Raw genomic sequence first — 138,697 nt, 5'->3', positions numbered from 1 at the left:
CAATATATGTATGAACCAATCCCACCCAGCAGCTTCAGGTCGTCCTATGAACCATGTATCTGTTTACCCCAAATGGTAGTTACATGTATGTAACATGTACTTTTAAGTTAAAATGAGAGCCAGGAAGGATCGATCGAGAGATGGAACACTAAAACGAGGTGGGTAATAAAGCTTGAGGATAAAGTGCAAACAAACACCCCCAGAAAGCTGAAAAGACCAAGCTTAGCCATGGAGAATCCCCATTACACTCATATTCACGCAAGGCCGCGCGAGTCAACTCCAGGTGTCTATGGAGCTTTCACATGTGGAATGGTGTGGTCCTCATTTTTGCTCTACCTTGCCTACATTGTTTACCCTGAATGGCTCAAAAGCCACCGCTGTTCGGCCAATACATGTACATGTACATGTAGTTATAGAGAGAAATAAAAAGGGAGAAAAAAAGGAAAAAAACCAAGTAATAAAGTATGTACATACATGCACCTGTAAGTTGATAATTTTGTTTACGTAATATTGAAGTTCGAGTGAGATTTCATGAATGTACATACATACTTACATTCATATTTAGAAAGCAATCTAGGGTGCCGATTATACATGTATGTATGAATCCATGACTGCATATATACACAACAATAGGAAGCAAGATACAAAAGAAAACCAAAGCCCTGAAATCACAGCAGTGGCTTCGGATTCTAAGGAGGGACTCACAAAAGGTCGTGTCCTTTTACTGAACACCTTAGTATTTGGCCAGATTATCTTGGACCGAATATACAAGTAACCTATCTATCTCTTGTGAAAGAAGACGTAGGAGAAGTTTCAAAAACAGTGCTAAGTGAGCAATGATAATATTTGATATTATGAATTTTCCGCAGCCTTAATCTTTCTTGATAGGAGCTTGTCCACTGCCAAGGTTCTTTCGTCCCACTCGGCAAAGCACTCGTTCACTCCTTCGATACCCAATAAATACCACATCTCCAACAGTGCTGCACTTCTCTTTCTTAATTCAGCGATCTCCTTCGCCTGGGCCTGCTGCACCACCTGCACTCTGTTTATCCTGGGGACTAATGCAATCAAGTCGGTTGATATCGACGGGTTTGGAATGGGGGTGTCCATTATGGAGGTCAACTGCGAAGAGGTAGCGTGGAACGAAGGAGCGGCCGCAAGAACAGTTGATAGTTTTTCTTCAGAGGATAGTGTTGAGGTTTGGATGGCAGGATGAACGTTTTTGAAGATCTCAGGAAAATTGGCATCTATATTATCATAAGTTATCAGATGATCTGGAGCTTACTTTGACAGGACAGGTATATAGCTATGCGAGAGGGGACAAACGAAGATTGAGCATGTCTTTTACGGTCTGCGACTTTGCAGAGAGCCTGTTCAGATCTCTTTCTAGCGCGTTGAGACGTGCGCTGACCGAGTTCCTCTGGCCAGCCCCTCCCAGAGCGTGTAATTCGCCGATGGGATCTTCACTTGAACCTTGAAGGACAAATTCCAAGCGGCGCAGACGAGTCTCGAGCGCGAAAAGTGTCTCTCCAGCTATGGTATCCGCTGAATCATCCATTGCTTAGTTGAAAATAGGGAGAGAGTAGAGAAGGTATCAGGTACTAATAAGTTCTTGGGTGGGCAACGAAATGTGGGGGCGAGTCTATCCCTTGGACGGATGAAACTCTCAAATTCGCGACATGGACCGTGCACGCACTTAGTAAGGCAGTTGTCCTTCTTTTTGCAGGTGATAACAATAATTGAGCCAATGAAAAATCAGCTACAGTTACCACATAAGGCTAGTGATAGCTGAAAGAGGGATGTCGCGAATTTGAGAGTTTCATCCGTCCAAGGGATAGTGTTTAGCTTTGGGAGTGACCTCGTTGTTACTCTACAGCACTACATGTATGTGTGCAACCGTAAAAAGGTAGCATAACAAAGCGAATCACGCTCCAGGAGGCGAGTTTCGGTTCAACAAAAACAAAAGGGTTTGAACCATTGATTTGAACTGTGCAGAGCCGCTACGCAAGACAAAAGGGTATGGCGTGACACGGACGGGTTTCTGCTCCCAACAAGATCATGGAAGGGTAACAGCCGCTCGCGCGCTCGGGATGGGTGATAGTATCTATGCATAGCTTAAGCGCGTCAGTTTGTCAATTTCACCTGGAGTGTGGTTGAGTGATGGCCAACAAAGAGTTACGCTGACCGCGAATTTGAGGGAGTTGATTGGTGCCGCTCTTTAGTTGAGGGGTTCAGCAAGCACGGGGCATGGGTTACCCTCTCAACCCCTGGTTCCTGACCTGACCCTTTCTTTAGGGTGTTGATTGACCCTGATCCGCTCAGGGCCTAACTACAGTACCGTACACACCTAAGAAACTCACCTCACAACACAATTTGTGTGTCCATAAAGCACACTCTCTAACTGTAGACTTAAAGTGTATTTATGTATGTCACGTAAAGCACATAGGCGGGCTGGGAGGACCTTCTTGTGTTGAATACCGCCACCACCGCCTCTTCTGTGTCTGGTCTGGCCTGTTTTCTCCTTTCTCGTAAAATTCCTCGAAGGTCCCTTCAACTTCACCGTGTCTTTTTCTCCCCCTGTGAATCCTCCTAAGTAGCATCCGACTTAATTCACACCCCCTCCTCCCCTCTTCTATCCTCCTCTCCCCCCTACCGCTTTTCCTCGTCCTCAATAGGTTATATTCTCTTTCATACCTTTGACCATTCATCGGGCCCGTACCAATTCGTAGCACCATCCCTCATCGAGTTCTCAACTAAACCCCCCCAACCCTCTCTCACACCTCCACCTCCACCTCCTTATCAATCTCCCTGTCCTTCACACCAGCTACACATCACCACCACCACCATCACTATCATCACATCATATCGCTCATACAGAAACTAACTCCCACAACACCAACTTTCATAACCACCGCCTCGGAGTGGTCAATGTATTCTCCCATCTCAGACGATGATCGGCCTAGTGGTCGGCGCCATTCAGTCAGGTCAAGAAATGGTTCTATGGGTGCAGGATCCGTAAGGAATGGTGTAAAGGGGGCTGTTCCGCGACGGAGGTCTTCTGCGGCCACAACTCACAATTCGGTCTTGAAAGTCAAAAGAAAAAGGAGCCCTGCAAAGGAAAAGGATGCGAAGCCCCCTCTTAACGCATTTGATCGCCTCGCAACTTATATGGTCGAAAGACAAATAAGTAAGTATGACAATTGCACTTTACCCCTCACTCTCAATGTGCAAACTTTTATCAAAACCGTCTTTAACACGAATTTTACTAATATGCTATTTTCACAGAGTTTTCACTAATAATTCTTTCCTGTTTCGCGGCAATTCACATTCTGCTTCCGCAATACCGATCCACAACTACTAAACTCTTCAAAATATCTTACCATAATCCCGATACCAATCTCTATGGTAAGGGTGAAGATGACATTTATTTTCTATCCTTCTGGATAGTGATGTTTACTTTCCTTCGGGCAACTGCCATGGATTATATTTTCACGCCATTGGCTAGACGAGGTGGAATTTCTACCAAAAGAGGCCTTATCAGGTTTGCTGAGCAAGCGTGGTTGTTGGTTTACTACTCTGTTTTCTGGACGTTGGGGATGGTATGTCTCAAATTCCTTCCCAAAGATTTTCCTGTAGCACAACTGCGCGAAAGAACCGGAAAGGACTAACGATGCCCTTTCGTTGCCTGTAGTACCTGATGTATGACAGCCCGTACTGGCTCAACCTCCCCGAGATGTGGACCAACTGGCCTCTGCGCGATTTGGGTGGTACTTTCAAGTGGTATTACTTGGTTCAATTCGCGTTCTGGCTACAACAAATTTTTGTCCTCAATATTGAGGAAAGAAGAAAGGACTACTACCAAATGTTCGCGCATCACATCATTACATGTACCCTCATGTTCACGAGCTACACATTGCACATGACCAGAGTCGGCAATGTGATACTTTGCGTCATGGACGTTGTGGACACACTTTTACCAGTGAGCCAGAGCCTCTTCCTCGATTCTTTGCTGGACCCGCTTACTGACAATTGCTTGAAATAGCTTGCTAAAATGCTTAAGTACCTCGGTTATAGTACAATCTGCGATTGGGCGTTTGGCGTCTTTCTCATCACCTGGTTTATTGGCCGACATATTTGTTACATGCTCGTTGTCAATTCTGCCTGGAGAGACGCACTTGTAATGATCCCAGAGGGCTGCTATCATCCAGGCTCTGTCACCCAAACGCCTATGCCTGATATCATTCAGGATTGGTCGCTTCTAATCCGTCAGTTCTATTATCCAACGGAGGCAGTTTGTTTCACGAAACCTATCCTGATGGGATTTATCTTTTTGCTATTGGCATTGCAAGTACTCACATTAATGTGGTTCTACATGATCATCGGTGTAGCTGTAAAGGTTATCAAGGGAGGACAAGCTGAGGACACTAGGAGTGACGATGAGGATTCTGAAGAGGAGAAGGAAGAAGAGGAAGAAGAGGATCTGATTGAGGAGGCTCCTGTAAAAGCAGCTGACTCCGCTCAAATGACCGGAACGGCAATGTCAACAGCTTCATTACCCTCCGTAATCATGAACGGCGGATCCCGCCGGCATCTCTCTGCGCAGCCTCTAGGTGGAGGGTAAAGTGGTTTCGTGGGGATTATTGTAACACTTGTTTTATTTTCTTGTTTCATTGTTTCTTATAGGGATTTCGTTGCGGTTTTGGATGCGAGTATCAAAAATGATTGAGCGAGTGTGGGTTAGTGTGAACGAGTGTTTAATTATGCTTCTATAGTATTGTTCAGCAGAAATTTTTTTTCCCCCAACTTTTCAAGGGCCTTTTCCCATTTATCTGTAATAACTTTTTACCTTGACGTTCAGTTTTGCTTCGTTTTCATGTGTGATGCACCGGGCTTGCGCCTGTCTTCATCAAAAACTTCCCTTCCCTTTTCTTTACCGGAATCTATTTTACGCCTGCATCTGTTTAATCTTCATTTATTTTTCAATTCGTCTTTAGAGGAAGGATATGTTGCGGGGGCTTCTATTAACTTATCTTTTATTTCTAAGTCCTTTCTTACCAAGTTATGGTGATTTACGATACCCTATCGACCTGTAAGAAGGGTTTAGAAGAGAGTAGAGAGTGGCAGGTTTATGTGATGTTTGCAGGGTTAGGTTAGAAACGGTTAGATGGCGATCTCTTGTATTTTTATGTTTCAGGCTTCTGTATCACACGCCATCCGTCACCATGATTACCAGAATATTTTATTGTCACTCTATGGAGGCTTTGATTGAGCTTCGTAGAGTAGGTCTCATCAAAAAGGAACCTCCACCCTCGAGCAAGCTACACTGTAGGTACACACGGTAATCCGATGACTTACTTGCCCCCCCCCCAAAAAAAAAAAAAAATCGACATCAGCTGTTAGCTTTACTAGAAGTTTATGTGGCCCTACTTGTACTATATTTATCGCGTTAACAGGAGCACCGTCTTCCGAGCAAGAATCGGCACGGTTCCGAAGAGTTACCGGGAAAGATGCTACGTATCTAGAGTACCAGGTGTTGAGGGTAAGTGATCAGAATCTGATAAGTGAATATTGCGGTGAATACGTGTATTTGTCTTATCAGATTCTGATCACTTTTCGCTACACCCTAGTACATTAGGTGGTGCTGGGAAATAATAATAATAATACCATCCAATTGCAATGCGATGTGACGCACAGCGAACCAGTGGCATCTGCCTCCACAATAAATACAACCAATCCAACCCACCGACCACTGCCCCTATCTTTGGTTGGTGGGTTACATCTGTTACTCTACTCGTATTTCACTGACGTTTGTGGACGCGACTGATATTGCATGCCATACAAAAATACACCAAGCTCATGATTTTAGGTGTATGCAATAATGGCCCAGTTCAAAAACGTCAGTGAAATACGAGTAGGTGCTCTAGCTGGTGGTGCAGTGAGTTCTACATATTTCATTTCGTCCCAGGAATTCCCGGACCCACGTTTCGTGCGGAGCGGGCCGAAATCAAAAAGCAAAAGGGCTTGCAAAATCTCAATGGGAATTGCAGACATGTGCGTAGTAGGTATATAGGTATCGAATCTTTTGAGCATTGAATAGCCGCGATATCTTGGCTTAAAAAGTAAACTCACTACAACCCCCTCCCCCCCCTCCCCCCTCCCCCCCCCCCCTTTTTTTTTAGATACCCTACTGCTTCTACCAAAACTAGCAACTAACTCACTACGGTGCACCTGCGCACACTAGTGGGAAAAAAGGAAACAAAATACAAAAATACGAACTAGCTTCCCAACCGGCTCCGAAGAAAGTAAGAGTTCATCTCTCATGGCCCGAAAATAAGAACCCTCCACATTATAGAGAAACAAATTTCCTGTGGAAGAAAGAATAAATGGAAAACAAAGGAGAGTTTTCAAAGAAATATTGCTGTATGGAATTGGCGTGCAGATGGAGGAGGAGGGATAGTAGAATCCATTAACCAACAAAGGAGTTCAAGACAGATCTTTTACGCACGAAGAAAAACCGTCTGTCTCCTTTACGCCCAAAAAAATAAGGAGAGGAACTCGGGGGTATATAAAACATGATTTGGGGTATGTAAATCAATAGAGAAAATAGAGTAAAGCCTCTCCAGGAACAAAAAAAAAAAAAAAGAAAAGAAAAAACAGAACTGAAAAAAATACAAATGAACAGAAACAAATGGATATTGGACGCCCAGACCTTTCCCCTAATAAAACCCAAGTTGCCTAGCGCGCTGACGACGACTAGGACAGATCCTCCCCAACGTCGCTACCAAGAAATGCGTGTATCGAAGAAACCCACAAGAAAATCACCTCCGCCAACCCCGCAGCGTGTAAAAGTTTGATCCGCATAACGAATATTGTATTTTGAAGAATAGTAGTGGAGCCTATCCAAAAGATCTTGGTGAACGCCAATTTGTATATTCCTTTCCCGGAACTCCTACAACCGATGATTCCCCAGTCCCAATCTCGTACACACGCACTTTCCTTCTGAACCCCTACGTCCTAACAATGCCAAATCCGCCCGGGGTTGCAACATGCCATTACACCGCCATCTTACAGCAATATCAAGTAATTTGATGGTGCAATACCCGTCTCTCCATTCTGTTTCCTCGCCTGCCACCATCGTCCAGAAACATCCGAAACCTCCAAAATTTCGTGCTTTGTGAACGAGATTTCGTTCGCATCCTCCGGGTTGGCATCGTACGAGTAGATTGCCTTTGCCCTGTACGGGTAATCGGTGGGAGCGGTGACCTCGTCCGGCGGGATCTGGATCGCCGCACTCTGCGGCTGGGGTGTAGTTGAAGGGCCAGGGGCGGGTGTCGCACTGTTGGGCGAAGCATACTTATTAATCGACTCCCTGTATTGCGCACCAGGTTGCGGAGAGCTTGTCTCGAAGCCGCTGAGCTGGGCACTAGTGTACATCTGGGGTGCATGATGGCTGCTAGTGCTGGTATGCGGCCTGTCGCCGTGGTAGCCAGGCGATAGCGGGTGTGTGCTCTGAGACCGCTTCTGGTCCTTGTGCAGAGCGAACGAATCAACATAGGCGTGTGATAACGCGTCGGGGGTCGACCCGAAGTAGAAGATCCAAATAATCTATAGAGAAACGAACAATTTAATAAATCTTCCCCCCCTTTCGAGACATCGAGCAGGAAAAGTCGACAATACTGACCTGGACGATGGAGAGGATAATGTGACCAGCACCCGCCGCTTGCATAGTTCCCCTATCGGTGTAAACGAGTGTGTTTGCAGCCGAACAGGTAAAGACCATCCCGGCTGAAAGATATCCCACGATCTATAAATCCCCCCGCAAAATAGAATCAGTAAACAGATTTCGTGAAACGAAAAAAGGCCCCTCCCAATTACTAAAATAAAAACTTACAGCCATCTGATATTTGTGTGCCGAATCCATTAATACTACAATGATCACCCCAATTATACAGAATAGTACGTAGACGATCGACCACCAAGCGAACTTTGGGAAATTCCCAATCGTTTTATCGGCGTCCGCAATCATCTGTGAGACGAACCCTACCAGCCATCCTATCTGTTTGTGCTTGTCAGTAAACAGTAAACAAGCGACAACAACGACAACTCTCTCTGTTTGCTCGGCAACGGGCTCCTAAAGCTTCCCCTCGCAACCGCAACAGCAACAACAAAAAGGTAATATATAAGCGCTACTCACTATAGCTATTGAGATGGTTGACAAAGCGAACGGATCGCCAATTATATTCCCAAAGTCCGCTCTCGAGGAGCCGCCATAGGACCTGCCTCGCGACATTGCTTTATCCTGCCCTTGCATTTTTCTTCCAGACGGTTGATGAAGGGAGGTGTAGGATTGCATGTAACTCCCCACGAAGGAGATGTCAAAAAGTGAGTGGGATCAAGCAGTCGTAGAAAGGAGCGTAGCAGAAAATGGAAACCCAAGTGTTTTTGTTCGCTCCGACGGGTTTGGTAGTAGTGTCGTTATTGCAATGAAAAAGTTAGGGGGGTGGGGGATGAAAGAGGGAGGGAGGAAGCGATCCCAGGTGGAATGGCGGAAGGAGAATTGCGATGGGGCAAGCACTGGCAGGGAAGACCTGGGGGTGCTTAGATGACGATGGGGGTGCAAGTGGGAGTGGGTGCTGCACAGGGCGCTCTTCCGGTTCAATCAATTAGAGAAAAAGGTGGGACGCGGACGCGGCAGGGGCTAGTTTCACGATGAGCAGCGTAGACCCTCGAACGGCGGTAGCGACAACCACGTAGAATGGAGAGTGGTTAAGTGGGCTTTAATTGTATGGCTGTCCGTGTGGCTTGAATGCAACAATGGATCTGCTTTTGAAAGTGCTAGAGACAAGGGCTGAAAATCGTGAGCTTCAAGTGTTGCAATTAATTATTACTTGTTAGGGGATGAAGGGGTGGGTGGAAATGGCAACTAGAGATGACGGTGTGTGTGTGGAGGAAGTGTGAATAGAGGTGAGGAATAGAAATGTGGGAGGAGAGTTCCTTTAGAAGTAGGCAGGCGGAGTATTATGGAAACAGAATTGAGATGAGTGGTGGAGGGGAGGGGAGTATGTATGTATGATATGTGATGTGTTTGGCACGTTTGGTACGCCGCAAAAAGAGCAGACGAGTGGGTCTACCATGCAATAAAAAAAGTAAGATCTTAATAGGAAAGAGAAGGAGATGATGTGCATGTATGGCGAAGGGATTGCTTGCTTTACTAGCCTTCCCACTTCAAAGGACTGGAAACATGAGGTACGAGTGGGGGAATCATGAGCCTTGCTCTGGATATGTAGACTGGAGATGAGGCAATCGTACTGGGGAGGGGGGCAGTGAGGCTGTACCTAGATGTGTATTATTGACTGGTGGAACAGTGTGTGTGTGCTTACACTACTAACTACTAGTAGTACCAGCTAGTAATAAATTTCGGTTCCCAAAGGAAGAATAAAAAAAAAGAAAAGAACACCCAGAAGTGGATTCGCTGCAACAAAAGAGGAATTGGAAGGTCGATAGGAAGACGGAAAGCGTAAATTGAACGGTAGACCAGCCGATCTGGGGAGTAGAGCTTATCCTTCCCGGCTCACTAGTAACAATAAGAAAAAAAAATAAACCAGGAGGCCACCCTATATATGAAGTATATATATATCACGGGTATGCTGCTTCTCCCTCTCGCATAAAGAACGACGTGAGATGGAAGAATCAATATCCCTGATATTATCTCTCTCTAATATCTAAATTCGCGTTCCTTTACCTGAAGGGAAGAAAGAAAGAAAGAAACGGCTTTTTCGTCAATTAAACAGAAAGTCGAGTATGCGAATGTAGAAGTGGTGAGTCCTGCTCCGGGTTACCGCCTAAATACGGCGAGAACGCACTGCAAAGAGGCGAAGATACTTGACAAGAACACTAGTATCTGCGGCGTAAGTACCCTTCCCTCTATCTTGTGAGCAGTGCCTCTCTTTATATTCCCCCCCAGATCTGCAAATGAGGGCGCTCTGCCAGGCCCAAAAGCGTTACTTTGGGTGTTCTTTTTCCATCATCGCTACCCGCCGCCGCAGATGATGCGCTGTGTGTAAATTTAGTAGCAAATCAGAGCGAGCGCCTGTCACCATGTACTTCAGATCTCCTTCCACCCGGCTCATTGTTCCTGTGGCTAAAAACGTGTACATATCTTTACGATTGCCGAGTCTTGAAACGAAGAAGACGAATCCTTTTCCCCTCTTTTCTTTTTTCTTTCCTCCTCCACCCCCCCCAAACAAGAATTGGCGAGATGTCGGGGGTGTTATCCCAGATTGCTGCTTTGCCAGAAATGCGGTCTTATTTTCGATCCCCATCCCCAAAGTACCATTATCTGGCGCTGCATGGTGATAACATACAGTACATGTACATGGGCCTAGCTCGAGTGCCATTTATGCACTTCAAGTCATAAAGCATAAGAGGGTATAATTACTCATCAGTAAGCATCACAAGAGTACTCGTATTTCACTGACGTTTGTGGACGTGACTGATATTGCATGCTATATAAAAATATACTAAGCTCATGATTTTGGGTGTATGCAATAATGGCCCAGTTCAAAAACGTCAGTGAAATACGAGTAGAGTAGGTACCTCATCTAGTAGCAGTGCTTGGGCGGCACCCATAAAGCTCCTTCCTCTATTAAGCCGCCGCCGCATCCAAGTACCCTAACCCCAGACCAGACCAGACGCAGCCCTACAGCCACACACCATACAGGGTCCATCCCCATCAATATGGCTTCCGGTGGAATCAATAACAGTCATTCGGGACTGGACCCTGACATGGAGGTGCAATTTCTGAGTTTTCTTTGGGGGGATGGGGATGGGCTATGTATACCGCAAAAGTTGGAGCGTTGCACCCAGGTGTTAAATAAGATCCTGGTAAGTTTCTCTCACCAAAAACTGAAGGATTCGCCACAGTTCGAGCAAAAATTGGTGCTTTTTACATACCAGGATCTTCTCTAACGCCCGGGTGCAACGCTCCAAATCTTGCGGTAGTCAGACGAACCTTAAGTGTACCGCCAAAACTCGAAAAATTGGCTATCTCCGGCCAGGGATTATCACTCGAGTGATTGGTTGAATGGCATCGATCTGCATCAGAAGTTTCCCATACAAGTAATTTTGACCTCTGGAAGCTAGCCAATTTTTCGAGTTATGGCGGTATGTCTAAGAAACATCATACTACGGAGACGACTATGGTTGTACCTGCATATCGGATGTCTCAGGCGAGGCATGTCTGGAAGCTCCGGGATTGGCGGTGCATCCGCGAAGGTTTAGTCTGACGGACTTTACTTGATAACATTACTGGCGTCTTGATCGGCTAAAGGTTGATAGAGTGCTTGCAGACGTTAACCTTTTGGTTGACTAAAGGTAGATTTTTGTATCCATGTGGGGCAGAGGGAACCTGACAGGTACCTGTTCCGAGGATTGGGTACATGAAAAGGTTGCTTCCGTGTTCTTTCCGAGTCACTTCATGTCATTCCCCAGATCTTGTCTGGCGGCGCTATGCGGTTCTGGTGACGCTTTACGAACACCTTCACGGCTTCAATACCTCTGGAACACCACAATCATAACAACCTCTGTACCAATTCCCACCAAGCCACTATCTACGGTTCTATCTACCAATACTACATATATATAAGACGAGACCAATAAATGAGCCTAGCTAGGCTCATACACAGTTATATACTCTACCCTACTTAATGCCCTATTATCACCAATAGAATAATAACGAGAAAAGACATTACAACACAAATAACCCTACAGGGCCGAAAACAAAACGCCATAAATGATGAAAGTTATGCCGGGCATCACAAGCGAGAACAAAACGACAGTATAAAAGAACAACAATAGACAGAAAATAAAACTCACGAGAAACTCTAGCCCAGAGATGAATACGTCTCTACCCCCGATAATGAACCACCTATGAAACTCTCCCACCACCAACTACCGGTATGTAAGAACACCTGCATATCCAAAAGCCAAGCCTTACAAGTGTTCCCAGATACTGCTGATGTTCCATCAGCGCTCCACCTATAAATATTTATAATCTACTCAATGACTCGGATGTCCGAGGATATTAACACCCAGACACACGAACATAACCAGAAACCCATAGCACACGAGCGCCAGCGCCCCTCTCCTTAGCAGCCTGGTCTTCCAGTTGTCAACACTGCCGACAAACTCTCCCACCTCCTCGTCGTCCAAGTCCTCGTGGTCCTTCAGTAGCGCGTGGTGGTCAGCCTCTGGGTTCGAGATCTTCCAGTAGAAAATCCCCGGCAAGATGCTACGCTAAGTTAGTCTCGACGCTCTCGATACATGCGGTAGATGGAGAGAAACTCACAAACTAATACTGGTGCTTCCAGTGCTGCCAACGTACGCCAGTACCTTCTCCAAACTGTTCACCATGATTGCCGTCAAAAACGTCCCGATCAAAATCAGTGTCGTGATGATTGCAAATCGGCGATCGCTCATCTCAGTGCTCCTGGCAACCGGTATCATGGGTCTCCCAGCCGCACCACCTCGCGCTGGCCGCCACTTGAGCACGTTGTCCACACTAGCCCTTGCCGGATGTGCCTGCAGCGGGTAGCTAAACACCACCAAGATCACAATTGCGGCTCTGCCCACCGTGCTCGTCCACGCACCGGGATACATTGCAATGATATTCCCAGCCACATTGTCACCATACGAGAGGTATCCTGTGATTGCCACGAGCAGGTAGATGAAAGCTGCGGAACCAATCGAGCCAAAGATAACGCTCAGAGTGCTACCGTGAGAGTTGTCGCCGATCTCGTTGACAATGGAGAACATGTTCTGGTGGCAAGTGTAGGCAAAAACAATGATGGGGAAGGCGCTAAGAACATCAATGGTTGACGAGGGAATGAGGGGACGGATGGGGCCCCGATCCGAAAGTGTGTCGCCGATGATGAAGTGCGCAAGCACAAGGACAACCAGGTAGCTGATGGAGACAAGGGCAATGAAGGATGTGTACTTGAGCGAGTCCAGGCGGCGCAGAAATGACAATGGGATCACGATTAGCATGAAGGCGGTAATCCAGAAGCGACGATCCATGAGGTAGTCGATGCTGCCTGCACTCTCGTTGAAGCCGAGGATTACCTGTGGCATGAGGTCACCGATGATGATTAGGTATGATACAGCCACACCTGTCACACCATCTCGTTAGGAACCCCACGATATATATACAGCACAATACTATGGGCAGTGGGCACACACCAAAACACTTTATCGCAATCGCAGCATCAAAAACGACTGAGGCATTTGGATATGTCAACTGGCTAAGACTAAAGAAGCTCGCCGTGCCCCTCTCGACATACTTTGCGCACCGTGCCTGCAGGTACAGTCCGAAGCCACTCATACAGCCCGAGAAGACAATCACGAATACACCTAGCGTGATTCCGAACTTTGCCATCGCATGAGGCATCGCAAGAACACCGGCGCCGACAACTACAGATTTCCTTCCATGAGTCTCTTTCATTCACATGCCGGTGGCAGCTAGATTGCAGGAGGAAGCATACTGGTATTCATGAGATTGATAACACTACTTAGCCATGAGGCTTCGCCGGTAGGGAGAAGCGACTTTCCATGGCGCTGGCGTCTGCTAGCGAGTCGGGCAGGCAAAACTGTTAGCCACATGCACAAAAGGAGCACTCCATAGACAGGGTACAGCATAGACGGAGCTGACATGTATCACAACCAGGGAGCCGGGTGGGAAGAGGGATGGATGCAGTACCGTCGGCCGCCTGGAGTATCACCGGGAGTGACAGGGAGATCGTCGGTATCGTGCTGGCTTATCGATTCGTAGTTTGGCGAGGCGGGCATGGCTATGACGGCGGCAGCCCGGGCGCTACAGTTCGGTTATGGGGTGTGGGGTGTATAGTATAATTTAGGTTTAATACAGTTAATTAGTGGTGATAGCTATTGCAGTAGTGGTGGTGGTGAGGATCTGGGTAATGAATCTCACGGTGGCGAAGAAAGAGGAAGTGAGCGGCACGAACGAAAAGCAGGAACGGTCGCGTGTGGTATAGTAGGGGTATGTATGGGAACGAGCGTAGAGAAGAGAACAACAGAACAAATGTTCACAGCAGTGTCTATCTGCTGTGGTGAGACAAGATAAGATACGGAAGCGGAATGGAAGGAAGAATGGAAGGGAAGGGGGGCTGTTGGGTTATGCTGGGGTTGAGCGAAGGAAGGAAGGAAGGGAAGAAGGGGAAAGAGAGAGAGAGAGGCTGGGGTTAGTCAGTCAGGCAGTCAGTTACTCGCCAGTGGCCACGGTGACGAGTTCAGGAGTGGCAATGGTGAGATACATGCAGCCCCCCGGTCCGCCCTGTCTTGGGCTCTTGGTGGAAGGGGGAAAGAAAAAAAAGAAAAAAAACGGTTACAACGGGCTACAAGACAAGACAAGACAAAATGGAGGCTCGGCGGCAGCTGCCACACACCCGAGAGCTGTGCCGGCGGGCGGGTGATCTTGTTTAATTGTATTAATAGAAACACCGCCAAGCAGTGGGTCAGTTGATATCGTGATGCGGAAGGGGAGTCACGAGTGAGTGTGATAAATAGCTGTTGGATTTATTACATATAGGCATGTGTAGAGTAGGTGGACGTAGAAATCCTCATGGGTTCTCACTCAGGGCCGAGTAACTCGCCTGCTGTAAAGTGGTCTCACTGGTAGAGGTAGTGTCTATGGTCTAGCTAAACTGCATAAGACTTGTCATCTTTAACTGTATAAATACATGTGCTTTCGTCCTTCGTATTCTTATAGGATCGTGCATTCTATTACTTACATATAGGTACATGTATTGAGTTTTTCCCACGCCTGTTCTCCCAAGCACTGCATAATGATATCGAAAGCGGAGAGCGATGGTACTTCCAGTACATACGCAGCTATAAAGCACCCCGCAACAAGCCCCACTGCATCCGATCAAAGTGCATCTCCATCTCATTCATTCATCCGGCCGGGGTAGCATCTCAGGCCAATGACCATCTCGCATCCCAGCCCAGGGCCAGGGTTATGTACCACCCAGTGCGCCCACTTCGAAATCTTGGCACGCCGCAAAACGCAAAAACCAGCCCACAAAGCAGTGATTGATATCATTGACGAACTACGATCCACCCGCAATCCACTCATTGCCATTCACACTCACGCTCACTATTGCCGCAAGCAATCATGAACCTCGACGCAAAGCTGCTCTCGTCGCACCGCACACAGCTGACCCTGACGGCGCTCGTGTCGGGCGTGGTGGTGGGGTCCACGATCCTGGCGTTCCAGAGGGTGAACCGGTTGTCGAAGGTGAAGAACTTGAAGGACTCGATCCCGAAGAGCTCGGAGCCTGTGGCTGTATGTTTTTCTCCGTGTCAATTGTTTGATATAGTTGTGAAGAAGGTAATACCTGACACTCCCTCAAGCTCACAGACTATGGCGCTGCCGCCTCCACCGACAAAGACCGCACCCTCGCCGCCTCTGCCCTCCGCGGCGACTGGGACGAAGGTGCCTCTCCTCTACCCATCCCCCATCCCTCTCCCTCCATATTCTCACCACTAACTTCCCGCAGACCTCATCGCCGAACAGCTCTCCCGCAACGCCACCTTCCTCGGCACCCCCGGCCTCGCCGCCGTCCGCTCCTCCACCATCATCGTCGTCGTCGGCTGCGGCGGCGTCGGCTCCTGGGCCGCCACCATGCTCGTCCGCTCCGGCGTCGGCAAGATCCGCCTCATCGACTTTGACCAAGTGTCTCTCTCCTCGCTCAACCGCCACGCCGTAGCCACGCTCGCCGACGTCGGCACACCCAAAGTCCACGCACTGAAATCCCACCTCGCCGCCGTGGCGCCATGGGTCGAGATCGATGCCCGGAACGAGCTCTGGACGCTGGCCGACGCAGAGACACTCCTAGAGGGCAACCCGACCTGGGTCGTCGACGCGATCGACAACATCGCCACCAAGGTCGACCTCCTCGCCTACTGCCACTCACACGGTCTCAAAGTCATCTCCGCCATGGGCGCCGGCTGCAAGTCGGACCCCACCCGGATCCAAATCGGCGACATCTCCGAGTCGTTCGAGGACCCCCTCTCGCGCTCCACGCGCCGCCGGCTGCGGCAGAAGGGCATCACCACGGGCATCCCCACCGTGTACAGCACCGAGAAGCCCGGGCCCGGCAAGGCCGCGCTGCTACCCTTGTCAGCAGAGGAGTTTGCAAAGGGCGGCGTGGACGAGCTGGCGCCGCTGCCCGAGTTTCGGGTGCGCATACTGCCGGTGCTGGGGACCATGCCGGGGGTGTTTGGGCTGTGTGTGGCGAACCATGTCATTGCGAGCATTGCGGGGTATCCGCTGGAGTATAGCGTGGGCAAGAGTCGCGGGAAGCTGTATGAGGAGATGATTGCGCAGCTGGCGGGGCAGGAGAGTAGGCTGCGTGGGAATGTGGCCGGGCTGAGGGTGCCGCTGAGGGAGGAGGATGCGGGCTATGTGGTGGAGGAGGTGTTTAAGGGCCGCAGCGTGGTGAGCGGGTATTATACCAGACTTGTATTGACGAGGTGGGAGGCGCTGCCGGAGAAGGAAGATGGGGGTGTGTGGGGCATGGAGGAGCACCGCATTGGTATTGACGGCGTGGTGGTCATGACGAAGGATGAGGCTAAGAAGCACGAGAAGGAGGTGCTGAAGGGCCGGAAGAGCGCGGCGGACGTGTGGGGGCCGGAGGTGGTTGCCCGCGTGGAGGAGCGCAGGAAGGAGGAGGCCGAGTATGCAAAGTACCGGTAGTCGGTTCTCCTGCTCAGGATGTATAGATGAGTTATGAGTGTATGTCTCTCTTTTTCTGTTCTCTAACCAAAAGTCTTTTTTTTTTTTGTCTCCTCTTCTTCCTCCTCTTCTCTGTATGTAGCCAGCTAGATCCAGCAGCCAGTGTCTGGATATTGTATATAGAATAGCGTAGCATCTCTGTGAATACGGTCACTCCTCAGGGACACCCCCAGACACTCCTCTCTTCCAGACCTAAAATCCAGTGCACCAATCATTACCCCCACTCACCAGCTCTCACTCGGCCCCGCGTGCAGCCTCGGCACACGAACCCCCCGGTTTAGTGATCACGGGCCGGTCTCGGTCAGGGTTAGGGGTGTGTGGAGAGCTCCGTCGAGCTACAAAAAGAGCTCTCGTCCGCCGCTGCGCAACCCGGGACAGAGCTGAAATCCGCGCACCGCACCGCACAACAATCAAACCCGCCACACCCGCGCACACACACAAAATGGCACCACCGCTCATGTCGCCCGTCTGGGCGCCCAACATCTTCGGTAAGCCTCCCACGCCCACCCCGCGCACTCCCGGTCCCAACTACCCAGCCAGCCAGCTAAGCTAACCACCCCAATCCCGCAGAAGGCAAAGTCGTCCTCTGCACCGGCGGCGCCGTAAGCTCTCCCCCACCCCCCACCCCCACCCCCCACCCCCACCTCCCCCTCCCCTTGTCTCCAGCATAGCCACAGCTAACCCCCCCCCCCCCCCACAGGGCGACATCTGCTCTGCGCAAGTCAGCGCGCTCGTCGCCCTCGGCGCCAACGCCGCCATCATCGGCCGCAACCCGTCCAAGACGGACTCCCGCGCCGCCGAGATCGTAGCCCTACGTGAGGGCGCAAAGTGCATCAGCATCATCGCGGACGTGCGCGACGCCGCGGCAATGGAGCAGGCGGTGGAGCGGACAGTGAGCGAGTTGGGGAGCGTAGACTACGTCATGTATTTTCCCCTCTTCCCCGCCCTTCTCCCCCCCCCCCCCCCCCCCGGAGGATGCTAACAGTGGATGTGTGCGGAAAAACAGATGCGGCGCAGCAGGCAACTTCCTCGCAACCACCACGAACCTGTCCGCCAACGCCTTCAAGTCCGTGATGGACATCGACGTGCTCGGCTCCTACAACACCGTCAAAGCCGCGCTCGCGGAGCTGAAGCGCACGCGCGGAAAGATCATCTTTGTCAGCGCGACACTGCACTATAACGGCCTGCCCTACCAGGCGCATGTCAGCGCCGCAAAGGCGGCCATCGATGCGCTCAGCCAGGTGCTGTGTGTGGAGCTTGGGCCGCATGGGGTCACTTCAAACGTATGTCCCCACCCCCCCCCCAGGATCATTGACCCCAATTAGAAGAGAGCTAACATGACGTGCTGGTGACAACAGTGTATAGCCCCCGGCCCCATCTCCAACACGGCGGGCATGTCACGCCTCAGCCAGCCAGACGTTCTCGCGGCGTTAGCGCGCGCAATACCGCTGCAGCGCTTCGGCACCGTGAGCGAGATCGCCGACGCAACGGTGTTCCTGCTGAGCCCCGCGGGGGACTTTATCAGCGGGACGACGCTGGTTGTTGACGGCGGTGCGTGGCACCGGCAGGGCGGTGGTGGCAGCGGGGTGGAGTATCCAGAGAGTGTACTTACTGAGGGCGTGGTGGAGGGGGTGGAGGGCAGGAAGAGGGAGAGTAAATTGTAGGTTATTCTTTTTATTTGTTTACTTGCTTGCCTGAATTGTAATTGTCTATATGTTGTTTTGCAAAAATTTGGCTTTGTGGATAGGTTGCGTGAATTGTCTGCGTGAATTGCGGGTTGTTAGGTTCTAGCCATATATGGAGCCGTGGATTGGACGAGCATCTGGGCATTCCTGTAGCCGTATATTCCTGTAGCTACATGTGTGTGTTCTGGGCGGTGAAGGCTGTTATGCTATAACACGCTGCTTCTTGTCCCAGATTTTAAAAGCGCAGGTATACGGTATCGTCTACAAACCTGCAACTCGATAGTTGACCCCAGCTCCTGTAGCCAGCGCCTCACCTAACCCTGGCCTCTCTCTTCTTCAAAACACCAGTCAGTCCGGGAATAGAACACTGATTTCTAGAATAATTTGTTCGGTGTTTTCCTCCATCGAAAAGTTGCTCACATCTACACAGACCCGCTGTGGGTGGGTGGGCTGTTTGGATTGGACTGGCTTGTGGCTTGTCACTCGCACACCGGGTGATAGTTGGTGATCCTATCATATTCACAATTTACAGCTCTCTCAATCATTGCAGCGCCAGCTAACCGCCCATGAAAGCTCATCAAGTTGACCACCGTAGACCATTGGTTTTTTGCAATGAGCTACGAAATGATCAAGAGAAAAAAAAAAGAAAAAAAAAGAACCAAGCACTACCATCTCTCATACCAACTCCTGTGAAACCAGATTCAGATCAACCGCCCTATTTCCCTCAACTTTTTTTCTTCCTCCAGACATATTCTTTGGAAGCAGACTGACTAAACCCAACTACCCGAATATTATAGCAAGTAGAAAAAATCCTGCGAAAAAAAAAAGCGAAAATCAAACCCCTGCCCCACATTCGCCGGAAAACAAGAAAGGAAAAAAAAATAAAATTATAGCCCTAACCCCCACTTTTTCAAAAGCACCTAAACAACAGAGTAAAGAGAAACGACAGTATTGGTTTTTAAAAACAAAAAGACCTCTAGCAAACCGTTCCCCCAAACTCTTCTATTTTCAGCCGTTAAATTTTCACATTTCAAGTACCTCTCAATAAGCAGCAGTGGGCAAGGTCTCGGCAACGCCATTCTCCTTGGTCTCTTCTTGCTTGGCCTCCTGTGACCCCTCCTGCTGTTGCTGCTGTTGCTTCTTGGCCTCTTCGATCTCTCCCTCAATCTTCGGGTTATCGATGGCGACCTTGACAGCAATCTCTCTGTCGTTGACCATGCGGCCGTTCATTTCGCTGACGGCCTTCTTCTGCATCTCCTCAGAGGCAAGGGTGACGAAACCGAAACCACGGCCCTTGCGGGGCTCTCCGCGTAGCTGGAGTTTGCGAACCATGTAGCGGGGGATAGGACGGAGAGCAATGGTGGCACTCTCCGGATCATAGTCCGCAAAGAGCTTCAAAAGCTAGGATTGGGACACAGAGTTAGCATGTCACCCGAATATTCAACTTGTGATCAATGGCAACTAACCTCTTCCTGGGTCAGCTCATACGGCAGGTTAGCAACCATGACCTTGGTAGCACTGGGAACACCGTTCTCGGGGGGGCCTCTCCTTCTGCCCCTAAAGTTGGCATTGTCTCCCTCAGCGGAAGGCCCAGTGGGGGCAGCGGGTGCATCACCAGAGCTAGGAGCCTCAGTGGTGTTGGTAGCCTCGGTGAGAGGAAGAACATTGGCAGTGGGGGTGGTCCCCTCCTCTGCAGTAGCCTCACCGCTGGCATTATAGTTGGCACGGTTACCACCGCGAGCCTATAATCCCGGTTAGTAAACGGACCGATGATAGGTTAAAGGATTGAGTACTAACCCTGCCGCCACGTCCTCTTCCCCTGCGAGAATTCCTACCACCTCTCCTCCCACCCTGCTGCTGGTGCTCACCATCCTCCTGCTGTTGCTCGTCCGAGTGGTTGTTGTAGGCCTCCCTCTTGGAAGAGGCAGTTCCAGGCTTCTTGGCAACCTGAACGCTGACCTTCCTCTCTGAAACCTCCTTTCCGCTGAGCTCCACGATAGCACGCTCGGCTTCCTCCTTTGTCTTGAGATCGACAAAGGCATAACCGACTGGACGGCCGCTGCGTGGGTTTGTCGGGATAGATGATGATTCACTTGAGGTATGTTAGTTTATATTGGATCAAGATTTCATATCGTAACGGGTATGCATGCTTCCGGACAAGGGTAGCAGGGGAGGTGTCAAAAAAAAAAAAAAAAAAAAAAGCACAAACAGCTCGAGGGAACCTACATCTCAAACCCAGAGAAGAAAGCCCTCAGCTCTTCATCAGTGGTAGCGTAAGACAGGTTTCCGATGTAAAGTCTCCTGCCCTCAGCAGCAGAGGCAGCATGAGCAGCATCGGCAGCACTAGTCTCATCAGAGATAGTGGTGTTGGCAAGTGCATCAGTCATGTTCTCGACAGCAGTGGGAGCAGTAGCATCAACCGGGGCAGCAGCAACTGCTTCGGTGTTCTCAACGGCGTTGGTGGACATTTTTAGATTCTTTTTTTGGTTGCTTTGTGGGCTTGATTTATCAAGAAAGAAAGGTTGATGGAAGAGGTCCTTAAAAGAAGGGTTCTGCCAGAGAAAAACTGATTGAGGGGTTGGTTGGAAGAAAGTTCGTTACGACGTGGGGGATGGAACAGGGACTGTTACTGTAATTGACGGGAGAGTTGAAGACGCACTTCAAAGGAGGTTGGGAGAGGAAGGGGGGAAGGGAGAGCCTTGTTGGATTGACTGATCACTTGGTGGGGGAGTTCTTGAATTGATGACGGGGAGAGAAAAAGAGAAAGAAGAGGAGAGGGGAGAGAGCCTTTCGTTGTTAAATGTTAAAGGGGCCCTTTGCGGACACTGATGTTGCCAAGACACGTTAACGCCACTATGAGAGAGTCAAAGAACTCCCACAAAACTGCTACATGTACATAATGTAGGCATCATCGTCATCATCATTCATCACCCGGCACAGTGAATTATCCCCTGAGTGCTACAGACAGTCTACACGATTATTGGTACTCTACGCACAGTACCTGGATGCAGCCCGACTCGATATAAAGCTGTAGAACATGTCTAAGGTACCTATTCCACTCTAGAGGAGGTAGAGTAGTAGGCAAGGTCCATAAGGAAACCTGTCGGGAACGTCTCTGCAGAGCCAGCCAGTAATATCGGCCGCCTCTTTCCCACCCACCCACCCGTGTGAATGAAAATATGAATCTGAAAATGAATAGGTAGAGCATGTGTGAAGTGTGAAGTGTGCTTTGCGCATCTGTGCTATACCCATTCTACCGAGTATAATCTCTGGGCTCTGCACAGCCATAAGACCGTTCGTTACTTTGAGTAGAGTGCCTACATACTCTAGGTAGGTACTCTAGTAGGCACATTCTCTTCGGTGAGCTCTCACGCGATTTAGACACAAGCACTGAGACTGCCCACCATCTTGGTGAATGGGTACATGTAGATATCGTAGAGCCCTCTGCGCTATGCACCTGGTGAACAGGTTGCTGGATCGACCAACGTGAATAGGAAAAATTCCAGCGCCGGCTCCACCGCCGTATTCTATTTCTGCGATGAGGCTAAACTCTTAATACGCATTCTGCATGTGCCTGTTCTACGCCTGTTCTACTCTATTCCATGATATGTGGCCTCAGCTCAGCAACATTGTGCCTCCCCGTTGCGGTGCTTGCCGCCTGCACCAATCTTCAACTTGACTAACCACATATGTGTCGAGCGGAGTGCTCTAGCACCTCACAGCTCAGAGCATCCCCCGGAACTTCGGATCTACCACTGGGAATGTCTATCGTGCAGCGGCTCTAGATATCTGTTCTTTATCTGTTAACCTTCCTCATCGTTCCTGGTCGATCTTTATCGGTTTGCTCCACAAGGTTGTTTAATTTACGCTGGGGGAGCCTTTTGTTTGCTTTTAGAAGCCTGACACAGCTGTGTCACCTTAAACGAATGCTTATTTTAACCTCCCCCGTTCCATTCATTTAATTACATGGACCTTTTAGAAGCCAAAGAATGGCCACAAAACCAAACCGACCCATGATCACCTCTGAACCTGGAGTTTGATGGGATTTTGATCTTTCGATCTCAGGCATAAGAAAGGACAAGGGCGAAGAGCACCACGCGAAGGTTGCTTCGTGGCCCCGATAAATCTCTACACCTAAGCCTCAAGAGTTGCACAATCCTTCTCGTCAAGGCAGGCGAAGATAAAATTTATCTTGAAAAGCGGCAACTAATCACGGACAATGCTCACCCCCTCCATCGATTGATGACTGCCTGAGTCAAATATGGCCGATTTACCAATCCTGAACAAAAAATGTTACCCCAAGACGATAAGGGGATATCGCTATCAAATCTCACCAACCTGCCTAGTTAAAGTGCATCTCAAGTTTCTTTTCCCTTCATGAAATCTTTTGCACCTTCAAAAATGCGATATATAATGCGGCTCAGTATGAATTTGGCCAAGGGCTGGCGTGGTTTGCCTAGCTCAAGTAATGTTATGCACCTCTGGCTTGGTTCTGAACCTTCGTGATATTTGGTCAGCTAATCAGAATATATCACTTTTCAAGGCCTCAGAAAGGCGGCGGAATACCCCACTAGTATCCAGTGAGGATATTTAAGGCCTTCCACGAATCACCATGTATCACTCGGTCGTTTACCTGTAGTTATCTATTTAGGAGGTAGCACATCTTACCACCAGGGATCAGGTAAGAGGTGCGGAATTCTGATTACTTCGAAGCCATCTATGGGGTCACAAAAACCATGGACACTTAACTTTAGATTTGCGAACCGTATTTGTTTACTGGAAAGCTCGCTGGTTTCATCTCAGAGTTTATGTCTGTCAACTGCACATAGGGAGAAATAATTGAAATTTGTAGTATCTTTGCTATCCTTGCCATTGCATTATTAGGGCCTGCAGAATCGGTAGGCCTTGCTCTATCTATCAGAGTCAGGCATTCCGTCCGTCTAAGGCCGATAAGGGGGGCCACGAATAATTACTTTTTGAGCGACACGTGGGATTTTGTGAAACATCTTTGAGGGGAATTTCATCCTTGAAAAATACCTTCTATGTATGGAATTTGAGGTTTAGGCCGCCATTTCTACTTTATACAGCTTCAATAATGGACGCCTGAAGCCCGGGACCACAACTCCTGGTTATTGCAGCATCTACATGTCAGGCAGGATGTGAGACCCAAAAATCTTTCTGATACCTGTGCATTCAAGCCAAATTAGAATCAAGACAGATCATCTAAAAGTCGAGTCGCGTATTACCTCTGTCAGTCATACTTCCAGGTATATCTCAGTGCACTTGTGCCCTGAAAGTTTGGGATTGAAATTTTAACAATCCAAACACTGCCAGAAAAAAATCTGCCAGGTGCCTTGGCTGCTCTCTTATTTTATCACTATCTGCTCACGAATAGTAGGTTCTGGCCCAGATGGTTCTCCGGTTGACAAAACTGTTTACGTAAAACGGTAAATATGATCTAAATCCAATGGCTTTCTAGATTGACAACTTCATCATAACTTCTATTTATTCTCATGCGTTTCAGAAGTTATCACTAGACCTGTTACGACCAGGACGTATCAAGTAAATCCGTTTCTGAGTGAAAGTGCCTCTATCTTCACTCCCGAAAAGAGACTTTGTGTAACAATACTATACAAAGCGTTACCAAAACAAACGGGTCAGAGAAAAATAAGAAATGTTTTGAAGAAACCAACGAGCACCCATAAAAACGCCCCTTCAGAATCCCACGAGCGACACGCCTATCGAGTAAGAGCCGGTGACTGACTCCTTTGGACTAATTGACAATCCCATTCATACTAAGGGCTCGGGTTAGTCCATTTACTCTTCCCCGATACTTTTATTGGGAACTTACGACTCTCCCCTGTTCATCGCCTGAGTACACTGCTTGGGGCATTGGAAGGATTGCTGTGATACCCGCCGATACCTGTATTTCACTGTGGAATTGATTGACATGGCGCAACGTTTTCACCAAAATCAGTACAAACCGCCCGTCCCTGATTGACTTCTGCCAGATCTGAACATAGCTGTTAGTATGCAGTGCTAAGAATAAGAGAATATTGTCTCACATTAACAATACCGCGCCTATGGCCTGTAAAGAGTAGTTCACGCTCCAGCCATTCGTTCCCAAGCCCTTCGTAGAAAGCACAGCATAATATCTGGTCGTCCGGTCCATCACAGATACTTTGCGTCAAGATATGGTCGCCATTCAGAGAGTAGATGCTAACATCTGGATTTTTGCAAAGAACGATGTTCCCCGTGACATCGTTGACACTTACACACTATCATTTAATTGGATATGAATCAGTCACAATAAAGCTTGAAGTGTCAACAAGTAGGAATGAAGTTGTGCTCACTTTCACAGGAGAATCTGCTTTCAGTTGCCTCACAAAACGAAGCCTATTCAGGTCCCATACAAGAACTATGTTATCGTTGGAAGCGCTGACAAGAACACTGAACGATCTCGAAACTGCCATCGCAATTACAGGATTGACGTGACCAAAGAGACAAGCCTTCGGTTGAAGCTCGACAGACTTCGATGTTGCCTGAACCTGCCAAACTGAGATAGTGCCATCGGTTCCCGCTGTTACCAAGGTTCTGTGGTCGGCAAAAACAGCAGTTGAAATTTGACCTTGATGCAGATGCTCATGATGTCCACAAAGCTTTTTGCTCTCAAAGTGATAAAATCTAACACTTGCATCTACGAAGCCCCACTCCATGTATTTATCGTAAGATGGTGGCATATTCAATCGGAAGGCGTTTGAACAGAATACACGCTCATATTTTGACGAATGTACCAAGGCTTGAACTCGTTCATGGCTATCAAGCAATGGGAAGGGTAGTCGAATCAAAGACTCCGCGCCGACATCCAATCTCGCATGCTTATGTGTGATTTCCTCTCTTATAGGGTGCGTTCTCGTAAAGACCTGGTGAGGGGTCTGTCCAAAATTATGAATGATGCCGATAGTCGCTAGCCTCTCTACAGGGTCTTGTATGTTGTCCAGGTCGATAGCGCCATGATATGATAAATGGTGGAATACGTTTGTCGCCTCAATTGCTGCCTCTCCACGTTGCTTAAATCCAAATACTAGGTCGATCCACTCGTGGAGGTGTTGACTAACATATGGACTCTCCAACGCCTCACGATGCTTTGCGATAAAAATCTTCGGATCACCCTTTGCCCATGGTGGGAGAATGACGGAGTCGATTGCTTCGTCTGAACCTTGCTTCATGCCAAAATTGTATGAATTTGAATTAACCAAAAATTCTGGTAGGAAAAAGAACTCGGGAATAAGTTCCCGAACATCAGTCATATTGTCCTTCGAAGCTGAAGTCCAGGCTTTCTCAATGGAGTAGAAGAGTCGATCCGCGTGATCAAACTGCCCTCCTTGAAGAAGCAAATATGACTGAACAAAAGGTTGGAGACGGATAAGGTAGGAGCAAACAATCATGGCTGATGAAAAATGTGTTCCGTAATGGAAAGGAGGCGATTGTCTATCTCCAATTTCTTCAAAAGACCGATATCTCTCCCGAAACTCCCGCTGTCTTTCAGGGGTCTGTGCCCCCATTGGTTTCGAAAAGTCTCGAAAGGTTCTTGGATTTGATAGATCAAGCTCTTCGCTTGTGTAGTCCGCCAAAACCCATGGAAAAACAGGATATTGTGTGAGGTCGTTGAAGGTCCTTCCGGCCATTGTGTTGACAAGCATCAAGTAATGAAAGTTTGATATCTCGCCCTTCATCCATTTTCTTGTCGCGGGGTTCGGAGAGCTTGAAGAAAACACATTGACAAGCTTTGAGCCAAAATTAGATGTATTATCTTGAGTTTTGAGTGAGTCTATCCTCCATGCTTCTCCTGTGTAAAGTGTTGCTGAACCCCCATTGACATTTGTAGCCTTTGACAAAAGCTTCGAATGCAAGAAGTCCCGGTCTTTGACGGACATAGTAGTCAAAAGATAACTCCTGCCATCAGTAAAGAAGAGCTCCAATGCCACATCTCTGAAGAGAAATCGTCTTTTGCTGATACTGATCAAATCCTCAAATGGCCAGTGTCTTGTCTCGTGGTCACTGTTCACATTCAAAGGCTTTGGATCGTCTGCTTCCCTCCCCGAAATCATCTGAAGGTACTGATCTCTCTCATCTTTAGGCGCCTGCCAAACGTTTACAATCTCGCCGTCGGATCTTTGAAAAAAGTTGTCAATAAGATAAAGACAGTTCTTTCCAAGAATAAGAAGGCCCTCCACAGCCTCCAGTCCCACAAGCTTGGAAACATTGTGAACATATTCCACAACATCGCCGTGTTGAATGGTCCTCATAACTTTCCTGTTCTTGTCCTCCCATCCCTCGTCGTCCTCTCTTGGGTCGTCCACTAGTTCGTAATCCTCATCAAAGTCATCCTCTCCACCATCACGAGCGGGGTTGTGATGTGATTGATCCATGGAATCCGTTTCCCTGGTAGTGATGATACTAATTTCGTCATCCTCCACGGATAGTGCATGACTCCTGCTCCGGCTAGCACTTTCAGATAAACCCCCAGTAAGCCTTCTCTTTGGTTGATAATTATGCAGGTGGGCCCTCGAATCCGGTAACATACGCATTCGCATGCGATTCCTTCCTTCAGTTAAATCAAGCCTCCATTTAGTTTCTTGTCCATCATCAAGGAGTCCGCAGGGCCTCATAAGCTCTGCCTCAAGTTTAGAGTACATAGAAACGACATAACTGAGACTATCCTGTTGGTCTTGGGTTGCTCTTTGAAACTTGAGGTGTTCCGAAGCGTATATGTTGGCCATCCAATGAGTTGAGGCGGATTCATGACGACCATAAACGTCCTCGTTATTCATATCTTCCAAAATCCATTGCTTAAGCCTCTCCTTACGCTTGGCGACCCGATTCTTAGCTGTTTCTTCGCTTTTTTTATTCTCGTCTGCAACAAAAGCTTCCCAGGCCTTTGAAAGAATACCGCAAAAGAAGGCATCGAGTTCCTCTCGATGATCATCGATCCAGTACAACCATGTATCACTGTCCTAGAAAATTATCAGTATTGGTATTTAATAGGACACACATTTCTTACTAGCTCCATCAATTTCTTAAAACCTGATGATAGCTGCTTATGATCCACACTCTTGGCTTGGCTCAATAATGCTGAGGTTTCTGTCGGTTTCTGCACGAGAACAATTCGCAACATCTATAATTAAGGTTAGATCAGTCAGACTTGGGGAGGAGCTTATTGAATACACTTACATTAACAGCCGCAAGTTTGATGTCCTCTCTCTGACCAATAAGCCGCGTGTACAGCAAATAGCATATAAGCCGTGTAAAGTCTCCATCTGTATTATCAGGCGAAAATATGACTGCTTGCCAGTACATAATCTTTCCAAGAAAGTCGACCACTAGCTTTGCATCCGACTTTGGGTCCTCGAGCTCCGAGAGCCTGAAAAGAACTAGACGTGAAACAACAGTTCTCAGGCTTGTTACCGTTTGGCTGCAGAGACGAACACTCTTTTTCTTTGCTATTTCGGGCCGTTGAAGATATTCTAAGACGGTTCCGACGAAATCTAGTAATGCTTCAGCGCCGTTCAAAAACCAACCTTCATAAACACAATCTGTAACATGGAGTGTGAATCTCCCGATATTCGTCAAGACCCTAGGCTCACACAGCAGCGCCATGTTGAAGCTTAGGGAATTTGTTAGGTGGTTCAGGGTATTTCTAAGCAAATAGGTTTCGAAGTAGATTTGATGCTCCTGAAACCCTGGTGGAATCTTTGTGTTCAATCCAAATCCAGCAAACTCCCTCCTTTCCAAAACTAAGTCTGCAAACACTCCCATAACAAGTTCCAGTAAGCTCTCTACAACTGAATTCGTAACTGCCAATGATGTCGCTACCCTCCCATTGACATTCAGCCCTGTGCCGATAGCTGGTGATAGGCGTGCCATGGATGGTGAAAATGCAGTGGGCTCCGAGGTCACCAAAATAAAGCTGGATCCTCTCCTCAATCTTTCAGATCTGGGTGCAGTTGGGCTGGGGGGCTCATCCACTGTCATTGTCCTAACTATCGGGGGTGCAGTATTCGATGATAGGGGTCTGATCACAACATCCCCACCGTCGAACGTCAATGCTGAGTCTTTCGAATTGAGCTCTGTTTCAGCGCTAACATGATCTGAACTGCAAACAACCGGGAAAAGTATCCCGAATAATTCTTGTACATATGTGGAGTTGGCGCAATACTCGCGGAAACCTGGACAAGTGGAGTGTAGGTTCGAAAGGAATTGTATGATGGTTTGAAGCATCGTCGCTAACTCTCCCAGTCGCTTTTCTGATGTTTTTGGGGCTTGAATTGGTAATTAGACTGTTAGTAGATATACATACTACTTACAGACTTAATGGAGCATCCTTACCTTGCGGAGAAGATAAAGAGATTGACCTTCGTCTCACTGGTGGAGTGGGTAGTAATTTACCATCCTCCTCCTTGCTCAGGTCATTTACCTCTTTATTATTGTCTTCACCTTGATCAGAGACGATAGTTCCCACACCAGCTCTCAACATTCCCGCGATTACTGGTAAAACCTCTGGATAGATCACCCTCGCCTTTCCTCCATCCGAAAACAATTCTAAAAGGCTGTACAAACCCAGAGGTTTCGAAATATCGACTTTGGCTACATCCTTTCCGAATAGAATCGAAAAACAGATCGGCCATAGAGGCGCTACGTTCCACCACCTTTTTAATCTATTTCGCATAATAACAAAGCCACCGGTTTTTGAGGCGAACTTTGTAACATAGCTACCTCCATGAACGACTAGAAGTCTTGCCAAGATTTTCGCTCCCAGAAGTACAACCTTGGGTTCGTTCTCTGCCAATAGGTAGAGCAGCCACTAGGAGCCAGTAATATTAGTAAAGAAGCAATGGTATTGTTTCTAGCCAGGTACGACACAGTAATGCTACAGAAAGGTCTGACCACCCTCTTGAAATCAGGTGCCTGAAGCTTCCTGATGATTATGAAGGGTCATGTTCCACAACAAGATAAACCAAAAAGAAAGCACAGGTTAGGAGTAGAGTTTATACCTTATTGGTTACCGTCCTCGCAAATTTCTTCAGGTTTCCTGTGCTGTTTCCATCTTCAAAAAGTAGGTCTTGATACATCTCGAGAACCATAACACCAATCTGCTGTCGGGTAAATCCATCCACACTCAAGTCGTTGACAACCTTGACGGGGGGTGCTAAGTTGCCACTCCCGGAGGGACTCGACCCAAGTGTACCTTGCCGTCGAAGCTGTACGTTACTTTTCTTGACTTTCAAGGGGCGGGCTGGATTGTTCTTGTGGAGAGAATAGGTTATAAACAAAGCCAAAGATCGGAGAACATCCGCAGACATATTAGTTTTTATGAGAGCCTTGAACGCAGTCATAAAGTCAGGAAGAATTTCGCGGGAAAACATTTCACCCTTCAGTGCAAACATAAGTTTCTTGACAATCCCTTAATAGAGTCATGATTCCGGATCAGCTTCTACCGTATCGCAAAAGGAATTCAATTTCGACGAAAATAAAGAATGACTTACTCATACGGAATAGCCTCTTTGAATTGAAATGATGGTACTTGCTCCCGTGACAGAAGGTTACAAACTGCGAAAAATACTCCCTTTGCGTTTCGATATCTGCTTTCCTCCACATATCAAAATCAACCAGTAGTATTCTATACGCAAGTGGGTTGACAATGAAGCTCTCCTCTGGAGCCTCACGTCGGAACCCAACAAAGTCCAAAACAATGTGCAGCAATTCTTTCCCCACTACACCTTTCCCTTCTTTATTGCGTATAAGATTTCCAAGAATCGCGAAGCCATTATCTCTTTCCATAGCTTCGCTATTTCTCCAGGACACTTTGGTGATTTCAAATAATATCTCAACCGCTCTGCACACCTGCTTTGGCGTCACCGCAACCTCAACCATTTTCAACCCAACTGCTGCTGCACCCCCAATTCTCCATGATGCATCATCTAGTGATTGGGGCACAACAACAATGGGCTCTCCTGTCATTATTGCGACTCCATAAGAAAGACACAGTGCTTCGTTAATTGAAGGTACTGCACCATTTATAGCCACCGCCCCAGCACGAGTTAAGGATTGAAGGTTCTTCGCGGCCTCCCTAGAGAGTGATTTTACAAGTTGGGATTCGTCGATATTATTGTGATCCTTGTCATCGAGAACTTGAGATGCAGATATATTCAGTAAGACCTTGACTTCGGGTAGGATAGCTGATGCCCTGTGTCTTATTGCGGAGATAATATCGCTTTTTTCTTCCTTCCCAGGATGCATGAGTTCATTTCTCATATTTAACGCAGCAGATGCTTCGTATGTCTGAAAAGATCCCAATGTATCCTGAAAGTTTCCATAATACCGAGGACCAAGTCGAAAATGTACAGCAATCAAGTCATCGGAGAGGGTATCCTCAAACAAATGAGCTGTCCCCAAGCTCCATTTTGAGGAAACAACGCCTCTTCCAATACGAGGGGATAAATCCGAGGGTGTGCCGAGGAAGACCTGAACAGGTGTTGTCGAGGTGGGTGGAGGTTGGGGGTATGTAGCTTTGACTTGTTCTACAAATTCACCATCTATATAAAGCGCAGCCTTAGATGCTGAAGTTGCTCGGCCGCGTCGGTGAACAAGTGAGATATGATACCATCTCTTTGACTCAAAAACCGTCGATTTAAACCTAACGCTTGCCCTTGGGGATGCAACAGAAGTCTGCAAAATGAATTTCCGAGTGTCCTGCTCTATATACGCCAGAACGAAACAGCGCTGGGTTGAATCGAAAACCCCAAAGAGTGTTGTGTGCATGGAAGAGTCAAAAGCATCGATACACACCCACGCAGAAAATGTATATCCATTCGTTTGGGTAGGGGGGAATGTTCGACCGAGTGAAGAAAGCTCCATGGATGCGAACCCATGAAGCGAAAGATCAAACTGGATATGTGGTGGCCCACGAGAAGTTTTTATCGCTTCCAGAAGAAAATCAGAAACAGGTTCTTCACTCATTGCTTTCCGGTAGAGAAATTTGGCATCGCTTAAATGGTTGATCCCGAGTTGAATCAAATACTGTGCAAACTCTACCAGAACAATACGCTCGTCGCAAGGGATCGATTTATCCCACAATCTGGGGAGTATAGAAGTCAATATACCAGTCGAGTGCATAGCGACTAAGTTAAACTTGCTACAGCAAGCGATGGAAAGCAATGCCTGCAAAACCACAACGGTGGTGATAGTCGAATCCTCCGTTTGAGCCATGGCCATTTGGAAGCTGAGGACCAAAGGAATTATCTCCGCATTCATCAAGATATCTTTACTCCCAAAGTTCCCTTTCACCTTTTCTCTGGCAGATTCCATTTCACTGCCATGCTTGTCTGTGGCTTTGCCCGTAATCTTGCCTGTTTTCTTGGTATCCCCCATACCTCTTTTCACGGAAACCACCAAACTCGATAACGTTGAATCGTCCATCCCGAACGCTAGAAGCAACCCAAACAAATGATCTGGGGCCTCAGTGGGTAGTCCAGTTGCTGCGAGGCCTTGCTCTAGGCTATCCCACCCAATCTTTCTCGCAAAAAATCGCTTGTTACCTGGATGATCCAACAAGGCTTCAGAAATCACACCGAAAAGGCATTTAATCAGCTCTATAAAATGGTTTTTTTCTTCGTCTGTTCGGTTGGTAGAGTTGTAAAAACCGGAGCACGAATGAAGTGCAGATATAAGATAGTTGAAACCTCCCAAGGCTCTAAAGGTATCTATAGCGGGGTTGAGTCCAGGTCAGTGCGCTGGAATGGCGGGGGCGTTATATACTGAGAATGATGGAGAAAACAAGCCTTTAGCTTCTGGGGAGTCCACAAGTATACGCTTTATCAAAGAAAGCCATTGCAACCGCACAAGTATGTCTGGGTCCGAGGCAGAGGCCTCGAGCGAGTCGAGGAGAGGCTTGATCTCGGCAATGAGTCTAGGTTTTGTAGACGCAGCAGAAGAGACTCGACGCCGTGCATAGGAAGAAGTCTGGGTAGAAGAAGAAGCCATATTTGAAGCCAGAGAAGTTTTAAGTGTAGAATTATATTCAGGGCATGAGGTCTAACTGCAATGTTAAGGATTCTGTGATGGAAAAGACTAAACACACCGGGAAAGAACAGCGACAAGATGATGAATTGAAACGAAGCGAATATTTGACGCAGTGCAAGAAGGAATGTATTTGCTTGACGATGATTCAAAGTGGAAAAGAGATATGTGCGGGTACAAGGTGGTTTTGGTGGGGGACGGGGGATCGCGATGTTGTTGAAGCTAGGTAGATGATGCGGTGTTGCTGAGCCTCCGCTACACCAAAAGCCATCATCTCGTTTCGTTTCGTTTACAGCTAGGGCTTACTCGAAACATTCCTCAACAAAGTAACACACAACCACCCCCCCCTCAAACCTTGCTCGCTTCGTATCATCGACTTCATTTACAGAGCCGAGAACGAGGCTATACTAGATAATGTACCTATACGGCGGCTTTTTTTCATTTAGGAATACGAGGACATCTAGATACTTTGTGTCTAGAACTGTACTGTACTTGTACTCATGTTTACCGTTTTGGGCTTCAGGGTTTAGTGTGACAGACCGCTCACTCGCGTCATTCGAAAGCTCCAGTTATTACAACGTAGAACAGAAGATGTATCTATGATACATCGGGTACATCTCGGAACTGTTACATAGCTCCAGGTACATGTAGGTACTCGGGGCAGGCAAAAAGCACCGGACAATGCAAGTTTTGTCTCTGGGCTTCTTTTGCAGTAGTTCACGCCTAGCACGCGCGCCCATTGGTGAACCAAAAACCTACATTGTCCGGTACTTTTTACCTGCCCCGAGTACATGTATCCAAAGGACTGTAAGGACATGCCGAATGGGTCAAATGGCCCAAATTCACATTATTTCAAAAACGCGTCGGGGCGTTGCAGCTACAGCAAATAGCGCTACATAAAAAGGTAGAATAGATAGGCAGATAGGCAGTAAGATAACACTATCAACACACACGCTTAGACTGCACGGAGGAGCCGGGTTCTTGTCTCCGTAAGTTAAACGGAAGATCTCACGGGGTTGATAGCCACCACAGGGGTGCGAGCGAGAGACAGTGATGACTATGCAAGTCCGAGACGAGTCGCAATGCTTGGCGCCAATGAGCCTGTCGTCGCCAGCCCCCGGAGCAGCACATCCAAAGCTCTTTATCTTCCCCCAGATCCCACTTCCTCTCTCCTCTTCCTTCCATTCCTCTTCACCTCACTACCACTGACATTCCTCTTTGCATACCACATCTACATATCCCCTATCCATTTTACACTAGAACCCACTCTTTCCAAACAACTCATTTGCCCATCATGAAGCTCTCCGCCAACTTCGCTGTTCTCCTTGCTTCCATTTCTGTCACTATCGCTTCCCCAATCTACGATGCTACGGTTGTGAACAAGGACTCTGCTCCACTATTGTCCTCTGCTTCGGCAGCCGACCATGAGATCCCCAACAACTACATTGTTGTTTTCAAGAAGGATGTCGGTGATGAGGTCGTCAGTGCCCACCACAGCTGGGTGGCTGACATCCATGAGGCATCTGTCGCTTCGCTCAGGAAGCGAAGTCAGGTTCCCCTCATGGAGCACTCCAATAATGTTGATGTCCTTGATGTTGATTCCTTGACTGGATTGAAGCACACCTACAACATTTCTGGCGGTCTTGCTGGATACTCTGGTGCCTTCGACGACTCTGTTCTCGAGGAGATCCGAAAACACCCTGCTGTAAGCTCCCATCTCCTTTCTCCTCATCGCCCCGGTTACCCCGGAGCTTATCTAGCGGGTGTGTCATACGTTCACCGGAACACGTGCACGTGATCGCATCGCTTAGCGCCGGGTCGCCCCCACACATTTACAATCAGCTAACGTTTTGTATCTCTAGGTCGCCTATGTTGAGAAGGATTCCATGGTCTACGCTCTCGAGGAGGCCCCTGCGACAGAGCACGGCGCCCCCTGGGGTCTAGCCCGTATTTCCCACCAGAAGGCCCTAGACTTTGGCACGTTCAACAAGTACATCCATCAGGCTCATGGTGGTGAGGGTGTTGACGTTTACGTCATTGACACCGGTACCAACGTTGACCACGTTGATTTTGAGGGTCGTGCCCACTGGGGAAAGACCATCCCTAACGGTGACTCTGATCAGGATGGTAACGGCCACGGTACTCACTGCTCTGGTACCGTCGGTGGAAAGAAGTACGGTGTTGCTAAGAAAGCCACTATCTACGCCGTCAAAGTCCTTCGTTCTAACGGGTCTGGCACGATGTCCGATGTTGTAAAGGGTGTTGAATGGGCCGCTGAGGCTCACTTGAAGAAAGTCTCGTCTTCCAAGAAGGATAAGAACTTCAAGGGTTCCGCAGCCAACATGTCTCTCGGTGGTGGAAAGTCCCCTGCCCTTGACCAGGCTGTCAATGGTGCTGTTGGCCTCGGTTTGAACTTCGCTGTTGCCGCCGGAAACGACAACGCTGATGCCTGTGACTACTCTCCTGCTGCCGCCGCAAAGGCTGTCACCGTTGGTGCTTCTACCCTTGGTGACGAGCGGGCTTACTTCTCCAACTACGGAAAGTGCGTTGACATCTTTGCCCCTGGTTTGAACATCCAGTCTACCTGGATTGGAAGCAAGACTGCTGTCAACACCATTTCTGGTACCTCAATGGCCTCACCCCACATTGCCGGTCTCTTGGCCTACTTCCTTTCTCTCCAGCCCAAGTCAGGCTCAGGATACGCTGTTGAGAGCCTTTCACCAGCTGAGCTCAAGAAGAAGATGATCGCAATTGCTTCTGAAGGTGTTCTCTCTGGTATTCCCAGCGACACCCCTAACGTAAGTTTTGACATCCGATTATTATTATTTGAACCATAAACTGACATGACTCTCAGCTTCTCGCGTGGAACGGTGGTGGATCTGGAAACCTCTCTGAGATCTTTGATGGTGAGAGGTATCGCCAGGGTTCAACTTCCAAGCCCTCTAGAATCGTTGAGGATGTCTCAGACATCACCAATGAGGTTCTCTCTGGAGCTGAGGCGTTCTTAGAGGAATTCGAGGACAAGATGCTTGAGGATGTCAGGTCTGCATTTGCGAAGGCTAAGAAGGCTCTTGGCCACAACGCTTAAGCAGCGACAATTCTTTGAGATTGCGTTTCTTTAAATGTTTATCTCTCCCTTTTTCATGTTACCAGTCTGCTAGTATAGTAAAGCTGTTGGTTAGGCAATGCGGTTATTTTCGTTGGGGTTTCTTTCATCGTTTTGTTACAATTTTATTCAGGTAATGCGGGATGGTTTGGTACTGTACTTTTTTTTTCCTCTGATGCATTCTGTTCTGTTTTGTATTTTACACTCTTGAGACTATGACAACTATATTTACTGGGTACACAATGACTCGATTGAATATTAAGACCATTATCCACAAAGCCTGATACAAAAACGCGTCTGATACCGAAGCGATGCATGTTCCGTGTGCACGTGAGTGTACCTCTCTTGATTGGTTTCCAGCGTACACATACTCTCGAGCATGTACCTGTGCCGAGCACCTTATAATAAAGGCAGCATTTTAGCCACCATTTGGAGCGGATCCCTAGAGATCAGATAAGATGCTCGGCACAGGTACATTCTCGGCACAGGTGCACACAGTCTACCTAGTAGGTACATGTAGGTACACCTGCCAGAGGTTCGCCAGATCCCTACGAGTACAGGCTACATATGTAGATTGAGCAACGGACCTGCATACTCTTGTCTGATCTCAGTTCGAAAGACACGTCGGGCAGAAGATCACTCATCGTTAACAACGGCCTGCTCTAGGGAATCGGGATCACAATAATCCTGTGTACGACATGGATTATGGGGTTTGCCTTGAACCGCTTGGTCACCTGTCGTGTGCACAGCCATTTCAGTATCAGAAATTGCGGGGATTGCACCGAAACAAGGCAACAACAGGAAAACCCCTGTTATCTTTGATCTCTGTGGCGTACACGATGATCGCTGAGTGGTCGTGTGGCCTGGCAATTTGCCTGTTTGGCGCCTCGCGCGGACGGGCTGCTTAGTCCATTCTGGGGAATGGTGAAACAAGAGCTGCAGAGGGCCCGCAATCACGTCATCCCCGCCTGTTGAGCCGCACGGGAGCTACCGCCCAAACTTCTCCATCGACTCCATCGACTCCATCGTCACCACCATCTTTCACTATTTGTATGCAGAGAGCTCTTGTTGAGCTTCCTCCTGCGATGGGGGTGCCCTATCTAGACTCTATCTTTCCCAGCTTGTCCACCGGGGTGTCAGGAGCTCTTCGCTCGGGCCTATCCCAACATGCAGATACCCATGTCTCATTTAACCCCCGAGGCTCTCGAGCCATATTTGTGGTAACAGCTGGCAAGATTGAAGTCTAACTGGATGTATCGGTATTCTAGAGCGTAACTTATGCCCTTGGACCTTCCAGAGACAACTCTACAGGATCGGTTAGGTAATCGCAGGTTTCAGAGTCACGCTTGTGACAGAGGCCAGGCGGGATACAAATCCGGGGAAACTTTAGATAATGGGCTTCTAGAAATCCGGGTGCGCATGCAGCAATCAGAGTCGCTAGGCCGTATCTAAACCCGAAATCTCATCAGGCGAACGAAGGTACTTTTGTTGAATGGGAAATGCTATCCATGGAATCTGGTCATGGGGGTAAAGGCTCTTGACGAACAGGGTCTCATGAACAGGGGTCCGGTTTCATACCAACAGAATTCATTAAATCTATCCTTTTACCCCATTATTACAAACCAGAAACAGAATAGCTACAGTATGACGTTTAAGGACTGTACTCGCGTCTAGGATAAAGAACCAGAACATGCAAATGCCTAGTTTGTATGGCAGCTCAGCGCCACTCCATACAAATAATCCCTGCTTTCTCACTTGCATGTTCTGGTTCTTTTTCCCTGACGCGAGTAAGAAGCTGGCATACAAGCCAAAACCTTGCAAAAGTGCCATATTAAGGCGGTTTAAACATCCAATCGGGTGAGGAAACATCTTAGGATCAGATACCAGTAGGCGGACATCCATATTCCGCCAAGCTGTGGCCAATAAACTAGCTGTGGCACGCGTGGTTATCCAAAGGCTTAAAGAGTGAACTGGTAGGATGTGCTTGCTCGTATCGAGGTTGAAGAGGCATAACAAGAACTAGAAATTTCCACCTGGTTTGATCTCGTCGCCAATATACATAAGGAATCACTCGATTTTTGCGCAGTGTGTCGGTATCTGTTGGCACATGAAACAACACGGCGAGAGAAGAGTAGCATTTTGATTTTCTCACCGCACAATTCCTTTTCAAATACTTGCAGGAGCATAATGATGGCGAAAAACACGTAAGGGATATCTCGCGCCCGGCCTTGCGACTGGCTTGCCAAAACTAAGAGAGGCGCTAGGCACGCGTCTTCCAGTACCTACATGTAGAGTACATACCTTCAAACAGCCTGTGTAGTAACTGGCGGGAGTTAGCTATGGGGCTGGGGAAGTTCTATCGAATTAAACCCTTGTTCATAAACAGCCTGTGTTCACTACTTTTCTCCGTGGAGGAGGCCGCAGGCCTTCAGAGCCTACCGGTAAATATATGTAGAGTAGATACATGTATGTAGGTACAGTAGGGAGTTGATTCCCCCTAACTGTATTCGTATTTACATGATCCAGGAAGTGTCTCATCTAATTAGTAGAATATTACCGATCGAGACTAAATGTTATTACCCGTGTATCACTGAGGCCATCTTCCAACATCGTGAGTTTTGGAATTTATCCGTTGAGTACATACATGTAGTTACACTTGAATTCACCTAGCACTGCATAGAATAGACACCAAGTTGTGTTACCGGCCGGACTTACATACGTAGGGCCCCGCGAAAATCTGGACCCCCATCACGGGTAAAGTTCTCACGATTCTGAGGTATTGAAGTATCGTTGCTTATAATCGTCATTTTTCTCGAGTTTACGCCAGACATAATTTCTTTTCTTATTGGGTCAAGAAGCAATTCGCGTTGCCATATTCGCTGCTGTTAACTTATTTGGTGACCAGTCATAGAAGTTCGGTTTAACGTTTGTTCGGATAAGTGAATCAAACACAATAGGAATATTATGTCCCTAATGCCAAGTCCTATGATAGTTGAGTCTGCGTCCTATTGACTTGCTTCATATTACGACTACATGTAGTTTTCTTCGTTCTTAGAAACCATGGCCAAAAGCTTAGGGGAACTCTTTAGACAGTACCTACATGTAGTTAGCACCATATTTTCTCTCATACTCTATCATACATATAGAGTGATATATCATGATCCTACTATTCCATAAAAAATTTTTTATTTTAATTCATTAATTTTACCATTCCATAAGCTTCTGCTAGGTCGCATATACGTACGGGTATTATGATTTCAGCCGATAGAGTAATATAGTCTAAGATAGCGATAGTAACATTATACAATAGTTCATCCTTTTACTTGACCGTTCTAGCTCCGTTTTTTGTTCTTTTTATCTATCCATTTCCTTGTGGTTATCATGACACCTGCATTACATGTAGTTTCTGTCTAGCCATGGGCTGTCACCCCACTTTCGTAACAAAATCTCACTGTGTTGCAGTGTTCTACCAAATCCAGCCCAATGATACCTCACTCTCGCCTACCCAGAGTAATTTTTCGTTTCTCTTCGTCTCAATTGACCAATAGGCCTATATTTCATCGCGGCCTGAATCCCTGAAGCCTTACCTCCAGCAGCCCCAGAAATCTTATAATCCAAATCCGAGATGATATGTTTACAGCCGTGAATGAGGTTTTTATTTTGTAGCTGGAAAACCGCGTTTCTATCGAGGAACAAATGCCTTTAAAGAGAACATCAAACTTTGGAAGATTACTAACATCTACGTAAATCTTCTGCATGCTGTAATCATTAAAACTAAAGAGCCCCCGTAAACATGCCTATAGATATCCCCGTTCCTTTTCCCATGCTAAACATGCTGTAAATACAATAAAAGACGAAAAGGAAACAGAAAAAACAAACGGCAAACAATGAGAACGGCATGTGGCGTGTTAGCTTAATCCTCGGTAATGTCACCATATTCCCACATCCCCCTCCTTTCGGCCTTAGCGGTGGTTTCCTTTTCCTTGAGGGCCTTGATCATCTCAGGATAAGCCCGTTCGTATGGCCTCAATTTGAAGGGTACCATGGCAAGTCCTTCGGAGACAATTTCAGAGTTCAAACTGGCTTCCATGCGATCGCTGCTGTTAGGATCGTATAGTGTGACATGAAGAACCCCTTCTGGACTGGTCCAATCAACATTTGCAACTAGTTGCCTACCAGCAGTCAGATGGTTGATCATTTCCACAGATTCAGAGGCGTAGTCTGGTTGAGTCGGAAACTGGAGGAATGAGAAAACAGCGTCAACAGCCTGAGCTTTCAACTTAGATACTTGAAACTGCGGTTGGATGAGAGGACGAAGGCGGGAGAACGGGATTTTCTCAGAGTTTCCGTAGTCGATGTAGAGGACATCGGCCTCTTTGGCCTCGCGGTTGACATGACGCACTCTAGCACGATAGAAAGTGTTATCTTCGGTGAATTTCGCCGCGACGTATTCGCCAACTTTAGGAGGTCCCTCGAGACCTTTATTATTTGTAGGCGAGAGATGAAAGGTTCTAAATGCTGACATGAGCTGCTCCAAGGCGGAAGTACCTAGGGTGTTGTTAGTATAACAATTGAGTAGTAGTCACTGAGTGTATTCTCACCTGTTCCGACTTGCTGGATCTTTAATTTGCCCTGTTCGTCGACATTTGTAACGATTACATCACGGTAATCTTTTTTCTTCTCGATGGCTTCGTCTTTCGCGGCCCCATTAGACGGGACATCCGCATGGATATCAGCGTCCATCTCTGGCGTCCAGTCTTTCCACATTCCTTTCCGCGCTTGCTTTGCTCTGTTTTCCGCTGCAAACAATTCGGTCGCGTGGCCAGACTTCTCAGCAGAGTACTCATGTACGCTTGCCAATCCCTCCTCCAGTAAGCCTTTGGCAACGTTTTCTCGGTTGACATACATTGTGCCAATGAATCCACCTGCACGGTCAACATCGTCCACGTCAATCTCGACATCCCTCTGCATACAACGCCTCGATGCATAGTCAAGGGCCTCTTGACCAAAAGGTTCTGACGTCTCAGTAGCATTGCGAGCGGTTCGTGGGGCACGGATACCCCCAAGGACGAAAGTGAGTCTGGCATTTTCGCTTGGGATTATCACCTTGAACCGGGACCCTGAAGATACAAAATCAACGATACCGGGGGTACGTTTCTTGCGTTGGAGAAATGACACATAGGCCTTGGCCTTAGCTGGGGTTTCTGAGGCCTCAACCATTTTTGAGCTTTGGGGGGCCTTGGCTGCGTACATGCCTTTCTGTTCTTTTTGGGCACTATGGAAAACGATTAGCCCCGAAAAATAAAGTTCTAGCCTGGGAAGTAATGATAAAAAACATACGCTTCCTCGGCAATAAGTAGTTCGTCATAGATTGGTGAGCGGTCATCATCATCTTTTCGATGCCTGATAACACTGGCCCATCCATTCTCGACGAGCAACAAAGCTACATTCCTACATAATTTATAGTTCATTAGGATGTCACTTACAAGACGTTCATGAATGGGAGACATACTTGTTATTGAGTGTAACTGTGGCCATCTCACGCTCCTCAAACCCTTCGGTAGCTGGTCTCTTTCCGTCAATTTCAACGCGTACATGTTTGCCAATTAACTTTTTTCGCAAGAATTCTTTGGCCTCAGCTGAGAATGGGGATTGTTTGGGATCCGAAGGCCTTAGTTTTCACAATTTAGCTTTGAATAATAATAGAAGGTATAAGGATCAAAAAAGTGGGATTGTGATATAACTTACTTTGGCTGTCTGACACTTGACAAATTGATCTTTCTCTCATTGCCGGCTTTATTCCTCACGAATATTGTATCTGCACTGAGAACTCTTGATACAACCGCATCAAGATTGCTATTTGGGTTTTTTGCTTTCACCACGTGTTCCTTCCAAAGCCTCAACCGCTGCTCTCGAGCGGTCTTCTCAGCGGCGCGGAACTTGCTCATGTCCGCGCCAATCATAGTACTATGAAAATCAACACATCTGGCCAAACCTTGTGAGAGTAATAGTATTGCAATGTTGCCATTGGGGTGGATAACGTTTCCGATGAACTGAGACTGAGGGCTCAGTCCTAATAAAGTCACTTTAATAGTGCGCTGGAGAAGACGGGTTTCTACGAACTCTTTGGCGAAGTCACCGAACTCCTCCCCAGCCTGTTCAGCGCCGGTGGTATCCGTACGTTTTGAAAGTGGCGCCCGGATACCGGCAATAAGAACGACCATTTGTTGGTGAAGCTTGGGCTCGAGTAGAAGACGAACAGCGACTCTGTCTCCAGATATCACGCGCTCAATGATAGCTGCAGAGAGAAAAAAAGAAATGATTAGATAAAAATTCTCCCATGACTGAATAGTGATATCTCTGTCCTTACCTTCAATTGGCTTTCCTTTGAATGTCCCTAGGAACTGTATAGGGTCCTCAGGGGCCTCATATCTGGAATCAATTCGCCCATCCTGAGAGGCGCCCCATATTCCTTTCCCTTCTGCCTTAGCATTGGCTTCTAAAAGCCTAAGCTTCTCCAATGTAGCTTCATTCTCTGGTTCGTCTTCACGCTTTCCATCGTCGCGGAGCTTTACCATCCCTTCCTCGAGAGCAAGCTCAATGAGGGATCTTCCATCAGGAAGAGTGACAGTGCCGTATTCACGGCCGGTGGTTGGGACTTGATACAATTTCAAAAACTGAACTTCCTTGCCAACAGCGAGTTTACGAAGAAAGTCTCGAGATTCAAAAGCGTAAGGCTGACCCGGGATAACTGTTAGCAAAGTGGCCTCATCGGTAATTCCACAGCGGAAGAAACCCATAAAGGGAAGGGTAATTATAGCTAACCTCGTCACCATCACGCTTCAATCTTGGAGCGGAAACATAAGCCAAAGAAAAAGTTTTCTCGGCCTTTGTCTTTGGATGCTGTAAAAGCAGCGAATCTCCAGAATTTACAAGCTTAACTTTCCCAATCTGAGCCATGATTCTTAACTGTAGACCGGATAATATTTGTCGGTGTTGAGCCTGCGTGGGAGGGTTTCTAGATGAAAGAGACGGATCCTAAGCTCTGTTTGTGGAATACCCTGGGATTCATCCACACTCACCTTGGTACCTGGTTATCTAACAGCTAGCAAACAGATTCAATTGCTAAAGGAGGTGTCAATATAGCCAGATCAGAACAATTGATTGATGGTTGGTTGTTTCAATGAATGAATGAGAGTTATGGTTGAGCGGAGAAGACAGGTTGGAGTAAAGGACATGTCAGATCAATTTGGGATGGTTGACCTGGCCACAACTCTAAGGTCCTTTGGTAGTACAATGTGGGGAAGCTGTACTACCCACCAACACCCGCAGAAAATGTACAACCATTACAGTTGTGTCTCGATACCCAGAGTACATGTAGTAGCAATGGTCGGGAACGGATTTTCGTGTGCTACTATCGAGAATATGCTTGTATCAAGAACAAATTTGCCCGTACCGACTCGTTTAGGATTGCCCAACTACATGTATATGCTACAATCAAGGATATGCTATTATCGAGAATGCTATTATCGAGAATGCTACTATCGGGACTCCACTGTAATATGAAACACATACATGTAATCACTTCTACGAAGATAAAAAATCCACACCCGCAATTGAAATCTGGGGTGCATATCATACTTACCGCAGCCCCGCCAAATATTCATCTGCAGTTTTCCTCGTCCTGAAATTGCGGCATAAAAATTCAACAACAAGGTTCGATTTGATATCAATGGATTTCTTGCACAATGACTAAAAAAACTATATGTATACAGCACGGTTAAAAACCAAGGATTTCATGCAAACCGCGTTTAAAACCTGCCATTACGTCATTTAATCTGCAACTGGGCCAGATATCTTCATATAGATGAGAGGTATTTAGGCAGAAATTCCGATAACACCTGTCGTTCAGGTTAGAATTGATAAAGAAACACCGAGAAATCGTAGAAACATACCACAGGCCGGGCGGGGACCAGCGTTACCAGTCTTCAAAGACTCTGGGTGTCCTCCCTTGCCAAGGTCATCAGTACCGCCGTGGACAACGACGGTGCGCTAAGCACATATCAGCATTTTTCTCTCCCCACGCATAGATTCAAGTAGGGGGAAACATACTCCCACAATGCTATGGGGCCCGATCAATTTGATGTGTTTGTCCTCAATGGTTCCATGGGCGGTACCCTGAGCGTTGGTCTCGATGTTTCCCAAATCACCAACATGTCTCTCTTCATCTTCTGGCGCGCCGTGGTTCTTCCCGAATGGGTTGAAGTGGGGTCCTGCAGACGTGCATCCGTTGGTGTTGTCACCAAATTCGTGAATGTGCATTCCACGCAGAGCATTTGGATCGTTGCCAGAGATCTCATAGGTAATAATTGTAGGAGAGTTTTCGTTCTCCTGGGTGAAGGTGACAGTTCCACTCACAGTGGAGTCTCCACGGACGACGGCAACTGTTATTTCGGTATAGTTAGCCACAGTGCACATAATAAGGCAAGAGCTAGATGTATCTTTCGAAATGGGATTGGCAAATCAAAACCCGATAACATCAAGCCCTAGAACTACTTGGAATAGAAGACAGATATTACAATCCCCATTTTTCCTCGTCATTCACTGACACCAGTGTCATTTCACTCACATCTTAATTCTTTCACCTCTTCGAACAACAAGCAACGCAACAAACGAATTGATTACATACCAGCTTTGACCATTTTTGATGAGTTATGGGTGAAGTTTGAGTAGTTGATTGTGATTATTTGGGGGTGGTGTTTTTTGGTAGGGGGATGTCAGTAAGAAGAATGGTGGGGTGAGTGGAAAGAGGGGTAGCTTTATCGCTGACGATTACGGAATATTTTCTTACGAATTCGAAAATGTGGTCACCACCAGTGACTAAGTTTTCTTGACATGTTGCAATACTGAGATCCTCTTCCTTCTTTTTGAACAATCCTTTAGTTTACTCATCGAATGTATGACGGCTCTGCATACGTGTTTAATTTTCTGGCCGGTTCCTTCCAATACGCAATGCTTATGACAGGACTACATGTATATACTGCCCATGATAGGAAATTCTCTCTACCCATGGACACTCATCATGATCAACATCATAGAGTAGAAGTACAATTCATGTAGCCTTTTCTTGGGCTCTTTTTGGTACGGCCTTGGCTCGCTTCTGTAAGGCTGTCGGCCGAGAGGGACTTACAAATAGATGGCCTCCAGAACGTTCTCCTCCAGGGAGAGAATGTTACACCAATCGTGGGTATGACACTTAATAGGGCTTATTCCTATCGATAGTCGGAAATCTTGCTTCGCATCTGTTAACAGTTAATTGCCCATAGATACATGAGGTTACTCTACAAAATTAAAAAAATACAAGTAAACTCCTGACCGATTCGAGTTCTGTTTAAATAATTCGGAAAAACTATTTTCCGGTAAGCACGTGTCTGAGACATCCTGTGTTTAGTAGAGAATGTACCCAGGGTCGGAAAATGATGCACATTGGGTGATATCTCAACCACGAGAGAATTAATCTGTACACAAGTTTATCTTGAGGTTAATTTAAGTGTGTAGATTCCTTTCATAAGAAAAAAATAAATAAAAAAGGTCTGTCATCGATACTTTTTGGTTTTTTTTAACACTGATTTTCGCTACTTGATAGTGACTTCTTGCTTGAAGAATGGCTATTTTGTATTCAATTAGCACCAGATGAATTCTTAGCCATTTTAGAGACGCCCTACACTCGAAATTTGAATTTAGGGGGCGTGTTGCGTTGCGCCAAAATATAGGTATTTGGGGTAATTGGCCAAAATGTGCATCACTTTCCCCTGGGTACATACAGTACGTACAGGTATACGTAGTACGTACACAGTACCAGCGTACAACCTACACGGCTTAAGCTATAGAGGAAACACCTACGAACACATGTATTTATATTAGACCCTATAAAAATAAGCTTAAGGCGCGATCTTCCACTCGTGAAACTCAATCTTTATCTTTCTGTGGCTTTGAACTTGATCACAACCGATCACTCGACTCTAGTGATTCTTAATCTCCCCAATTTCATAGAAGAGGAGGGTGAGAAAGACAAGGGTGGCTTGGAGCACCTCATACATGTACATCTCAACGGACTCTTTCTCATCGTTCTTATTTTCAACTTAATAGAGTGGTATATTTCTTATGCGACTGTATTTAACAAACTTTAAAGGACGCATCCTCTAGAGATAATCCCTCTCGATCTCAATAACCACGCTTTTATCAGGTGTACACCATAGGGTAGATAAGAACGAACTGTAAGAGGATTACTGTTAATTGGTTTGATACACGGAAGAGAGTCCTGTGGGTATGTGCAAAGGTATAATATTGTTATGACAGAGACCTAATCGATAGATATAGACAGCATGTTTAGGCCGGCCTAGTAGCTAGCACATCGAAACATGCACGCTGGGTACTCTCTGTGATAGCTTTTATGTCCCTCGGGGGCTGTGTGGTGGTTGTTTTGTCTTCGGTGCGGGGATTTGAGTGCGCTGGAGCTATATATATCTAGCTCTTTGAATTAATGGGATGTAAAGAAATATACGTGAGTACATACTAATAGAATTAACATGACCAAGTACATGAAATAAGAGCTCAGTAATTTTTAATTGACTTTGTTTAGGCGTTACGTATCCATATCCGTATAGTACTGTAGCAGGCTAGATTCTTAAAAAGCGATTAAGCCGCTAGTACTCTTAATCAAATTAACTGTAGATCCCATGGCATGCAAATATATAGTAACGCCTTAAATTAATACCACAGGCTGAAGACTGCGCATGCATACACTAGAGATATAGCAAACATACGTAGCGGCTAATACGTTCAAACGATAGCACTGGTGTTGTACGATCATCTATCACCAGAAGCCTCTTTAATTAAGTGCTTCTTGATGGTATGCACAGCCACTCTATAAAAGTGTTCGTGATTCCGATTTCAGAGTGAGACATTTTCCATATGTAACCGCGGCGGACCATCAAGAACCCCCCAAGAGAAGACTTTCCCAGTGACCAATGGCCCCCAAATTAATGAAGAATAAGATCAATGACCTATCTTCTTTTTATACGTAGTCACAAACTATATTATATATTTTTCGTTGTTTTGAATCTCGACTTTAATTTAATAACATCAGTATTACGGGTGCGCCACACTGCGCACTGACATTAAAAGTATATCACGAACACTTTTGATGAGTAGCTGTATGTTGTACGCACGTAAGTATATGCATGTACATAGTTCATACTTTGCACTGTACCGGGGGTTAAGGGTAAGTACTGAGAACCCCATTTTGGGCTGTAAGGGCTAGCGGGCGTCTGCTATTGGTCGATTCAAAAAAAGGACACTTGGCGGCCAAGAGGTTATTTGAATTGTGTGTGTTGCAGCTTTTGCAATGCAACCTCCATCCCCTCTTTTCCATTGATGCTCCTTCCGAACTCCACGAAAAACATGTTTGAAAGTTTAGGATTGCTATTAAGGTGATGGCCAGAGCAAGGGCTATCATTTGGTTATTTTTTGTATTTTTAGGAAAATATTTAGATTTTTGAGTGAGTATATATGAAGTGTTTTCATACTTTTTCCCCCATACAAATTTCAGGGCCAAGACCAAAATTCATTGGCTGCTTTTTGGTTGCCATGGGCGGTTCCCATACAAAATCCAAGGCGTCTCGGTATTTAAGGTGAACCCCCGGTACATACCTGCAATTCCCATGTATACGTTTCACTGTATCACGCATTGTTAAAGTATCCCTTCGTCTGTCGATTGCTGCCCCCCCTAAATAGAGAAATCAAATTTTGTATGGGAGATATATTATTTGATAAGGGAGATAACGAGATCTGTTAACGAAGGGATAGGGGACACCAGCTCTAAGCTCCGGATCCGTACGCTGTTTTCTCGGGTTTAAGCCCGCATGGGGACGATATTTTGGATCGAATACTCGTGAATGTACGTCTACAAAGCATATATACTTGTATGTATATGTATACTTATGATTACTGTATGATATTAGTAAATACAAAGGTTCGGAATTAAACATATTCTCGTGACTTGAGCCAATCAGCAAGCATCTTTCTACCAGTACTTTGCTTTAAGCCCATGGGCGTATAACCAGAAATATCGGTACACCGAATACCCTACACTCTCTTGCGCCCATCCCCTATGAGCAGCTTGGTGGTCTGTGTGTGCGCGCGGATTTAGCTGACAGAAACTCCTGCACCCCCTATTGGTTGAATAGCCTCACCTAAATTGATAAATTCTCTATTGAAGACTCGATTGTATGCCTTACTATTAAGATCGACCTTTGGTTGATATTTTAAAGCAGAGAATTCTGCCTTATGTTTGAATACATGTATTTTGGATATAGACGTCATATTTAGTCAAATGATCTCCATAAAGGGTAGAACTTACCGATGTAGTTGGGAGCCAGGGACTACATGTAATACGCTTTGTCAAATGAGGCTCTGCGTGACACCAGTTTGGATATATATATATTTTGACTGCAGAGATTCCCTTGGGGTACATACATGTTAGAAGGCTTTGTCTTGTACTACTATGATCTATGATCATGGTCTGGAGTAGTAGTTATGGATTTTGATATAGCAAACTTCATGGATAGATATTGCCATAGGCTCCAACTGCTAAGCTGTAGATCACTTAAGTCCGTATAGGTAATCGGGAGAGAGATGTAAAGGAATGGAAACGTCGAAAAATCCCATGCTATACCTCCGGGTAGGGTATTCGAGATTAATGTTATCGCTTGTGCATGTGGTGTACGTGTTATAGCGTTAGAATTCTTCAAATCACCGAATGATGTCTACAAGGCAATCTAGTAAGTATACATGCAGCCCTTTCACACAAAGAAAATAATTGTCCTCTCTCTTGATCTCAAACCCAAGATCTTCGGCGAGATATATTTTGGTTTAAGGAGTTATTGTAAAAGTAACCAAAGCAGAGGGGTCGGTCATTCTGATAGGACTGCTACATGTATGTATCTATCATACCTCTACCCATGTTGGGATCAATAACAGCAGGGCAAGTCCTAAAATAAAGCATCCACATCTTCTTTCCATCCGTCCATCTATCCCTACAACATCATCCCAACAGTCAACTCACCTAACCTTCTCCTCCTTTCTCAAGACACAGCATAGCCGTTGAGTTGTGGTCGCTTCGCACCCCTCCCAATCCAGTCAACTAGCCAATCAGGGCCCACTCCCCCCGATTCTGACTTGGTCCACGCACCGCGCTTTGGCGCATCTGACTCTAGAGTATGGTAGCCTCCTGTCCTTCGCTCCCCGCACCCAACCCACTACACACCCAAAAAAAACTCCACCACCCTCCAAGTACATCTCCACATACATATACTTACATACTCACCTCGCATCATTCATAGGTCGGGTACACACCTTTGTAGCAAGTACCGTCGGGTCTGACATCTATCTGCTTGGCCAGATCATTTTTTCTAGGTTAGCATAACTTGGAATGGCTGGTTATCCCAACAGTGGTGGACACTCCGGTAACCCCAGAGCTTATAGCGCCGCATCGCAAGATAACTATCTGCATCGGACCTCAAGCTTTGACGACGGTGACGACGCGACATATTTTGACGGCGGTACCGGGGTGAGCTCTCGACTGAGCATTCGGGGCCCCGAGGAGCTATACTACGGACAAACTAATCCCCTCCCTGAGCCACCAAGCAAACGGACTTCTATTGGCCCTACTGCTGCCCCGAATTCTTCTGTAAATCGTTCTCAAAGCCAAGGATCTGGTTATTTTGCGGTAGCTCCTGGTGGAAACGGCTACTCCCAATCTTATTCCCCAGCATTACAGCAGGACACGTCTTACCAAAGTCCATCAATGTCGAATAACGCTCCATATCCTACTACTCCAGGCTATAACGGGGCCCAGCAGCCTCAGTCATATAATCCAGCTGCATACCAGCAGCCGCAGCGCCAATCTGCCGGGTACCCCAATGCTGAATATCTTCCTCAAAGACATGTATCTACCAGCGGCTACCCCCCCGCAAGTTCAGGACAATTTTCACCAACTACGAGCACATATAATCCAAGCACTTTCAATAGCGCACCTTACCCAACTTCATACAGACCACCGGTCGGCGCGGTGCCGCCCCATCTAGCACAGCCGCCATTTGCTGGATACTCCCAATATCCTACAAGACCTCAATACTCAACGACCTCACAATCGTTGTATGGTGCGGGTCCATACTCCCCAGGTCTACCACCACCTCCGCAATCGGCGCAGCCCCACAGCACGTATCATCCTCCCCCTCCCCCTCCGCCCCCTCACCCACCGACTTCACCGACCTATGCCCCTGCTTCTTATGGATCATTTAGCTCCAGTGCCAATCAGCCGCAGAACAAGCAATATCTCACAAGGCCCGAGACACACTACAATTCCGGTTCTGATAGTGATATGTCACCTAGTGAAGTAAACCATCCACTACCAAACCCCCCGGACCGATTCGGCGCTTTACAGAATCCGAGTAATTTTAATGGCTATCCCGGATCTAATCCTTTGCCTTCACCCCCACCCCCCCCACCACCCTCTCACGGGTCATTTCACCGACAGCCATCCCAACAAGGCCATGGTGATGCAAACGGGAGACACCCGCAATCGAGGCCCTTGCCGTACGCACCAGGTAACGGGTCGTACGCGGATACAGGCCTGCAGCAACAGGAACATGATGCTGCAGAAGAACTATATGATGAGGTTGAGGGTGAATTGATGTCAATGCTCAACCACAAACAGTCCGGGCGCCGTCCGTCCCAGATTGACACCGGAAGCGCGGATTCTAGGCCAGCACCGCTGTTTGCTCCCAGTGGGGGTCGAGACTCCTATGCACATAATGGTGTAAATAACGGACATCTGGCGGTTGAAACTTCAGTGTACGACTACTACTCGAACGAAAGTGATGCAGAAGCCGCTGCGGGGCTGGAAATGATGAGATTAGACGAAATGCAGGAACATAAGGATGCAGCTGATCGGTCAAAGCATTTGAGCGAGCAACCGGCACCTGCTCAACAGAATGAAGAGGTCGATGATGATTATTACGATGGTTACCTACTTTCTGGCTATTATGGGCCAGGCACATACGAGGAAGATCATAATATCCCCGTCCTTGCTAGCAATAGCAACTCATTAGCAAATCGCCAATCCGTCAGCAACGAAATCGGGAGAATGAATAGTAACGCCAGTGCAATTTCAGGGATTAGCGCCCCTCCTGCTTATGATCAGTTTGCGATTCCAGACGACAACCTAGTGCATCCGTTCCCAGAATTCCGTGCCAGTGCTAAGAGTGACCTGCCAGGAACTGGTGGACTTTCAAAGCCGTCTGCTCATTTGAGAAAAATGTCGTTTGATGAAGGAGAAGAAGATATTAACAGATCTGCCTCTCAAAGTCCTTCAAAGAACCAATCTGATTCAGATGGCTCATATATCCCAGAATTATTCTATCATCCACCACCAAGCATGAGTAGCGCACAAAACAGCCCATTGCATACTAGACCATTACCAAGTCCTCCCGACTATGATAATTTTTCGGAAACTGGGTCGCCAGGAATTTACTCGGGATTACCGTACCCTGATACCGGATCGCCTATACACCATCGAAACTCACTTGGATCAAGGCCACCCCTATCAACACGGCAATATGGTACTCCTATCTCAGCAGAAGGCATCGGCTCAAACATTCAGCCCCAAGGATCGGGGCCGCATTTCCCCCGATCAACAAGTCTGTCTAGCCATACAAGTACTCCTCCAACGATAGTTCCTAACAGGTCTAAAACGGACGGAAAAGCACACCCAACACGTCAACTTATTGGCAATAGGAATTCAATTCATTCGAGCGGTGGAACCCTCGGAGACGCCGAGGGTCTGACCATCAATGACCTTCCACCGATACCAATGACGAAGAAATTTGATCCCAAGAAGCTGAGCAGCCGGGACTTTAAAAAGTGCGAAAGGCCATGGGCTCTCAGCTCAATTAAGTCGTGGTTAACAGAGATGACCGAAGGAGAGCAAGATCTGAAAGAGGGTGCCGTAGCGGATGGCATCGTGGCGCTGTTTACGCACTTTGTTCCAACTATGAATGTAGCCGATGCGGAAACATTAGCGATTAAGGTTGTCAGTGGCATGCTGAAGGAGAAAGCATTGGTAAAGGAGGAAGAGTGGGTCAAGTTTGGAGAGGGTGAGGTCTCAGGTGTTATATACCAGGTCACCGGCAACGGATGTTACGCCCCGAAGCTACACGAGCTCGAATCTCCTGGCCGGTGTTATGCGCACCATTGTGCGAGGACCCTCAGGAAAATTACTTTATCACAGAATCCCGATGAGATGATAAAGAAAACTGAAGATTGGGCGACATTTTGGAAGATCAAGAAAGAGCAGTTGGGGGAAGTTAGTAAGAAAGAAATCGAGAGGCAAAACAATCTGCACGAGGTTGTTCAGACTGAGGATGAGTATATGGAACATTTGCGAATCTTGAAATCGCTCTACAGGGACACAATCGCAAATAGTAGCCCATCGATCATCAAGCCATCTCGCTTGGACGGATTCATCAAGGATGTATTCGGCGCCGCAGATGCGGTCCGCCGAGTTTCGGAAGAGCACTTACTACCGCAATTAAAGTTCAGGCAACAGGAGCAAGGACCATGGGTTGTTGGCTTCAGTGATATCTTCAGGGAATGGATCCGCAAAGCGAAGACAGCTTATCTAGCTTATGCAGCAGCATTCCCGAAGGCAGATATGTTGGTCCGAAGAGAAGCCGAACGTAATATGATATTTAGGCAGTTCCTTGATCAATGTCGCTCAGATCCTCGCTCACGAAGATTGGATTGGGTCACATTTTTGAAGGCCCCGATTACCAGACTACAGCGATATTCGCTGCTCCTTGCTACTATCTTGAAGCATACTGTTGCTGAGAGCGATGAAAAAGATAACTTAGCCCGAGCAATCGAGGAGATCAGAGCAGTCACCTTAGAATGTGATTCAAAGGTTGACGAGATGAGCAAGAGTGTAGCTCTGCAAGAGCTAGGCCAGAAACTAATCATGCGTCAATGGGACGTCGACCTGATGCTTGGCGAGAAAGGCCGCGAGCTCGTCTTCAAGGGGGATTTACAACGGAATGGAAGTAGTCGTTTCGCCTGGCTAGAGACTCACGCGATTCTCTTCGACCACTATCTTGTATTGGCTAAAACTACAATGCAACGTGACGTGAATGGTGGCGCAAAGCATGAGCGGTACGATGTTTCTAGAATGGTGGGTGTTTTTCAAGAACTCGAGTTTATTCTTATTACCGTTTTACTAATTTGGTCCAACAGCCAATACCTATGGATCTTTTGGTTCTCGAAAGCACAAATGACGATCCAGTGATGCGGAGTGCTGCTAATAGGCTAGGAATTGGAGGCCCGACGGCTGCTAACAAAGCTATCGTTCAACCCGCGAATCTACGGCAAAACACTGGAATAGCAGATTTGAAGCATTCTAATACCAGCCTTTCAGCACTTAGCGTATCCACTGCGCCAGGAAGACTGGTAACAACAATCCCAGACCAGAACGCAAAGGATGATAGGGTGATGTTCCCTTTCCGCATCAAACACCTTGGAAACCCCTCCCGCTCCCTCAAGGCCGATGATAATACCTACACGCTTTACGCCCCAACCGCGGCGAACCGCCAAGAATGGTGCGAGAAAATCATCCAGGCAAAAGAAAAGCATGCGGCAGCTTTGTATGCTCAGAATGCAGAGCCTTTTAGACTCAAGGTTATGGCAGACACAGCCTTTGGGTACGAAACTGCAGCAGCGTCAGGGCCAAAGCCGATTGTTGTGAGAGGAACCCCACTGGATCGTGCAATCGGCGAGGTCGAGAAAAGGTTCCAGAACGAGCCCAGGAAACCTGTTATGTGCAGGGCCAGCGTGAACTGTGCGACTGCCTTTACAGTACAGTTTAAGAAAGAAATGGTAGCTATTGGGACGGATTATGGAGTATACACGGCGGCTGCGGATAACCCCAGAGAGTGGAGAAGGGTTTGTTGCCCTATTATTCAGAACTGTGCTCAAAAGTATTAACTGACCATTCCTTGTATAGGCGATTAATATCTTGCGTGTCACTCAAATTGCAGTGTTGGAGGAGTTTAGTTTATTCCTAGTCTTGGCCGACAAATCACTTATCGCTTATCACCTCGATACTGTCGTTGAGCCAGGAGACGGTGGGGCGGGGGGTGACGTAAAGCAACGGCCACCACAAAAATTATCCGGTGGAAGAGATGTAGGCTTCTTTGCTACAGGGAGGATGAAGGAGCGTAGTTTAGTCTTCTACAAGCGCCGAGATGGATTGAACTCGACGTTCAAAGTACTGGAGCCGGTTTTCCCCAAAGCGCCTGAGAAAAAGAGTCGGTTCTCAAGAAAAGGGACCACTGAATTTTTCAGAGATTATGGCGACTTTTATATCCCTACTGATTGTTATGGAATCAATCTATTCCACTCAAGTTTGGCGATTCAGACAAGTAAAGGTTTGTTCCATTGACTCTATCTTGATCTATGCTAGGCGACAAACGCTAATAGATTTGGTATAGGTTTTGAGGTTATGACACTAGACAAGAAGCAGCCCTGGTCTGTTCCCGAGCTTAAAGCTTCTCATGTCAACGACATTGCTACTCGGCTCCAAGGACAGAAACCACTTGGGATGTTCCGTCTTTCTGAGATTGAATTTCTCCTGTGCTATGAGGAGTGTGGTGTCTACGTCAACAAGCACGGCGACGTTTCCCGTGGTGTAATAATGGAGTTTGTCGGAAAGGCCAAATCGGTAGCTATTTATGGGCCTTATATCCTGGTCTTTGACAGCGACTTTGTCGAGATCCGAAACGCAGAGAACGGGAGATTAAGACAAGTAATTGCCGGAAGAGATTGCAGATGCATTGACGATGCACAATCTGGAGGCAGTGCCGGTACAAGAACTATCAAGGTGGCTATGGCACACCCAGAGGTTGAAGGTAGACAGTTGGTAGTTGAGTTACTACTCAACGAAGGGCAGAGAGATTAGTCCTGGAAAGTAGCGCTATAGTGGTGTATATACTGAGGGTCGGTTTATTTTTTGTCGATTTCTTTTCCTTATGTATCTGTTGGGGATGTGATGGGGGTTGCGATATCCAATAGTGCAAGCCGGTGGAATGCACCGAGAGTTCCTAGTTTATTTTTTGTCTTCGTTATCTGTAGGGTAGTCAGTTTAGTCGATCCGGGGTTTTATCCTTCTTTTATCTCTCTTTTTTGGTATTGTATTTCGTATTTTTTTGGTTATTCCTTTTTACTCATTTTTTCTTTTTACTCACGTACCTCTGTAGTCCATCCGATTTCATTGTTATCGTTCCCTTGTACTTGTGACAGCCAGTTAACTAGTGTCCGCATGGCGGGGATATCGAGGGAGAGGGGCTCCATGTACAATCATACTTTACTTACACCTGTGCCGGTTTCATGGTGCTTTATTTTTTTTCTAACCATGAGTTTATTGATCTATACGTAATTTAAACCTGTAGTTATCAGTTTTTTTTTTTTTTTTTTTTTGAATGCCTAAACTTAACTTCCTATATATATAATAATATCCACCAACACAGTGCATCACTCGACACCCCCCCCCCCCAACCCCACATATTTACCCGGCTCTAAGCTAGGTAGCTAACCAGCCAGTAGCTAACCTCGCTTGTAGCCAGCTCTAAGCTAGCTAGCCAACCGATGCACAGGGATGTTCTCAACGTCATACCGAGTAGCTACAAGCTCTAGCTGGCCGGACCGAGGCCCCACGCGCATACGTCGGAACAGCATCTGATGTAGAGTAGAGTGCCATATAAATTCCCCTCCCCCAGGTACCGGATATCTTTCGGCGAATAATTGCGTATTGGTTGTTTGGTATTTCTGTTTTATTATTATTGTTGTTGTTACAATGACTGAGAACGCTGCTCCTGTTGCTGTTGGTGGTGTTGGTGGTAATGATCGTGAGGAGCATCCAAAGATCATTTTGTACCATTATGTAGGTTTTCTTCCTCTCTTTCTGGCGGTTATATTGATCATGGAGCTTCTTCAGTAGAGGAAGCTTCTGCTCTACCTGTTACCAATTGCCAGCTCAGAAGACCCATAACTAACAGCCAAAACCACCCCCCACAGCCATTCAGTCCCTACGCCCACAAAGTCAGCTGGTACCTCAACCTCCGCGGCATCAAATACCAAGAATGCGTCCGTCACCTCCCCCCCTCCTCCTCTCCCCTCTCCTCCCACTCACACAAAAAACCGCACAGATCCAACCACCCATCCTCCCTCGTCAAGACCTCGCCATCCTCGGCATCACCTACCGGCGCATCCCGCTGCTCGCCATCGGCAATGACGTCTACATCGACACCACCCTGATCCTTCGCGAGCTTGAGCGGCGCTTTCCCCAAGGCGGGCTCGACACGGACCCGCGGCGGTCGCTGGAGTATGCGGAGCGTAGTAATGGCGTGTTTCCGTTCGCGGCGGGGTGCATTCCGAGTAGTTTGCCGATTATGAGGGATGAGAGGTTTGTGAAGGATAGGAGCCAGTTTAGCGGGAGGGTAGGTTTTTTCTCCTGGCGGGGTGTGTGTGTGTGTGGGGGGGGGGGGGGGGGCGGGGAAGTTGGGGTTTGGGGGATTGTGCTGATTGTTGGGGAGTAGAGCTGGAAGAAGGAGGATATTGATGCGGCACGGCCAAAGGTTTGTGGGTCCGGTTACTAGTGGGAAGATATGGATGGTAGCTGATGCTGTATAGGCACTCGCCGGCATACGCAAAGCTTTCGAAGCCGTCGAAAAAGACCTCTCCGACGGCCGGGAGTGGATCCTCGGCAACGAGCTCTCCCTCGCCGACATCGAAGGTCCCAGCCCCCTCCCCGTTTCCCTCCTACCACCACCTACTAACCCGCACAGTCGCCTGGCCGCTCGAATGGGTAATCAGCATGCCCAGCGCGCTCCTCAACTCCGACATCACGCCCACCACCTTCCCCAAGACCTTCGCGCACATCACACGCCTCAAGGCGCGCATCCCGGACTCCAAGGCCGCGGGCGTCACCAGGATCAAGGGCGAGGAGGCCAAGGCCGTGATCCTCTCGTACCACACGCAGCAGGAGGAGACGGGGAATGTCGGTGTGACGGATAAGGACCCTAGCGGGGTGACGTGGGGCGAGGAGGTGGAGATTACGCCGGTGGATACGGGGCGGGCGAACCCGCAGAGGGGACGCGTGAGGGAGTTGAGTGGGGAGAAGGTGGTGGTGGAGGTTGTGCCGACGGGGGAGTATCATGGGAAGGGGAGGAAGGCGCTGAGGGTGCATTTTCCGAGGAGGGGGTATGAGGTGGTGAGTAGGAGCGCGAAGGGGGATGCGAAGTTGTAGATGGGTGTGGCCCTGTCATGTAGATGGGTGTGTAGAGGGAGGGAGAGGGGGGGGGGGGGGGGGAGGTGTAGTGTAAATTAGTGTAAAAGAATATATGTGAGAGGGAATGTTTGGTAGATATATATAGCCGGGCAGCTAGTCTCGTTCCCAGACTGTTTTATCTGTTGCACTGCGTGCAGCTACAAATCAAAAAACACAGGCTGGGCACGAGACTACCGGGCAGCCATTGTTTGGAAACGACGGTTTGGATTGCTTCATGGTTGACCATAACTGAGTTTCCTTTTAAAGAGGCATCTAGCTGAAAGGTGTTTGTTGAACAAAGTTGCCTCCTGTGCGTTTGTCTTTTTGACGGTATACGTAGGTTCTGGTTGGTACGATCTCATATAGCATTCACACAATATCACTCGGCGCCGAGACATCCCAGAACGGCGCAATGGAGTGGGGCCGGACCAGAGGGGTAATCGTCTTCAATTCTATCTCAGACTGGGTGTCGGAATGTTATGGTGCCACAGATCGATGGTGTTGAGTCGCAAAAGCATAGCATATGACTTGGAACTGGATGCCCCCCCCCCCCCCCGCATCGCCGGGGCCCCACCTAACGCTAAATTTGGCACAGTACTATTCTACGGCAGCCGAGTGATTATGTGTGAAGGTGTCCTGCGTAACAGACGTTTGTTTGGTAAATAGCAACATAGTTGAGAGAGAGCTGGCACAAAACCCCGGCTCAGTATATGGAAGCGGCAAAGAAAAAGCGGAAATTCTATGCTTAAATTCCACATCCAACTCCCTGGCTGGGTTTAGTATAGGATGTTTGTCGAGTTTGATTGTGCTTTGGCTGTATAACTAATCTATTAACATCCGAAGTTCATACGGCAAACATGACACCTACTCCTGGATGATTGATAGGGCTTCCGGATAATTGGCATGGTCTACATGATTTCACTACGGAGTGGATACACAAAGGTACTGTCAACAGTTATTTTGGCATGTGTCTACCAAGACGTATCCAGACGTCGGTGGAAAAGTCGAGTGATCGTAGGTGAAGATGCCCCTTCTTTAATGGTAAAACTAAAATGCAACCCGCATATTTGATATGGAATGGCTATGAGATATGGGGGGGGGGGGGGGGGTAGTCATTATGATTCAATTCAACTATAGCCGATTCTAAATGGTAGTTAAGTTCTGCAGTTGTCTAAAAAAAAAGGCTGATATAATGTCCGTATGTAGCTATAGGTAGGTACGGGTTCCTTCGGAGGGCCTTTGGGTTTACTTGAGTTCAGTAAGAAAGGAACTGACCAATCTGCAGCTGTAGATACTCTAGGTATCAGAGTCTCAATGTTTTGGATGTCCTGTGCGTAAATAATACACATGTGCATAGTTAGAGCTTCAATAGACCCCGCTCTGTATTAACTAGCACCGGCGCCACCAACATCACCGGTATCAACATTAACTACATGTATTATCCTAATATTCTAACTACTCTACAGCAAAAACACTCCTAAGTATATTCCCCAGGGCCCCCCAAACTGCGAGTGACCTTTCATGAGCGCGGCTCAATCCCCAGCCTACCTGCGTGGTCTGCACCTCGAGTAAGGATTCCCCGACATGTTCTCAACGCGCCGTCCAATGAAACGAACGAGCAGCAGAACGACGACAGGCCGATCCCGTCACATCACACCATGCCGTGCACCATCATGCCGTGCGCCGTCACGCTCGCGGGGGATCTGAGGAATCTTCGCAATCACAGCTGAAACTGCACTTCTTCTCCTCTTCTAAATATCTACATACCCCACCAGAAACCAGCACTCACAGCACTCACAGCACTCACAGCAATCACAGCAATCACAAAACATCAACAATCACCCCACAATGTCAGTCCTGATCTCCGCAGAGTCCACTCTGCCCACCCACCCGCCCTGGAAGTCCGTCCCCGGGATCTACAACTTCCGCGACCTCGGCGGCTACCCCATCCAAGGCAGTACTGGCAGCGTAACACTCTCCTCCCCCCTCCCCTCCCCTCCCCGCTGCAGCCCATACTCACCCCGCATAGGTCCGGCGAAATCTCATCTACCGCGCCGCCGAGCCCTCGCGCGTCACCGCCGACGGCATGGCCGTCCTCATTGCCAAGCTCAACGTCACCGCCACCTACGACCTCCGCTCCAACCCCGAGATCGAGAGCCTTTCCGACACCTGCCCCGTCATCGAGATCCCCGGCATCACCCGGCACTTTGTTCCCGTGTTCGAAGAAGACGACCTCAGCCCCGAGTACCCCCACCCCCCACCCCCCACCCCCCACCCTTCCCCGCGCCCCACCCACTAACACCCCCCTCCCTTAGGGCCCTGGCAAAGCGCTACAGCTCCTACACCAGCGGCGACCTACCAAGCGCCTACCGCTCGATCCTCACCGCCGGCGCGCTCCTCTCCTACCGCGCCATCTTCACACACCTGCTGGAGCGCCCCACGGAGCCGCTTGTGATCCACTGCACGGCGGGTAAGGACCGTACGGGCGTCGTGTGCGCGCTGCTGCTGATGCTTGCGGGCGTCGACGACGAGCTCGTGGCCGCCGAGTACGCGCTGACGGAGGTGGGGCTCGAGCCATTCAAGCAGGCGATCCGCGAGCGGCTGTTAGGTAGGCCGCAGTTTATGAAGGGCGATGAAGAGGCGAGGAGGGGGTTGGAGAATATGTTGAGTTCGACGTATGTTGTCTCTCCCTCTTTTTTCTTTTTTTTTTTTGATTTTGCGTGGAGGGTGAGGGACTGATGTAGCGGGCGGTGGTGGGCGGTGAGGAGAGGAACAGCGTCGAGACGATGCGCCGCACAACGGCTATGATACGCGACGAGTTTGGCGGCGTGGAGGCGTACATGGTGCGCAATTGCGGGTTCACGGCGGAGCAGGTGGCGGCCATAAAGCGCAACATCACGAGCGAGGAGCGGCCGTGCTTTGCGCTGGATGCGCAGGGGAAGCTGGTGTATGCGGAGGAGCAGAAGGGGAAGTAGAGTGTGATGGTGGGCGGGGTCGGGGTCGGGGGTGTATATTTCTGCGGGGATGTGGCCCGGCGGGTCCGGGTGGGTGTAGTTAGCTGGATGGAGTGGGACGGGATGGGCTGCTGGTGGCGGGGGCGTGGAAATAGAAATGGACTTTTTTTCTTCCTTCTCTTATTGAGGTTCTTTTTGGGGGAGGTGTTGTTTCATGAGTGGTCACTCGGTGGTGATGGGGGAGGGGTTACAGACTTGGTAGAGCTAGATCTTTAGTTTCACACTTAGACTCTACGCGCGTGCCAGATGAAAGCGTTCAACCAGCCGGCTACCTTAAAGGAAAAAAGAAGAGAAAAAACTATGTAGCGAGAAGCTCCACCCAACCCGGCCCTGAATCTCGTTCTGCAATATACGGAAACATGACCTGTTGAGCTACATACATGAGCTCGACTCATTGCTTGATACTCACCGGCCCTCTACTGGGAGCCGGCGAACTTGGTAGGCCGTTCTAGCTACAGGAATCTATGTAGCAGTGGCTATAAAGTGACAAACCTGTAGTAGCTACCACCACCACTGAGGGGGGGGGTTCTTGGACGGGAGAGAGGGCGGGAGAGTAGTGGTTTCTACAAAGGCCTAGAAGTCGCTGGAAATCACGGCGGTGTGTGTAGTTTGTATGTTGTCGTATGACCGGCTAGTTCTCGCGGCTTCGGAGGTGGGGGGTTGGGATTCGAGCGCTTTAGGAGCTAGCTGGCGGTAGAGTTGTAGCTGGCTGGCTCTAAAGGGATGGGACATTCTAGGTGGAAAATGGGGGATGAATTGGATTGGATGGTGGGTAGAGACAGGTAGATGCACTCGCCCGGACGACTGTGGTGGTGTTTACTACAAGCTTATCATAAAGTAGTTTGCTTCATTCTTTCCTAGGCCTAGAGTATATTCATCACCATTTTGTTATGCTTGATCTCTATATATCCCACAATTGAAAAGAACAAAAGCTCCTTCAGAGTAGAATGTGATAGTAAAATTTCCTTGGCTGATAAGAAAGATAAAGAGATCTGTGAGCCAAGCCCACTCTCTCCCTTGGCACTACCAACTTTAGAGAGGGGGGGGGGGGGGTGAGCGTTTGTTTGTCGACAGATAAAGGTAGAAACAAAATATCGTGCTTTGGAAGATCAAGTAATGTTATTCTAAGTGATTATCTCCAGCAAGAGCTTAATCTGGTCTTTAGATCATACGTTTGGGTGCCTTTTCGTGTCAAACCAGCGAGCTGAACACGGCGGTTTCCGGTCAGGAGTAGATTAAAGCTTCGCTCAGATACCTCACTTCTATGAACCATCACTCATCTCCTGTTATACCAGAAGTATACAACTTCAAAGAGATATGTGTAGCCTATGTATCTTGTTCAACGATGTGATTGGCGATGTGGTCAACCTGGCGACGGGCGAGTGAGTCATAATGTATCACTCGACAGCACCACACACACAAAAACACACACGTGGATGTCGCGAGTTGCCTCGCGCACCTACCCGCAACAACCAATGTTAACTACCACATGGAAATTCAAACCAAACACAAACTTTGATCATGCAGATCCACCGGTACAATTCTATAGGCTACCAGGGACGAAAGGCCCGCTTGCAATGATTATTTATACACCGGCGACCTACTATGCATACGCATCATATTATCACCAACTGCAACCTTCACCCTGACCAAGTGCACTTCTAACAAATACCAGGAGTATGAGTGCTCCCCTCAAGTATCTGTACCTCGACCATCTGTACCTCAACTTCGACATCCTGAAAAAGTACCAACGCAACCTTCTCGCGCACCGGAGGCATCTCACCGAGAACCTCGCGTGCATGGCCCGCAGTAGCAGCCCCACCCTAGCGGCGACCAAGGAGTCCCTAGCGGTGAAGCTGGAGAAGTTGGAGGCCCAGATTAACCATGCGGAGGAGAAATCCGTGAAACTGGAGAAGCAGATCTCGGAGGCGCTGGACGCGTATGAGAAGAGTCGGGATATAAGCCGTCCTCAGCCGACGAAATCTGTACCGTAGGGGATTTTCTAACTGAGGGGTAGTATATGCTTGTAATTAATGTTTCGTCATGGAGCGGGGTTGCAAGGTATTGCGTAGGAAATATTGTCAAGTCAGGTAGGGGGTAAAAATGTTACCGAGTGATGGTCCATGACTACAGTTCGCAAAAATTTCAATCTGGTAGCGCTGTGATTACTTTTGTTCGAAAGCGCCTCAAGCTGTGCCCAGAGAATATAATGTAGTGCCGCGACGCTCATGATCATGCTGCATGCAGTTGGAGTAATATATCGACATGTTCGGTCAGGTCGATTAACTGTGCAACCAAGCTGCGTACTCTAACCAAGCCCCTTATCGTTACGGACTTGCTCCGTTTCTCGTATACCTATACGATTACCGCCACCCAATGAGCGCACGAGAAAGTGCAACGCAATCCCGCCATTTAGCCACGAGATTGCTTTTGCAACCGCCACCACCGCAACAACCATCACTGCCCATCACTCGCCCACCTTCCTCCTCCCCCCTCAACCACTCAACCCCTCTCGCCCCCCCGCTCATTAATCCCTAATGATCCCCAGTAGGCTATACCCCTCAAATCACAGCCAACACTCTTTCTCCGCTCACTTTCTGGCCTGATTCGAGCCGCGCATAATCTCGGCATTCGGCTCGGTGTTCGGGCTCCGGTTCACGTATATAACCCTAATTTCCTGGATTAGGCCCATCGCTGCCGAATCGCACTTGACTCACACACAATCCCGAGAACGTTTGTTGCAGGATCGTTACCAGGGATGTGTATAACGGCGACCTCCAACCCTGGGCGGTGTGCGCCTAACTATCCCTCAGGCGAGCGTCAACGTGGCTTGGTATGCACACGCCGATCTTGTGTGTTTGATCCTTGACCCTTGATTATGTAACTGGGAAGGAAACGTCTGTAACAGTGTTAGTGCTCGTGGCTGGTTTCGATCAACTTTGATAAGCATATAATCTACCTAGATAAACACAATAAGCATAATCTACCTAGACAAACACTATCTTGGTGATGTCATCTAAACATGTACCAGGCTATTAATGATACCAACCAGCGTGGTTATAGATGTCAAATATATCATTACCCACAAAACACTGGCAAGCCATCACAGAAATCCAATCTATCAATTAATCGCATCACAATTTCAGTCATCAACACCATATTATATATACGTTAACGAACTCAAATTGAGTGAACCCACCCTTAGTTAAAAAGTACAAAACAAGAAATCTCTCATAATGCCCAGCTAGAGAGGTAATGTGCATGCTGAAACCAGCACCCCGGAAAACAATATAAATATAAAAAAAAAGAGAAGAGGAAAAAAGGAAAAAACACCGTATTCCCAAACACCCGATTACTATCCATTTTTATAACACAAAAAGGCTTTTCAGAAACAAGAAAGGAATAAAAAAAAGCGATTACGAAATTACAAGTTAAATGAAGGGCAGCCATAGGCCAGGAAGAATAACAACGAAGTAAAAATATCAGAAAAAACAGCCTGGATAAGCAAGCTACAAAACCCCGTAAACACCTCAATAATAAGAAGAAAGCCAACACGCCAATATATGAGAATGAAAATATCAAACCGCAAAACAATGCCTCCCTCAAACATTTTCAGTAGTACCGGTTTCAATACCGGCCTCCATTTTAAGCCTCTCTATGAGCTTTTCGTTCATTTTATACCACGTTCGACCATTATTTTTCTTTACCAACGGACTCTGTTTTATTGGTAGCCACCAATCCCAAATGCTATATCCTAGTACTTCTCTGAAATTATCAAGCATGTTATCCAGCCTCCATGGGTTTTCTCCCTGTTTTGTATTAACGATGGCGAAGCATCTAGGCTCTTGCCCTTCCTTAGGATGCTCGGGGAGATACACTCGGTATACAAGCGGGCGACCCCCGGGTCCTGGTGCGGGTGGGGGGTTGGGGTCATGGATTGCAAGCTGATACACCTTGACCGTGTGTGAGAGCGAATCGACCGTAGAGAGATTTCGATATATCAATTGTGTTGTCGAGATAGCCATCCCACAGGAGAAAAGTCCGAATAGACATGATCTGAGGATAGACATGTCAGCAGGTAGAAGATAGAGGTTTGAAACGAAAATTCCTTACAGTCCGAGCGCAACCAGCCAGTTTGCGTCTACAGAACCACCATGGTTTTCTTTATGTTCATGGATGAAATATGCCAGCGAGATTATGAGGTACAGGCAGTAGAATGCGCCATACACGACGACTTGAAAGAAGAATTTGTAGGAAGACTCCGCCACGATGCCACCAACCCTGATCATGATAATATCAGTATGACGGTCTTATTCATATTAAGTAGTAGACCCTAGGGAATTTACCAAGGACAGAAATGGTCCATTTTGTACACGCATCGGTCGATTTCACTACAATGATGAGACCTGTCTGGCTTATAGCAGTTGCAGTGATAGCACCACTTGGGTCTACCGTTTGGTTCACAAACATACACATCTTTTCCATAAAAGTCCATACAGTTTTCTGGTTCCGGGAGTTCAGCACGGGACTCAGCATCGAAGGCATCGTATGAATGCCCATGAAGGGTACTAGAGGACGTCGTAGGTCTATCATTAGCTTGGGCTTGAGATTGGTGGGTTACTGGTGGAGTGAGTGTGTATGAATTTGCAATTGGCGTCTCAGAAGCTTGCCGACCTGGTTGTGCGACCGGCGGTGGAGGGGTTATATTCAGTTCTGGGATTGTGTTTTCTGTCACTACACCATCTAGATCATTTGTAAATACTCAGTCCTTGTGCACGATGTTTTTGAACAATAGGGGGTACCGATGGCGGCACGAGAGCGTGATGTACCTCTGTTTCCAAAGCTTCCATGCTCTATCCGCGCACTACCAAGCCCCATCTCTGCGTCACTATCACTAACACCAAGCTTTTCGTTTTTGATAGCTTCATTGGGGTCTTGGCCTCTCGCCACAAACCCTGGAGCCACAGTTATGGTCCATAAGACCCTCAGGTACGCAGCGACGAAAGGGAGAAAGAAGAAAAAGTAAAGAGCAATCGTAACGGCACCAGCAGCTGTCCGATGTTCAGAGAGTATTAGGTATTTAACTATGGTTTCAGGTTAGTAAACGACCTCAAGGCTTATCTAGGCAAAGCTCCATTCTATACACGGAATACTTGACGAAGGGGGAACACACTGCATATTAAAACAACCAGAACCCACGTTGCATACCCAGCAAGACCCGCCATTACAAAAGGCATGAAAGCCGCAACCCAGCGATTCATCGCATGTTTCCCGTTTCCCCTCTTCACTCTTCCCGTCACCTCTGTTGCCATCTCCACCTTGAAACACTGGCAGAGAGCTGAGAGAGAGCCAGGTTGGGAGCTAACCGCTCAAGGATTTGTCTCTCACTTTGCTTGACTGGAGCGTTCTCTAAGATCGTCGGTATATATCGAAGCTAACCGAAGGGATCTATCTGGTGAGCTGGGTGGGAAGTTCTGGTGGGCGTCGTTGATAACAAGGTGTGGTTGTGGTTTAGGGAACCTGCGTAGTTCACGATGGGCGTGGCTACACACATACACGGCTTAGTCAGGGGGGACAAGCATCAATTCTGGGTTGGTAGTGGCTTGTGACCAAGACATCAACAGCCAAGCACTGGGTCAGCCTGACGACAGGTGTCTCAAATTGAGTTTCGATTCTAGCTTCGAAGAAAGGCTGGGGGGGTTGTAGGGGCCAGGCATCTTTAGTTGTAGTAGAGGTGCTATCTTCAAGGCATTATCATTTCCTCTAAAAGCCACAGGGTGATCCCTGGCTAAGCCACGATTATCAACTAGGATGGACGGACCGAGAACCGTTTCTAAGGCAGAGGGCAGGACTGTATGGAACCACAAGGATTTCTTGATATTCAAGCTGTTACTACACTGCTCCATGATGGAATCAGCCCTGAACAGTCATGTACCTATATGCATGCACTACATGTAACAACACCTAACCCCGTTCTACAAACAGCCATGCTAAAGCTTATTTCCAGGTGTGCAGTAGCATCATAACCGGCGTCCGGGGATCCGGAAAAAAGAGAGGGAAAAAAAAAGAGAAAGAATTGGCCCTAGCTCTTGATAGCTTAGCCACATCATATCGTTTCCTCCCGTGCTCTTATCACCAAACTTTCTGCACAAGAAATTTAAACATTTGTACAACATTACGTACAACAACCTATTTCTTGGAGCAGTCTATTGTGGCCTTCAGGGAACTTTATAACCTTGAAACAACCAGCAGATGACAATATCTACATTAATAGGAAGGGACCGTGTTGCAGTCTTCAAAGGAGAGAGGTACCAGATTTGGTACACCAATTTAACACGACGGACACGAACACGATTTTGAAAAGACAGGCTTGAACAGCTGGAAACAGAGCCAGCAGGAATTAGCGTATTGCCTGTATCGGTCATGCCACTCTTCTTGGTTAGCAATACGCCTGCTACCGCTTGCATAACAAAGGAAATTGCATCCCCCCCCCGCAAGAAGTATCATTACCTCTTAAGGATTGATAGGTCTCTTTGGACTTTGGCAAGAACCATAAATCAAGTAAGTCGTGGCAGCATGGAGGGAAGGCCGAAGGACGGTTAAAAGGTTTCGGAACCCAGGGGACCTAAACTACCAATGGATATAGTATGAAAGACATAACCTATTGCCATCACTGGTAAATAGGATCACAGATGTTGATTGTCCGATCTTTGAAATCTGCCTTGCAGCCGTCCAGGGAACTACTAATTGGGCGAATACGAACGCGAATAATGCTAGATACATTATCCACATGACTAAAACACATGGCAGCACGCATCGATGCGAAAATTCCAAGGCAAATACCATTGCTGCTGTTCTGCTTGGGCTGTCGTCCCAGCGACCTATTGACCCTTGTGGTGCCTCGCTGGCTCCAGTTTGGCCAGCCATTTTACTGAAGTTGACTCTAATATCGAGGCTCATCCGAGAGGAAGAGGGGGGGGTGGATAATCAAAAGCGATGCATCAGCGTTGCTGAAAACGGAGATAGCAATAAATTAGTTTTTCTTGCAATCACCAGAGCTACCTATGTAAGACTCTATTAGGAAACTTTGCCTATTATCATCTTTATATACGAACTTTGACTTGCCAGAAAATCCCACACCTTTTTGCGATGATATATACCAGTGACATACAAATACTGATATATCCAAAATATTACGTGACCCGGAGATTTCCGCTTGCAATGACACAGACCGTGTAATATTCCGGAATGCTCGTTCGTACCCGTACAAAGAAAATGTTCTTCGATTCGATGCACTCGAAGTACACAAAGAAGCATCATAAAAACAAAGAAACTACAAAACAGCCTGAACATTAATTCGGGGCTTCAGAAGGACCCAAGCGGGGAATTACCATTACCATTATCGGAAGAAACTGGGCAATTGCAACAGCCTTGTGAGATGCACGTGCTCATAATTACTTAATGCTCGTACTGGTGATGAAGACAGCGCCCTACTTATTTCATTGGGCACATCTGCATCGAGAGGGGCAGTAGGCGCAGCTTTGTCGTACATGAGTAGAGTCACATCAGGAGGCTTGGTTGTACAAGCAACGGCCGGCGCGGTAACCAACATCCCTAACATTCCAACAATTCGGGTTAGACCACCAACAAACTGGCAGAGGGGAGGCTTTTGTATTCTTATTCGACGCGATAGCTCGCTTCTCCTTGTGCGCACGGTATGACATCCAGCCGCCCTTGGGGATAAAGTAACCATATAGGAACCTTATCTTATTGACACCCTTAGTAGGTATATACCAAGCACCTGCTTCTTCATCTTCTGATCCTCCCCTCTACCCAAAGATCATTGTTACCCCAAAACGATTTGTATTCCCTGTTTCTCGTAATCAATTACCAATTACTCAATTATTTATCCAGCCCCGGGCGTAATATTAGCATAAACGCCACCCCCACCAGTGGTCCTTCAGATATATATATTCCCCGGCGGAATCTTCAAGCTCAAAATTCTGCTCCCTTCAAAGAAGATTTCTCCGAACAACTCAAGCGAACATGTCCTCAAGTCGGCCTGACAGCAACTCCCAACAGATCCACGCAGAATACCTCCTCGCCAATCCGGCTCCAGGAACATTTTTTAAACGTCACCTCCCCAACAGGCGTTTACTGCTACAGCTCCAAAAGGCAACTGTGGCAACTGATGGTACCCGGGGAAGACTAGTACCTGCATACGATGTCCGTTGCGGGGGGTCCTTCGTACGACGTCTAGCAGGGTGCTTCAGTAATGTCACCGCAAAAGACATCCTCATTGTCGCAACCGGGGACGGGGAGGAGGAAGATCTAGTTCAAAAGTCTGAGATCTTGGCCAGCATCAGAAGGGTCCCTGCCAAGGAGCCAGAGACACCTGAGAAGCTTCTTGTGAAGTTCTTTGATGAGGTTACTTGGAATTGTGAGAGATTGCCATCAGGAACATTTCAGTTCACGCCTGCGAGCGGAGAGGACCCGAATATCCAAGCTTCGTGGGAGCCGGAGCCAGGGGCTTCGAAGGGCTATACTTTCAGTGTCACGACGGTATCCCCAGCAGCAACCCCACGATCACCAACGCCGAAATCGCCTAAATCGCCTGTCAAACCAAGGAATGTCTTGGCCCGTATGGATGCGGAGAATATACAAGTGTTTGGTGTTCGCTCGGCCCCGAAGGGTTCTTTCTTAGGTAAGAAATTCAAATTCAGCCCTTCAGCCCTTCAGCCCCCAGGCTTGTCAAGCGAACGCGCGCCTAAGTGGTTGCTTCTTATTTAGGTAAAATAGACGAGAGGAATCTAGAAAGGATGGTGTTGGTGTCGGGGATGTGCATTCGGGCTTTACAGGGTTTATTATAGACGGGCGGTATCAATCACGGGATTGCCAGCTAATTATTAGGTTCTTGTCAACGACCATGATATGTCTCATGCGCCAACCATTCTCTGTTGGGTTTCTTTTGTCATTGTTTTTTTTTTTTTATATGGAGTTTGAGGATTGGGTTGGGGTTTAGCGGAGAAAAGTCTGGAGTCACCACGCTCATCTCAATTTTTGCTATGTAAATGAAATTTTTGGTTGAGAAATCACTGTATATATGGATGGATAGATACATGTACTTTTATGTTTTGAGCATTGTTGTCACTTGTCTCACGACGCCAAGCTTAGGGTAATGCACATGTGGATGCCACGTGATATCGAGATCTCTCAAGCCTCATGATGAACTGCACGTCACAGGAGTTTGGTGGAGAGAACAAAAACGTGCAGGTGAAATAAGCTTAAATATTTAGCGCGTGTGTACGCACCGGCTGCACGCGTTTGAGTTATGGTAACGCACGTAATTGTTTATTCCACAGGTAACACCACAAACGTTAAACATGAGTGAGATTTCATGATTGAACGACTTTGTGAAAGAAGAAAAAACAATGTATTTAGCCGGTACACGCAAGCTAGCACAAGTAGTGAATTCATCCCGTTATATTTCTCCTCACAATCCGGAATCAAACATGCGCCAAAAGGGCTAGTAAAAAAGTACAGTGTCGGAGTTTTGTTTATATTTAGAGATGTACCAGGATCCTTGCTGACTTTGCTCTCACAATAATAAGGGGGAATGAGTTGAGATGTATTCTGTAATAATACGGAGTTCCGAGAAATTTAGACAAAACTAGTATTCTAACTACAAAACTGCAGGACGGTATATTCCGTATAAATATACGAGCTATGTAGAACGAGCCCCTCTGTGCCAATAAATTCCTTATCCCGAATCCTTTATCAATGCATGGTTGTATCCAAACTGTTCTCTCACCAATCACTTGCATGGATTTTCTGCAGATTTAGCCCCCAAAAAGAAGGTTCTACACCGACAGTTTAAGGCCTATGGATAAGATTTAGTATTACCCCTTTTGTAAGGAAGAGGGGGTACTGAGAGATCGCATACGAGTCCTTTTAGAGTTTCTGTAAGGTCTCAAGATCCTTGTTGACGTTCTCAATGCTCTTCCGATCTTCTTGAGTTTTAGGTGTTCGATTCTATTATAAGATTAAGATTAGGAACTCTTTTTTATCCGAAAATCATCAGGTATAGTATATTGTCTGGTGTAACATACTGCAAATCTGTAAAAAAAAAAAAAAAAAAAAAAAAGAGCTGAAATGTAGGGGGTTTAATGATTGAGAACCAAAATCTGGCGATTAGCTACTAGTACTTTTGAAAATCTATATACGGGGAGCATATTACACCGATGTATTTTTCGGCTGGGTTATCTAGAGACGCGCGGTGTTTCGTATTCCTGATACTGCTCTTTTGTACTTGAACATTAACGCGAACCCGAATGCGATAGGAACACAATGGCCATGCGAGAGTCGAAATCAATTATCACAGCCGGTGTAAAATCCGTATTGGCAACATGCATATCTGGACCGTTAACTAGCAGTACGTATATGTGTATATACGCGTATATACGAGGGTGCGACTTGATTAAGGGAAGACTTAAACCCCGGAACTCCGGCTCATGCCCGTCATTTAGTGTACCGGAGACACAGCCGAAGCCAATAGTTGCGCACTACATGTAGTAACTGAGGTTTTAGCTACAACGGTGCGGTGCAGTGCATGTGTACGTAAACACAACGCGAATACGAAAACGAAAGCGACGGGGGGGAAATCTACTAATGATAAACGATTTTTGGTTCAGCTGCGATAATGCTGGTAATGCTGGGGGTAAAATCAGGGTCTTATTCAGCCCCGTTTGGCAATGATTAGTTTAGCTACCTAGTATGTACTTACTCTACGTAGAGTGGCCTGGGACAGACCCCCCTATAGTTGGTACCAGATTACCTCCCGTACTGCTTAATTCTGATCTCGGTTAATCTTCTCTATCAGGGCTTTTTTTATTTTTGGCAGCTAGGAAACTGTATAAATACATATGTACTTATCTTCCGCATCGACATAACCTTATATTTCTGATATCCAACTTCTCAACCTTTTCTCCGATAGTATCAAATACTGCTTATAATATCAACATATATCGCACACCAAATCGACAGCCAGAAATACTCACAGACACCAGTAAACATGAGCGAACATGGTGATTTTGTTTTTTATCACTACACACCCAATCTCTTCGCGGGGGCCCTCTTTGCAGCCCTTTTCGGACTCTCGACAGCATGGCACATAGTCCAACTCATCCGTACACGAACATGGTCCTTCATTCCACTTGTTATCGGAGGAATATGTACTTTACTCCCTTCACTCGCTCCTCTATGTTAGACCGGCCATAAACTAACAATCTCCAAGTCCAGGTAATTGGTTACATCGGTCGAGTCCAATCGCATTATGACACAGAAGCTCTCGGACCATACATTATGCAGACACTTCTCCTCCTCGTATCGCCCGCTCTTTTTGCTGCCTCAATCTACATGATTCTTGGCCGCATCATTGCTCTCGTTGAGGGAGGAAAACACTCCCTTGTCAGGCTCACATGGCTCACAAAGATCTTTGTTGCCGGTGACATTTTCAGTTTCACACTGCAGGCTGGTGGTACGTTTCTGCAATATTGTGATAGAGTAACCTTGAGTTGTATCCTAAAGATTCTAACCCATCTCCCTTTTAGGTGGTGGAATGATGGCCGGAGGCTCCGACAAGTCCATGAAAAACGGTGAGAGACTGGTTCTTATCGGTCTCTTCGTCCAAATCATCTTTTTCGGTTTCTTTGTCATTGCCAGTATCGTGTTCCATCGCCGGATCAACCAGGACCCAACCGGCGCCTCGATATCCCTCGCAAATTCAGCAATGAGCTTCAAGACCAGCTGGGTAGGGCTTCTGTATGCTCTGTATGCCTCTTCAGTGGCGATCCTAGTCAGGAGTGTCTTTAGAACCATTGAGTATATCCAGGGCAACTCGGGATATCTGTTGAGGAATGAGATCTGGTTGTACTTGTTTGATGCAGTACTGATGCTGGCGGTGATGGTCATCTTTAACTGGGTTCATCCGGCCGCTGTGTTGCAAGGGAGAAGGCCAGTGAGGTCGCGTGACGACTGTGAGGATAATTCAACGGAGATGATGGCATAGTTCTACTAGACTTGGTTTTTTTTGGCGAAAAGATTTCTTTTGTTTTTGATTTCTTTTGTTATTGATTTCTTTTGTTTTTGTTTTCTTTTGTTTTTGATTTCTTTTGTTTTTGATTTCTTTTGTTTTTGATTTCTTTTGTTTTTGATTTCTTTTGTTTGGTTTCTTTTGTTTGGTTTCTTTTATTTAGTTGTATGGGTGGGGGGTTACTCATCTAGATTTCCTTCGAAACCTTTTCTTTTTTAATTTCTTACCTAAAAAAAAAAACATGCCTATTAGCTAGTAGTAATTAGATAACGGGCACCCTAGCCTTTAAAAGTCACTTAGGAACCATTTCTGTCAATTCATCATGAGTTATCACTCGGCATAAGTCATATGTATTATTGAATTGATTGATTGATGACTTGCATCTATTATTAAAGATACGCGAGATTTATTTTTACTTCAATGTGCATACGTAAGGCGCTAGGATAGGCCAATTTATCTCTAAAACACCCTTTAGTGTTCTCTCGTGCTCGACGTAAAGCGTCTTATGACGTTTTATCCTGACCCGGTACATAAAAGCACACTAGTAGATAAGACATTACTAAAATATGGAAAAGTACCAAGTCCCAACACTGGCCCGTCAAAGCTTTGTGCTTATTTTGCATTCGTATTACTTGCGCATTCGCTCTCGAACTCTTTTATACGGACTTCTATAGGGTGATACAATTGTACAACAGAAGGTAGTCAATTAAATGAGAAGAAAATTATGGGGCAGTGCACTTATACCCTAACAGGTAAGAATAGCCCTCCCTTTGATTCCGGGTGGTGAGATTTCCGACTCCAATTAGGGCCGTCGTCCCAGTAGTAGTGCCTAGATTTGTTAAGCTAACGAGTCAGAAGTTGCAAGCATAGCATGGGGCTTTTGCTTTTCCTTTGATGAGAAATTCTTTTAAATATATATAAAACATGCAATTTAAATAGAGCACGGATCACGGGTTACAAAAGACGTGCAATGCTGCGATACCTCATCAGGAGCTAAATTATAAAAGGGCCGCCTGTTAGGGCACTGTATCTATACCTTTGCTCTTAAATAAGATATGACCAAAGGGTATCCGTGGGCTATAATTATCGAGAAGAAAAAAAAAAAACTGCGCATGTACTTCTCTCACATTCATATGTGTGTGTGTGTGAAGTCATTTCTCTCACATTCATAGAAGCTTACTTTAGTATATTCTTCATAGGTTCTCACTCGGTACTACATGACGTTGAGGCCATGGGAATAGAACCCGGCGACTTAGGCTCCGTTTGGAAGCACTGTCTCGTAGCAACCACAATCCTTGCCAATTGTGATTTGGATGATGGGAATTGTATTTTGGTCAAATTGTATTTTGGCCATCCAGACGCCTCTGAACAATATTTTGTTGCAACGGCTCACCATGTCAAAACTTGTGTATATTTGAAGATGTTGAGTGTAATTGCGTTGCAATAGAGAGAAAGTTGGATTGCAAGGATCATGATTCCCAGGCTCTAGATTGAGGTTTGAAATGGTGTATCCAAACGCTCAAAATTTCTCCAAATCACAATTTGCCCAGGATCATGATTTGCGTGGCTGCCAAACGAAGCCTTAGAGATCCGAACCGTTTATCAATTTTAAAATTGGTGATACAACAATGTAACGGTCATCTAAGTGCTAGTAATAGACTAGCTCCCCTCGACAATCAGCGCGCCTACTCTAATGGCGCATCAGGCCAGGGTGTACCTCTGGGATTCATTGAGGCATGCAGTGGGGTGCACTTGCCGGTGGAAACTAGCATAGTTCAAGCCCTGACATAACTATCGGGCCAAAGGAAAAACCCACAAGATATATCTGGAATGTTTTTTTTTGTATTGTCGTCACTCTAAATCGAATTATACAAGGAAGCACCTCAATGATCCCCCCGCACGGCGCCCCGAGTTAATTAGGGGAACAAGACCAGAATGTAAAATGAATACAAGAATGTAAAGTTACAAGAAGAAATAAGAATGAAAGTGAGTTTATAAACTTTCACAACCGTTAAGATAATGCCCGGAACCCTATTTATGTGAAACCCAGTATCCATGGTGCTAAAATGAGCTCAAAAAATGCTTTCCGAAATCGAAGAATGACTCAATATACCGGCGGGAGAATGGGATGGCGAAATACCACTGTTCGCCTCATTGAAATTTACAGTCTCACGTATAAGAGAAAGAAGAAGAGCCCCGCTGCTGGTGATGTTGATGCTGGGATGTTTGAGGAGGCTGAGATGGGGGCAATTTCAATACCCTTGTATCGTCACCAAGAAACTGTCTACGGTAAGACGCAATACCAGTCACGACAGTCTCAAAATCTTTGATCCCCTGCTCACGCATAGACGCAATCGTCTGCCTGAGACCACGATTGTAGTTGTTGCGCTCCTCCTCAGTAGAGCCTTCAACAACAGATGCAAGTTCGACAAGAATTTCATCATCTAATACCCGGCAATTATTAGCCACACTTTGAGTGATATCACAGAACCCAGTGAGAGCAATTTGGGAAGGATATACCTGGCATCTCAATCTGCCTTTTATGCTGCCCCAAGCAGCTGGTGTCACTGCAGATGCCACCGCTAAGTTCCCACCTGCAAAGCGGTTTTGTAGGGTCGATGCGGTTCGAAAACGTTAAGCTCCTGTAACCACCTGGGCAAAAGGCGAGGAAGTTCGGGTGGTACCGAAAAGATTTGAAGCTAGTCAGTGGTGACTTGTAAGGTGTGAAGACGTGTTCAGGTTGTCTTTGGATCTTCTGATCTCCCTGTTTCTTGGTAACGCTCACGGCAGCGGTTGTAGAAGTGATCTATTGAAATCCAAAGGAAATAGCCAATCACGAGCAAAGTGAGAGCAAGGAACTATTGTCAGCCAACACCGGATCTTATTAAAAGTAAAGCGAGCTGTAAAATAGAAGGGTGTATAGGTAAAGTGGTCTTGTTGCAAACCTTGGCGGGGTCCACGAGCTCATTGGCCTGTTTTCTTTGCTCGGGCACTGGTATTTGTAGATTAGCTTCCTCCAGGTCTACGGCACTGCTATTTGCCGGTTTTTCTTGAATGTCGTCCATCATCTGATATGTGGTTGGCATGGTAGGTTTCGGTTTTTTCTCTTCTTGGACTGCTGATGCTACTTGTGGTTGATCCTCGTCGCTGTCATCTTCCTCGTCTGAGGATTCGTCCGCTTCACTGCTTGAGTCTGTATTCATCTCCTTGCTCTTTTCCTGATCCTCATCTTCATCGCTGCTAGCGTCCATGTCAACATCATCGACGTTCGTGTCATTTTTGTTTACCTTTTCGGTCTCAACCGTCTTTTGGTCGACATCCATCGCATCATCTGAGGTGTTTGTTGACACAGGCGATGACACAACCGAGGGACGACTGATAACGACTTCGGTTCTATCCATTCCTGGTCCTTGAACCTGCTCATGACTTACCTTCCCATCTCCTTTAATTCCGAGGCCCACATCATCCCCCATCACAACATCATCCGTTACATCCGTTACCTTTTGTTGGCGGTCCGCCAAGGCGCCTGGTTGTGGCAGTTGTTCACGTGGGGATGATTTCTGGTCGTCTTTCAAGGTCGCATGGTCAACTGTAATAACCAAACTCAATCATAAGCGGTTGCTCGATAGGAGGGTGTTTAAGGTTAAGAAGCTGCGTTAACCCGATAAGAGTCACCAGTAGTGGATGGTGTGGTAAAAGAGTGGGCGCAGAGCCTTACCTTCAATTTCCTCCATGGCCTTCTTCAATTGCTCAATTTCCTCTTTCTTCTTGGAAATGGCCTTTGTTGTAATTTCATCGCACTCTCCTTTAACATCTGCCTTCTTGTCTGCCGCTTTCTCCATGGCCGCTAACTCCGCCCTTAACGCCTCCTTCTTCGCTTCCATATCCTCCTCTTCTCGTCGCATTCTTGCTAATTCTTGTAAAACCCTCTCTTTAGCCAGCATCTTCTTCAGCCTTTCGTTCTCGGTTTCTTTCAGCTGCTTTTCCTTCTCTTCCCTCGCGCGTTGTCTGATTTTCGCAGCTTCAATTTCTTCAGCCTCTTTCCTCTTTTTTTCGGCCTCAGCCTTCTCAAGCTCCTCGATTTCTGTTAAGAGAGCATCAATTTTTTTCTTTTGTTCCCTCTTCTGCAATTCCTTGAGCCTGATAGCTTCCGCCTTTGCCCTGGCGTGTGCCTCTTTGACTTGAATGAGCATTTTTTGCCTTTCAACTTCCACTTTGCGTTTGGTTTCGTCTTGTCTCTTAACATTATCAAGAGCCGACGAGACCGCCATAGCTACATCGGATACCTGCTGTTGCTGCACTTGCGTAAGAGGGGATGGTTCACTTGGTTCCGCTCCAGTGTTTGGAGTCTCAATTGACGTTGGTGTGGATAGCCCGGTTTTTGCAATGAGCTTTTTCTTCTCCTGCGCCTTTTGAATAGCTTCTTTGAGAGCTCTGATCTGCTCCTCTTTAGCTTGAAGCGCTTTTGCCGAGTCAAGCTTCGAAGTGCCATTGCTAGAAAAGCCCCCAACAGGAGTTGTCTGACTAGGGCGGAGACGTGGCGGGGTAATATTCCCACTTCTTTTATCTGTGCCGCAAGGCGTTGAGCGAGAGGTGCCTGAACCATTTAGTGAGCCTTCCTCCTCCTCCTCCTCTTCGTCATCAGATATGTCAATAATTAGCTCTACGTTCCTATGGTCACCAAACTTTCGTTTAGTTGTCGGCATAGGCTCTGAATACATATCAGATGCAACCGGTCTCTTCCTACGATGAATGTAGGGCCGTTCTGGAGAAGGTGCTTTTGTTGGAGTAGATATATTAGATACCGCAGCAATTGCGGTTGATTGTCCGGAGGCGGGCACTGGTTCATGTGAATCTTTCATGATGATATCGCCCTGTGAAGGCGCAACTCCTGGAGTAGGGCGAGACTCCGAATAAGAACCATCTAGCTGTGTGAGCAATAAGCCAGGAATTCTAGGCACTTCCGGCTTTGGTGGAGACAAAGGTGGTGCTCTGGCAATGGCCGCCACCACAGGAGTAGACGATATAGGTGTGAGTGGAAGACCTGGGGAAGCAGATTTACCAGGAAGACCCATCTCATTAATCTTCCTTCGAACCACTTCCTTTTTAGCTTCAACTTCTGCAAGTCTTCTTTTTCTTTCTTCCTCTTCTTTTGCTGCTTCACGCTGACGAACTAGCTCCGCAGCTTTAGCCTCGGCTTCTTTTCTTTCCCTATCTCGTGCGTCTTTCTCGAGTTGTTTGCGGATTGCTTGCGCATCCTTATCAATCTCCATTCTATCGGATGATTTATCTCTTGATTTGACTTTAGAACCCGCCACTTGTGGATGATCAGTATCACCACTTGGAGGTGGTGAAGGTGTTTCTGGTGGGATCGGAAGTCCGATAGAATTATATACCATCTTTAGAACATTTGGATCAATCTCGTAATTGTCGACCATATACCCCCAGGTAACTCTAAGGGGAAGCATATTCAATACGGCCCGCTGAGCTCCACTGCGCAGTTCCGTCAAAGTCCTTGGCGGCTCCAATGGGGGATGGGAAGTAGAAGGATGCGTGGGGCTACCACCTACAAGCATTCCTTTCGAGGCCACATGAAACGAAGTTGAGAAATTGTTAGGCCCAGACGGAGATGATGACATCGCCCCTGATCCTGAAGCACGGAAATTTCCTAACCAAAGAAAATGTCAGTACAAACCAAAGCTTCAGCTCAATGGCCGTAAAGCGACTCTTTCCCTCCAAACTTCTCAAACCTCAAGGAAGCGAGAGAATGAGCCACAAAATAAATGCATCAAACCTGTTCTATCTCCCGTACCTTTTGGTTGACTATGTGGATTGAATCTTTTATCGCGTTGATCACCTTCTAGAGCTTTAGATGGTGTAGTAAAGGAATTGTCAAAGGGTCTTTTTTGACTTGCGGGCCAACCTTGTGATGTATGTGACGCAGCTTCCCTGCGATAAGGTTCGTTCCTGTAGTTTATACAGAACAAGTTAGCACGACGTCCCTGGAAAAACCCCGCCTGACCTAGGTTCTTACCACGTCTGCGAACGGGATATTGGTAAATTATTTGAGGTTTCACTGTTGATTCTCATACCTATATTTTCTTTTAGCATTTGGTTTTTTTATTTTCTTCGTGATTTGTACGGATGTACCGTGCGAAACAAAATTCTTGCCTTGCTGATTTTCAACACCTCGATCTCGTTGACTGCTTTCAGAACGATTATTGCGCTTTTTAGAATGTTGCCCCTCAATATCTTCCGCATCCGAAAGTTCCCCTTCCTCTCTATCTTCAAGTAAGCTGTCGTCGCTCCGGTTATTTTGTTTACTCAGTCCCGATGGGGGCGCGTGCATTATCTTCTGAGTAGAGCTGGAAGCGATGGATGGGATATTAGAGGGTAGCTGTCGAGACGCGCTGTTAATATTGGTCCACTTAGGCATATATATTGGCGATTGAATCGCCGGTGAAGGCAATGCAGTACTATTACTGCCAGCACTGTTGATGCTCAATTTCCGCAGGTCCTGATTTAGGCTAGGTGGACCCCTCGGAGCAGGAAGTGGAAAGCCACCAAACGCTGGTGTCGGAGGGTAGTTCGTCATCGCGGACGGGATGCGAAAACAAAGCTAATGATGATATCCAGAAATGTTAGAGAAGGTGTGATGCCTGGAAGTGAGTGTGACGACAAGAGGGAGAATGGTGAGGGAAGGAAGGGTTGATGACTAGGATAGCGGCGAGAGATGTGGCCCGTGTTGTTTCAGTCACTAGGGCAAGGGAACACAGGTAGAACCCAGAACTAGCAGAAAGTGATGGACAATCCAAATATGCTGCGGCTGACAGTGATGTAAGTGAATTCCATGCGGGGATTTATGACCCGATTTTATATCTGCTTTAAAATTACTTCCTGATAGGTTATTGGTGTTATTGGCGAAATAGTCCCTGCGTTTTAAAAGCTGAAGTCTTCTCTTTTCGATCTTTCCCCTTTCATGCCTTTGGTTCCTCTTCCCCCGCCTCCTTTCACCTTTTGCACACACTATCTGTTGATCGGATGAATGATAGTTTGACGTTGAAGAGAGGAAAGACCGGTGCTTTCGAAGCTGATTATATAAGTTCTGCTAAGGTAAAGACTAATTAAAGCCCAAAGCGGGGAAGCGTTGTGTAACTGCAGTACCGTGTGCAGTTACCGCTTAACGAGGACCACGCTAGCACTGAATTGGAATATTGTTGTGTTTTGATCGTGAGGCTCTGATTGCTCCTGCAGGGGACATGACTTCCTAAAGACGCTTCCTTAGTTCAGTGCGCTGCCCCTCCGCCATCCTTACCTGTCTCTGTGGACACGGCCACCTTGTAGTTACCTTTACTGCTACTAATAACCCTCACAATCAATCTTCTCATCTTTCTTGCTTATCCTCAACTATATTCCTCGCGAATTGTTCCGGCTCACTCGTCCCGGGCCATCATGTCCGGCTTCAATCCAACGGGGTATTCATCACCCTCAGGATCTTCGAATAATGTACCTCGATTATCATGGCAACAGCGTCGCCCTGTTTCAGGAGTACACAAGAAGACTTCCTCATCACCGTCCAATACGATATTTCCTCCACCTCCTCCTCCGCCAGATGTTGTTACCTCGCCAACGCCAGGCATTAGAGGTCACCGGCAATCAGTATCTGCTCTGACAGCGGCATTGACTTTCACGCCAGCACCTACGCCCACTTCCGCCCCCGCGCCTTCTCGGCCTAGCTCTGCACTGGTTGTAAACAGCTGGCAGAGTAGAAGTAACAACTCAGTTTCGAAAGCTTCACCAGGAACATTTGCTCCAGGGTTTATCAAGTCTGCGGATGATAGGAGAAACAGCACCTCGAGCTTAGCAGGAGGTATAGCAGGAGAGAATAGTGACTTCTCTGGAAGACGATGGGTATGGGTTAGGGATCCTGAGAGGGCATTTGTGAAGGGAGAAGTTGTTCTTGATGAAGATGGAATGCTTACTGTGCGATGTGATGACGGAACGGTGTGTACTCCCTTGCGCTAGGACGGATGGAGACCTTACAAGTTGAACTATGACTCGGATCTAGTTTCAAGCCTAAATTACGTCCTAGCAGCTACTAATTTTAAGTCTAATAGGAACGAAATGTTCATTCTGATAATGTCGATAAAGTGAACCCGGCTAAGTTTGATAAAGCTGATGACATGGCGGAGCTCACACATCTTAACGAAGCTTCTGTAGTTCACAATCTTCACTTACGTTACCAGGCGGATCTAATCTATGTAAGCTCTTAGTATGTCTGTGCATGAGATCTTGCTGATTGACGGTTGTTATTTCTGTAGACCTATTCAGGCTTGTTTTTGGTAACAGTAAACCCTTACTGCGCATTACCAATATACAACAATGACTACATTTCCCTATACAAAAATCGCTCAAGAGAGGAAACAAAACCTCATATTTTTGCAATTACGGACGTCGCATTCCGGAATATGCTGGAAGAGAAGGAGAATCAGAGTATTTTAGTCACGTGCGTACTTTCGCTTCGCAGACCCCACCCAGGCCAAACATACTGATAACTTTTCATATAGTGGTGAATCCGGAGCGGGTAAAACTGAGAATACAAAGAAGGTTATTCAATATCTTGCTGCTGTTGCCAGCGAAAGCTCTTCGTCGAAGCAACTCGGTACTCTAGAGCTTCAAATTTTACGGGCAAATCCTATCCTTGAGGCTTTTGGCAACGCCCAAACTGTTCGCAATAATAATTCATCTCGTTTCGGAAAATTTATACGTATCGAATTCACCCGTTCTGGTCAGATAGCCGGCGCTTTCATCGATTGGTACCTCTTGGAGAAAAGTCGAGTCGTCCACCAGGGTGGGGATGAAAGAAATTATCATGTCTTTTATCAGCTACTGAGGGGAGCCAGTAGCCAGATGAAAGAAATGTATCTCCTCGACGACGAGAATGTCAAAGCGTGGAACTATATCAAAAACAGTAATGATACTATCGCAGGCGTGAACGATCTTGAAGAGTTCCGGTCTTTAATGGAGGCATTCCATGTTATGGGCTTTGGTACTGAGGAGCAAGTGTCCATTCTTCGTGTCATCGCTGCCGTTTTACATATCGGCAACATTGAAGTCGTTCCAGAACGCAGAGGCGGCGAAGATGCACGACTACCGGACCGTGGTCAAGCTGAAAGGGTGTCTCATGTTTTGGGTATACCAGTGGATGGGTTTGTAAAAGGATTACTTAGACCCCGCGTTAAGGCTGGTAGAGAATGGGTCAATCAATCAAGAACAGCGGAACAAGTAAAACAGAGTCTAGATGCCTTAGCAAAAGCCTTATACGAAAGAGGGTTTGGGAAATTGGTCGAAATGGTCAATAGTAAACTTGATACTCGCGGCGAAGGAGACGGGTTTATTGGAGTCTTGGATATTGCTGGGTTCGAGATTTTTGAGGTAATCGAGATACTGTTCTTGGACAGAGCGTTAACACTGATGATCATCTTTTGCATATAGGTTAACAGTTTTGAGCAACTCTGCATTAATTATACAAACGAAAAATTGCAACAATTTTTCAATCACCACATGTTTGTGCTAGAGCAGGAAGAGTATGAAAGGGAAAAAATTGAATGGAAATTTATTGATTTCGGGCACGATCTTCAACCGACTATCGACCTCATCGAATTACCTAATGTAGGTTTCTCTGCAAGTTGTATTTCACATACAAGTACTAATATTGAGCCTTTAGCCTATTGGTATTTTCTCGTGTCTCGACGAAGATTGTGTCATGCCAAAAGCAAGTGACAAATCATTTACCGAAAAGCTTCATTTTCTCTGGGATAAAAAGACACCAAAATACAAACGTTCTCTTCTCAAGCAAGGATTCATGCTTACCCACTACGCTGCCGAGGTAGAGTACTCGACAGAGGGCTGGTTAGACAAAAACAAAGATCCTTTGAACGACAACATTACAAAGCTTCTTGCTGCTTCTCACGACAAATATATAGCCTCATTGTTTGCCGACTACGCCGAAGATGCAAACGAAAATGGAACTGTTGCTAAGAGCAGGGTCAAGAAAGGACTTTTCAGAACGGTAGCACAAAGACACAAGGAGCAATTAACAAGTCTCATGGCTCAGCTTAACTCCACACATCCCCACTTCGTCAGATGTATCATCCCTAATCACCAAAAGCGGCCCAAAAAACTAAACGCACCATTGGTACTAGATCAGCTTCGATGTAATGGTGTGTTGGAAGGTATTCGAATTGCAAGGACTGGATTCCCGAACAGATTGCCATTTGCCGAATTCAGGCAACGGTACGAAGTTCTCACCCCCAAAATACCAAAAGGCTATCTTGAAGGTCAAAGGGCGTGTCAACTTATGCTTCAGCAGCTAGACCTTGATACCCAACTTTACCGCGTGGGTTTAACAAAGGTCTTCTTCCGAGCCGGGGTCTTGGCCGAGCTTGAAGAAAAGCGCGACACCTTAGTTAGAGAGATTATCACACGTTTTCAAAGTATCGCAAGGGGCTATCTTCAACGCAGAATCGCAAGGAAACGGCTTTACCGTGCCGAGGCTACCATGATAATTCAAAGGAATCTCCAAGTATATTTAGATCTTTGTGAGAGTCCTTGGTGGAAGCTCTTTATGAAGATGAAACCGCTTTTGGGCGCATCTCATTCTTCGAATGAGGTTAAGAAAAGAGACGAAATGATACAGAAAATGGAGGCCCTGATGCAAGCGGAGGCAGAGAATCGGCAGAAACTTGAAGAAGAGAGGAGGAAAACTGATACAGAGCTTCAACGTGTCCAAAAAACTCTGGAAAGCGAAAGAGCCCTCGCACTTGATAAGGAAGAAATTTTTGAGAGGATGAGGCAAAGGGAAGCTGAATTGAGTGAAAAGCTTGCGGGTGCTCTTGAAGATCAGGACCTATTAGAGGACCAGATAGATGAGTTAATGAGTGCGAAAAAGAAGACAGATGAGCAAGCAGAGCTCTGGAGAAAAGAGTTGGAGCAAGCGGGTGATTTGGTTGCTCGCCTGGAGGATGAAAAGAGAGAATTGGCTGCAAAAATCGAGTTTTTGGATCGCGAGCTCGAGGCAGCGGAGGCAGCAAGAGCCGAGAGGGGAGATGCCGAAGATAAGCTCGAACAAGAAATCCATGTATTGAAGAGTCATCTCAACTTGAAGGAACGCAAGTTACAGGAGTATGAAGAAGCTCTCAAGAAGTCGGATCACGATCTAGATGAAAAGCTTGCCCAGACGGTATGTTCCAGTCCATGCATTAGTAGATTATGTCATAACTAACTCCCAAGTAGAACTTTAGTCTTGAAACTAGTCAAAAGCAGATACGTGAACTTATTGACGAGAACAGGACACTCCGAGACCAGCTGAGTGACCTATCAACTACTTCGAACGGATACGAGGATCTTATTCGTCGAAAGGAAAGCGAACTATCCTTACTGCATGCGGATCTCAAGAAACTAGAACTTGAGCGTACTGCTTTTGACGATGAAAAGCGTCATCTCAACTCGAAGCACGACGATATTCTAGCACGTCTCCGCAGTGCCCACTCGGAAGTTGAGACACTGAAGCATCAATGTGCAAGACTCGAGAAAGAGGCAGCAGACGCTAGAAGACTGCTTGATGCAAAAATCACCGAAGATGCTAAGACGGGGCAGGGTCGTAGGCTTCTCGACGAGCAGATCAAGGAATTACAAGAGGAGTTAGCGGCAATCCAAGCCGAGCTAGATAAGGAGAGGCAATCCCGAGCCGATATTGCTCTACTAAGCGAACATAAATTCGCCAACCTAAAACGTGACCATGACGCTATTACTACTGCGAAATTTACGATTGAGAAAGAGCTTTATGCACAGCAAGATACCCTTCGTCGTGCCCTTGAAGCTCGATCTCAGTCCGAGAAGGAAAAACGCAACTTTCAAGCGGATCTGAAGACTCTTCGCGACAGACTTGCTGAATCTGACAACGCGAGATTACAAGCGGAATCAGAGATTGAGAAAAGTTTGGCAAGGCAAGCCAAAGAGAAGGAGGCCAGGTTAGACAAAGATTTGAAGGCAAAAGAGGAGGCCCTTTCTATCGCAGAATCAGAACGCGCAAGATTGGCTTCAGAAGTTGCTAGACTTACCCGAGTTGTCAGTGAGCAAGATGGAGCACGTCAGTCCTACGAGCAGTCGAGAAAGCGGATGGATTCGGAAACCAACGCAGTGAAGAATCGTCTTATGGCATCAGAAAATGATAACCGCGCCTTGCAAAATAAGATACAACAAAAGAACCTCGAGATTAGCAAGGCAAACGCTAGGGCGAGCGAGCAGTATCGAGACAAGATTGTTGCCTTGACTGCTGACAGGACGAAGGCTGACGAAGAGGCGAGAAAATATCGGAAGCAATTCGAAGATGCGCAAATCCAGATGCGTGCTCTCGAAAAGCAGAAAGAGAAGCTATCTCTGAATTTGGAAGATTTGAATCATGAAGTTGCACGCGAACACAAAACGACCCGGAATGCTGAGAAGACAACATCTAGCCTACAGCTGCAGCTTGCGGAGGCAAATAGAACCCTGGAGATGGAGAGACAAGTCAAGGCACAGGCACAAGTAAATACCAAGCACATTCAAAGTGCTCTCGCGACTGCCAACTCCGAGCTCGAGGATTGCCGTCAACAACTACTTGTTCTCCAGAAGGTTTTCGACCCTGAAGGTATACAACCTAAAAACTGGGAATCTGGCAGGAAGAGTATCGTCCAGTCTTTCAACTTGGCCACAAAGCTAGATGAGGCAAACCAGGCCCTAAGGCTTTCAAACGAGAGACGTATACGTGCTGAGAAGGATCTTGAGGAGCTAAGGAAGCGGCACCAAGACGAAGTGGCAGAGATAGATAATATGCATACGTCTTCTAAGAGAGCCCTGCTCGACGAGATGGATCAGAATAACGCCCCCGCAAACGGATCTTCTCGGCCGTTTAGCAGAGCACTCAATTCCAAACAGTATTCCAACCAGACAACGCCTACCAGACGGAACCTCTTTGGACAAGATCAATTCGATTCTGAAAAGACAGATAAGACTATGGATACCATTAGCTTTCAACGAAGGATGGACCTGGCCTCGGAGCTTGAAGAAGTTCAAAACCAGCTACAGATTGCGGAAATGCAGAACAAGCATCTTCAAGCCCAAATTGATCGAGCAAATGCAAAGGAGGGTGAGCTAGAAGCGAGTCCATCGGCTAAGCGAGCATTAAAGCTGGAGCGTGAGAATAACCGCCTGCACGACTTGCTTGATGAATCTGACCAAAAGAATTCTGCGCTTGAGGCTTCAATGAACTCAATTGAACTTAGCCTAAAGGATATCCAAGCTAAGAGCCATGAAGAGTTGTATGACTTCATCAGCCAGCAGGAGCAATCCCGGCGCAATCTAGTAATGGTATATAACGAGACTGTCTCAGATCTTGGACGAGCAAAGGATCAGTTTGAAAAGATCAAGGCCGCCAAGGCTGCAATAGAGACAGATCTCAGAGAGACCCAGACGGAGCTGGATGAAGCACTCGCAATGCAGCAGCAAGATAAGGTTAGTCGAGCCCAGCTATTAAATGAATTTGCGGACCTGCAAATTCGCCTGGACGCCGAGTCCTCGAAGGTCGCGGACCTTGGAGCAAGCTTGAATCTTTACAAGCTGCGCAGCAATGAGTACTTCAACAAGCTGGAGCAAGCAGAAATCTTAGTACTTAGGGCATCAAGAGCCGAGGCAGCTGCAAAAAGTCAAGCAAAGGAAACGGAAGAGAATGCAGCAACGGTGTTGGCCGAAAGGAAGCAGATGGAATCACTAATAGAGGACTTACAAAGACAAAACCAGCACTATGACGAAAAGGTAATTCCACCAATTTTAGCGCCGAATTCCAAGAATGTGGGTTTCTAAACTACTTTTTTTTTTTTTTAGGTTGAGGATCTTTCTGCAGATTTGACTGCTGCCCTTCAAGCCAAGAAGAGGCTGCAGAACGAGCTCGATGACTACCGCAGTAGGCGTGAAATTGATCTCGAAGACAAGGAGAGCTCGATGGAACAGACAAGGAAGAAATACCAAACCGAACTTTCCACTCTTAATGGCGAATTGGAGATTGAGCGTGAGAATATCCTCCAGGTTAGGGGGGAGAATAGACGTCTTCGTGAAGAGGTTGAAGATCTACGTGCCAAGTGGGATGACGAAGTTCTCAATAGCTCTACATGGGCCAAAGAGAAGTCTCGTCTTGAAATCAAGCTTCAGGATCTTTCACAATCCCATGATGACGCTGTTGCTGCACACAATGAAGCTCAAGGTCGTGTGGTCTCATTACTCGCTCAGGTCCGGAGCCTCCGCACCAACGTTGATGAGGTTAATTCAGAACGAGAGGCGCTCCAAAAGGAGAAACGTAGTATCGAACAGAGACTGGCTCAAGCTAATCAAAGGCTTGAAGATCTCGCCAACGGAGAGAGTCCATCAATGCGCAACGCAGCTGGTATGGATCGAGAGTTGCTTGATCTCAAAGGAGCTCTGCAGCAGCAAGAAGATGTCGCGGCGGCGGCGGTCGAGAAGATGCGGAGGGCTGAGGCCTTGGCAGTCGAGACACAGCGCGATATCGCAGCGGAGAGGGAAACCAATGTCAGCTTGCACAAGGAGAGGGCATCCTTGGAAAAGCAGGTGAAGGACCTGCAGCTGAAATTGGTAGACCTGGAAACCAAAAGCTATTCGACCACATCTCATGATGTCAGGTTTTTGCATGGGCGTGTTCAAGAGGTACGTTATCCTTTCAATTTTATTTTTATTGTAACTTTCTAATTTACGTTTTTGGGGCATATCAGCTTGAAAAGTTGCTTGATGAACAAGAGAAAGAACGAAATAAGAGCGAGCGCTCGGTTCGTAACGTTGACCGTACCGTCCGAGACCTCCAAACTCAGATTGAGAGGCGAGATAAGGCCGCCATACAACTCGAGGAGGAGGTCACAAAGGGTAAAGAAAAGCTTGAGCGCCTCCTCAAGACGATCGAAGAGTTAGAGGCAGCACATTCGGAGCATCAATTGATTGCTCGCCGGGCAGAACGTGAAGCACGCGAGGAGCGAGAAAAGAGCCTTAGACTTGAGCGGGAGCTCGAGGGCTGGAAAGGGATGAGATTAGATAGGAACGCCAACAGTCGTAGTAATACCATGGCCGCTCTAAGTCAGATGGGCGATGACGATAGCGATAGGAGAGGGTCAAAGCGTCATTCAGTCAATTTTTTGTAAATGGGGTTCAATTGCTTTTGGTGCATATTGGTAAGGGGAGCGTTGAATTTAACCAGGTAAAGGGTTTTCATGGCATGGAGTGTATGAATGTTTTTATGTTTGTGGGATGATACGGCGGTACAGACGGGGCTGGATATAAACTGACGGCTGCATGGTTTTCTTCTTCATGAGTTACATCTCTTTTCTTGTTTTTATTATTACCATCATTTTTTGTTTGTTTGTCGAATTTTGGTTTTTGACAGACTACATGTAATTTTTTTTCTTTCTTGCCTGCCGTCGCCAAAAATACCCACTCAGCGAGCGATCTCCTCTCTTTTATTCTCATGTATCACCTACGTTAGTATGGTGGGGTATTTTTATTTTTATTCTACTTGTTAGTAGGGGAAGAAGGTAGTTAAATGATACCCTTTTTACCACTATCATGATGATCACGAACGGTTATAGCCAATATGTAAGTAGTAATGATAGTTGTTACACCTTGTGGTGCTACTAAACATCCCAAAGCAGAAGATATGTACCTTCATGACTGCTCTACCGAAAGGAAGGGCGGTATGTAAGACTGTCTCAGGCCTTAGACGGCTGCACTGCAGGCAGGACAGGAGGTTTGGATAAAGATTAGAGTAACGACGCGTGTTTATGCCGCGCGGATAGGGTTTGGAGAGAGTGAAGTCCAATAAAAGAAACCCACAACCCTGGGCCTGTTTCCTTACTCCATGTACCGCCATAACTCGAAAAATTGGCTAGCTTCCAGAGATCAAAATTACTTGTATGGGAAACTTCTGATGCAGATCAATGCCATTCAACCAATCACTCGAGTGATAATCCCTGGCCGGAGATAGCCAATTTTTCGAGTTTTGGCGGTAGCTTCAAAGCGGGAGACGGTTATATCGTATATAGAGTATGTACCGTAAAATACCCTAGACAGGGGTTCGGATTCGGATCGCTTTCCAGAATCGCACCACGGCAATTCACGCTTCCGCCGAAATCTCCGATTTTCCAGGACGGTTACGTAGGTTGGCTAGCGCGTTGTGATTGGTGGTTGCGTAAGTCTTCTGCTGCGCCCGTTTCAGTCATGAGCAGCTCCCTTTATCGCTGGGATATAATATGCTGTTATCGCCGCCCACCTTTTCTTTCTCCCATTCTATTCTTCGAGCTGAGCTTGCCTTACAACTAACAGATAACCTACAAACATAATCCAAAAAATCATTTAACCACGTCTTTTACTGTTATCGACTTTAAGAATCAATCAATCAAACATGCGTGTTTCTACCATCCCTCTTGCTGCGCTCATAGGTCTTCCAGCGTTGAGCGCTGCATTCCTTCTTCCCCCGCCACTCGATCTCGAGCTCTCCCCACTTTTCAACACAAATGAGGCTGAGGTTGCCGTCTTGAGCGACACCCCCAAGAGTGCCGTCGTCAAAGGAACCCATATAGCTGTCGCTTTGCCATGTATCGGATGCACATGGCATAAAGATGTATCAGACGAGGAAGGTGTTCCATTCACAAAGGGCCTTGAAAGCGAGCTTGTAAGACCACCTAAGTCTCACATAATCCTAGCTCGGTTACTGATTTGCATGATTAGTTATTTGACATCTCAATTCCCGCCGACAGCCCAAACTCTCTCGTAATCAACAACAAGCGGATAGTTCCTTTCACCCCACTATTCGGACTCTCGGCCCTTCAGGTGCCCGCATCTGCCTCTGCCGAAGATGTATTTACCATTTCGCATCCCTTCCGTCCTCTTAAGCTCGGCTATGACCTTCTCGTTACCGGAACTATAAATCCAGAGGTGCCCGACAAGAAAGATGTCCGAGTCAAGCTCCGTGTTACCGCTGTCGACGGTGTCCACAACGACTATATCCCTGATATGGAAGTCCTGGTATCTGAGGATATCAAGACCGGTGCGCTAGAAATTGTTAGCAGCTATATCAGCCCTATTGTCCTTGGACCTGGCCACCAGGCGGATATGCATGATGAGGAGGTCTCATGCCAGGGTATCGACTGCGTTATATCTGATATGAAACACAAGCTTGAGAGCCTCGGTATTATCCACGGAAAGAATTCGAAGAAGGGTGGTTGCCACAGTGGAAAGAAGGGTGGAGAGGCCCCGCCTAATCTTCCCCATGATGGTCCTCACAGGGGCGGCCCGGGCCGTCATGGACCGCACCGCCACCACCACCACCATGAACACCGCCAAGGCGGCCACTTCTGGTCTGCACTTATTGGCCATGTCTTGATGCCTATCATCATCGGTATCATGGCCGGTGTAAGTGTGTCTATCATGGGTGTAATTGTTGGACAGTTTATCATGAAGCTTTGGAGATTCGCCAAAGCTTATAAGAACGGCGGAAGGATTGAGGATGAGCAAAACGAAGAGGGTAGGGGGATGTTGAAGGCCTACGTCGATGAGCATCATGAGGAGGAGGCGCCTCCTACCTATATTGAGGAGGGGATTGAGGTTGTCGAGAAGGAATAAAGTTGATCTTTTTTTATTGGCCTACTACATGTTTAATCACGGTCCTTTTCTATTGGGTCCTTTTCCTTGTTAATTTTCTCTTATTGGGTTCCGGTTGGGGTTTGGGGTTTTCTAGGTATTTCATATCAGTGGTATGATAAGAGCTTCAAAGGTGCCAGGGACTTATTATACCTTGACTTGATTGTTCTTTTAAATTGAATACTGTTCTTTTTCTCTCAATGTTCTGGAAACTTTTAACAAATTAACCCAGAGAATTACCGACCCTGTGTTATCCAACTTTTCCAGGCTAGCAGAGTGTATTTGAAGGCCATTTATTCGTCGTACCGAGAAGTGAAGCCCGGGCTCGTTTGAAACCCTCGCCATATTGAATGTAGTAAGAGGGAATAGACCTGAGTGCCCAGCAATCGTTATCGGTTACCCAGAGAGCGGGGGACTAAATATAGTACTCCAAAGGTTGCAAAATTGTAATCACACATTATCACTCGGTAGCCCAGCCGACGGACAACTATGGATATAACTGAATTTTCTGAGTGGACTTGTCGGTGTAGTTTTTAGGAGAGGGTTTTCTGCTTTAGAAGGGTGCACGTGTGTGGTACCATAGCTTTACAATGTGTTTTTGATGTGTCCTCCGCAGTGTCCGCTACAGCTATCACGGTGCCCCACGATGCGGCATAGAGAATTGATGCAAACCAATTTAGTTCACGTCAAACTCCACCCCGCCTATCTCCTTCTCATCGAGGTACTTATAACTACTTACTAGGGTCAATAGATTTTCATAACTTTTCAATTTAGTATTCAAATCTGCCTCTGTCTAGTCTTGGGCCGCTATGATTATTTGGCGCTGTTCGTCATGTGGCAGAAGTCAGAATGGGTGAAGCAGAGCCCTGCATCACCCAGTCGTGGCGTAACCTTTGTTGCTACCAGTGACGCCAATAGTGCATATGCAGTAGATCAAATATACCTAGGTTGGAACAGCCATTGGAGAGAGAAAGGACAATGTCTTTGACAACGGTTGATTAATTAAAACTTTATTGGTGTTATAACACCAGATTCGGCGGCGTAGAGAAGTTCCTTTGATAAATACAAAATAATAGTACTAACTGGCTGTTTTTAGAGATTTGATGAGATATGTTAGAAAATCATTTAGTAGTCTCTCAAAGCTATACCCAGGCAATAAATGATGGAATGGCCTGAAACCCAGTGATGCCTGTTGGGTAGAACGCCACCAACATACAGAGCAGGTATAACTGTATTCCAGGGCGTTCCGTCACTTATTACCTGTCATAAGTATAGTTGTAGAAACAGCTGGTTTTTGCTGCACATCACGCCATATCACTCGCTGCATCGTCCAATTGCAAGGCGAGACTTCGCTACTAGTGCAACTCCATGCACGTATGTTCTACATGACTTTCCGCTATATAGGGCTTCTATATATGCGCACTGTATAAAAACTGGCAACTAATAGCTACATGCAGGTACTACCACAACTCTATTTGAAAATCGCGAACGCTATCTGCCCGGACCGAGCCAATAGGTCAGTCCATTCAGTAAACACCATAGATACTATAAAAGAAAGAGCTATCTACGTGTCCACGAATTTGGAGTTATTGCAACAGATATCTCGATTGCGATAGCGATATAAGCAAGCCGGTAATAAAGAGAGTAGGTCGATTGGCATCCCAAGATAGACCAGAAGGCCTAGGGGGTTCTCATAAATAGCGATAATACAAGAGCAACACAAGTCTATCTTTCCAGCCCGCGTGGTAAGATCAAGTACGATCGCTTTGTACCTTTACCTTTCATCTAAGTGGTTATATCGAGGCGGGTAGCCCAAGGGAGGCCAGCTGCAGTGGTCTCTGCTACAGTAATTATCAAGACAATTTTTGGCTTCATACTCCTCAGTATTTCCCCTCTACGGCATTAGGCATCATTCGACATAGCAAAGTGCCCGTCATATAATCATTCTCGAATGGGCCAGAATACCACACTTAATACATCTCTCTGAGTCTCCACTCCTCCCGCAGACCCAGAAAAACCGACTTCTGACTAGGGCCGGTCGGATAGTTAATGCACTTCAAAGGGAAGTTCCAACTACAGGGAAACAAAAAAAGAATCATGAATAGAGTGAGGATCGAACTCACGCGGGTTGCCCCACTAGCACCTGAAGCTAGCGCCATAACCACTCGGCCATCTATCCTGGTTGTGCTAATTTGTTTAAATAATATTTTGAACTAAAATATAAAACATTTCTGTTACTGCAAGATTCACAAAACATTTCTGGCAGACAATGAACAAGTTGCGGCCTTCAAAGAGGAGCCCGTATCGCATGTTTGCAGAATGGCAAAATTCAAGCGCAATGAGTTCTCTGGTCGCAGAAATACTAGTCTGGTTTTCCTAATCTTATTCTATCCGGTTGTAAAAGCGACTTTTCCTAGTCCTGTCAATTTACAATTTGAACAAACAGTTTAGACCTTGGTCCACAATATGACCTGGATCCATATATTATAGTATTGTGCCTTATAATAAAACCAGAAATGCTGGCATCAGAGGATTCCCATATAATTACACCGGCCAGTAAAAATAGAAATATAGAAGAAAATATGGCTACGCCAGTCAGAAACAAAAGGAAAAATTTCACGAACAGAATAATACTCCATTGATACACTCTTTAACACTTTGTGTGCGTGATGGATCACGCGCGGTCCCTAATATTAACATCTCAACTAGACGGCTTCGTCAATTCGCGCTTCTAAGCCCGTCCACTCATATCTCTTCTCTTATTCCCCACTTTCATCTATCGACAATCCCGTTGAAACGCCCGCCGTCGGTTTTCCGGTACCTAATGTAATTCCTCCTGGACCAATAAGACTTCGACTACTTGTCGGTGACATACCTGCTTCTCCTAATGACGAAGTGGAAAATGTACTTGACACACTACCGGATCTTTTTTTGTCTCCACGAGGGATCTTAATTGATGAATAAAGCCCATCCATCTCATGTTGCATTGAGTGGTCTGCGATTTTCATGGTTGCGGAGCCTGATGAACTGGGACGAGACGGATTTGAATCGAAATGAAGAGCGCTGTCCTTAGTATCCGTATGCTCATCTTCGGAATAAGAGGGTAAGCTGTAGGTCTTGTGGTGGGCAGTAAGGCACCTACCCCTTAAGCTTGCCGATCCATTGAGTTTTTTCCCTTCCCCACCTGAAGAATACAGTTCGAGTGCCTCTAAGACATGCGGGAATACGAGCTTGTCCACATCCCGTGCCCAAAGAAAGTCAAGGTGCTCATAGTGTTCAATTTCTTTTGCAACAGTGTGTCCGGGGAGCTCCTTTAGCATAACATTGATATCAACCAAACTATCACTTCCTCCGTAAACAAGGACGATAGGTGTGGTGATATTCCTGGTAGGGAATTTCGCAACTTTGTAGAAATTCTTCCCTGAGAACGCCATTATAGGAGACAGGATATCATCGTCGTACATTTGGAAAGACCTGTTACGTATGATCTGGAACCAGTGCACTACAGTTTTGACTGATGCGTAAGAATATAGTTTCGAGTATGCCGCAATCTTTTGATCAAGGGAGATATTATTTCCACGCCAGTTGAATAGGAATATCAGAAAAAAATCAATCACTCGGACAAAGATCGGGGGATCTGCAGGAGGCTTGTTAGCTTATGTATACGTTGAAAGTATTGGCGGCTCACAGAGAATGCTTTGCCAGAACGTCGTTGAAGGGAGAATGCTTTTGCGGCCGAAGAAAAGGAACATGATATTGGGACTTGTCTTCATCAATGCATCCACGATAGGGTTATGCAAGCCTGCGGGACTCATAGCAGGAGCTAGCGCAATAAACACATCCACTTTTTTGTTCAATGCTGGGTGGATGCTTAGAGTTGCAAATGCCTGTGCTGTTCCCTGCGAGAACCCGATGTAACTTAAGCTTTTTTGTTTTGTAGTCTCGAGAATGTAATTTATGGAGTCAGGGATATCATGAAACGCAAACTCATCCATGCTGAAATTCCAAAATTTTGTGGAGGTAGAAGGGTGGTGAATGGATTTCTTTGAATATTTGTTGCCTCGGTTATTTCCACACTATGAATACCAAGGTCAGCCACAATACTTTTCGAGTTGTATCGATCCAGGCAGTTGAAATTTACCCAAACATCAAAACCCTTCTCAGCAAGTACAAAAGGCAGACACCTTTCCTTCTCCAAAGAAGCCACCCACACCTCACTATTCATCAATAATCCTGTTTATTTTTTTCAAAAGATCAGTATGTCTCCTTTTAGGTTTTAGAGACGATTCGACTTACCATGATGCAAATAAACAACCTTCTTTCCCCCGTTTCCCTCTTTCCCGCGGTTTCTATTCCGCTCTTCTGCTGTTGACTTTTTTACGAGTCTATGCAAGCCCAACAAGTAACCATCCCCTGTTTGAACGATGTGTTCTTCTATCCTCCAATTGCCTTGATCCCAAATCTCGCATAATTCTATGAACCCATCTGCCTCTCGAACACGAGCGACTATATCTTTTTCCACTTTTGTATGAGAGACGGTTGTGTACCGGGTTGGTGAGAGTGAATTAAACAGGGATCGTGATTTTGCATAAAAGAAGTTTATCAGAGGCGATGCTGGTGATATCGTTTGAGTCAGTGTCAATTCTAAACGGGGGTAATTGAAGCTCGGGTTTGAAGGGTTTCTCACGGAGGGCTAAGGTAATAACTCGTATTACTTTCTCAAATATGAGAAATTGAAAAGAAAATATCAGGGCAACGTACTCCAGCCTAGGATCCCACGAAGAGGGTATTAGTATTACATAACTCTCAAATTCAAGGATATTGAGTGTGCGACTCGCGCAAGCAGGATGATAGTAGTTGTTTTAGGTGGTTGGGGAAGTAAAACTTCCAGATAAGCACACAAAGACGGGAATTGTTACAAATGGAGCCGGCCGACAATCGGCATAGGCATTATTCTCTTCCCTTGGGCTTAATAACCTCAAAATGAACGTGGTATAGCAGCTTCTAGGAGGTAGAAGAGAAGGGTTTGAAGAAGCCGCTACACTATGATAACCCCCAATTAGCTTTGATCGGAAGGGGGTCGACTTGAACGTTAACATCTACTCGAAAACTCACCTAACAAAAACTACCAGTATGTTTTAGCTCGCGCGTTTAGGTTCTCTTGACCTTACTTAAACACCAATAAAGCAGATCGCGCAGTCAAGGGTGCGGATAAATAGCTGTTCGGCCTGAAGACTATGTCTGTAGTTCCACGCGTGTCTGTCTTGGATTGTGGTTGATAAGAATGGGATCCCTACTCAAGGTGATAATTGCGCTGTATCCTGTTTGCAAAAAACTTGGAACTCCGGATTTGTGTGCTGGATATATATATCGTGAGGCGTTGATTCAAAAGCTTGCACTTGTCATCGACCGTTGAGCTGCAAGGATGAGGTGCTTTCCAGGCTGGCCAAAAGGGGTATTAAGGGATTGACCTCATCCGGCAATAAATACGTAAACTGGCAACAGGAAACAAAATTAACGAACATATCCCTTCGTTCGTACTAGTACCCACAGTGAACCTACGCTAGGATAACCGCAAAAACAGAAAGGGATAGAGTGACAGACCGTGACTTTAGCGCCATGTTAACCCTAACGCTAATATACGTTAAATATACTAATATCGTGCTTGTATTAAACGTTGGTAGATCTAGATTATCATGTTGATGTATCCAATTACACTAACCTTTCCGGCATTTTAATTTTGTTGGTATGATATTGTACCTAGGCTTAATTAATCACCGTATAAAATTGGCAACGAGCCAAGAACATATATACCAGAAACGCACCTCGAGGAATACCCAAAGTTTATAAGAAGGCTAACGCAAGCCAGGCGTGTACATGCAGCTATATAGGAGCTTGTACTCGTATTTCTCTGACGTTTGTGGACGCGACTGATATTGCATGCCATACAAAAATACGCCAAGCTCATGATTTTGGGTGTATGCAATAATGGCTCAGTTCAAAAACGTCAGAGAAATACTAGTAGATACTGTATATACCTACATGTACATGTACATACACATGTGTAGGGACCTACCCCTAACCCTAAATATAGTTAATACCTGCCATTATAGAAGAGGCTACATGTAGTCTACATGTAGTTGTTCTGATAGGTGGCTTACATTGTATTAGTTTGAGAAGTGCGAGGGTTCTCGTCTTCTCATCAATACAAGTACTACATGTAGTCATTTTATATACTTCTTACAACATGTCTCAGGAGTGATCGCTGTGCATACACATGTATTAAGTGCAGCAGAGATGGAGCACACGTGCACCTGGTGGTAGAGTATGTATGCTGTTAATTAAATGCTGCCAAGTACATGAGACATGGTACATCAGGTCCTCACAGAATCGAGATTCAACACTCAGTAAAGTTGGCAGCTCTAAGCATGATGGCTATTGTCCCCCCCTTCAGTATCAGAAATAAAACCCATACAGTATGCGCGTACTCAATGCCTGTCAATATGAATCTAAATATTCATACTACCTAGTCAGGCAATACAACATTACATGTATATCATGCCCAAGGACGCATTCAAGACTCATACGTGTCTTGGATAAGTCCGATCCGCATTCTTGTTTAAAAGCTTGGCTTGTGATTATGACAATGCGAATGTAGAGGCTTCTTATCACTTTTGGTAGAAAATTAAACAGATCGAAATTCGAAGTTGAAACTGTATTCCCAAGTCGTCAGACGTTGTTGCTGCAGTACTAGCTAACCCAATATACCGGATTATTGATCATGACAGATTATCGGCTTTTGAAATAGAGCAATCTACATGTATGCTGTTCGTATAATCCGACTAGCTTTCCGAACCCAATAATCCGCCAGAAATAATCACCTTCGGAAGTTTGAAAGTACATTTCCCATAACACAGGTATCCTTGTGCACTCCATGTATATATTTGTTGCCCGAACATTTCATAGATTATTATAATTATGAGCACTGATATTATTGTTGTTATGATAATCCGAGCAGCCCTATCCTAGTTCAGCCGGTTCTTGGCGCCGTCATCCCACTTTTCGTCTCCTACGAAACGCAACACTTTGATTTGGTTACGAAAAGTTCACCGAAATGCCGTCCTCATGCAAAGACATCCGTAAGGTCCCTTCTCAGTACTCAAACTTAATACGTAGCGATCCGAAAAACATACTTATGAATTCTGCAATCAACAGGAGCAGCGCTAGCAGAATGTCTCCAGAACTCCGATTGCGTTATGGTTCAGCGCAATAAACCCAGTGATTGCATTCGCCCACCATTGTCAGAGACGTTACCAACCCAATGCCAGCAGTTAAAGAGAAGCTATGGCCAGTGCAAGTGCGTTCGAGCTGCCCAAGTGCCCCCTCTCAATAGAAACCCCACCATTACTGGTATAGTCGTTACAGAATTCGGGTTGGGTACTGATCTTTTGTCGTTTGATGCGTAGGAGAGGAATGGTCGATATGAGGAAACGGTTCCGTGGTAACGCACCGATTGGGTCAAGCAAAGAGGTCGAAGGAAGTGGGAGGGTACAGCTGTACGGAGGCAGGCCTATGTATCCCGAGCAGGGGGTAGGGGGCGAGGGGGAGTCCGGCGAAGGGAAGAAGGAATAAATGAGGAGGAATACATGTAATTTCATTAACGCTTGCGTTGAATTCACCACTGTCCTTCACAGTCTTAGCTTTGGCTTACCACTATACATATTTCTAGGTTTCGTACTACATGTAGTTGTTTATTTTCTTTAAACTCAGGTTCCAGTCAGGTTCCAGTCAGGCCCTGTAACTGCATGCAATAGAGATGCTAGATGTACTTCGCGCGGTTAGGAAAGCACCTGATGTGTGACTCAACGAGACTAAAAGAAAAAGCAGACAAGTGTACATGTTATGATGTAGTTGCTACATGTAGTGAGTCGTGTTCTATGCCCTATCTTTTACGCGTATTTACCTACACATAGAATTAAGGTTCACTAAGCATATAGGTGGCCCATAAGCGGCTCGTACCCATGTCAACTAGAGTGATCTGCAGTTCACCCATATTTTAATAAGCAAGCGAGATGGTGACGCTGGAACTTTAAGCTGTCCTGAACACGAACGCTTGAACAAGAGTGTACATATATATACACGTCTATACTTATCTTCAAGCCATATTCGGGACAGTTGACTCTACCAACTGCTGACGGTTAAGCACAGAGAATTCTTACGGACGGAGAGCCAATATATATATGCAGTCGATGCAATACGTAGGTATCAAGCACAGTACAGTATTATTATTTTACAGCTTAGTGCTAGACGAGCAGGTACGTATTGTGTAACCCATATATGCATAATAAGATGCAGAACCTATAATTCGAGGACTACATTACGCCTCCGAGTCCCACATCAATACTGATTCCTGCATGTCACCAACGCGGTCCTAAAGTTCCACGACTGTGCCCTTTATGATATTGATCAATCTTTCAAGATAAAACTTTGACGAAGCGCGCTTCCTGTTGAAGGTAACTAAGAGTATACCCCTAAACTAAAGGATTTGGGAGACGAAAATGAATTATATGCGACAGGGTTATAAGGCCTAAGAGCAGTAGGTGTGTGTTACGTAGCCAGATGCCAGATTTGATATACGGTACTAATAAATCTACCAACAGATTTCGTCAATATATCGGATCGAAGAAGCTTGAAGGACGAGTCCATCAATTTTTATAATCCCCCAAAATCAGTCCCACAGCCATTTAACCTTCTCACTTAGAGCCCTCCGTTAAACACGTACACTACAAGTAAACAGTTAGCTTAGATTAGAGCTCGAGCTCGAGGTGTACCAAGAACCCGCCGTTATTGACTGTATCACTGCGCTGCTGCTACTATTGACCTGATCCCGGCACTATAAGCTAAGACTAAACCCTAAACTTTTCCCTGCTCTTACTCTCGCCCTTCTGATTTCTTGAGCAGGCCCTCGCGCGGCCTTCGTTATTCTCTTCTTTCCCTAGCTCGCCTTTCCTTTTCCCACTCCTCCTACTACTCCTCCCCTCATCTCTTCCCCCCTTCCCTCACTTTTCCATCGTTTTTCTCGTTACGTCTGCCTCTTTCATTGTAACTCTTCGCCGAATTCTTTTTTCCATCTATTTCTTGACAGATATAGTTATCCTACCTGAGTATCCTAAACTCATTTGAATTCAACATATACATCGCTGCATTCACCTGAGTCAATCCCATAATGACGGAGCCTGTTAGAGGTATGTATGGCGAAGCATCTTTCGAATCCAGACATGATTGATTTTATCAAAAAGATTTATCCTCTTATGTATTATTGCACCGAGACCCACGATTCATTCGCTTTTTGTTTCCGTTCTTGGATCTTCTGATAAAATTTCCTCTTAATACGCTCTATAACGTCTCTAAACTGAGGATTTTGGTTGAGCTGCAACACCAAACCCAGCATCGATGAATTAGCTAACTTATTTCCATCAAATTAGACTCCCCAGAGGATGAGATGCAAGATAGTATAACACTTTCGGCTGCTCCTCAGTCGAAACCATGTTTAGAGGGTGCTTTTGGCAATCCTACCAGCACTTTTATTAAAGACGAAGTTCCGGCCTCACCTACCTATTCGTTTTCGTCGATGAGTACACTTTCTTCAGTATCAGACTTGGATTCAGACTCGGACTCAGAGTCTCTACCGCTACCTTCAGAAGTCAAGTCTGAAGTTGTTGATAGAGACGATGCTCTCGAAGATATGGGAAATGTCACCCACGCAGACAGCTTACCTCCTGAAAAAACTGACCCCCCACAAAAAATCTATCAGAAGTCTCGAGCCCGAGAGGTTGATGTTTGTGCTGATGTAGATACGGTTGAAGCATTTCGAGTTGCTAGAGCAATTGCTGCTACTGAAGACAGCGCTTTTAGTATTATCGGGCCGAGAGAGCTTCGGTCGTCAAGTAAACCTAACAGTGCAAAAAAGACACCACCCAATCCCTACAACGGAGACAACACAAAAACTCCTAGGAAAAAAAATAAGCTCAGTGTTAATACCGGTAGTGGTGCCATCACAGAGTCAGTGGTTTCATCAACTGCAATCGAACAGGATTATGAACATATTAAAAATGAAGAACTCAAGCCTTCTACAACGATCTATTCATCTCCAAACAAAAGACATGCAAGGAAAAGGAAAGTGGAGACACATGACTCGATCCAGCAGCTGGGTCACACGTTATCACTCGAAAACCCTGCTCCACCAAAAAAGCCTGGGCGGAAGAGATTTTCCAGGTGGACTTGGGTCGAGATAGAAGACGCGGAAACCCCAGAATCAAAAATACAAGAGGAGGGGCTACCAAATGAGCCAGCCAAACGCCCGGCGTCTTTGCCTCCTGATTACAGCGCCCAACAGTTTTCGTTCCGGGCTGGTTATCTCTCCAATTCTGATAAAGACTTGATACGTCAGTCTAGAGCCCTGTCCGAAGGAGCTGATAAACTGCGGGATCCTAAACCCATTGTCCCAACAATTACTAGAAAACGCGGGATTCTAGCCAATACTGCAATAACTTCGGGGAGGCTACGGCCTCGCAAAGAACTGAGTACCTCGAGCTCCCGTAGATTTCGGAAGTCAGCCTCCGATTTTACTCCAAGCAATAAATTTATCGATAATGGAGCCGAAACTAGCACCGCGAGTTCTTCTAGGGCCCGACCATTGGCGGGTGAGAGTGGTCTTAATGCACTTGCTGAGTATCAGAACGAAAAGGCTGACAATAGAGTAGATATCACTAATAGACTCCATGTCCAACCCGATGCCGGTGGCGAAACAACAGCCAAAGTGACCACATGCCTGGATTATGGCTCAGAAATATTAACTCCAAAAAGACAGAAATTGAACTCTGGTGCCAAAAGCGTTCAAAACTGTGGAGAGCAGGTTGTCACACCATCACCATTTGCTGTTATTAGCAATGCCGAGCGCTTTGGGAGTGGTGTCTTTACCCTGGTCAACGATATATGGATGATACCCAAAATTTGTCACAAGTGAGATCTTCCCTTAGTATTTTCATGATTACTTTCTCTAAATATCATATTCTTAGATGCTTGAGAGTGCGACAATTCTGCGACAGAAGAACGCCTTGTGATAGATGTAGCAAGGTGGGTTCAGAATGCACCCGAGATGAAGGACTCATTCCAGCAAAGTTAAAACCACCAAAGGACGAATTTCATCAATTCTCGCCTACACCTGAAACATCGCCACAGAGAAAAAGAGTAAGGAAGGCATGGAAGCCACCAAATCACACCCCCCAACTTTCGAACGAAACCCAGAACCCAATAGCACCAAAAATAAAAAAGACTCGGGTTAAAAGGGAGGTGATGAATAGGCCCCATATTGAGTATTCCGGCCAGGAAATGTCAATGATTCTACACGATCCCCAAGCAAATAAACCTCCTGGTATTAGAAGACCGGAAATCTGGTGCGAGGTAAGATTGTGCTTTTCTTTTCTTTTTTTCATCCAAACTCGTACTAGACCTTGAATACACTGCTAATTGCATTATATTTTATAGTCTCGCCAAGAACTTTGCGAGAGCTTGACATACTTTCGTAGTTATCAAGGTGGTTGTTATGGACATAATGGCCTTGTTCTAGGATCCCTCCTTGATGGTTTCCCTTCACCAAGAGACTTTGTTGATGGAAAAGTTGTTATCACTCATACGTTCGTAGATTCTTCCCTTGTATTATCTATCGTACCCGGCTGTTAACACTAAAATTACGTATACAGCGGTGGCAAGTCTGGCAATGATGAGGATGGGCATCGCAGGCTTCTTGCAAGCCAGACAAAAGATGACAAGACAATCAAATACCTCCTTAGGAACATCGTGGACAAGTCACCATTAGTCCTGATAATGGGTTAGTTACTTTTCGATACCCGTAATTCCACTTGATACTTATTTTGTCAATGTTTAAATTTAGGCAAGAACTGCGCAATTTCGCCATCGAAAATTCCACATACATATTGTGTCATGGCTTGGTTCAAAGTCACTGTTGGATGGGCTGAAAAGGATCCGGTGACTGGATTAGCCAGATGGAAATTTCGTTTTGAAAAACTTGATACAACAGAGGATGGCTGGTGGGCTGGAGAGCCATCAGTTGAAAGTGAACATCCTGAGGAAATGGTGATGGGTACTTGCCGCACTTGTAAGACCGAGAGCCCACATATCTACAAAGAGGGATGGATGTGCCTCGATCAGGAATGCTCCCAATTCTGGCAGGTAAGTACTCCATTTGCTTCATACTAGAAATTCGTGGATATTAATACGTATTTAAATAGCTTGATGGTAAGGATGCGCCTGCAGAGCTCGAATACACACAAAACTTCATATTCTGCAGAACACCATGGCCCCAGGAAAACTTAATGCCTCCTAGCGAATTAGCGCCAACTCTCGATGAAAATCGTGATATTTTCTATAACGGAGAAGATGTCTCGCGTATCTACTGGAAGGGTATGTGGTGCCATGAATGCGGCCGCCTGAACTGTAGGGAACTATGGGCCGGTTGGAAATGCTTATCATGTGGCTACACCATTAATCCACCCCGCACAATTTTTACCGCTGCTAGTTTGGCAAACCCACACCGTCCAATCTTTACGGGGCCTGCCGTACCTACAAACTTTTGTCATGAAGATGTTGCGTACAAACGGTTCATCGTGGATGGTATGACAGTGATGCAGTATATGTTTGGAGGTTGTGGTACCGTGACACATATCCTAGCAAACAAGAATACGAATGCACGTCCTAAGGACGCTGACTGGCTATTGGAACATTACCAGTCCATTGAAATGCCATTTAAGCGATTTCCCTTGCAGAATCATAAATGTAAGCTGAGTCAATTACATCCGCAGGAAACGGAAATCTATACTGACACTTAAAAATTTAGCCAGGGGAACGTTGTTAACTCAACAATTCTCGTTCAATTGTGTAGGTATTGATACTATTCACCATTGGTTATTTAATACTAATAATACCCTAGGGCGCTCCATATAAGTTCATTGCAAAAGTTGACAGCAGCCCGTTCGACAAGTCTCCGCCAGTCGTATCTCAAGCGCTAAGTCTTATCACTGCTCGTGCAAAGCTAGTTTATGCCAATGCAGAATTCAATGAAATTCTTAATGTTGGTTACTTCGAGGGCCAGAAGATGGACGTGAGTTGCATCCTTAGATCGAGTTTCACCCTTACAGTAACACCCTCTCACACTGCATAAAAATTAGTACCATGATGACGGTGAGGCTGGCCTTGGGGAAACCGTCGCCTCTGTCTCCCTAGGCGCGCCAGCTCGTATGAGATTTCGACTGAAGAAAAAACATGTCAAGGATAGCCATCTTTGGACGACTAAACCTCCTGCCCTACAGCAGCATGATAATCTAAATATGGATGACGAAGACGAAGATGAGGAGAATGAGGACTTACCTGATCTTCAACGGAAAACATCAGCCCGGGCCTCAAAAGATACTAGAGTTAAGCTCGACCTGTGCTTAAATCATGGAGACGTGATGGTGATGAGCGGCCCCGGAATTCAGAAATACTGGGAGGTATGTTTAATCATTTAATTTCTCTATCCCTCGTCCATACATCATACTGACCAATTGTGCCCTGCAATAGCACTCCGTAATTCCTTTGGGAAAATTTAGGATAGCGGCCACCGCCCGTTTTATCCACTCGAACCACGCAGGCGTTCGTGAACAACTAGTGGATATGGGTGCTGTTACGGCCAGCACTGAGAACGCCAGCTCAGACTCTGTCTCATTGCAATCACAGCCCTCTGGTGAAATTCAACAGGTGCCAGTATCAAAACAATATAAGCATGAAAATAGTGGCGGTGAAGACAATACTGCTGGTATTGTAAATAATGCCCTGGATGAAACATTATTGCACCCAACGCTCTCAGAATCGCAAAGTATTCAACAGGCTCTCGTGCCATATGGTACTGATACAGCAGCAGCTATCACAAATACCTCTCATGAGCGAGCTCAGGAATTCCCAAAATTTCCTACTGCAGATATCTTTCACCCCATAGATGTCCCTATACAAACGGCCGATAACAGCTTTTTTTCGCCATCCACTGCATCGCTCTTTAATGGTATGCAGCCACCAGAGAATACAGAGTTTTACAAGTCCCGCAAGTTGCCTGAACTGTCAAAAAATATACCCATCTAGTTCTGGGCAGACACTACCCAACAACCTCTTATCAATGGCCACCGACAAACTTGACGTGGGTTTAGGGTCTTTGGATATTCTTTTGATCAAAACCTTTTCTATCTCTTAATTGTGTGGGTATTATTTTCCTAAAACCGGATGTGGGATTATGTCTATGTTTTCCTTTCTTTTAACTTTCACTCCCGTCAACGTTTCGACCACGAATGTTATACCATCATACGTATATTACCAGTAACCTTTCCAAATTTGTAATAGGCCTATGGGACTGAAGAGGTCGATAAAATCATGTACACCTCTCAGATAGTTTTACACGCGCACATCATGTGAAAATAAAAGGCTACGGAGCGGTTCAAATATGTCCCTTCGTTAAGATTTTACGATTCATGAGGAACTAGTTTATGCAGACGCTAGCCCTCACACCTTTACTGGCCATATATTGGCGCGTTATTACCTGCCACGATTGAGCATGCTTACAAGTATAACATTGAAATCAATATAATAATATATAATCCGTGATACTTAGCACCTATGCCTAGGTAGCCCCACTTTGAACTGGAAATATTTTTAGGTAGTAATATAGGAGTGCGCTGGACTAATTAATGAATTAAGCAAAAAAAAAAAAAAAAAAAAAAAAAAGAATAGAGAGAAAAAAAAGAGTGTGCTGGATCTAACTCAAGAGTAGTTTTCAGATTTCAGGTACTCGATCACTGAAACGCCTATGTGACCTGAAACCGCGATCCTCCGTAGGACGGAGATAGGGATAAATAGAAAATAGACCTTGTCCTCCTTAACTAGCCACTACAAGTACAGTAATGAGAACCGTGGTGAGCCCTAGCATCACGTCTAGAACTGACATATTGAAGAGACAACTATCTTTTTAGCCGAGTGATAGTCTGTGAATATCTACTGGCCCTTGAGGCATTTGCTGATAGCTTTGAGTTTCATGATGAGCTAGATTTGGGTAATAGCCGAATGGCTAGAACACGATGATGGGATGGCGGAGTGAGGCGCTGAGATTGTTACATCGTTCGGATTACCATATCAATTATATGAGGATTTCGTGTGTCTTGGGGGTTTTATTTCCTTTTCGAGCCGATCCAAAAAGTATCATACAATATCCCTATTGTCTCTTATCTTATTTCGAATATTTCGTTATTACAAAACTTGGGTTCTCGCCGAACATGACCTTTTTACCTAACTCTGAGGATCGTAGGCAAGCCAGCCGCAGACAGATGCCAAAAGGGGATTAATGTACTATTGGTATAGACATATATCTGTAGCGAAGAGACAGGTCATCATCGTCATCATCGGGAGCATCGCCGCTGTTACCGCCAATTCTTCAAGGCCGTGCCTGTTCAGCACCGTGCGATATTATCAACTTCTGTCTTACTGCTTTCTCTACCTCCCCGTTCGATCCACCCCAACTTCAACATGTCCCCAGTCGCAAATAAAACCCCCTTGTCTAACTAGCTATATCATGACAGCTGCTAATCGAGACAGGCCCATCTGTTCCAATTAACAATTCTCTACCTCCAGCTCCTCATATCAGGGGTAAATGGTGCCGGTGTGACCTTTTGTCCTAGACCTTATGGCCAGTCAAACATTCAGGCCGGACGTATGTATTGAAGACCATAAACAGTCTTACAGCCTTGTTATCATGAGCGGCATCCTGGAAGAAAGAAAGGTGACCCCCAGTCAAAGATAAACTAAAGACGGTAAGTGAACTAAGTAGTAGTATTCTAAATATCTCCCAGCAGCCCGGTCAAAACCCACCACAGCCAACCAGTTCCCTCTTGGCACGGTGAAGCTAGAAGCTTAAACCTCGTCGTCCAGAAGAAAACCTTACGCTTGGGGCAACTCAATGGCTTCCAGCGGGACCACGTTTCCCAACCCGCGGTCAAAGCGACACAGTTGTTGTTGAGGTTGAGTTGAATTCAGTGATTCAGAATCTACTCGTGCCATTTGGTTTAAGGGCGGTTATATCTTAGGTACAGAGTTACGTATGCACGTGCGTGCGAGAAGCACTCCGCACTGACGCTTCTCCTTCTTCTTTCTTTCTCGGAGAATAAAATAAGATCCGAGGAGGTCAGTGTGCCAATGTCAAACTGGTGGAAATCAACCCCAATTCAGATAAAGTTTGTGTCCCCCCCCCCTTCCCTCCCCCGTCACCCCCATTTCTCACACACCCCGGGAAATCATTGTTAATACTTTACAAAGACTCCCGATCGCGGGACTTCTGTCGTGATTCTGCAGGTACTTGGAGGACTAACCGGAGATTAGTCGGGAAAGGTCACCAGAAAATGTACAGAGTCTGGTAGAATTATTGCGAAAGTCAGAACTAAAAGAGTGGGCTTCTTGGTCCGTGCTCACTGCAGAAATTCTTTTAAGGGCCAATAGGACTATCGGGTCACGGAAAATCCACTTTCGCAATAATTCTACCAGACTCTGTATTACTGGGGGTATGAGGGCTGGGGGGCCGCCGAGAAACATATCATACTGACTCTCATCTCGAACATTGTCAACATCAACGAATCATCGGATGAACTTTCCGGTCTGCACATTGACCCTCATTGCAGTATGCGTGTACCAGTACCTACTACCCCTTGACTCACGTCACAGCCACTCACTCGTCCTTTTTCTCCATGGCCATATTTTGTCCACACCCCACCACTACCCCTAATCACCACGCCCACCCAAGACCTTCTCCCCGCTCATGGGTATTCCAAATATCGGGACAGGTGAGTTTTCCAATCATTGAGTTATAATCGGAGGCGGCGGGGTGGGAGTTGAAAGGTCGGTCGGGTATTTTACCGCAACATATGCACGCCACCGGTGTTTCTACCGTACCGCAGTACGTGTGGTGGTGGTGGTGGTGGTGGATATACCCGATCGAACCAGCGCAGCGTGATCTCCTTAAGCGATCGATGGGAATGAAAGTGACAGTTCAGCACAGAGCTGCTGTTGATCTTCTTCTCTCCTCTAGCTTTTTACCCTTTAAAACTGATTATAGTACTGGAGGGGCTCACGAGCAGCTGAGGATCATGATGATGTGGTGGGATAAGCAGCAGCATTAACATCACGAGCAATATCTGGATATTCAAACAAATATTTTATTTTCTTCCTCTATCGTGATTTCATAAACCCGGAAGTCTGGGGTAAAATAAAAACCATTCCATACTTACTCCACATCGCAAGGGAAATCACATTTGGTTTCAGGCCGTCACAAATTCCGAAATTGTTTGCCACCCGCTGGGCTGAGTTGCGCTGGCTGGCTGGCTGGCTGAGTTGAACTGTGAGAGTCCAACAGGCGACAGACATACGCACCACTTTGGCCCTTCTCACTCCTCCTCCCTTTGACCTCACGGACGAGGAGCTGGCCAAAGATTCATCATGCAGGCCTCGCATCTAAAACCCGGTTTGACTTACCGGTACGGCGGCCGTTTGGAGGGCGCGGGGCGCGGGGCGCGGGGCGGATATCACGACTAATGCCGAGCACGGCCGAAAGCGAGTGATAATCCATGCATGTGTCTGTCCTTCTTTGGGCACATGAGTCTTACAAACGGACAATGCTTTCCCGAAACAGTCTGTGAAAGACAGGGTGACCGACACAGTTGTTCACCCACAGATAACGATGAGATCGATTGATTGATTTCAAACGCTTACTGATAGACACTGGATCCAGCTGGGGCCGGGGCTGGCGTTTGAGTCAAACAGAAGACAGATTAATAATTGATGGGGCCATGGGATGAACTAGAGGAGAAGTCTGAAGATCCGGCTGGGGCCAGCAAAATTAAAACCTCTCCTCCCCCCAAAGCGGGACCGCCGGTATGTATCAGTGATTGATTGTTGCCATGATTGCCGAGCAGGAGGAGCTCGGATATCAGGTGCGTGCTTTCTAAGACGCATAGGTATCTAGATCCTTTATCTAACTGATTGTCAAAATTCGGGCCATCGATGTTTCTAGACATGTATCCTCCTAGCTGTTCCCCAGCTGCGCCCCCCCCCCCCCGGGGCGTGCGCGCACGTATGTACCCAAGCTACAAGCTACGATAATCAACATTCCACGTGCCAAACCGTCCCTCCCGCAACCCTTGCGTCGGGGCGGGTAAGCTTCCACCCTCCCTCGAAAAAGAAACAATCCTTCTAGATTCCCGTCAAACATACATACATACCCGGCGTGTGGGTAAGGGTAACGTAGGGTAGGGTTACAAAATAAGATAGCATCGGAAACAAGAGGGAAACAAATGCAAAATGCGTCTCATGTTGTTTATTTTATCAGTCCCGGAGATCTGTTTCCCACCACCCCCCATGGCCCAAGAGATCGAAGCTTTCATTAACCATCACCCCCCCCCCCCCGGCAAAAACCATAAATAACTGCGATCTAGGACGTCGATGGAGGTTTGTGCATGCAAGTTAATTCTCCCAGTGCAGGTAGCATCATCAGCTTCACCACCACCACTACCAAATTTCTACCTGCCCTAACTGTGAGTTGGGGTGATTAGTTGTGTGATTGTGTGATTGTGTGAGCGAGAGTGAGTGAGTGTGTAGGTACTCTGTAGGTACATACATGCGTATGTAGGTAATCAATCTGAAATATGTACACTACTATAGAGTACTGATTGACTCGAACAGTTCAACCAGCTGCGCAGCTGGTTGACGTGAGATCTGGAAAATTTGTTAGCCATATCTATTTCGAAGTAGCCGCGCTCGCCGTATGTAGGTACTATACGTCTCTCTGCTGCTTCTGCTGCTGTACGTGCGCAGGAAGGCAGGACAGGGCAGTGGTTCGTGATGCGTGGGGGTTCAGTAATACGGGAATTGTCTCTTCTAAGTTCTAACTATTGTACTCTAGAGTAGATATGTATCTATCTTTAGTAGTTGGCCCGACGTGACAGTTAATTCATCAATCTGCCCTACATACGCAACACACGACCGACCGACAGGCCGGGCCGACCTGGGTAGAGCAGAGTAGTGCTCTAGCCCTAGCTCTAGTTGGTTTAGAGACTCGCAAAATTACTTCACTCTGACACTGCTTTTACGAAAATCAAGACAGACATCCCGAAGAAAGATAAACCAACCTGTACGACATGGACCGGGGGGGATGTTTAACAGGGCCATGCGTACACAGACAGGCAGACAGACAGGACCGTTTGACGCCGGCGAGCACACGGCGGAATCGGGCAGATGGCTCTGGATCGGACAGTGCCCGCTCGGATATCGTCGAGAATGTTCATCCTTTTTTTCTCTTTCCCTGGGTTGAGAGGGTTGAGCTGGCCTATTTAGTAGAGTAGAGCATCTATCTGGCCAGCTAGCTGGGTATGTTATCTATGTGCACTCTCCAATGTAGCTAGGTACTCTAGGTATGTACTCTGGGTACATTATCTTCGAGCAAGGAGTTTCAAAGACTCGCAGAGATAAGGAGAGAAGAAAGAAAAGGAAAAATTTCAAGAGATTAACAATGTGAAGATCCGATCTCGCTTGCTTCCGCCCCGATACGGCATCCTACTTCCCTTCCCTCCCTCCCCCCATGTCCTTCTCCACCCCCCATGTGCGAGGGAGACATTACGGGTACCTCACGCGCGCATCGGCCGATATGGCTGGACACTGAGATGGTTCCCGATATGTGTTTGAAACCCCCTTTGCTTTGCTGGGTCCATCCGAACAGAACAGAACGAAAAGGAAAGAAAGAAAAAAAGGATTGGAGAGTGTTTAATTACGATGACCGGTATGGGGTACCTATATATGCAACTTTATCTGTTGCTGCGCTGTGCGGGACAGCGGATTGGACTTCCGCCTAGGTCTCGGGCCTAGCTGGCGCTGTGTTAATTGTGTCGATGGGGATCGGACCGGTAGGGAAGGGAGGTGTTTGGCGGGTTTTTTGTTTCAATTCCAATTTTGGACGTGATGCGATGCAGTTGGAGATGGCGAGTGGGGGGTAGATGCGATGGGGTTTCAATGGAGATGGGCGCGGGTAGGGTAGTGTAGTAGTAGCAGTAGTGGAAGAGCTAGAGAGAGAGGGTGGATGATAGTTGGTGATTCGGCATTGGAAACGAGGCATCGAGTGATATCGCGATATTGTCGGGTCACAGCTAGCTAGATGTCCTAGCTAGCTATCCACTCACCACATAGCTCTCCGTACTCTAAATCCCCCAGACCCTTCAGCTACATATCTAGCTCTCACAGCATCAGCATCAGCATCGACATCACACAAAACCCCAATATTCCAAAACCACAAACCGCCGAACCCAATCCAAAACCATCAAACCGCCAAACCAAACAAAATAAAAACCGGCGAGCCCGAACGCTCCACCACCACCACCACCACCACCACCACGATGACCTAGCACATTTTGTTTTGTTTCGTTCCTTTTTTCTCCATTTTCAAATTAACCCAGCCAGCCAGCGGGTAACTAGCTCATCTCCACTCCGCGCACAAGGCGGCCCAGATCCAGATCCGCACGCTGTGAAATCAGTGAGGCAATATCTGTGTCGTGTGCGATCAGACATTACACAAAGCCATGTTTCACAACTGGTCTTCTTTTCTTTTTTTCTCCATTTTCTGTTCGTTATTATTATTTTTATTTTTTTCGGGATGCCACGAGGGATAGGAAAGTAAAGCAGGCAATCAAGTAAGAGTAGAAGAAAACGGATATATTAGTGAGAATAGGAAGGATCTGCACAACTCAAATGTTCTAAAATGCAGGAAATTACCACCACTCACGTAGGAAGCACCGTCAAGGTTAGGTCAGCATTATCATTTTACAGCTCACAAGCAAAGCAAATAAAACCTGTAAAAGACACACATATGTAAAAAGCTATTTTGTTGGCTGCTGTAGATTTGGGGTTACATTTTTCCAACAGGTTACATGTTGATTAGGGTTACACTTGTAGTACCTACATACGTTTTGGTTGACAGACAGAATAGACTTCTTAACCCCCGTCGCCGTTCCTCCGGGGACCCACTATTATGGGTTGCAAAAATCAGGTTTTTTCAATGTGTGTTCGTCCGAAGATAGTTTCGTGGGACACACTCGGCCAGTGTCTAACTATTACCACGATACCTACAGGGATGGTACTCCTAATAGTAGGAAGAGTTAAACCCAGGTAGTCAGGTGTAGTTAGCTCATGGCCAGCGCGGAGCTAGTCTGCCTTTGGGGTCCATGAGATATTTCCCTCTCACTCACAGATATTATCAATGCACGTTTACCAACTATGACGTCCATCAAGTTTCCCTCTTTCCCATCAGCGGTTTCATCAGCAATTTCATCACGACCCACAGCAATAACACAACAACTACCACATCCCTAACCCTTCCTGCCCAGAACCAAGAAAATCCCCCCTAGAGTAGCATAGGCCCGAACTGAACCAACCTGCTCGCCTTGAGTTGATTACTTCATTCCACAGCATATGTTTGTAGATTAAACTACCTACGTAGCTGTAGAGAAAAAATAGATATTTTGAGAAACACTTTGATGTCAGTGAGCAGTGAGTGATGCGACGCTGTATGCGGTGGTGTCTCCTGGGTGACAATGACAGGACAAGCGATCCAGTGTCAAGCGACCCAAGCGAGAGAAGTTCGGTCCGTCCCATACTCCATAATCCCTAGCCCCACAAACCTCCACCTCCACCTCCACCACCGCCGCCGCCGGTAGGGGAAAAAAAACTAAACCCCAAATTTAGCACCCCGAAAACCAATTTATCGGCCTGCAGAAGTTTAAATTATGCGAAACGGATATTACTCCCCCATCTTGTTTTGATTCTCTTCCCGGCCAGGGTCCTAGATGACAAACTACCCCACAGTCTCGATAAATGGGGTTTGGTTGCATTTCATTTTACTCTGCAACTCCCGGTCAAGGGTCCGTGCTGAAATGGGGTCGAGTAGAGAGATATCCAAGAGGACTGGCACTGATAATATCCCGTGAATCTACTCTGGACCCTCGTTTGGGACCCGAGCATCCTTCTTTTTGTCCTACCTGGACCCTGAAGTCTACCCTGAATCCACCGACTGCCGTACGTCGGGCGCGGTACATGCGCAGACTCATACTCCCCCTAGAGTCTACGGGAAATTACTCATCAATATGCCATAATATCCTCGGTACCTACTGGAAATGGTACAATCTGCAGTCCAGAATAGAACCACCATCCTGGACTCATGTTCATAACCGAGCTTCTCAAAAATTGTAGAAACTAGCGCATTGTTTACGTAGTCAATGTAGCTGACAAAAAAGAATCAAGTACCTCTGGGGATAGGAGGAGGAGCTCGATATCAGGAATACCTAGAGGGGGAGAAGAATTCCGGGCAGGTACATACCTACATACATAAAGTGCACTACTCAGTTACATACTGGTGGGTAGAGAGTTTTAACCAATCATAAATCTCTGGGTACGGGATTTTGGTCCAAAGCCATCAGTCCGCCCAGTCCGCCAGAAACAATAACAGCATTCCCATGCCGAGACTGACAGGACAAGTTGACTCTATGCACGCATGAAAATCTGGGGTAATCACGCACATTGATGATTTGTCCTTTTGGATGGTGCATGCAAGCGATTGGGCGGCGTACCATGTCTCCAACTGATGAGCAGGTTCGTTGGCAGTAGGAGAAGAGGGATGGAGCCGCATAATCGAGTAAGTAGGACCAGATCCAGAAAGTGATCTGATAAACCATGCAACAACCCCTGTCACGTGGTTTCGCTCACATTACTGTTTTTATGGATTTGAGACGTAAAGCTCCTCATATTGAAGTTGTATATACAATATACACAATATAGATGTCGGGAAAATGCTTCAAAACTACCGCTTTGATGTAGGTATAGGTGTAGCTACTAGTAATTAGCCATCTATTACCAATTACATATATAACTCTAGAAACGACTTACCGACAAGGAATGAAGCTCTTTCCAAAGTAATATCTATTTTATATGGGTCAATGTATAAAAGGAGACTAGCGGAAAATAAGGAAAGCAATCCAGTATAAAACTCTCCACAAGTACTTACAAAGATCATGAAACACCGGGCCAATGAGAAAAGACTCCCCCGCAGTCGCATATTGCAACGGTCTTCGTCGTTAGAGCCAGATGTGATACAGTTAGGAGTACCGACAACTGCGTGTATGATAATCGAGCATCTTGACGTACAGCCAAACTAGGGCCTAGTTTTGTGGCACATAGTTATTGGTTCAGTAAGGACGAAAAGCATTCCAAGAAATATAGATAGGGCGCAAGATAGTAGAATCTTGACGTAAAACCAAACCAGATCCCAATTCTGCGCACGGTTATTGTCTACTCCCTATGCCGGTGAAGCTGAAACCTATTCCAAGAAGTAAGGGCACGATAAGGGTGATAGAAGATCTCGACATACAGCCAAACCAGGTCCTAATACCTTGAGATCGAAGTCAAGCCAGGTCCCAATTTTATAGCCTATGGTTATTGGTTACTCCCAGTAAAGCCGAAGATACGCCAAGCATCGTGTTTCAATTCCGCCATTTGCGCCGAAAATCAGCCGGTGTTACCCAATATCTCATGCTGGGGGAGCCGTTGAGGTAACAGTGCCAGGGTCGATGAGGCGGATAAAGGTCAAAGACGTTATTCGTTGAAGATGTTATTGGATGATGATATTTGAGGAGGTTAAGAGGAAACAAAGGTGATATTCACCTCCTTTTATATACTGCTCAACTTGATATACACATGTTATCATCCCCGATTGCACACGTTTCTTTACTTTCTCAATTGAGAAACATACGGCCATGTTGTTTATAAGGCTGCGAAATATACACAGGGTTAGGGTTATATATCTCGGGGGTCCTTAAGCTTTCGCCGATCGCATATTTCGTTCCCAAGGGTAGCTTTGTAGATAAAATTGTGTCTAAGATTAAGTTCCATTTGGGCCTGGAGCTGTGACAGGGGACGCCGGCTGGCTCTGGATCTTCCGCAAAGTACCTTTTGTATGCAGTGTAGGCACATATATACATATCTGGAACGTTGTTGGTGGTTGCGCGGTTGTGTGTGTATCGATATCTGGAGTGAGCGATCCCGGGAAAGGAGATCTAGAATCTGAGATCAACGGCTAGATAGCTGGCCAGCCAGCCAGCCAGCGCCAGTCAGCCAGTTGAGCGGGCATTGGTACTGTAAATGCCTCTGTGTAGTTTACATACTTACATGGGTCGTTGGTTGTGGTGGTGGTGGAGAAACAACAACTGTGAGGCTCTCAGCTTTTTCTTTTCTTTTTAGCAGGGGGGGTTGGTGGAGTGCTGTTGTGTTGGCTGTGTGAAGGAGTAGGGTTGTTTCACGTTTTTGGGTGGTTGTGCGAAGGGGATGGGATGCGCGGGCAAGCAGGGAGGGAGGAAAAAAGGTACCCGCATCAATTGCGCTAGATGTGGATATCCATATCGAGAGAGTCAAGGATGCACAATTGCAATTGCCCCCGCCAGTTCAGTGGTCAGGCGCGAGCACCAGGAGGTTAGAGAACTCTATTTCACGATAGTTATCCTACTCTACGCTGTACGCATCTTCTTCTCTTAGCCGCACCATACACGTGCCACAATCCAATGGTCCACGACCCTCTCACTCAATCAATCATCATGTATGGTATGTAATGTATGTATTGCGCCGACAGCTGACCCTTCTCTGGTCGACATTGATATATTATACTCTGCAACGCAACCGGCTGTTCGGGGAGGAGGTAATCCTGTGTGTGGTGCTGATAAGCGACGGCGACAAAGACCAGAGCACAAACCCACGATGGAGGAGATATTTATTCAATTGCAATTAATTCCGTGAGGGGAGGAAGTAACCATGTCTAATGTACGTGTGTAGATCTGGCTAAGTAGGATTAGAGTAGCATAGAGGGGGAAACTATCTCCGGGAGGGTCCGCAGCTACACACGATGGATACGATAGACGACGATAAGTAGAGTACGGAGAGGTTTTACGTAGTAGCAGGTGGGGCAGGAATTGGGGTTTAGCGTTAATTTTTTTTTCTATAGCGCGGGTCTCACGATAATTCTAGAGCGAGCGTTGTGGTGGGGTTTTTTTGTTTCTCACCCTTAGAAAATGGGTCTGGTTCTGGTGTTGCAAATTTCCAGTTTCCAATTTCCATCTCAGCGTAGACCTCGAGCTCGCAATGTGGTCTTTTGGCTTTGCTTTTTCTGATGCTGCTGCTCGCATTTTTCTTTTTCCTTATTTCTTTCCTTTTTTTGCTTTTTGGCGGACATGCGGAGCAACTCGAACGCCGAGAATTGAGCTGCTGAATTATTCACTCACTGACTGACTGACTGACCAGCCTACAGCATGCAGCTGACAGACTGATAGATTGATAGACAGACATACCTACAGAATAAAGACAGACAGACAGACAGACAGACAGACAGGCAGACTCTAGGGTAACAGCCTACAGACATCCGATGACCCTTACCGTTAGAGGTGAGTATCGGTATCATGCTCTGTATGTACCGCAGAAGTCGAGTCCTCAACGCTCTTTTGGTTCGCCTGGCGCGGCGCGTATGCTGTCTCTGCTCGTCTATGACTTACTTCACCACAGCTAACTAGCGCCTGGGTCCGGCCGCTAGCCCTCACTCGCTCACTCACACTCACGCACTCGCTCACTAACTCACGCAAATCAACCACTAGCGCCCCCTAAATAAAGTTTTCCGCTAGTTACTGTCCGCCATCTCGTCGCTTAGCGATCCGCTACATGATTGATCTAATATTGCTAATTAAATGCGTACCTACATTCCAACCCTCAAGCCTCAGGTCGACCTCCTACTTCAAGTAAAGTACCTAGAGTAGATAGATACTCCAGAGATCTATTTTCAATAGTCTCCGATTTGACACCCCGTATTCACCTCCTGATGTTCCGCGTACCCGGAACATTAGCCAGCGTGCTCGTGAGGCTGGGGCGGAGTCTTGTCAGACCTTCAGTCAGCGTCGTGGACCTTGCATATGCTGCTCTCGATAACGACGGATAAGGAATTCGGGTCCACCCCCTGGCCCTCGTCGTACGTTTCTTATGCCCTACCATCAGCATAGCCAGTGTAAACGGTAGTCGCTGTATCCGCGAGAAAACACCATCGTGATTAGTATTTTAGTATTTGGCTGAGTTGACTCGTAGAGTTTGAGTTTCGAGCGGATCAGAACAGCCCCGTATAAAATGTATTACCTACATACAGTACCGGCGCAGTAGTCTACCGGTACTGTACGGTACGTACGTACGTGCTCTGCTGCACAGAACACGCAATAAAGCGCAAGTGAGCTTGGAAAGCAGCAGCACAGAATAGTTCAATTGTTTTTATTAATATTAGCTAACCAGGTCACCGCGTTACGTACTTTCCGGAGGGGCGGGGTAATTGACAGGGCGTTGTTTGTATTCGAATTATTAACAATCACCATGAGCCAAGCTCCGAGTGACAATTAATGGACGCACAACCACTAGTATTAGTACTACCGGTCAAGATGTACCCAGCACAAAGCAATAGTAGATAGAGTACCATACCTACATGAGGATAATAGAGTAGAGTACCATGTAGAAGGTACACAGCTCTAGACCACCATACCCACCTGGGTAATGTTACTCGCTCCCTCCACCTACTTACTCAGGAACCAGAGACGAGGCTGACATTCCAAATACACCGGGTTGTGGTGCTTACATACCAACCCCCCCTAGCTTCCCCTTCCCCGTTCCCTCCCTCCCCAGAGTGTCTCTAGAGTATTAGTAGCCTCGTGCAGCATCGCATCGAAGGAAGGGGTCTAGGAATAACAGCAAGCACCAGGTGCTGCACAGACTCCCCGATGGAAGCTTCCACAGACATTCCGTACATAGCCGGGGATGTACAGTGTGAGTATGCTGCCCTGCATCTACCATCGTGAGGCTCCCCTGTGTATTGTGCGAACTATTCTCATACATGGGGAGCGAGGAGGTAAGTACTGTGCTAGGTCAATCAAGTCACGCTACATGTTCTGTAGGTAGCCGTCGCAGTCGTTTCGACATCCCCCATTGAGGGATGAATGGGTGGATGGGATGGAGGGACCATCGTGGGAAAGCATAGAGAACTAGAATTAGGGCAGGCCGGCGCCAACAGCAGTAGCAACAGAAGCAACAGCAGGAGGAGCCTGGAGGAGTCAGTGGCAGCAGCCATGTCGCGATTGTAATTGTTGGGGATTGGGGCGTGTGATCTAGAGTCAAGTTTAGCAGAACAGAGCTAAATGATATGCAGTGAGTGAACGAGTGAGTATTCGCTCGGCCAGCAGAGCAATTGCGCAACGGAAGGGCTTTTTCTTTTCTCCTTGCTTCCTTTTTTTTCCTTCACGATAGCGGCGGCGGCGCTCTAGGTAGTCTTTGCTCTAGAGTGATTCCTTCTGCTCTGGACCCTGCGCTGCATGCATATGCTACGATCCTTCCCCTTTAGCTCTTGTACCAGCCCATGTTTATCAGAGTGCCGTTGTTGTTGTGTGGTGGGCTGTTGTTTCCCCAGCTAGGCCTTCCGCCTCTTCTAGTCCCGGCCGTTGGAATTGGGATCATCGTTACTGTCTGGACCACGGGCGGACCAGGATTTGTTTTGAACGCGCCCTCCGTCCATGGATCCAGTGTCCAGACTCTCCCTCTCTACTCGGGGGGAACAACGATGATACGCGCGCGGTGGCCGGATTAACTTAATTCTCCAGGCCTGAGTAAGTATTTAGCAATGTCTCGTCCAATGGCTAGATAGATGCACATACTATCACTCTAGAATTAGAATAGTATGAAAGGTTTTTTTTTCTTTCCCTCCATTCCTCCCGCCTCCGGTAGAGTAAGAGTAGAGCAATTGCAAGACAATTGAGACAGAGTAGGTACTGTATGTCCGCAGCCGCGCGCGCGGCGCCGGCGCCGCATCAACCTCCCCAACTTCAGCATAATCGTAAATTCCGGAAACCCCATGACGGGGTCTTTGTCAATTCCGAATCCCCATGGTGCAGGGTTAGGAGGAGGCAACGGTGATGTGCAATTTTTTTCGGTGGACGATGAGGAGAGTGAGGTTTGCGCGAGCCTGCCTACAGCAAATAGATAAGTTCTGGCAGCACATACTTACTCTGGAAACTGCTGTCGCCCGCCCTCGAGCTGGGTCGGATCAATGCTACTGCTTCCTGCCTGTATAATATTAGGCCATGACATGACTTTTCAATATTGAAGGACTTATTCTTCATACATGATCATGACTCTATCGAAATGTTATGTCGCTACTACACGTACATACTAGCGGTAGAGTAATGAAGTTCCGTCGCAAAGAAAGAAAAAAAAAAAAATGCGGGGCGCAACATCACGGAGATCACAGGTGTCTGCATGCACCTAGTTCTGCAACTCACCTCACCTCACCTCATAACCAAGCTAGACTAGGTAGAGCATCCAGCGCGTCACATCCAGGATAAACTCCAAAATGACAGAAATCATAAAAAACGAGAATCGATTTTTGCATATCGCATTTTTTGTTAATTCTCCCCCTACATAACCATACATACATAACACCAAATAATGCATAAACCACCAAACATTAACCACCACCATCCAATACCAATAGGCCGGGCTCACGGGTCCTGCGGTCTCAGTACGGGAGGGAGGGCATTATCATATTTCGTTTTTCGATGAACCGTGAGAGCTCAGTTCAGTTCCATTTTCCATTTTCACTTCAGTTTGGTTCATCTAGGCTCGACCGTATTTATTCCAGTTTACCCTTTTTGCGCATAACATATAAATGTGACGGGCCAAAACAACATTATCGATCCGTAGCCGCCCCTCCTCCCCTCTACTCTCCCGGCCCCCGCCAACTACACGTAGCCCACGAACCTCGGCACCTGCGTCCTCGAAACAGTAAAAACAGTATCTAACAGAAATTGCACCCTTTTCTGCGCTGGCCAGGGCTTAGACTTTCGACTATGGCATCGTCTCGTCAGCCTTGCGACGACGTTCCTCTGGCATGTACTGGTGTTTATGGTGGTGGTGGGTAGAGTAATAATAATAGTTGCAATAGTAATGCATTCTCTCTTCCACTCGCACGGTGGTGGACCCTCAGAGCTAGAGTCGAGTGAGCGAGTATGCACGACACAGAAAGCACTTGCATGCTGACCTGGACCACTGCCTCCCAAAGTCCTGACCCGGGTCCCACAAGTAAAAATAGCAGGCCAAGATAAACAGGAAAAGCGCTGCATGGCTTCTCGTTCTACACCAGGTCCCTACTACACTTTACCACTCTTGGATCCCAAGAGAAATCTAACTCTTCTCCCCGAAGAAAAGGCCTAGGGCCCAGATGGAAACAACAACAACAAGCTGGCCCGGCCAGGACCCCAACAACGAGAAAAGGGCGGGCGAGGTCCAGAGGTTTTTCCAGGCTGCTCACCCCCCGGCCCCACTCCTGTAGAGCAGGAAAGAAGGTAGAGAACAGACAGAGAGACACAACCCAAGCATCTGCAATTGCGCTACTGGCGGAGAGGGCTGAAACTTGGATTCTTAAGATCGCCTGCATCAAGTTGTTGCCGCAGACCACACCAACCCCCTTTTGGGCCTTGCTGTGGTAATAACAGCGAAAAAAACCAAGAAGGCAAATAGGAAAGTGAGAAAAAACAAAATAAAAAAAAGTGACTCTGGTACATACCCCCGGGTCTGGCCTTGCAACTTGGGAGAAAATAGACATGACCCAATCCTGGTCTACCCTGCCATGCTATCATCCATGCTGCCACTCCCCCCCCGGTCGGGCGTCCGCCCTACCCTACGACGTCTCACACAGGTACGTATCCATCAAAAGCAGGTAGAATAGTACACTCACCACAACCAGTCAATGTGTTAAACCCATACAGCCACTCCAACGATATATTACGCCCTGATTCCCCCGTCCAAGAACTCGAACCCTTCCATCAGATCACGATCCGCACAGTATTCAGGACCCTTCAATTGAATATCACCTTATAAGAACACAGTCCCCTCCTCGAACAGACTCTCCATCAATCACAAGAAGAACATCAAGAAGAAGAACATTGCCTTCACACAACTCAGTACTACGCACAATACAAATACCACCTCGAAGAAGCTTCATCAATCGATAGTACTACTACACTACTACAAAGAGACTACTACTACACTACTACTACTACTCTACCACTACCACAACTACCTAAAGCTTTCAACGCTCCCATCCCACCCCACAAACAATTCAAAATGTTCTCTTGCGTAAACCAGCCCAGAGGATGCCGCGGAAGAGTAAACCAGATCAACACACGTTGCGATAGCTGCAGGGTAAGATATTACCAAGAGAGAGAACCTTCACATGTCGAAAGTAAGATTTACTAACAACCTTTACAGCAACTCGGACTCCGAAAGACTTCAATCTTCACTGCCCCGAGCCCATACCGAAGACCCTCAATAGATCTCCCTTCATTAGCCTCATTGTCGAACGAGTACGAGCAGCGATAAAAAGACTCTCAGATTTCTGAACCAAATCATCTTTTTTCGATTCGTTCCTCCTCCTCTACTACTACTACCACTACAACAATCCTCCCTCCTCAATCGACGAAACTATTTTTTGGGTTATACTTTTAGTTTGGGTCATTTTCCTATTACTATTTTCCTTTTTCCATATAGTCTCCGGTACTTGTTGATCTTATTGCTTTTGTTTTTTCTCTAGTTATTTGTTTTTTCCGGATTTCGTATTTGGGGCATCGTTTTTTTTTTTTTCCTATTCCATTTTTTGGTGGGGTGTTAACTATTTTTTTTGTCACGTTACGTCATGGTTCCTTTTTCTGATTTTTTATTTTTCCCTTCTGGTAAAAAATTTCACTGGAGCGACGGCGTTTGAACGGGAGTTTTTTTTTTTTTTCGGGGACAAATATTTTGGGGTTTTTTGATTTCCTTGACCAGGTTCAAAAGCCTGTGTATCTTTTACTTTTTTTATTTTTTGGGATGGACAGACAGAAGAAAGAAAGAGAAAACCTTTTTTGGAAAGCGATTTAACAACAAAAAAATGGTTTTTTATTACCCATCCACTCGTTCTCCGTCCGCGTTCGTTCGTCGTGTTCCTTTTTGCAGTTCTGGGTGCGGGCTTGGTGTTACGGGGGCCGCGGTCATTGGCTGGTTCGGTTGAGCTATCGGCGGGGGGCCGCGCTAGTGATTGGTCGTGTTGCGGTTTGGTCTGGCCTACTCGGGAGGGGAGAGGCGAGGGCAGAGCGGGGGGGGGGGTATGGGGTGCGGTTATGGTGGCTATTCGGGGGGTGGGAGGTAGAGAGGGGGTGGGAGTTGAATGAGGGAAGGAACATCGTGCATCGGGGTGATCTCGAGAGAGGGGAAAGAGTTTGAGAGAGAAAGGGACGGCGGTACGGGGGTTATGCTATGTCGTCAATAACTCGGCTCCGGCAACATAACAACACCAGCGCAGGCAGACAGACAGCATCATGGGGTTCGCTTCGCACACTTTCGTGTCCTCGTATCCTCAACAAGCTGTCGTCGTCGCATGCTTGTCGCTGGTCGCTGGTCTGATTTGGGAGAGGGGTGGGGGCGGCGAGCGGGACTCAACGCTTTTTCGTCTCGTCTTTCGTCTCGTGGCTCACCTCCCTACCTCCCCCTCTCTGCTCTCTCTCTCTCTCCTCCGGCCTCTCACGTCATATCTTCTCTGGCTCTGTTCTACCCTTTCTCCCTTCTTCCCTAGCTCCCGGTTCCGCTTCGTCTCCGCTGCTTCTGTCTGTCTGTCTGTCTGCCTTCTAGCTAGCTCGGCTGGCTAATGTACATGTATCTGTATGTTGTATGTGCATAACTACCCTGGGAAAGCATTTTCTTCTCCCTTTCTGTGTTTTTAGCGGTCTGTTTTGTATCTGTTCATGTCGGATGACGGAGGGTGACGGGTTGGCGGGTTTTGGAAAGGATAGTAATATCTCTTTTTTCACCATGGTGTTTTTCTGGGTCTCATCATTTTTTTATGGCTTTGATCTTTTTGTTTTTGTGAATTTTACCAGCGCGCTAGTTACTACTTTACTCATGTACCGGGGGATAGAGCTACATATATGGTGCGCCCACTCTTAAAGGTGACGAAAATTCGAGGGCTTATAACTTTACCAAAAAAAAAAAATTAAAAAAAATCTATAAATAAAAAGTGTAGTACTAGTGATGAACTTTAGTTTTTATTTCCAGATTTTTGATATCTACTTTAGTTAAAAAGTTATAAGAGTTTGAAGTTGCGGATTTTTGTATGTAAAAGGCGCCAAGACTGAGCAAAGTGGAACAGTATATACCCATTTATACCCCCTCAAAAATGAATTGCGGCAGGAATACTAGAAATAAGCCCCTCATTGGCCTTGGAGCTCACCTTGCAGCCACTTCCAGATACCACCGTGTCACCTTTAAGAGTGTGCGCACCATATCTAGAAGGTTTTTTTTTTTTTTTTTACAACTTAGCATCATGGCGCGGAAATTTCAAATGATATGTGAAAGGGGAAAAAAAATATCTCCGGTCAAAACGTTTTTTGGGTGCGCTCCCATCTTTTTCCCTTTCTCGTGATTGTGACGATTGTGATACGACAAAGTGACAAAATAAATAAAAGGGTAGAAACAGAAACAGAAACAGAAATCGGATTTCAAATTCCCATGACTCTGACTCTTTTTTGCCCAAAATTAAATGAAGCAACGACGACGACGTCGCTCGCGTGATCCACCCGCACCGCATTAATACTGGCATAGAGTAAGCATATGGATGGATGGATGGGTGGATGGATGGCCAGCAGCAGCTTGTGATAGTGATAATGACAGTGAGAAACAAATAATCGGAATTACGATTTTCCCTGAGAAGGATACGGAAACTCGCCGACCTGGCTGCGATTTCCCACATCACGACATCGGATTTACAATCGACTTTCTGCAAGTTACAATGCTCTCAAAACAAAACCTACATCATGTACCTTACCTACCTCGATAACACACACAACCTACAGTACATACAGTAGAGTACACGAGCTTCCCCAACCCTTCGCCGCCGATTCAGCATCGAATCGCACTCGTATTATTCCCCCTCTCCCGTTCTTATCCCCTCTCTTTTTCTCTGCGTCCCCCGCAATCGAATTCATCCTCCCACTCTTCTCGCACACAGCCCGCAACCACCATCCAATCTCCACGCACACACCACGTACCCCCTTCCCTGCGCTGCCTCGACTTCACGATCGATTTTCTGTTTCTCCCTGCCTCTCCTCGTGGCACTCACGTACTCACGAACCTCGCGCATTAAACATTCAATAATAATTCCTTTTCCCCCACGAGGGTCCAAGCTTTTCGACCTTCCTTTCCTTTTTGCTTTCCGGCGCGCGCGTGTTTCGTGGCGCTTGGTCCGTGGTTCTTGTATGTTTCGGGGCCGCGGCTGGCAGGGTAGGTGGAGGGAGGGATTATTTCGGTAGCTTTGGGTCTGGGCCATGGTCTGGCCTGTGCTGCGCTGTGATACTTTGTGGAGTGTACCTAGATTGCTGTGCTGGGGGCACAGCAATAAACAAACTGACATAGAGAGGACGGGGACGGGGCCTGGCCCCCCGGAGTGTGGGGATATGGGGGGGATGGGTGTTTAAATTGGTGCTCACTCACTCTGCGCAGGTCTGGACTGACTGACCAGACTGACTGAGCTCGGAGGTGAGATTATTTTTGTTTCTCAGTGAGCTAACAAGCATGAGTTTCCCCATCTGTATACCATCTCCCCCCCATAGTATATACACCCCTACCCCATAATCACTCACACTCCCTTCCGGATCTCCATTGCTCATACCCGACACTGTTTCGTTTCTGCCCTCCCCTCGCTCCTCAATTGGTCCCTTCACCAGGCGATCTCCTCCGGCTCCCTGCACATCCCCCCCAGATCCTCGCTCCACGCACAGCTGCTCACTCGCTCCGCGGATGTCATGTTTCACCCATTTCGCGTCGCCAACGCGATATCACGTTACTCGCCGCTCACTTACACTACTCACTAGCGGTACACTACCGACTTGCTCTCTCTCTACCCGGGAGACGATCCTGTTGGGGCGAGCGGGCGGGTGGGCGGGGCGGGCCACGTCTCGTCTGCCCAAGAGCTGAGCTAGAGTACAGAGGAGAGGGGTAGGTACCGAGTCGTGTCGTGTCCGTCTGTCTGTCGTGTGCTCACCACGCTCCGGAGCTCCATACCTACTAGCTACAGCTAGACTGATCTATGTATGTAGGTACTGGTACAGACAGGCTCTACATACATACATTGTACATGTAGATAGAGCAGCATGAATGAGCAGGAGTGAGTCTGACTTACATACTTGTCTAACGACTCCAGTGGAGAATCGCGGGCGACAAACGGGCCACATGGAGGTACTGGCTCATGGATGGATGGATGATTGCTACATATCCATTCATGATGATCCAATGTCAATTGCCCATCCAGATGTCCAATGTCCATATGGGGGGAATCAGCCGTTGTGTACCGTACTCTGCCCCTCTACCGTACCATACTTTGCACTTCTCCTTCCGACCTCTCTTGCCTCCTCTATCTCAGCCCTCCCCCTCCCCAGTCGACAAACGAACATACTCTAGAAAAAAAAAGTAAAAAAAAAAAGAGAACCGCATAAAAAATTATAAAGAAAAAGCAAAATATGATTCCACCTGTCAACCCTCCCTCCAGTCCGGGGAAAATAAGTAAAAAGAAATAAACAGCCACCGACACCGACACAAAAAAAATGACCTTACGTTACGTTTCCCTGACGACTTTCCCGTCGATCACAGCCAGGCCAGCTGGTGAGTAAGGGAGAGAAAAAAAAAGTAGGTTTAGTCTAGTTTAGTAGATAACTAGCTACGCTGTAAGCTAGATAGACGAGACGAGGCTCCCGCTGATTGGCCTTCCCTTCCGCAGGCCAAGCACAGCACGTCCCCTCTCTGATCCTAACCCCGTCAGGCAGGCAGTAAGGTATGTAAAAGTAGAAACGGCATGACGTCTGTTACGTCAAGGGGAGAATTAAATGGATAAGGGGACTTTACCGGTACGATGCCGGTTGCTCTACATGTGTGTGCGGCCATCAGATCAACGCCAGGACAAGCTTTTGATTTGGCGGGCTGGGGAGGCTGCGATGCGGGAATGGGACCCTTTTTCTTCCCCGTTTGCTCTGCTCTGGAGTCGAGTAGAGGTCGAGATATGACATGTAGAGAATGTGTATATGTAGGTAAAATAAAGTATACTAGCAGCGTACCTACATATCTACACTATCCCCCTTTCCCTTTCTCTATGTACCCCTTCCACTGCACATTCCCCCCCCCTCCCTTCCCCCCTCCCACTCAAACCCGCAAGGCCGCACTGACCGATTTGAATTCCCCCCAACGGCACTCCCCTAGAGTACTAGTACTATAGCCACTACGTCACCACCCTCCCCTCCACCCTCAACCGTCCCCACACATGATCCCTGCACCCTCCCTGATCCTCCCCTCCGTCACCGTCATTTAGCATAAACCCCCCGTCCTCGACACCACCCTGGATAGATCTTGCCCAGCGTGTCCCCGCGCAGAACGATCTCCTAGAGTTCTTACTCGCTGGCGCTGTTTTGTGCTGGCGGGTCACAGCTACGCTGGGAATGCTAGATCTTGGGGAGGATGGCCGATCGGGGGGGTTGCGTTTAATAATTGGCACTTAGGGGGATGTACAAGGCTCTGGCATTAAGTGAGTGAACGGATCCTTACCGGCCAACACCCCATTTAGTTCGCTCACTTAATGCCAGAGCCTTGTAGTGGGACGATGTCGAGGAGGAGGGAGGATGGGTGGTGAGACTTAAGCTTGGTTAGTAATCTACTCTGCCAGACTCTGGATTGGCTTTTATTACTATGTAGTAGTAGGAGATGCTCGACCTAAGTACTCTACACCCGGAACCACAGATGGCTTGTAGAGTACCACAGCAGAGCAGCAGAGCAGCAGTGCAACGTGACATCGAGCCAAGCAGCAGTAACCATAATTAACTATAACCGTAACTGTAAACTATAAACTATATCAGACGGCATCTTACAGTTATCTGGGCTGGTAACGTGAGCTTGGTTGATTTCGAACTTCTGATATCTCCGGTCTGGTCTGGACGTTATCTATCATTTCCCTCTTACTCACCCACTCTCTCGACTCGACTCGTGACTACCTATGGTAGAGCAGACCGAGACTGAGACAGTGGTGGATAGGATATATGGGTCTTCTCGGTTCGGATTGGGTTGATTAATTTCATAGCGATAGGTATCGTGAGTTCCATAGTAGGCCGAGCTGAGTATTCGCAAATAACCAACTACTTGCTATCTGCCTAGCTTAAGCTTTATTTTATTTCCATCCCGTGTACGTACGTACGCGTATGGATTCGATAGATAGATACATGTATGCATCGTATGGTTTAAAGTTTCAGCCTGTGCTTCCAGAGCCAAAGAAACGGAATTATTATCAGTCATTTTGTTTCTCATTATCTATTTGTGCACATGTTTCCGCATCATCTACTCGGTGTTCACGATATGCACACGACAGGTGACTTCCCTCTAGCGCTCTAGCTCTGTACTCCCCGCCCCCCCCCCACCTTCCTCTTCACTCTCACGAACCAACCACTATGACAATAAACTAGCCAACCAGTCATTGACCGGTACCAGCCAACTAACGAGTCAGTCAACCCAATTAATGACCTCCCCCATCCGTCCCAGTGACCTGTGACACACCTAACCACCTACCTACCTACCTAACCACCTAACCACCTAACCACCTAACCACATATCTACACTATCGACGTACGAAACATCTCTCCACCAGCCCTGCATGATATCAGTAGGTACATACTCCACCTACCTCCGGGGGCGCCCGCAACTCCAAGGAAACGAGATGCCAAATTCCCCAACACATGTATGTAACGTCAACCGTACCCCGGAAACCAAGACAACCCATTCCAGGCTATGACCGTGATGATCATCTTAGAGCGAGGCTGCCTGTGTGCCTTGTCCAGGTTGCCCTTGATCGATGCAGGGTTCGCACACAGGCCAGGGCCGGCCGGGCCATGGCCAGAGATCAGATCTTGGTACTAGTTAGAGATGCTACGTCGATACATACCTTGATAGAGTACTTTGCATTTCTTGGTTACGGGTAGAGTAGGTGGGTAGGTGTAGGGATAGTTAGATCTAGGGTAGTTCATGTTACCTTACTTAGACTCTAGGCACTCTACTCTAGTTGGTAAGTAGACTGGACAAGATAGTCAATGATCAGCATAAGCTTTTTTTTGTAAGAGAGACGGTACGGCTCGGAAAATTAAACCATGAGTCTATTATATGAATCGAATCTACAAAACGTAACCCAATTACACGCAGTCCGCACCGACCACAGCAGCTACTCCACCAGATAGTGTTACTGATAACTGGCTACCAGGTAGCTAGAGCTATCTATCTAGCTGTCCCGAGGGGCTCGACCGGGACGGACGCAAAAAGTAAAAAAACAGTTGAGTGAAAAAAAAAGTAAAAAAAAAAATAGTCGATCTCGAAAACACGTAGCCAGGCCAGGGGCCAATGATGACGACAACAACAATGATGAGAAGAAGGAGTAATAGGTACAGTACTTGTATAAAGTGTAAGGGGGGGAGGAACCGTCCCAAGATCTGCTGTAAATTCTGTCTCGGTGGGGGAGTAGACTTTTGATTTGTGCCCCCCCCCCCACCCCCCAAGTACACAAAGGTTTATAAAGGAATGGTACGTATGTACGGAAGGAAAGGGAAAAGGGAAAGGAAAAAGAAAAAACATATATTTCATACTGAATTAAATGATAAGGACCCATCCAGAGCCGATCGAAACTAACTAACGCACACATAGACACACACATGAAAGAAACGAACCAAGAAGGAGAAGAAAAAAAACAAAAAACACTTTTCCGTTATAAACCAAGCTCTTTTTTAACCAAGAGAAAGAAAGAAAACAGACGCGGCGCCGGGCCCCCGACCTGACAGCAGGGAACATCCCCGTTGCCCGACAAGGGAAATGCAAATAATAACCTTTGTACCTCCGCTTCACATTCGAATCCTCCCGCAATATTTCGATCTCCTTGCATGCCTCTCACACCCTTCCCCCTCCCCCTTCCCCGCCCGACTGACATAAATACAGACAGTACCCAAGTGGTCTTGCCTGCACGATTACCGCCGGATCTCTCCTTCAATTATTACTTGCACCTTCTTGGTGCTGCGCTCCTTCCCGTTCTTTTCTCCGGCCTTCTTCGCTCCCTCGAATAGCAGTGTTAATTCGGATTTCCGTCGTGGTAGATTTGATGCCTGATCATCAACTTCCACATCACGCACGGTGACAATAGGTGCCACCTGAGCGTCTCCCATATCCTCCGACAGTCCCTTCAATGGTACAATTTCATCAACCACTCGAACATTCTTTCCTTTTACCCTCCTTGAATTCTTGGTCACAGCTTCACTCATAGCAATTGCCGAAACATCTTTCGTCAAAGTTCCCAGCTTCTCCTTGTTTTTCTGCTCTAGGTACTTCGTTCTGAAATCTGGGTCCACAACCCATCCACTTCCTACAGCATCGCCCTTCCTCCTCGATTCCTCGTCATCCCCTTCCGTTGAAGAATTCCGTTTCCTGTCCTGTCTCTGCTGACTCGACGACGGCAATGACCGCGCAACGTCAACCGTTAGCGTATTACTCGGGCTCGAGACCGCCGTGTTAACCGCTGTATTCGAAGAACTACTACTCTTCCGTTTTGGCAATGCCGGCCGCAGCATGTTCTTCTTAGACGCCACTGTAGTCCGCCCTGTTGTCGCTTTGGTGGTCGTCGCCTTTGTTGCGACGATTTTCCGACGTCCACGAGGCGGTGGGCGATCAGATTTAGCTTTTCGAACTTTGCTGGCTTTGGGGCCTTCCGAAGAATCCGAAGCGGATGCAACTGTGGTATATGAGGCGGCGCCACCGGGGCTGACTTGAACGTTTGCAACAATGGTTACTGTTAAGTTTGATTTTGAAGGTAGCGGCGGCGGGAGCTGTGGAGATATTGTGTCTTCAACTTCCTCTATAGATGGTATTGGCGTTGATGCAATTACTGGAGACCGAGAAGGTATTGGTGGCGAAGGAGGAGCGTCTGGGAATTTCTTCCGCAACGATGCGGTGATGGCTGTTTGCGAGGGAAGCTTCGATAAGTAGCTTGTCCCTAACTGGAATCCTACAACTGACGTAACAGGGGGTACTGGGCTAGGCGGTGGGGTTGGAGGGCATTCTATCTCCAGGCTTGGGCGGGGGCTGTTGAGAGTGTCTATATCAGCCATCAATGATGGGGATGAGGGTGGCGGAAGAGCTGCGCGGATTGGCCGAGGAGGTGGTCTTCTAAGTTCAAATCCGGATTCGCTTTCGAAGATCATTGTAAATATTTGGGAAACCTTCTGCCCGGAAAAGTTCCGATTCATTCGTTCGCTGCCCCATATCCGCCAGAAAAGATTCTCTAGACGGCGGCCTTTATCGAGGACATCGCGGTTGATAGTGTAGACTAAATTCCCAAAGGGGAGTAATTATTAGCAGTGCGCATTTTTTGATTATTATTTAAAAATCTGTTATTTAAATAAGTTTTCAACGGATGTCCACTTTGAGGTTTGAGATTTTTTGAGATTTTAAAATTTGCCCCTTCCCGTTGTTGGTGTCTGATTATTGCTGCTCGTAAGAAATGTTGATATTGAAAAAAGGGAGGGAGTTTTTGGGACAGAAATGCTCTCTATACATTTCTGGGGATGGGAGAAACATCTCAAGGGTAAAAAAAAAAAAAGGGGGGGGGGGGGGGGAAGATAGTAAAAGAAAAATAAGGGGATAGGTTAGACGCACTCTTCCATAGTTTACTCAAATATTCCGTCGTAAATGTTTCTACCTGTCGAAAGTTGTCTGGGATAGACTTTTTGCTCGTGATGATCCCGCCGATTGGCTTCATTTTGAATCTGATCTACAGCCGAGATCTAGTCGCGGGTTTCGTAATAAAAAGGTTTGAAAAAAGAGAACACAGCAGAACCGAAATGACCTGATTCGATTCCTCGTGATGCCTGAATTGTTATCGATGTGGTGGAGAACGTGCAACCTTTGGGACCAAGTCTAGGGACGAGGAGGTAGGTAGACTGGCAGAGTGACAGTAATGATAGAGAAAAGGGTGAAAATCTGAAAGACCGCCGGGCTCTAGGCTTGGGTCGAAAACTGACTGCGGCCGCCCACTAGAGCAGATATAGCAGAGTTCTAGAATATTTACACACGACAATTGTTGTACGCTAGTGCGGTACCTAACTAGCCGGTAGTTGATCCTTGATGTGATTTGTTGCCCTTATTTCAGCTGTGGGTTGCTTCCTAAAAAGCCCGTGAGTTGGCGTTTCCGGCCGGTTCCTTGTCTAGTTATGTCTTGCAAAAACACACAGAGAGACAAAAAAACGTTGTAGTAAGTCTCCCCCGGTTTTAATTTGTTACGCCCGAGTTGCGGGTGGCGGTGGTGTGGCCGTGGTTCGTTTGTACGCTTACGTTGGCAGGGGCGACTGGCCGTGACTACGCGCTATTTGATAACCTGAGCTTGTGTTGCTGATATAGTTTTAGCGCGCTGGAAGATATATTCGTATCAGAAGAAAAGTGCGTGCTCAGAGAAGGAATTCACAAAGAAAAGAAGAGAAAAGCATCGTTGTGGGCTGAGGGAAGATGGGATGAAGTGAACATTCATAGGATCAAACATTGAAGGGCCTCACAGGGTGGGGGGTCAAAGATAGCTTCAAATAGTAGAACAAATGTCATTTATTTACTCACCAGTTGCGATAGCAACGCAGGGTTTTTTCTATGGTAGGGAAGCTCGAGATGGCAATTTCCACTTGCTTGTCTAGTCCTCACGCGCGTTTTATGGATGAGAATGGTAGGTATAGTCTGTGCGGTGTGCGGCGTGCGTCGAAAAGCTACTTGGGAAGGATGAGTTCTGCACAAACCACGCAATATTAGATCAGGAATCCAAAACAAAGGGGCGACGGGAACACGACAGTAATGCTAGTGACGAGTTCTGACAACAGGGACAAGATTATATACAAGCGACATATAAAGGGCAAGGGGAAAATAGCTGAATATATAAAGATATTAGGAAACTCGAAACCTACGTTATAAAAAGAAATTTTTGGACCTGTCAAATATTTACAGTTGGAGATCAGTTCCAGATGCCAGCGTGATTTTGAATTCTTCTTTCCCTATCTCTCTTTCTTTCACGTGTTGTCCGGGTAGTGATCCGAGATATATGTATTCTTCCGGTGAGTCGGTGCGGGTATCGGGGGGAGGGAAGATTCCGTGAGTCTTCTGTGCACCTTTGATATATATTTCCCGGAATCGTGACTCTAGACGACAAGACTGTTGAGATTTGTTGAGAAATTTCCAACACTAGTAGCAGGGTAGGTGCAAGTCGGTCGCCGGCTAGGTATGTAGTTCTTTTCACACCTTCCAACCCCAGCTCTGCTCGAAAACCCGGCTTTCTTATTTTCCCCTACTATTGCTCTGCTAGGATGAGTTCGATATTTGTACGTCCGGTTTAAGCTGCAGACGCCGTGAATTGATTTGCAGGTAAACTTGTCTACCCTAGTCGAACGTATGTTTAGGAAAAGCCTTCGTTTACTTCCCATGTACCGGATGAGCTCTTTGAGTGGTCCCAAGGGTAGGTATGTATGTACGTATGTAGTATTACTGGGTTGTCCTTGGGGTTACGATTCCCTATTTCGACGTTTTCCGTTTCACCTAGCTCTTTGCTGCGGGAGGATACGATCCCACTAGTTTCGAAAGAACGAAAGCAAAGGAAAGGAAGGGGGAAAAAAGGAAAGGAAAAAAAAGGGACAGAGAGAAGGCGCCGCCGTTTTCAAATGGATATTTTTTTTGCGGGGAAAAGAAAACAACCGAGGCCTACTTTGCTTCCCGGAGGTTAGATATGAAACGAAATTATAGAAAAATAGTGTTTCAAGTATTTACTTGTCGCTGTTTTATGGAAGTGGGTGGGGGAAGAGGTAGAATTCGAAATTTATTTATTGAGAAATGAAAATTTAAGGAAACCGGCGATCTTAGAATTTGGAAAGGTACGAGGGGCAAATAGAAGTATCACCACTGACTGGGCTTTAGATAATAGCAGAACGCAAACAAGGGTGACCCCAACTCTTTGAACCCAGGTGACTTCGTGGAGAGAGACAGAGTGAAAGAATGTCGCACACAAAGGGTGCACGGTGGATCGAAGGTGATAAAGAGGCGAAAAACGGAAATCTGGGAAGACCAAAAAATATGGGGAAAAGGGACGAACACTAACAAATAGAAATGCGAGATTCCCCAAATAATAATATAAACGGCTGAAATGGCGGAGTGTGCAAAGCACCACAATAAAGTTAACTACTTTGGGGAAGTTGCGGTACCTTAGCAGCTGCGTTGTGTATGTACTTCTAGTCTGGGATCTTGTGTGGTCAGCAGGTCATCCGCCGCACATCCGCTGAACGACCAAACAACCTCGCATGGCAAAAAGAAGACTAGGTAGGTAGGGCTAAAGGGCTGAAATCCGCAATCCCCTCCGTCCTTTCCTCAACACCACCACAACCACCACTCAGAATGAGAATAGAAGCAGATTATTGATGGGGATTATCATCAACAAGATAGATCGTTTCCGTGCAGGGGCTGTGGGGGGTGGGGCAGGGACGGGCATAACTCAAACAAATCCCCGAGTTGAATTCACTTACCAAGCAGATATGATACTAGTAACTCCTTCCACAACTCATACACTTTTCGAAACTCCCTGGCATGCAAAATATTGCGCCTCACGTTGACTCCTTTTCTCTCGATGTCCGCTTTTAGGAGAGCTTCGGGAAACGGAAATAAATTTTGCCAGCCCCTCTGTCTGGTTAAGTAATAATTATCTTCTTCGCTTTCTCTTGGTCGTTCCGCGGCCAGTACTGCAGTGTGGCAGTCTCAGCTGGATTTTTCCCTTCCCTTTTCTTTCCTTCTTTTTTATCTTCTCTGTTTTAAAAAAAAAAAAAAAAAAATTCGATCCTCGGTATCGTTTATCGCCTGTCTGTATTCCGTTTTGTTTTTTGTTTTCTCTGTCAATGCTGCTGGCAGCTGCCGCTCGGCACGCCCTACTGTATCAAACCCCCACTACCTACTAAACAGATAGAAGCTGACTACTAAAAAAAAAAAAAGAGAAGGAAGGGGAAAGAATAAAAGCCCCCTGGGGGTTGTGTAAAGGGTAAACGAGACGATGAAGCTATAAACCCGCGTGGGTGGGTTGCTCTTAATTTTGCAGTGAAATAGCGGCCCCACGGGGCAAACTATTCGAGAATTGTTGGTTGTTTCTGCAGTTGTTTCCAAATGACAACACAGGAACTTGTTGCTGCTGCCTATGGAGTACAGATGGAGTCGGAATTATTGGCGGGGAAGCGAATCTCCGGGGTAATGGCGTGCTTTTTATATATGTCTTTTCTAGCCAGAGGGGTAGATAGGAAAATAGATCAGGCTTGAGACGGCAGGGTTACAGTCCAAACTGTAGGGCTGGACCGATCTGATCAGTTCGTAGCAATTGATGGCGAGGTTACCAGAGTAAGGAGGGCTTCCAACGGAATAGCTTTTTCCTCAGAAAAGCCGGGAGTATGGGAACAGGGTGATAGCTTCTTTTCATAACAATCCAGCTATCCGTCATCATGCAACTTTCCAGCAGCAGTATGTTATATCATCCGTATGTCCATCCATCATAACGGCTGCTGCTGCTGCAGGAGTCATGAGTATTAAAATCTAATTCCATGTGTGGTTGAGATGCGAAGCGAACAGACCTCGCACTGGATTAGATCAGTACATACCTGTTCGATTCATGTATCTGCCACGTCCGTTCACAGTCACCTTTTCTGACTCCTAACTCATTTCAATCTTTAAAAACGCCTCGTCCGTGGCTTCAGCCATTTTTACTGGCAGACAGATCACTGCGCCATGACGGGAGACCAAATAGATGCAGCCGTGGGTGTTTTAGTTTTAGGGGGAAAGAACGGGCGTGGGGTAGAAACCTGGTCGACGACAGCTCCACGGTCTCGGGTCAGAAAATTGTCTGTAATGAGTAGAGCAGGCACCCATTCTACTCTAGGTAGAGTACATGCTCTTCACAGGGCACTCCATATGAAGAGTACTAAATCGATGAATGTACGTACTCTGCCATCAATTCTGGTAGATTCTGAACAGAGAGGCCAAAGCAAGATGCCCGCGGTCTTGCAGAATCGAATCGGGGTACAGGCACATGTTTGAAGTTCACATCTTTCTAGCTGCGCCATGCACCTGTGGCACAACCGCTTATGGGTAAACGAGCCAGCAAAGCTTTTTTAGCAGCACGACATGTGTACATACATCATCATACTCTGGACTTTCTGCTCTACTCTGCTGAAATATAATACTGATCATGATAACCACGTACATGTAGAGAAAGATATCCTTAATCCAGCGCAGCTCACAATTTAACCCACTTCTAAAACCCCATGTCTAGACTTGTGATAGTACCCTACGGAGGCTGCATTTGCATTATCAGTGTCCCAGGTCTTTCTATTTTTATGATCGAGATAACTACTCTACATGTAAATTTCATCTAGGAAACTTACTTTTTCATCCTGCCTGGCTTCTCTGAAACTCAACAGAATGTGGAAGGCCGTGGAAATACGCTCTACATCCCTTGGTTTTGAGCTAGATAGCCACCCCTTCTTCCTTTTTCTATCTCGTCTCGGGTTTCGCCATAATTTTAACGAAAAGTTGATGCTGGAAGTGGAAGTTAGAAGTCTTGTAGCACCTTACATACATGCTTGTGGTTCAATTGTGAACAAAACCGGCTACCTAAAAATCTTCATGTTTGTTTGCGTCTGGTCATCACTTTCTTCAGATGGGATTGTGCGCACTCCATTCTAGGGAAAGAGTTGTTAGCCACCAATTAAATATCTTCCCTATCATAGGAATATGTCGACGACGACGGTTTCAAGTATATATGCAAAATCTAGATGCGAGTTGAGCTTCTCATGTAGACACGTTATTGGTCGTGTTCCCGGGGCCACGGGAGTTAGGTTTTCGGCACTGCGGAGTACGTACAAACCTGTGCTCCGACTCGCAAGCTTGGGGATATCGGTACCGAATAGAATGGCATGGATAGCCAAGTGTGTGTATGCAACATCCCCTCCACCACCCCTGCTCCCCATGGACCCAGATTACCGGGATAGGAGTGCTGTGCATCCAAGTAAAGACCAAGACTTCGAGATCTCATTGCAGGAGTGCTACATACTTTCATCTCCAAAGATCCAGAACGCTGACAACGTCCACAAGGCCACGCTGTTCAAGATGATAATATTAATTACCACCAGATGCTAATCAGCTATTTCTTCTCAACACATCAACGCCCCCTACATGCCCTCGATCTATCACGGTTCATATTATGATAAGAAAAGACATTGCATTTCTTAAGAGAAACTCATCCACGGCCCTCCTTTTTTCCCCCACTTTCAGTATAAATCGATCACCGGGGTGAATCACTCCGTCTCAAGGCAGGCCCCTCCACCCCCTCTCAAGGTACATGGTACGATAATTAATGTGGGGTAATATTTCCGCCGAACACGTATCTCCCGAGCTGGTTGTGGGGCAGTCAGTCAGGTAGTTTTATATCCACCTTTTGTTTCATCTCAACGAGGCATCTCGAAGAGAGTAAGAAGTGTAGCTTTTTCTGATATGTGCATACATAGAGCATATAGATCCTGGCACTTGAAATTGCATTCATCCTGGCAAGAAAGGAAAGGGCCGGAGCCCGGTTGTATATCCGCGATGTTTGTGTGGAAGTGTAACCACACGCAGCATGACAGCTGAAGGGGGCAGGGGAGACTTTAATCCGGGGTAGGTTGAATACGCATTTTACGTACATGTAGGCTCTCGTTGTGTATCATTTCTTACTCTGACAGGGTCCGCAGGACTAGGGACAATGGTCTTCTCGGGCAGAGTACCTCTGGAATATCAGTGTGGGACGAACAGTCGATCTCGGCTATCGCGTTATTCTCGAGAAGATCGAGAAGCTTTCAGAGAGGTCTTGTGACTTTTTGGGGGCTTCAAGAGCTGTATGTACCTACACATACGTACATACAGGTACATACATACATAAGAAGGGTGAAGCTGGAGGGAAGGGGTTTGGGCAATGGATTGTTGAAACATCTCCTCCTCTTGACACCTAGCTCTAGACTTGCACCTTCCCCCTGGCGTGCTCGAAGGTGAAGTACTCTACTTTAACTACGGCGACAGATTGGGCTAGTGAGCCATGCCAAGAATATGCCAAGGTTCTCGAACCAACAAGCAAGCTTCAGATCAGTGACCACAAAATTTCAAAGGTCCTGAGTTCATCTTCATAGAGCATACATATATCTGGGAAGGTGGATTTTAGAGTTATGTCATTAAGACGTTGAGAGGCCCTAAAGTGCGGTTTTTTCCTTCTGGTTACGTATCGGATCCCACCACGAAGCCGTTTTTACTCGGCAGCGGCTTATTTATGCACCCTGGCTCTCTAACAAGGGGCCGCCGGGGATTTGCTGCGGTTTCTCAGCGTCTGTGGTTTGAGGTGGTGGGCCACGTGGTGTACCTACTAAACTCGACCTACGAAGACATGACATGAGGTAACAACTAGAGTACATACAATTAAAGGTATGTAGCTGAGAGCTCATGAATCCTAGTGCGATAGAGTACATAAAAAGAGTTGGCAAAAATAAACTAGTATGCTGTTTTATAATACCGCGGAATACGTATCATGATGAGCTTTCATCATCAGGAGCAGCAATAGCTAATGTTGCTATTTAGGTGTCGCGTCGGTCACGAGCTCCGGATTGACAGGGGACAAGCAAGTGATCGATACTTATGCGGATTGCCGCAAAAGAAATATGTGCGGGGAAGAGGCTCTGCTCTGCGACAATGCGACCCTCGAATCCCAGCAAGGCGACTCCTGCAGAGTTTTATGGATTGATGTGCTTTGCGGAAATGCAGTTTGGTACCAAACCACCTCAACTACATACTTCATGAACTCTGGCTCTATGCACTGTCAGAGTAGTTTCTACGAAGACGTAAGAGACTTCGCTGTAAACCGATCATCATTCACCATCGACTCAAACTGTTTGTCAAATGTTTTTCCGACCTGCTCTTTCTCTCCGCTAGTTTCCGATCAAAGATAAAAAACCCAAAAACAAGTTTGTCAAAGACGAGAATTCCGGTATGTAATTCCTTCAGCAGGACATTCATGCAAGCCCTCAAGCCTCCTCAAGCCTCAAAAACAAAACCAAGGGGAATACTGCAAGGTGTCATGCATGGGATCGGTGGAATCTAGCGTTAAGATGCATCTGTTTGTCACCTCACCTGAGGATCCTTAAACGTCAAACGTGCATATGAATGTGTCGTAACGACAGCGGTTCACTCGAGTACAAAGAGTGAATTGTCTTCATGTGCTTTCCACAGCATCGACCTCTTTCTTGGTCTCTTTAAGTTTTCTCGCTATGACTATGGGCAAGTCCCTCTCCGCAAAAAGAAAACAAAAAGAAAAAAAAGGGTATTTGCATGCCCCGCCTGTCGTTTGAGGGTATCCGATGCGGGAGTCTACAGGCTGAGCTCCAGTCTAGATGAAAGGCGGGGAGTTTTTTTCCATATCATACTAGAACGGCGGTTCTTCGCTGAACCAGCGGTTGAAATGATCGCTAACGCAGCAATTTGCAAATAAGCACAACCCTAGCCCTACCGTCCCAAACAGCAACCGCTGTACTACCAACCGGCTCATGGAGTTAACGCATAGTTAGATATCAAAATTTCCATTACAGTAGACACAACTTCTGTACGTCGCTTCTTCCTTCCATATGAAACCAATACTAATCATTTTACTCGGCAACAGGACCCTTTTCATCTGCTCCCATCTCGCCTGGAGCTCGCCTTACCTCAGGAGGCTTCGCACGCAGGACAATAACACCTTCTGGATCTATGGATCGCCTGCTTCTTCGGGCCGTCAGGTAATTTCTTGCGCCGCCGTAAGTATCTGCCGACGCACCGGCGGCTATTGTTTATCCTGAGGTGAGGTGAGGTGAGGTGAGATGATGGGGATGGGGATGTGGTAGATAGGTGGATGATTAACCATGAACGATAACTCGCGTGCGGGATTGCATCATCATCTTCGGGCGTGGGGGTGATTACAACCTGACTAAAAACCTCCGGGTTGTGGAATTATCGGGCTGGCGGTGAGAATGGCAGTGAGGGTTGTACAGAGGCATGGTTGCACTGGTGGTTGCACTGGACTGTAGATGGGAGTGGTTACCATTGTAGGACCTTGAATTGGGCTTTGTTTGCTTCAACACCCGGGATACGCGGGTCTGTATCGACCCTGTGGATGGATATGGATGGATGGCTATCATAAGTGAGCTTGCTTATACAGCAGCCCGGATGAGATGAGATAGGATGAGTCCATCCCTCACCTCCTGGAGGCCTCGCCGTTGTCGTCTTTGTCGCCGCGTAGAGCTGGTCATTTCATTCCTCGAAATTAATGATATCCCATTGGTACATAG

General features: G+C 46.8%; 30 protein-coding genes across 30 annotated transcripts; 15 read left to right on the top strand and 15 right to left on the bottom strand.

Moving 5' to 3' along the window:
* Positions 1–852: 852 nt before the first annotated feature.
* Positions 853–1,558, bottom strand: LAJ45_09076 (uncharacterized protein; the record flags this gene model as incomplete). The annotated part of the gene is made up of 2 exons (XM_046118622.1): positions 853–1,247; positions 1,327–1,558. The coding sequence occupies 2 exons, from the start codon at positions 1,556–1,558 to the stop codon at positions 853–855; spliced, it is 627 nt and encodes a 208-aa protein (XP_045968299.1).
* Positions 1,559–2,928: 1,370 nt separating this feature from the next.
* Positions 2,929–4,621, top strand: LAJ45_09075 (uncharacterized protein; the record flags this gene model as incomplete). The annotated part of the gene is made up of 4 exons (XM_046118621.1): positions 2,929–3,187; positions 3,286–3,599; positions 3,692–3,979; positions 4,043–4,621. The coding sequence occupies 4 exons, from the start codon at positions 2,929–2,931 to the stop codon at positions 4,619–4,621; spliced, it is 1,440 nt and encodes a 479-aa protein (XP_045968298.1).
* A 2,444-nt stretch (positions 4,622–7,065) lies between these two features.
* LAJ45_09074 (uncharacterized protein) lies at positions 7,066–8,290 on the bottom strand (the record flags this gene model as incomplete). The annotated part of the gene is made up of 4 exons (XM_046118620.1): positions 7,066–7,605; positions 7,682–7,804; positions 7,892–8,056; positions 8,195–8,290. 4 exons carry the CDS (start codon positions 8,288–8,290, stop codon positions 7,066–7,068), a joined length of 924 nt encoding a protein of 307 aa, XP_045968297.1.
* A 3,767-nt stretch (positions 8,291–12,057) lies between these two features.
* On the bottom strand, positions 12,058–13,842 carry LAJ45_09073 (uncharacterized protein; the record flags this gene model as incomplete). Its single annotated transcript, XM_046118619.1, has 5 exons — positions 12,058–12,289; positions 12,347–13,166; positions 13,237–13,467; positions 13,539–13,621; positions 13,754–13,842. 5 exons carry the CDS (start codon positions 13,840–13,842, stop codon positions 12,058–12,060), a joined length of 1,455 nt encoding a protein of 484 aa, XP_045968296.1.
* Positions 13,843–15,187: 1,345 nt separating this feature from the next.
* On the top strand, positions 15,188–16,771 carry LAJ45_09072 (uncharacterized protein; the record flags this gene model as incomplete). The annotated part of the gene is made up of 3 exons (XM_046118618.1): positions 15,188–15,358; positions 15,427–15,508; positions 15,573–16,771. The coding sequence occupies 3 exons, from the start codon at positions 15,188–15,190 to the stop codon at positions 16,769–16,771; spliced, it is 1,452 nt and encodes a 483-aa protein (XP_045968295.1).
* Positions 16,772–17,252: 481 nt separating this feature from the next.
* On the top strand, positions 17,253–18,474 carry LAJ45_09071 (uncharacterized protein; the record flags this gene model as incomplete). Its single annotated transcript, XM_046118617.1, has 5 exons — positions 17,253–17,298; positions 17,381–17,412; positions 17,511–17,734; positions 17,817–18,093; positions 18,169–18,474. The coding sequence occupies 5 exons, from the start codon at positions 17,253–17,255 to the stop codon at positions 18,472–18,474; spliced, it is 885 nt and encodes a 294-aa protein (XP_045968294.1).
* Positions 18,475–19,536: 1,062 nt separating this feature from the next.
* LAJ45_09070 (uncharacterized protein) lies at positions 19,537–20,963 on the bottom strand (the record flags this gene model as incomplete). Its single annotated transcript, XM_046118616.1, has 5 exons — positions 19,537–19,896; positions 19,962–20,237; positions 20,293–20,306; positions 20,364–20,587; positions 20,722–20,963. The coding sequence occupies 5 exons, from the start codon at positions 20,961–20,963 to the stop codon at positions 19,537–19,539; spliced, it is 1,116 nt and encodes a 371-aa protein (XP_045968293.1).
* A 3,270-nt stretch (positions 20,964–24,233) lies between these two features.
* On the bottom strand, positions 24,234–32,538 carry LAJ45_09069 (uncharacterized protein; the record flags this gene model as incomplete). The annotated part of the gene is made up of 10 exons (XM_046118615.1): positions 24,234–24,290; positions 24,347–24,508; positions 24,561–24,773; positions 24,849–27,512; positions 27,560–27,673; positions 27,730–28,817; positions 28,885–29,359; positions 29,550–29,959; positions 30,042–32,258; positions 32,337–32,538. The coding sequence occupies 10 exons, from the start codon at positions 32,536–32,538 to the stop codon at positions 24,234–24,236; spliced, it is 7,602 nt and encodes a 2,533-aa protein (XP_045968292.1).
* Positions 32,539–33,868: 1,330 nt separating this feature from the next.
* LAJ45_09068 (uncharacterized protein) lies at positions 33,869–35,662 on the top strand (the record flags this gene model as incomplete). The annotated part of the gene is made up of 3 exons (XM_046118614.1): positions 33,869–34,279; positions 34,437–35,372; positions 35,429–35,662. 3 exons carry the CDS (start codon positions 33,869–33,871, stop codon positions 35,660–35,662), a joined length of 1,581 nt encoding a protein of 526 aa, XP_045968291.1.
* A 3,931-nt stretch (positions 35,663–39,593) lies between these two features.
* On the bottom strand, positions 39,594–43,027 carry LAJ45_09067 (uncharacterized protein; the record flags this gene model as incomplete). The annotated part of the gene is made up of 9 exons (XM_046118613.1): positions 39,594–40,228; positions 40,282–40,955; positions 41,021–41,131; positions 41,193–41,351; positions 41,429–41,978; positions 42,051–42,417; positions 42,506–42,698; positions 42,763–42,770; positions 43,001–43,027. The coding sequence occupies 9 exons, from the start codon at positions 43,025–43,027 to the stop codon at positions 39,594–39,596; spliced, it is 2,724 nt and encodes a 907-aa protein (XP_045968290.1).
* Positions 43,028–43,558: 531 nt separating this feature from the next.
* Positions 43,559–44,382, bottom strand: LAJ45_09066 (uncharacterized protein; the record flags this gene model as incomplete). Its single annotated transcript, XM_046118612.1, has 4 exons — positions 43,559–43,581; positions 43,636–43,732; positions 43,793–44,124; positions 44,370–44,382. 4 exons carry the CDS (start codon positions 44,380–44,382, stop codon positions 43,559–43,561), a joined length of 465 nt encoding a protein of 154 aa, XP_045968289.1.
* Positions 44,383–48,503: 4,121 nt separating this feature from the next.
* Positions 48,504–54,749, top strand: LAJ45_09065 (uncharacterized protein; the record flags this gene model as incomplete). Its single annotated transcript, XM_046118611.1, has 6 exons — positions 48,504–48,522; positions 49,084–49,156; positions 49,226–52,967; positions 53,030–53,734; positions 53,796–54,219; positions 54,283–54,749. The coding sequence occupies 6 exons, from the start codon at positions 48,504–48,506 to the stop codon at positions 54,747–54,749; spliced, it is 5,430 nt and encodes a 1,809-aa protein (XP_045968288.1).
* An 894-nt stretch (positions 54,750–55,643) lies between these two features.
* Positions 55,644–57,095, top strand: LAJ45_09064 (uncharacterized protein; the record flags this gene model as incomplete). Its single annotated transcript, XM_046118610.1, has 6 exons — positions 55,644–55,730; positions 55,865–55,933; positions 55,996–56,286; positions 56,386–56,424; positions 56,480–56,582; positions 56,635–57,095. The coding sequence occupies 6 exons, from the start codon at positions 55,644–55,646 to the stop codon at positions 57,093–57,095; spliced, it is 1,050 nt and encodes a 349-aa protein (XP_045968287.1).
* Positions 57,096–58,964: 1,869 nt separating this feature from the next.
* On the top strand, positions 58,965–60,091 carry LAJ45_09063 (uncharacterized protein; the record flags this gene model as incomplete). The annotated part of the gene is made up of 4 exons (XM_046118609.1): positions 58,965–59,084; positions 59,146–59,360; positions 59,432–59,791; positions 59,893–60,091. 4 exons carry the CDS (start codon positions 58,965–58,967, stop codon positions 60,089–60,091), a joined length of 894 nt encoding a protein of 297 aa, XP_045968286.1.
* A 1,718-nt stretch (positions 60,092–61,809) lies between these two features.
* Positions 61,810–62,124, top strand: LAJ45_09062 (uncharacterized protein; the record flags this gene model as incomplete). Its single annotated transcript, XM_046118608.1, has 1 exon — positions 61,810–62,124. The coding sequence occupies one exon, from the start codon at positions 61,810–61,812 to the stop codon at positions 62,122–62,124; it is 315 nt and encodes a 104-aa protein (XP_045968285.1).
* A 1,608-nt stretch (positions 62,125–63,732) lies between these two features.
* LAJ45_09061 (uncharacterized protein) lies at positions 63,733–65,442 on the bottom strand (the record flags this gene model as incomplete). The annotated part of the gene is made up of 6 exons (XM_046118607.1): positions 63,733–64,186; positions 64,244–64,411; positions 64,477–64,521; positions 64,603–64,873; positions 64,960–65,214; positions 65,304–65,442. 6 exons carry the CDS (start codon positions 65,440–65,442, stop codon positions 63,733–63,735), a joined length of 1,332 nt encoding a protein of 443 aa, XP_045968284.1.
* Positions 65,443–67,163: 1,721 nt separating this feature from the next.
* Positions 67,164–67,530, bottom strand: LAJ45_09060 (uncharacterized protein; the record flags this gene model as incomplete). The annotated part of the gene is made up of 3 exons (XM_046118606.1): positions 67,164–67,192; positions 67,271–67,463; positions 67,528–67,530. 3 exons carry the CDS (start codon positions 67,528–67,530, stop codon positions 67,164–67,166), a joined length of 225 nt encoding a protein of 74 aa, XP_045968283.1.
* A 646-nt stretch (positions 67,531–68,176) lies between these two features.
* Positions 68,177–69,000, top strand: LAJ45_09059 (uncharacterized protein; the record flags this gene model as incomplete). The annotated part of the gene is made up of 2 exons (XM_046118605.1): positions 68,177–68,834; positions 68,921–69,000. The coding sequence occupies 2 exons, from the start codon at positions 68,177–68,179 to the stop codon at positions 68,998–69,000; spliced, it is 738 nt and encodes a 245-aa protein (XP_045968282.1).
* A 2,201-nt stretch (positions 69,001–71,201) lies between these two features.
* Positions 71,202–72,197, top strand: LAJ45_09058 (uncharacterized protein; the record flags this gene model as incomplete). The annotated part of the gene is made up of 3 exons (XM_046118604.1): positions 71,202–71,361; positions 71,424–71,666; positions 71,740–72,197. The coding sequence occupies 3 exons, from the start codon at positions 71,202–71,204 to the stop codon at positions 72,195–72,197; spliced, it is 861 nt and encodes a 286-aa protein (XP_045968281.1).
* A 2,193-nt stretch (positions 72,198–74,390) lies between these two features.
* Positions 74,391–77,620, bottom strand: LAJ45_09057 (uncharacterized protein; the record flags this gene model as incomplete). Its single annotated transcript, XM_046118603.1, has 4 exons — positions 74,391–74,665; positions 74,742–75,027; positions 75,167–75,810; positions 75,940–77,620. 4 exons carry the CDS (start codon positions 77,618–77,620, stop codon positions 74,391–74,393), a joined length of 2,886 nt encoding a protein of 961 aa, XP_045968280.1.
* A 55-nt stretch (positions 77,621–77,675) lies between these two features.
* LAJ45_09056 (uncharacterized protein) lies at positions 77,676–78,816 on the bottom strand (the record flags this gene model as incomplete). Its single annotated transcript, XM_046118602.1, has 7 exons — positions 77,676–77,714; positions 77,792–77,889; positions 78,034–78,078; positions 78,145–78,188; positions 78,256–78,313; positions 78,372–78,502; positions 78,569–78,816. The coding sequence occupies 7 exons, from the start codon at positions 78,814–78,816 to the stop codon at positions 77,676–77,678; spliced, it is 663 nt and encodes a 220-aa protein (XP_045968279.1).
* Positions 78,817–79,673: 857 nt separating this feature from the next.
* On the top strand, positions 79,674–87,463 carry LAJ45_09055 (uncharacterized protein; the record flags this gene model as incomplete). The annotated part of the gene is made up of 9 exons (XM_046118601.1): positions 79,674–80,225; positions 80,339–80,482; positions 80,543–80,727; positions 80,789–81,656; positions 81,717–81,893; positions 81,949–83,463; positions 83,517–86,075; positions 86,145–86,978; positions 87,044–87,463. The coding sequence occupies 9 exons, from the start codon at positions 79,674–79,676 to the stop codon at positions 87,461–87,463; spliced, it is 7,254 nt and encodes a 2,417-aa protein (XP_045968278.1).
* Positions 87,464–88,719: 1,256 nt separating this feature from the next.
* On the top strand, positions 88,720–89,939 carry LAJ45_09054 (uncharacterized protein; the record flags this gene model as incomplete). The annotated part of the gene is made up of 2 exons (XM_046118600.1): positions 88,720–88,989; positions 89,046–89,939. 2 exons carry the CDS (start codon positions 88,720–88,722, stop codon positions 89,937–89,939), a joined length of 1,164 nt encoding a protein of 387 aa, XP_045968277.1.
* Positions 89,940–92,716: 2,777 nt separating this feature from the next.
* On the bottom strand, positions 92,717–95,690 carry LAJ45_09053 (uncharacterized protein; the record flags this gene model as incomplete). The annotated part of the gene is made up of 11 exons (XM_046118599.1): positions 92,717–93,045; positions 93,100–93,594; positions 93,646–94,033; positions 94,099–94,190; positions 94,254–94,571; positions 94,645–94,650; positions 94,715–94,724; positions 94,877–95,000; positions 95,073–95,082; positions 95,562–95,566; positions 95,680–95,690. 11 exons carry the CDS (start codon positions 95,688–95,690, stop codon positions 92,717–92,719), a joined length of 1,788 nt encoding a protein of 595 aa, XP_045968276.1.
* Positions 95,691–97,071: 1,381 nt separating this feature from the next.
* LAJ45_09052 (uncharacterized protein) lies at positions 97,072–97,589 on the top strand (the record flags this gene model as incomplete). Its single annotated transcript, XM_046118598.1, has 3 exons — positions 97,072–97,096; positions 97,173–97,314; positions 97,424–97,589. The coding sequence occupies 3 exons, from the start codon at positions 97,072–97,074 to the stop codon at positions 97,587–97,589; spliced, it is 333 nt and encodes a 110-aa protein (XP_045968275.1).
* Positions 97,590–99,183: 1,594 nt separating this feature from the next.
* LAJ45_09051 (uncharacterized protein) lies at positions 99,184–104,150 on the top strand (the record flags this gene model as incomplete). Its single annotated transcript, XM_046118597.1, has 13 exons — positions 99,184–99,202; positions 99,443–100,660; positions 100,721–100,979; positions 101,036–101,093; positions 101,154–101,420; positions 101,505–101,653; positions 101,720–101,847; positions 101,911–102,209; positions 102,269–102,812; positions 102,874–102,914; positions 102,967–103,137; positions 103,205–103,525; positions 103,596–104,150. 13 exons carry the CDS (start codon positions 99,184–99,186, stop codon positions 104,148–104,150), a joined length of 4,029 nt encoding a protein of 1,342 aa, XP_045968274.1.
* Positions 104,151–112,829: 8,679 nt separating this feature from the next.
* LAJ45_09050 (uncharacterized protein) lies at positions 112,830–113,196 on the bottom strand (the record flags this gene model as incomplete). The annotated part of the gene is made up of 3 exons (XM_046118596.1): positions 112,830–112,970; positions 113,028–113,060; positions 113,146–113,196. The coding sequence occupies 3 exons, from the start codon at positions 113,194–113,196 to the stop codon at positions 112,830–112,832; spliced, it is 225 nt and encodes a 74-aa protein (XP_045968273.1).
* A 4,437-nt stretch (positions 113,197–117,633) lies between these two features.
* Positions 117,634–118,292, bottom strand: LAJ45_09049 (uncharacterized protein; the record flags this gene model as incomplete). The annotated part of the gene is made up of 3 exons (XM_046118595.1): positions 117,634–117,807; positions 117,860–117,866; positions 118,210–118,292. 3 exons carry the CDS (start codon positions 118,290–118,292, stop codon positions 117,634–117,636), a joined length of 264 nt encoding a protein of 87 aa, XP_045968272.1.
* Positions 118,293–128,272: 9,980 nt separating this feature from the next.
* Positions 128,273–130,056, bottom strand: LAJ45_09048 (uncharacterized protein; the record flags this gene model as incomplete). The annotated part of the gene is made up of 2 exons (XM_046118594.1): positions 128,273–129,624; positions 129,954–130,056. The coding sequence occupies 2 exons, from the start codon at positions 130,054–130,056 to the stop codon at positions 128,273–128,275; spliced, it is 1,455 nt and encodes a 484-aa protein (XP_045968271.1).
* A 5,655-nt stretch (positions 130,057–135,711) lies between these two features.
* Positions 135,712–138,105, top strand: LAJ45_09047 (uncharacterized protein; the record flags this gene model as incomplete). The annotated part of the gene is made up of 8 exons (XM_046118593.1): positions 135,712–135,773; positions 135,863–135,930; positions 135,986–136,010; positions 136,076–136,228; positions 136,789–136,805; positions 136,959–137,267; positions 137,963–137,976; positions 138,034–138,105. 8 exons carry the CDS (start codon positions 135,712–135,714, stop codon positions 138,103–138,105), a joined length of 720 nt encoding a protein of 239 aa, XP_045968270.1.
* Between the last annotated feature and the right edge of the window lie 592 nt (positions 138,106–138,697).

This window comes from Morchella importuna (assembly GCF_003444635.1).
Source record: "Morchella importuna strain M04M26 chromosome Unknown Morimp01GS033, whole genome shotgun sequence".
Lineage (NCBI taxonomy): Eukaryota > Fungi > Ascomycota > Pezizomycetes > Pezizales > Morchellaceae > Morchella > Morchella importuna.
This window is presented reverse-complemented; position numbering and strand designations above follow the sequence as displayed.